Below are 102,985 nucleotides of genomic sequence, written 5' to 3' on the forward strand. Positions count from 1 at the left end.
TCATCGATTGATACGTCGATGCTGCACGCTAAATAGATGCGGGTCAGCTACGTGACATTCGTTTCCGTTTTGTTTTCGTAATCTGATGATTCTTATTTCTGAATACTGTTGGGCACGTTAACCTTTTTGAGGAAAGAACTGCCTTTGTGTTTTAGCTGGCTTTGTGTTCGGGTTGGAATTATTGGAGATATCACTATGAGTAATATAAAAGAGAAACATGTATGTGTCTATCATATGTGTGTGTGTGTTCCATTTACAGTCTCAACTATTTTTTAACAATTGCCTCGAAATGGAAATTAACAAATTTTTAACAGTTCCTAACAGATCCCGCGAAAATAGAGAAGGAGGTTAATCTATTCAGGGTCCAATTGAAGTTTCTAGTTCGAAACCGAAAAGTCTCATCCATCAATTAAGATAATAAAAAGGAAGCTCGTGTCTGAAAGACGCGCTCGTTAATCTCGTGTCTAAACTCATCGCAAGGTTTTATTTTTACGAAGGCCATGAAATATCGCAGGATCATTCAGGTACCAACTGCCTGTCCCTTAACGGAAGCTCTTGTAAAAAATAATTGTCGCTGATCATTCACGATGTCCGTTTCTTTTGCCGGTGTGTCTTGTACGTTAATGCGGTCTATCACTTACCAGGTACGCTGCTGATGAGTTAGGATCCTTGGACGTCAAGGATGGGCAACAATCCTTGACCGTTTCGTCGAAAGAGAAAAATTGGGGTGTGTCGATACACGACGGATGCAGGAAATTTATCTTTGCTAGCTGATATCATTTTTTGTACTTTAATGATTTATGGGATGTTTAAATTTTGTAGGATTTCAGTATTTTTATCTGACACACAGTGAAGTTATAATTCGTGAAGAAGTGTGTTCTCTATTTTCAAATCAAATTAAGTAATTTTGAAATTTTCAAGACATTTTGTACTTCAACTTTCAAATCTTTAAATATATAAAAGTGTCAGTTCTTGAATTCACTTTCTGAACAATTTAATTCCCAAAAATCAACAAGCAGCTAAATCTTTGAATTCTTAAATTTTCCTGATAATGAAGAACCATAAGTAGTAAATGAAATGATGAGGAACCATAAGTGTCCGCACCCTTGATTTTCCATCCCTAATAAATCCCTAAATTTTACTTTTATCGAACATAGAATTTTCCCTCGAACAGAAAGCATACCATGTTGGAGCATCTCGTAGCGTGTACGATTGTACAGAAGGAATTTAGCAAACGTTGGTAACAAGTCGTGGGAGCAGAGTGCTGTTGAAACAGCACCGGCTCGGCGAAGGTTAAATGATGTATAAAGTGCGTTAACCGACACCGCTCACCGTGCAACACACGCATCGCGTTTACGGTATAACGTAGGCGTGGCTGGTTTGATATCAACGATGGCCACCTTTCGACTGTAAATCAATCGATATCGCGCCAGCAGGAGGGGCTTTTCATGGGGTTTGCACGAGCCTGAAATACGGCTCGGGGGTGGAAGCATGCGCCAAATGCTGAATGAGAATCGACCCGCCCCGTACCTTTTATCCGGACAACGATCGCCTCGACCATCTTTCTCTCTCCGGTTTCCCCTCTGCTCTGCTTCTCTGTCGTCGATGTATTTCGATAAACATCTGCCTCGATTGATTTCCTTCCCCCGTGTTAATTAGCACGCGTCTAGTACCGCTTTCACGGCAACGATTGGTCCACCGCGTTAACGTTCGATCACCTTCTCTTCTTTCCACTCTCTTTCTCGCCATTTTATTCTACTTGGGGCACATACTTATACTATTTTCTGGGATGTGAATTTTTTTTGCTCAAATTTCTTTAGGCTGCTAGAAAAGATTTTTGGAAAATGGCAGAATTTAAGAATTTTTAACTTGAGACTCCTAGAGATGTAAAACTTGAAGCTCCTAGAGGTGTAAAACTAGCATCTTCTAAGTTTATGAATTCGACTATAATTTAATAATCTGACAAGCTTGTAATTTCTGTTTACGTATTTAAAAATGAAAAAATTTGAAGTCTTGGAACTAAAAGAGTTGTGTTGAATTAAAAGTGAGCTACCCCATCCCTCACAAATGTGTAAGGACGTAAAAGGCGAAGTCAAGTATGCAGGAAAAAATGGTATCTGCTTTACCCTGCAGTATTGCTAATTACCTGGATTCGGTCGGTACGGCGTAATTATTTAATCGGGCGTTTATCGCGACGACAGTGTCGGTGTCCTTAGGCGCAAGGATCTCCAATAGTGAATAAGGGAAGGATACGAAGATAAAAATAAATAGTGGTTCGTGATAGTGGGAATATTTAATTTCGATTTTTAAATAATTCTTACAATTTACGGAGTGCTCGATATCGAGCCTTCCTTATTAGCATAGGTAAATAAATAACTAAGTTACTTTTAAACAGTCTATCGAGACGACGTTCTCGCTAAAGTTGCGCTTTATTTACACGACGATTTATCTTTATATTCATATATATATACCTATACATAGGTTTCTATTTCTCTTCGTACATGTATAGGTTCTATTGCACATAGCAATTGATATCTTACATTTTTACAATAAATTAACGAAACAGAACTAGCATCTCATTCTTTCTCTCATTCTCTCTCTCACACGTTCTTGGTGAAGTTTCACTCTTTCTTTCTCTCTGTTCTGAATACTGGTTCCTTCAGAGAACGACTGATATTCGATTCTAACGATCGCAAGAAAACTGTACAAATGGCACTGTACAAAACCCATTTCGTCCTGACTCGAATTATCACGCTGTTATCGTGACGCACGATCGAAACGGTTCTTTCCTTCTTTTCCTCGTTTAAATACGAGATTATTCATCGCTAGGAACGCGCGTGCTAACAAACAAGTCTTTCCTCATAAACGACGCCGTGGAATGATAGTTATCGTGTTGCGATCGCCGCGTGCACGATCGCTATCATTCGCGTTTCGCGGCTCCGGTAACTCACGAGCTTTTCCACTTTTAAACAACTCTCTTCCGCCTGCGAATTTCTTCGATCCGGATAGAACGGGGAAGCTCTGTTACGACGTATCGTCGTTGAAAGTCCAATACTTTTACGGATATATATACCAGTCTTTCAATTTTTATTACGCGAGTGACTTCCGACGATTTTCAAATTTTACTACTTTGGAAATCGTTTGAGCAGAAGTGCAAATATCAAGGAACACGTTGACTGCTATTCACCTGTATACATAGTCTATCCATTAATCAAATGTTCGTTGTTAAGTCAGTCAGAAAGTTTGTCTACGTTATCACAAAGTTTGGTTTGCCTTCATTTTTATGGGTATGAAATATTAAATCAGTTATGAGTCAACTTCTTAACACCTGAAATCATACTTCATCATTGTAGTTGTGTACTGTATGTATTTAAATGAATATTTTAATGTTTAGATTCGAGTGGGAAATATAGAAGAATAATTTTATAAGAAAAAGTAAGATCTGGACACGAAGTGTCTCACTAAAAATATTCATTTGTTCAGCAATAAATGTGACTGATTTAAAATGTAATTCTTTTGTAAGAAAAAATAAGGTCTGGACTCAAAGTGTGTCTCACTAAAAATATTCATAACTTCAGCAATCAACATGACTGATTAAAAATATAATTCTTTCATAAGAAACATTAAGACCTGGACTCAAAGTGTGTCTCATCAAAAATATTAATTTTTTCAATAATGAATGTGGTCAATTAAAAATATATTCTTTTGTAAGAAAAAGTAAGGCCAGGACTCAAAGTGTGTCTCACTAAAAATATTAATATTTTCAATAATGAATGTGGTCGATTAAAAATGTATTCTTTTGTAAGAAACAATAAGACCTGGACTCAAAGTGTGTCTCACCAAAAATATTAATATTTTCAATAATGAATGTGGTCGATTAAAAATGTATTTTTTTGTAAGAAACAATAAGACCTGGACTCAAAGTGTGCCTCACTAAAAATATTAATATTTTCAATAATGAATGTGGTCGATTAAAAATGTATTCTTTTGTAAGAAACAATAAGACCTGCACTCAAAGTGTGTCTCATCAAAAATATTAATATTTTCAATAATGAATGTGGTCAATTAAAAATATATTCCTTTGTAAGAAAAAATAAGGTCTGGACTCAAAGTGTGTCTCACTAAAAGTATTCATATCTTCAGCAATCAACATGACTGACTACAAATATAATTCTTTTGTAAGAAAAAGTAAGGCCAGGACTCAAAGTGTGTCTCACTAAAAATATTAATATTTTCAATAATGAATGTGGTCAATTAAAAATGTATTCTTTTGTAAGAAACAATAAGACCTGGACTCAAAGTGTGTCTCATCAAAAATATTAATTTTTTCAATAATGAATGTGGTCAATTAAAAATATATTCCTTTGTAAGAAAAAATAAGGTCTGGACTCAAAGTGTGTTTCACTAAAAATGTTCATTTCTTCAGTAAAGAATGTGACCAACCAAAGACGTATTCTTTCATAAGAAAAAATAAGACCTGGACTAAAAATGTATCTCACCAAAACTCTTCACATCAGCAATCAACGTGACCGACAAAAAATTGTTCCTCTCAAAATGATCTTTCTATAAAAATGTCCCAGTCGAAAAGTTCCTCCCTCTATCCCGAAACCCCCAAAGAAAACGACTTCGTTACTGAATCGAAGGTGATCCCAGCGACTGTCATCATTTCGCTTGAAGTTCGGCCGCCTGTTCCTCTTCCTCCTTCGTCAATGGTACCGTCGAATGATTGTAAAGACCCTGCGCCATCAACTGAAGGGCGAGCGGGTTCTTCTGTCCGCTAGCTTTCTTGATTTTCGCCCTCTTGTTCTGGAACCAGATCTTGATCTGCGCCTCGTTCAGACCTAGATCCCTCGAGAGCTGTTGTCTTCTTCTTTCGGTTAAATATCGATTCTCGGCGAACTCTCGCTTCAACCTTGCTAGTTGTTCGCCGCTGAATGCTGTTCTGGGACGCTTTTCTTCGGGGGTGCCGGTGCTGCCTCGATTGTCGGACCTCTTCACCCTCCTCGTGCGGGGACCTGCAACACGGTGGGATCCTAACATTAGCTGCTATCTGCCAATGTGCTCGTTGAAGCCATTTGAACAGAAATTTAAATATATGAGTCTGTAGATTTGAACCTACCACTCTTGTTAAAATCTATGTCATTTCGTCTCGGTTTCATTTGGTGAGAAAATTAAAATCTTAAATTTGGAAGCTTTCTCAAATTTTCTGATATAACCTGTCATCATAACAGGTGTCTATTCACACAATTATCGTACAATCATACAATTTGCAACTTTGCGTTTAATTATTTGAGCAAAGAATTTCAAAGTCAGCAAACACCTGTAAAGAATTTTATGCCAGACAACAATAAAACGCAGAACGAACTTCCACTTGAGCCGACGTCTAAATTGTCGGTTCCCGAAGAAGATGCATAAAGCAAGGAAGATTAGGCTTACGTAACGGTTCATAATGTTTCGGAAGGCCGCGGGGGAGACATTGATTCAGCAAGTTTACGCGTCAATAAATCTGAGAAATTAACGAACCACCGGCATCGCGTACGCAGTGACAAACTTTACGACAACTTTTATTGTCTGGCCGGTCTTAACTGTCTTTTTTTTTGCTTCTACCGGCCACTCGGTGTAGATACGTTCTACGTTTCTCCATAACAAGGGAGCTGGGAGGAGTTTTCTCGCTTCGAACGAAATAAACGTCTCACCAGGACGAAGGATAGTTCATGGATCCTGCGTTTATCGCCGAGAGCTGATAGGAGTCCTTCAGACACCGATGCGCGGTCTTAGACTTAACCGTAAATCAAACGTCTTATTGTTGACTACTCGAGCTTCGAACGTGGGTGAAACTTGAACGGTAAAGAGATTATTAGCTGATTTTTTAGGAGATCAGAGAATTAACTTCCTGTATTACAAGATTTTGTGTATGGGAGAATGTAATCTTCGAAACATTGTGAAAGAGTTTTAAATAACTTGATAAATAAGGGATTTGGATGAAAATTAAACGTAAATTATTAAATTAAATTAAATTTAGAAGTGTCGTCTTGAATTGTAGAAGCATTTAAGCCTATAAAATCGGTATGTGTGGAATTACTGTATGTTCCGCTGCAGTGTGCATTCGCTACGCTCAAAATTATGCGTGGAATTGCAACTCGAATTGCAGGCGAATTGCAATGAGCTGCAGTTACATTTCAATACGTCGAATTGCAGTCAAATTGCAGTGAGCTGCAGTTACATTTTAATACGTCGAATTGCAACACGAATTGCGAGGTCCAACATGTTGCGTTGCAATGTGGCGAATTGCAACGTATCGCTACATGTTCAATTGCAATGCGAATTGCCGCACGTTGTATTGCGACACGCTAAATTGCAACGCGTCGAATTACAGCGTAGTGAATTGCAGTTGAATTGTTACGCAATGCACATTGAATCTGAACGAGTCGAATTATAAGGTGTTGAGTTGCGGTGCGTTGAATTATAACGCGTTGAATTGCAATGCGTCGAGTAGCGGTGTGTTGACTCACAACGCGTTGAATTGCAAGGAGTTGAAGTGCAGTGCGTCGAATTGCGATGAGTTGAATTATAACGCGTTGAATTGTGGTGCGCCGAATTGCAGTGCGTGGAATGACAACGCGTCGAATTGCAACGAGTTGAAATGCAACGCGTCGAAGTGCAATGAGTCGAATTATGACGCGTCGAATTGCAGTGTGTTGAGTTGCAGTGTGTGGAGCGACAGCGCGTCGAATTGCAAGGAGTTGAACTGCAACGCGTCGAAGTGCAGTGCGTGGAGTAATAACGCGTCGAATTGCAACGAGTTGAACTGCAACGCGTCGAAGTGCAGTGCGTGGAGTAACAACGCGTCGAATTGCAACGAGTTGAAATGCAACGCGTCGAAGTGCAATGAGTCGAATTATAACGCGTCGAATTGCAGTGCGTGGAGTCACAGCGCGTCGAATTGCAACGAGTTGAACTACAACGCGTCGAAGTGCAGTGCGTGGAGTAACAACGCGTCGAATTGCAACGAGTTGAAATGCAACGCGTCGAAGTGCAGTGCGTGGAGTAACAACGCGTCGAATTGCAACGAGTTGAAATGCAACGCGTCGAAGTGCAATGAGTCGAATTGCAGTGCGTTGAGTTGCACTGCTTGGAGTGACAGCGCGCCGAATTGCAATGAGTTGAAATATAATGCGTTGAATTACGGTGCGTCGAATTATAATGCGTAGAGTTTCAGTGCATTGAATTCTAACGCGTCGAATTGCAATGCATTGAACTGCAACGCGTTGCACTACACCGTACTAATTCACTATAAATTGAAAGTGCATCATATTGAATTGTAATGCCCCGAATAGCAAAGCATCAAACTATAACGCGAACTATAACACGATAATTAACACTATCCTAAATTTCACCTCATCGAATTGCATACCGAATCGAATACTAACACATCGACTTACACAAATTACAACATGCGGCATTTCAACTGTAATTGTACCCAGTACCAAATTGAACGACAGACGAAAAAGCATCGAATCAAATCGCATTAAATTGAATCGCGTCCAAATAGTCATTTACGACCGATTCGAATTTCAATGGTTTCGGTCGAAAATGAAACTCGACGATCCCGGATTTTCCCGTGGCGATCTCTCGTGCACGCTAATAATTCACCGGATAAACGCGATGCCGCGAGGGTCGTTCGCAACGCGGATGTAATTGCAAATAAATCAAATCGTAACGATCAACAACGGTGTTATCGGGCACACGGATCTGCCCGGCTGGATATTACGCGAAAACCTCGTGTCCGGCCAGTTAACACCGTCCTTCATCATACGCGGTTAAAACCTTTATTCGCTGACTTAACACTCGCGCCAACTCTGGACGCAAACCTCGCGAAATATGCTTGGTATTAGCCTTGCTTGATGCTCTTGGTGACTGTGCCACGATATACGAGTACTCGCCGAGCGTTTATTCCTTGCTGAGCTCTGAATGCTTGTCAAATAACTTCTTCGGGATTTGGCTGTTTGACAATTTGAGAACACGGGAATTTGGGTGTTTGACAATTTGGGAGGTTGAGGTGGAATTTGGAGAGGCGGTTTGGGACTTGGGTGGTTGATTTGGTGAGAGGAGAATTTGGGGTTTGAGAGTTTAGGGATTTGGGAGTTGGGGAGATGAGAATTGGGAAACTTGAGAAATTGGGGGTTTTGAGAGTTTGGGGGTTTGGGAGGTGGGGAGATGAGAATTGGGAAAATTGAAAAATTGGGGGTTTTGAGAGTTGGGGAGATGAGAATTGGGGGACTTGAGAAATTGGGGATGTGAGAATTTTCTTGTGTGAGAATTGGGAGATTAGAAGTTGGAGGGATGAGAATTAGAAAATTTGGAATTTGGGGGTTTGAGAGTTTAGGGATTTGGGAGTTGAGGAGATGAGAATTGGGAGAATTGAGAAATTGGGGGTTTTGAGAGTCTTGGGATTTGGGAGTTGGGGAGATGAGAATTGGGAAACTTGAGAAATTGGGGATGTGAGAATTTTCTTGTGTGAAAATTGGGAGATTAGAAGTTGAAGGGATGAGAATTAGGAAATTTGGGGGTTTGAGAGTTGGGGAGATGAGAATTGGGAGACTTGAGAAATTGGGGGTTTGGGAAATGGGGAGATGAAAATTGGTGGACTTGAGAAATTGGGGACGTGAGAATTTGGGGATTTGAGAATTCAGGACATTGAGAATTTATTTATATGAGAATTAGGAGATTTGGAAGTAGGGGGATGAGAATTTGGAGACTTGATAATTTGGGCACATCAGAATTTGAGGAACTGCAAATTTACTTCTATGAGAATTAGGAAATTTGGAAGTAGGGGGATGAGAATTTAGAGACTTGATTTGGGGACATGAGAAATTAGGAAATTGAGAATTTACTTGTATAAGAATTAAGATGTTTGGCAGTTGGGATATGAGAATTTGAGGACTTGTGAATTACCTCGCTTGAAAATTTGGAGAAGAATTTAGACACATGAAAATGTAATCACATTCAAACTTGATGATTTGTGAACTTGAGAAAGTAGCAGTTTTAAAACTTGTAAATCTAGGAATTTAATTTTGCTCCTATTGTCCCTCATTGTTCTCAATGTTTGAAGTTCGAAATTAAACAATTTGCAACATATCAACCTTGAAAACATACATTCTCCCTTAAAAAGAATTCCAATATAAAATCCTACAAACATCCTAATTACCCAAATGCTCGAAAAGAAGTAATTAATCTCCATAAAACAGAAAAGTATGTAGACGTAAAGCATCCCGAAGAAAACAACATAGCCCAGTAGTTTCTCGCGTTCAGAAATGAGTGAGGTAACGAACGGCCGGCAGTCTAATTACTTAAGCGAAGTAGTCTCGTTGTCGGTGGCAGGAAAGAGGCATTCAGAAACCCACTTCTCGACCCTTCCAGTTTCTCTCTTGTCGTTCCACGGCTTCCATTTAAGGAGCAACCCCTCTGTACGCGTCTCGAGGGTAAAACCAATAACGCTAAGACGCCCCTTCTCTCTCTCTCGACCAAGTACATCCCCGAAAGTACCAAGCATACCAAGGACTGTTCGGCCACGAACGAACACTAATTTCCTCTCAACCTATCCTTGAGTTAGACGTCAGACACTGGCTGGTTACGTTTGCTCTGTCCTTCATTCCTTGCAACCCTTGATTAATGTTCGCTCTAATGCGATTGTCAGCCTTCGTCACCTTTGCTGTTCACTTCACTGTCACTATGCTGCTTTAAATTATTGCTAATAATATTAGGATTAATAATATTAAGATTGGGATTAATAATATTAGGATTGGGTTTAATAGAATTAATGGACTGTTAAGATTACGTGGTGATGGATTTGGATTTGGATTTTGTGGTCCATTTAGGGTGAAACTTTTGGGAGATAAAATACTTTAGACTTTGATGACTCTATACATATATACTGGAGTAATATTTTATTCTTTAGAAATTTTATTTTGGTATGAGACATTGAAAGTGGAGAATTTTAGGACTTTGTAAAATTTAAGATTTTTGTAGGATCTTCGCTTTTGAGCACTTTGGTGATTTTAAACTTTGTGGTCATGCAATTTTATTACTTTAAGGTTTTACAATTTTTGAATTGGAGTTCTTTGAAATTTAGAAGTTAGGAATTTTGAAATTGTAAAAGTGAGGTTATAAAATTCTTTGAACCTTAAGACTTCGTAACTACATGAAGTACTATAAGACTTCAGAGGGTTTCCGACATTCTGAAAATGTCTTCTGAAATCGTGTGATTTTCAAACATAGAAGAAAACATAGATTTTCAAACATAGAACAAGACATAGATTTTCAAACATAGAAGAAAACATAGATTTTCAAACATAGAACAAGACATAGATTTTCAAACATAGAACAAAACATAGATTTTCAAACATAAAAAAATCAAACATAGGTAAGAAAGAACAACGAGAAAAATGTGAACGATGAAAGGTTGCTCCGTTAAAAATTCAATCGCCAAGTGGCACTCCAACACGGTTTCTTTCACCCTCGCGAAAGAACGTCTGTTCCGGTTTTGCAGAAACACGCTCCGAGCGGTTGCTATTTGTTTCTTGCGGAGAATTTAACAGTTGTAACTCGAGCGACGGAAAAACTCGTCGGATCGAGGACAATCGAACCGCTTCATCATTGTCCTGTCATCCCGGCGATACGCCAGAAAGCATTTTATCCCCGAAGGACGCGTTGTTTCCTACGAACCTACAGCTCTCTCTTCGAGCCTAGCAACAATAGGCTCCTCCTACCGATGTTCTCCTACCGATTCTTTTTTAAACGCGAGCCTAGAATTTGCGCAATGAATCGTAGAAATCGAACGATCGGTGTCTTTCAATTTCTCTGCTTGACTCGCGCGTCACGTTGCTTTTAATTGCGCCGATACCGTTCGCATGCCAGCCAACGACTTCTACTATGCTTAGAAATGGTTACAATCGTTCGATTGCCGAGGAATTCCGGTGAAAAAACGAACTGAGAGTTGCTTGGAACAATTGTACCACGATAAATTTGATGGATGTTGCATAATGTGGGAAATTGTGAAAAATCCTTGGCATTTCCTGCTATTAACGAGTAACTGGGATTTTCTGGGGTTGGGAGGTTGCGTAGTTGACCTCGCGTTATATGGTCACGGTGGATTGATATGCGATTTAATTGATATGTAGAACGTCGACGTGTGGTGTGTATTTCCATTCTTTAAGTTATCGTGTGTTATGTCACATGTGTTCGGAGATTTCTACGCGTTAGAATACCACGCGTTATATCACCTATGTTCCAGATTCCTACGCGAGAGAATTCCACGCGTCAAAATTAATACGCGTCAAAATTACCATGCGTCGAAGTTACAACGCGTCAAAGTTACAACGCGTCAAAATTACCACGCGTTAAGGTTACAACGCGTCAAAATTACCACGCGTCAAAGTTACAACGCGTCAAAATTACCACGCGTCAAAGTTACAATGCGTCAAAATTATCACGCGTCAAAATACCACGTGTTGAAATTAACACGCGTCAAAATTACTACGCGTCAAAGTTACCATGCGTCAAAGTTACCACGCGTCAAAATTACCACGCGTCAAAGTTACCACGCGTCAAAGTTACAACGCATCAAAATTACCACGCGTCAAAGTTACCATGCGTCAAAATTACCACGCGCCAAAATTACCACGCGTTATATCACCTATGCGCCAACTTTCTATGCGATGGAATACTTCGCGTTATATCACCTACGCTCCCTACTTCTACGCGCTGAAATACCACACGTCAAAATTACCACGCGTTATATCGCCTACGCGCCAACTTTCTACGCGCTGAAATACCTCGCGTTATATCACCTACGCTCCCGACTTCTACGCGCTGAAATACCACGTGTCAAAATTACCACGCGTTATATCACCTACGCGCCAACTTTCTACGCGCTGGAATACCTCGCGTTATATCACCTACGCTCCCGACTTCTACGCGCTGAAATACCACGTGTCAAAATTACCACGCGTTATATCACCTACGCGCCAACTTTCTACGCGCTGGAATACCTCGCGTTATATCACCTACGCTCCCGACTTCTACGCGCTGAAATACCACACGTCAAAATTACCACGCGTTATATCGCCTACGCGCCAACTTTCTACGCGCTGAAATACCTCGCGTTATATCACCTACGCTCCCGACTTCTACGCGCTGAAATACCACGTGTCAAAATTACCACGCGTTATATCACCTACGCGCCAACTTTCTACGTGCTGGAATACCTCGCGTTATATCACCTCCATCTTCAAATTTCCACGCATTAAAATTACCAAGCGTTGATATCGCCACGCGTCGCAATTACCACGCGTTAAATCGCCCACGCACTGCAATTACCACGCGTTAAATCGCCTACACGTTAGATCGCCAAGGATTAAAATAACCACTTGTTCAACCGCCCACGTGATGGAATTACCACGCTGTGAAGTTGCAACCCGTTAAATCGCCGACATGTTAGATCGCCTTGCGTGAAAATTACCACGCATTGAAATTGCTACGCGCTAAATCATCCACGCTTCAGATCGCTAGGCATTAGTTTGCTACACGTTAAAATTGCTATACGCTACATTGCCCTCCATTATATCACTATATGTTAATTCATGTTGTATTTTCACGCGTTAATTTGATGTGCGTTGTATTTTCACGCGTTAATTTGGTATTCATTGTATTTTCATTAACTCGATACTTGTATTTCTACGCTTGGATTCTTAAATATCATAGGAATTCTCACATTTCCATTTTCTCGAGGGAAACCGATCGTGTTACATAATTCACGTTTAGCTGCATTTCAAATATTTCTATTAGAATAAATGTTACTCTGTAAATAACGTCCGTTCTATTGCATACATTTCTGTCCTCAAAAGTCCTCTGAAAGAACCAAATACCTTCAATTATCTCAATGTCAACCGTCTGCTTCTGATTTTTCTTTCGAATCTCGAGAAGATATAGATGTACATACACACCGAGTAACGAGTAACTTCCCATTATTATCATAATCCTACCATCATTATCATGTATCGTGACCATAATTTCCCATCATTTTTATCTTACAATTCCCGCAATCTGTCCAGCTGATCACGTCATCACAAGATGACGGCAAGGATCATTGAAAAACTCCATTCTATTTGATTTTCCTTTTTCGTGACATTCGGTTTGCGTGACAGACACAGAAAATTGTCGGACGTGTTTGACAGTTCAGGAGACGTTGGATTGCCAAGGAGAGCATTTTCAATAGATTCTTTGAAGCGAGAATAAGAGGTATGTCGATATCGAGTCATAAATTTCCTGCAAAGCACCTGACACGAACGTTTAGAACTTACTCTCTTAAGATAAGCGTTCGAAATTATCGTATTTATACGGAATCCACTAAACAAACAGTAATTACCGGTGTAATTACCCGTTGAGTGACCGGAACATTATCGGCGAAAGATTAACTCGCACGGAGCGAGTACGATTATTATATACGGAGACTTGACATTATCCGTCATTATAGCATTACTTGACTCATTAAATAATTCTCTTAATAACAGTGATCGCAATTGTCACTTTCTCCTCGAGCCAGCTCGACATTCTCTTATTTGACAACCAATTTCGACGTAGTTCGACCAATTTATAATTTTCCAATTTAAAAAGTTGGATGTAAAATTGCAACTATATGTGTCTTAATTAAAAGAGTGAATCTTAATCGTTAAATGAGTGATTGAGATCATATTGACTTCCTAAATCTAGATCGATGTCACATATATAAATAAACAGATTGATAGACAGATACGTAGATTGATAGATAGATCAATGTCTGAAAGTATAGTTCTGATCTTGCTACTAACTCTAGCAAGAGTTCTATGAAACTCTGACCACCCTCTCAATAAGTGACCACCTCTCTAAACATTCTCGAGTCCCTCCAATTTTTCAATTTCAAACACAGTATCGCAACGTAGCATTCCGTGTACCTTTCCCGACAATTACCAGCGCGCGAACACGGCTTCGCAGCGAGTTACACGATCGATAGTCGCAAGCGATCGACGAAAGATCGACCGGTATCGTGCGAAGTAAGTCGTACGACTATGAATTGCGTCGTGCCGCGTACGTGCAACGATCCGGCCTGTTCTTAAAGCGCCACTAAAGTTGCGCGTCACGTTCCTTTTAATTACGTCTGCCAGCAAACATCGGCGAACGCGAAACGACCAGAGGAGCCGAGAGGGGTGCACCAGCTAAGAATTCATTAAGGATACCGGGGAACAAGCAACTGGAGCTGTCCGAGCGAACTGGGACAGGTGGTGGATCATACTCGAGAGAACCGCGATCTAAAACTCGAGTATTTTTGCTACCGGTCGCAGCTGTTTAAGAGGTTCGCTGTTTGCTCTGTCGGCGGAGCATTAGAAGGCTAATGTTAGAGAGTGGAGATTTTATTCGACATGAAGGCAAATAGCGGCTTTCGAATGGTAGTGGGTTGTTCAGAATTTGTGGCGATTGGATATAGGGGGGATATAGATATGAAGGTGATATAGAGGATGTATAGACACTTCACATATGACGATACCTGTTGTTACATATGGGTGGAGATTCTATAGTAACTCATTGCGTGACATTTCATGTGTGTAACGTATGAGGATTTCATGAGTGGAAAAATAATATATGACACGTACGTCGAAATGTAACGTATGAGGATTTCATGAGTGGAAAAATAACATATAACACGTATGTAGAAATATAACATATGAGGATTTCATGAGTGGAAAAATAACATATGATACGTGTATGGAAATGTAACGTATGAGGATTTCATGAGTGGAAAAATAATATATGACACGTATGTAGAAATGTGACGTATGAGGATTTCATGAGTGGAAAAATAACATATGACACGTATGTAGAAATATAACATATGAGGATTTCATGAGTGGAAAAATAACATATGATACGTGTATGGAAATGTAACGTATGAGGATTTCATGAGTGGAAAAATAATATATGATACGTGTATGGAAATGTAACGTATGAGGATTTCATGAGTGGAAAAATGATATATGACACGTATGTAGAAATATAAAGTATGAGGATTTCATGAGTGGAAAAATAACATATGACACGTATGTGGAAATGTAACGTATGAGGATTTCATGAGTGGAAAAATAACATATGACACGTATGTGGAAATGTAACGTATGAGGATTTCATGAGTGGAAAAATAACATATGACACGTATGTGGAAATGTAACGTATGAGGATTTCATGAGTGGAAAAATAACATATGACACGTGCATGGAAATGTAACATATGAGGATTTTATAAGTGAATGGAAATATAACGTATGAGGATTTGACACGTGTGGAAATGTAACGTATGCATGGTAAGTGGGATGATAATGTTATATGTAACGCGTGGAAATATATGTGACGATAGCTAACACGCAGGTATTTAATGTGCGGAAATTAAACGCATAATATGTGGAAATTAAACATGTGACGATATCTAACGCGTGGAGGTGTAATGCGGAGACATATGATGTTTTATGTGCAGAAATTCCACGCGAAACATAAAGTGTGACAATATCTTATGGCGCGATATGTGTCGCGTGAGAATAGAGCGTATAGTAATATCTGACATGTGGGAATCCAATGCGAGGAATTACTGCGCGTGACGATAGTCGTCGTGGAGATACAGCGCGTGAAGGTATAGCGCATGGCAATATCTAACATGTGAAAATCTAATGCGTGACAATCTAACGTATGTTGATACCTTGCGTAAAAAATGCAACATGTAACGATATCTAACGCGTAGATTCCATGCGTGAAAATACCTAACTCGAAAATATAGCGCGTGACGATATCTATCTTGAGGAATTTTAACGACTGCAAAATTAACAAAGACAATATACGCTACCAAATCAATATCACCACCGATGATCTTAATTGAATAATTAACATAGCTATTCCACGTCTCCAATATATCAAGTAGTACACATAAACCATACGATTGACCTATCAGCAACAAAAGGAAGATATCGATCGTTGCAAAATACGAACTCTCTAACAAAGATCTAGATTCAGAGACTCGTTATGTGTCATGTATTTCAGCGATACTAGAGCGTTCCCTTTCTTTCGATCACCGGATCAAAAGACGCGTTCTCATCGAAGCTACTCGAACGAAGGCAAGAGACATTGGCTCTTCTCGGATGGTTGCGCGATCGTTCGAGTGAAGACTCGATCGACTTGTCGTTTCCGTGAATCCGATCTATCCGGCTAGCTAAAGCTCGTTTTCTCGCTCTTGTGTAAGCGAGTAGAAACGATCCGAGTCGGAGACGACTCTCGAGTCTGGCGGCTGAGTTATGACTACGGCCATTACTCGGGGACAAACGAGGCTAAGCGTGTCGACACGGCCAACCAACCGGCCTTCCCGACTTCTCTTCGCGGTCATTCTCGAGAATCGAGAATTACGAGCGTGACTCCGAGGATCGAGGTATCGCTCGATATCTCGATTGACAGTTTCGAGTCGCGAATCGGTTCTCGTTATCGCCGACAACCATCGTCGGGGTTTCGGAGACGCGCGGATTTTGAATTTTCGCGCGTCACGCTCGCGCATGCGCAGTTTACGTTTTGACTCCTTTGAATATTCTGGCACGATTTGTTAAAAAGAAAGTATCGTCAAGTGAAACTATATATAAAGACTTGATTAGTAGACCTTTTAATGATTTATTACTTGATTTATAATATGAAACATTGTTTATATACAACTCATAGGCATAATATTAAAAAAAAGATAAAATTGCAAAATTAAAGAAATGAGTACCAAAGATTATTTACTATAAGTACAGTCATTTTTATCGAACTAAACTTGAAGCTAATATAATAAATTTACTATTTTACAACACAATTTATTATTAAAAAATCCTGTCTGAATTTTAATGAATAATCCTTAACAACATAATATGAAGACAATAAAATTCTACGTAAAGAGAATTGCAATGGATAATAGCACTAAAAAAATCACGTACACAATTGATCCAAATTATCCGTCGTTCAATCAAGGAGGTAATTAGTCCATCGTAATTATTGCAAATGGTCGAGTTTTGCGCAAGTGTTCGCGGAAACGAACGGGAAACGCAGTCACCTAACGAGTGAAATGTCATTCGAGGAATAAAGACTTCTTCGTTGCCATTCAAGGGTTTCCGTTCTCTTTTTACCGACCGTTCAGAATGTCGTCGGAAAACGTACATAAAAACGCAACTTCGCGGTAAAGGTCACGCTGAAATTTTTGAGAATTCATCATCGAAATTAAGCTTTACTTTGTACAATTTCGAAACCTTCAAATTAGACAAAAATAGTAAATGTTAATATTGCAAACTGTTGTCGAACGCTCTAATTATTGATCACAATATTCTTTATCAAATTGTGGTATAAAAAATCTGTCAATACTGAAACGCCCTGTAGATAAATTAGTTCAGTAAAAATTCTGAAAATGTACCTGCAAACGAGACGAAAAGACACAGAAATTTTCAATGAAACAATAAAGTTAAACACTCTAATAAAGTATGATAATGGCTTCGAAAAAGCTCACGTTCTCCTCAGCCGTTTTCGTCATTAGTGTCGCCCTAGCTCTCGAGCGTAAGGCCTTCTAACTGTCGTGGCTCGTTACTTACTTCGTCCTGAGAACAAAAAAAGAAAAAACACACCGGTTAAAAAAGCATGATCGTTGACAAGCATTTCATTAATAATAATCAATTATCCGTTCTCGCGTGCGACGGAAAAAAAGAACGTTACTCTTATCGCGGCCACCCTATCATCCCCAACGTCAATTAACGCGCAACGACGATTATGATTTACGGTTTCGCTTCGTTCGCCTCCGTTCCAGTTCCCATGGGTTGCGTACCCGCGCAACGGAAACGGAGAAATTTCCATTCGAATTCCGAAACCAAGTACCAACTTGAATCGCAAGTACCAATAATCTTCCAAGGTAGACAAGCTACGTAAATTGTGTTTCGTGCCTGGCAAAAAAGAGGATACCTTGTAGCGAAAACGAGGTATTCCTGGTATGCGAGTACTCCATCGAAATTCCCGAGGAAAAAGGCGTATGGGCTCAACAATCAATGGCGTAACTAGAATTTTTCTTTGGGGAGTTTAACTTTGTTAATTTGGGGAATTTATGATTTTTTTTTAGGGGAGGTGTAGGGGTGGAATTTGGGAATTTGGGAGGTGAGGGGTTTGGGAAGGTGAGGATGGGGTGTGTGAATATTTGGAGGTTTGAGAATGGGGGGTTGAGAATTTGGAGGTTTGAGAATGGGGGGTTGAGAATTTGGGGATTTGAGAATTCTGGGGGTTGAAGGATTTGGAAATTGTAGAATTCAGGATTTGAGGATTTGGGGATTTGAGGAGTTGGGAATTTGAGAATTTGGGGATTTGAGAATTTGGGGATTTGAGAATTTGGGGGTTTGAGGATTTGGGGATTTGAGGAGTTGGGAATTTGAGGAGTTGGGAATTTGAGAAATTGGGGGTTTGAGGATTTGGGGATTTGAGGATTCGGGAATTTGAGAAGCTGGGAATTTGAGAATTTGGGGATTTGAGGAGTTGCGAAATTGAGGAGTTGGGGATTGGAGGAGTTGGGGATTTGAGAAGTTGGGAATTTGAAAATCTGGGGATTTGAGAATTTGGGGATTTGAGAATTTGGGGATTTGAGGATTTGGGAATTTGAAGAGTTGGGAATTTGAGAATTTGGGGGTTTGAGGATTTGGGGATTTGAGGATTCGGGAATTTGAGAAGTTGGGAATTTGAGAATTTGGGGATTTGAGGATTTGGGGATTTGAGGAGTTGGGAATTTGAGGATTTGGGGATTTGAAGAGTTGGGAATTTGAGGAGTTGGGAATTTGAGGAGTTGGAAATTTGAGAATCTGGGGATTTGAGGATTTGGAAATTAGAGAATTTGGGGGTTTGAGGAGTTGGGGATTTGAGAAATTTGGGGTTGAAGAGTTTGGAAATTTAGAATTTTGGGATTTGAGAATTTCGGAATTTAAGAATTCGGAATTTGAGAAGTTAGAAATTTTAAAATTCGGGATTTAAGGATTTCAGGATCTGATAATTCAGAATTAGAGAATTTGGGAACTCGAGAATTTGCTTTAACCCCTTGCCATACAATTTATAGTTGGACCTAAATTCTAAGTTGAAGAGTATTAAAAATTTTAGTAAGATTTATGTTTGTGTCGTGAGTGCGTCACGAGTGCATCATGAGTGCATCGCGAGTGCGTCACGAGTGCGACAGGAGCGCGTCACGAAGTACAACAGGGGGCTATTTTGTATCTATTTTTAATCTAAAAATTCTGAAAGTTTAACAATTTGAAAATCATAATACATCAATCCTACAATATCCATTTATAGATCCAAAAACTCAAATTTGAAAATATCTAAATTTCTCTTAATCATACCACAAATCTCCATATATTTTAGGGGTACCTAATCCCTACGCCAATGACAAGAACAATAACGCACCGAAGCGAATCGAGAGACCGTGGGACGAAGAGAGCACTCGCGCTTTGTTGATCCATTCCATTCGATCTTAAACGTTCTCCCGATTACCAGTGGCCGTTCACATTTTTCCAGGCCACTCGTTAAGGTGTCTCCCGAACCCATGGAATCGTACGAAAAGTAGCCATGGTCTGTAGCCGTAGCCATAACCATAAATAATGACCATTGATTGGTCGCTCGTCGATCGTTACCCGCGAGTACGTGACTGCGTTTACGTTTCCACGGATCGTTAGCTCGTTTCCATTAAGGCGCGGTTTTCCCTGTCTTTCTCGCATGATCTTTCTCTTTCTGTTTATCTTTCTTCTTGTACAGTTTGTTTCATTCGTATCTGTATATCGACAGAGTTGCTAACGATTGCTTTGATGAAATGTGGTTCTTGTTAATGAAACGAGCCTCTTTTTGCATACGACATTATATCTCATAATTGTACGTTGTTGTCTTGTGTATCGTGGTATTAAAGGAATAAGCAAATTGGTAAATTGGAGATTGATTTCTATCTATTAGGCTTAGCTTTTGAAATCCTACTGGGGTTAGGACATTTGTATGTAGATGTATTAATGGGTATGCATTTTAGACTTTAGGAAGCTTATTTTCTTATTAACATACTCTATATTCTTTCAGTTTGTAGAGGGCATTATAAACGAAATGAGTAATTTCACTTAAATCCATTGTTATTAACAGAACCTTATTAACAGAAAGCTATTACCTGAATATTATAGTCATTAAGGGTTGAATAGGCTGTTAAGGTTAATCTAAGGTTCTAAGGTAAGGTTATTTAATTTTATGACAGTTATCCTAATGATGCTAATCCTTCTAATTCTATTAAATTGCTTCTGTCATAAAAATGATCTTACTTGAAAGCTTCAGTGACGTGCTAATAAAAATTATTCACTGTAACATTGAATTTCAATGTTACCATTTTCTGATCACATTCGTCCATTTTGTAACAGAGCAGAAAGCTCAAGCTTCAGGTTCCTATCTGTACCGCTAATGAATAATTATTTCAATAACGATAATATAAACGTTTGAACATTCACTTTGATGTAACGGATCATTGCCGTATTCCGGCAGCTGTGATCATTTCGCACGCGAAGCAATAAAATCCATCCCGAAGCGAGGTCGCAGAACGATCGAGAGGTAGCTTAATTATATAGCCGCAATCGTAGCCTGCCAATTTGGTCGCGAACGATTCGTCGGCGCGGAAATAACGATTCCAATCGTGCAAACGATTTCGCTCTTTAACGTGGGCAGATGTCCGGCGACGTGGCGCGCGTTCGCGAATAATGAGAAATGGAAATTCGCAAATAATATATTGCTCGAAAGGACGATTAATGACTTCATTTCTCGCTCCCTGCACGGAGCCGGTTTGTAGCTCGCTTAGGACAACCCTCTCTTCCTTTATTACTCGCAGCTTCCAGCGTGCGGAGATGCAGTCATGGCGATCGAACGTTTCGACAAATTTTGTACCTTGCCGCTCGAATTTTTCAGATGTGGAAGACGTTCTGTTAAGATTCGAACTGATTTATGCAAAAAAATTCGGGCTGATTTAACTGCATGGTTAATGGACGCTCTTGCAAGATAAGATGAATCATTCACAGGTATGCATCGATGGGTTGGAAGTTTTAGGTTAGTTTGCACTATGACTTGTCGGGTGCGTCAGCACTACAGTACATCAATACATTGTCAACAGACATTGACAGTTCTGTAATATTGGTTTTGTGCTATTAGTCACATGTAATTGATATAGAACTTTATAATGAACGTAGGCTAACTTTGAACTTGCACTATGACTTATCAGGTGCGTCAGCACTACAGTACATCAGTACATTGCCTCTATACATCAATACATTCTCAACAGACATTGACAATTCTGTAATATTGGTTTTGTGTTACTAGTCACATATAATTGATATAGAACTTTATAATGAATGTAGGCTAACTTTGAACTTGCACTATGACTTGTCAGGTGCGTCAGCACTACAGTACATCAGTACATTGCCTCTATACATCAATACATTGTCAACAGACATTGACAATTCTGTAATATTGGTTTTGTGCTACTAGTCACATATAATTGATATAGAACTTTATAATAAATGTAGGCCAACTTTGAACTTGCACCATGATTTGTCAGGTGCGTCAGCCTGACGCACTACCTAATCCCACTATTAAAACAGTCAAAGAAAGTAGAGATATTATGTGAATTTGTTGTCCATCATCCACTATGCAATTAGATCTGAACCCCAAATTGTACCAAATACAATTGATCACAAAGTACTTCATGAGCTGTACTGGTTTCTTACAACCGAAATAGCTTCCCTAAAAATGTAATCGCCCTTTACGTCACGATACCACTTCCATCTGACTTCCTAATGATCTCCCAGTAACAAAGATTCGAAAGTTTCGCTATAATTTGAAAGTGGAAGTTTCGTTATAATAGAGGTCCCGAGTACAGAGGTAAATCAGTATCCTCTAGCGAATCTGAATGGTTGTTTCAACACCGCTCATTACGACGGTGCACACCATGAATCGTTAGGTTAATAAACGAGCGCGAACGATCAGGCTTATCACCGTTTGTCGTCTTTGGAACACGGGTCGCGGTTTGCTGTAGCGTTAAAAATAGATGGTATCATTGGAATTGATTGGGCCCGTGGTCGTGCATTCAGATCGTTGATCTTTCGTCGCCAGCCACGATATTCATCGTTCCCGCGGTGAGATAACAAAGATACGCGATAAACGAGACGACCGGGTATGCACCTATGGCGAAACGTAACTCACCGAGTACCGTACCCGATGTTACATATTGTTTCGATACGGACGCGGCTTGTAACCGCGTCGCGGTCGCGGTTGTTATTAATTATTACATTAAATTGTGCCGGTTATCGGGCAGATCATCGATCGAGGTAGTATCGATCTCGTTCAACCTTATCCGAACGTATGATCTCGGCACTCGAAGATGGTGGATAAAGGAACTCGTGTTCCTAACGCGAGGTCGTCGTTACGTCTTGGGGAACAGGTAAAATATTGCCGTTCGTGCCTCGTTTCTTGTACGGCGATTGCTGAGGCATTTAGGGGCTTAATTTACGAAATTTCAGGATGGGATTTTGGGATTTGAGGAGGTGGGGATTTGGGATTTTGGGATTTGAGGATTTGGGGATTTAGAAATTTTGGAACTTGGGAATTTGGGAGAGTGGGAATTTGGAAGATTGGGAGATTGGGAATTTGGGAGAGTAGGATTTGGGAGAGTGGGAATTTAGGAGAGTGGGATTTGGGAGAATGGGGATTTGGTAGAATGGGAATTTGGGAGAATGGGGATTTGGTAGAATGGGAATTTGGGAGGTTAGGAATTTGGGAGAGTGGGAATTTGGGAGATTGGGAATTTGGGAGGTTAGGAATTTGGGAGAGTGGGAATTTGGGAGGTTAGGAATTTGGGAGAGTGGGATTTGGGAGAATGGGAATTTGGGAGAGTGGGATTTGGGAGAATGGGAATTTGGGAGAGTGGGAATTTGGGAGAGTGGGAATTTGGGAGAGTGGGAATTTGGGAGATTGGGAATTGGGAGGATTGGAAATTTGGGAGAGTGGGGATTTGGGATTTTGGGATTTGAGGAGTTGGGGATTTAGAAATTTTGGAACTTGAGAATTTGAAGATTGGAGGATTTGGGGGTTTGAGAATTTCAGAATTTTGGATTTTGGAATTTGAGGAGTTGGGAATTTGAGGAGTTGGGGATTTGGGAATTCGGATTCTTGAGAATTTAGGGACTTGAGAATTCAGGAATTTAGGAAATTGGAAACTTGAGAATTTAGGAATTTATGGAGGTTGAGGACTTGAGAATTTCAGGGCTTGAGAATCCGGGAATTTAGGGAGTTGGGGGCTTGAGAAATTAGAAATTTGGGATCTTGGGGATGTGAGAATCTGAAAGCTTGAAAAATTAGGGGTTTAACAATGTACGATCTTGAGAATTTGAGGATTTAGGTAGTTGGGGATTTAAGACTTTGGGAATTTGGAGATTTGAGAATTTAGCAACTCCAAGCTTTGTGGGTTTGGAAATTTGGGAATATGAGAATTTCTGAATTTCAGAGTTGTACATTTCTAAACTTGTAATATTGGGGATTTACTTATTTGAAGACCTGACAATTTGTTAACTTACTAAAATAAAAATTTGAGCATCTAAAAGCTAGAACTTATAAAAATCCAACAACCTATTCACTAAAATATAAATATACAAGAATTCATAAATTTGCAAGTTTGCTCAGAACCACAAAAAGTGCACATAACTTATCATGACTCCAAATAACAGTTTCCGACTTGAAGAATGGTTATTGTTTAACACGATCAATCCCATAATCCACGTCCATGAATCACAGGTTTTTCAACAATAACTCATAATGCGTACCCGATGGTTGGTTTATCTATCCAGATATTAATAACCATCATCGATTGCGATTACCGTTCACCATGAACGATGAATAGCTGTCTATTCAATGTCGAACGATAGCTGTTCCCACGACAGCGTAAACGTTTTCAACAATCTCAAACTTTAAGGCCGATATTCACCGATGAAAACATCGATTCAGCGACAAACTGGATTCTGAAAGTTTCGTAATCTCGACACGTGTCTAATGTTCCCAATTAAGAAACACGATTAGATTTTCGAAACGGTTCGAATTGATTGCGATTTGACACGGTCAAGAATACAAAGATAATTTAATTGCATGACGTTAAAAGAGCTGAAAGTGTCTCCAGGTGACAAAAAGTATATTTCTGATGAAAACAATTTTTTATTGTGATGTTGATATATTTGAAAGGTATGTAAAAACTGGCTTTTTATAAAAAATATGAAGAATTGTAATAATAGTTCTGTTCACATTCATTAATGGTCAAAAAACCATTAACAATTGTCATAAATAAACTTCATAACTTCCTTCATAAACAATTATTAATTTTTTTAAAAGAGCCATTTACTTTTTTATCCTAATAATAGTCCCTAATGATAAATTCATTGATATGTTTATTTCAAATAGTTGTCCGCAATAAACCACCATTTCTTATGATAATCACCGCTCACGGAATGGCGCCGTCCGCCATAAATCGAAATAAGAATCAAATTCCGCCGTTCGACGTTAATCGCGTACAAATCAATTAAACCGCCATGCTACTCGTCATTCGTTCGAACGTAACTTCGCATCCGTGACATTTACACGTGTCGTTCGACCATTCAAGTCCGTTTACAATTACAAATTACTAGCTGGTAGGCGTCGCCTCTTCCCTATCTGTGAATCCATGTTTCTTCGCACGTGCTATATCACGCGGAAGAAACTGTAATATCATAATGGTAGCTACTTTTCAACTCGTAGAAATAGAAGTGTAAGACAAGTCGTAACTGCTCCATCAATTGAGACATTCGAGCTGTCTTTGCAATAGTAATATTAGAAAATGACCATCGCGAGGGGACTTCAAAGAATGGTTTGGAACGTCGCCATTTGGACGTCACTTCTGAGGAGATGAATCTGTCGATAATTGGGATATGACTCAATCAATGGGCTTCTAATTTTGGTGGATGGTTTAGGTTTGAATGATATTTTTAATTGTTTTTTAGGTGCAGTAGAATTGTAGATATGTGTGTCGTTGGTTTAGGTACGTGTGTGGATGATACAATGGGGGGAAATTTAATATAGGAAATTATAAGGCAGGACGATATTTGACTGGTGAAGATTCAGAATGTACAGATGGAAGTACAAATGTATGTGTGAAAATTCGACATATGAGAAATACATTGAAATACGTCTGACATGTGGAAATGCAATACATGGAGATATAGCACATGGAAATATCTAACGCAGGGAAATATAGTGCGTGACGATATCTAACGCGTGGGAACACTGAGTGACTATATCTATCATGTGAAGGTTCAGTCATTAGAAATACAACACGTGAGGATATAAACATGTGAAAATATAGAATGTGGTAGTATTTGACGTGTAATAATTTACTGTTTGAGTATACTGCATGTAGCAATATCTGACGCGGGAAATACAACGCGGGGAAATACAGCGCTTGACGATATCTAGCTCATCGAATCCCAAAATTCCAAACCTTAAGGTTCTCAAGGTAAACACCTATGTCTCCATATTCTAGGACCACCAAATCATTAAATTGAAAAATTCCTACATCTCCAAATTTCTAAAATTCCCTAGATATTCCTAAACCCTCATATTCATACATTTCCAAATCCCTAGGTTCTCAAACACCTATACCTCCATATTCCAAGACCTCCAAATCATTAAACTGACAAATTCTTGTATCTCCAAATTTCTGAAATCCCCTAGATATTCCTAAATCCTTATATTCATAGATCTCCAAATCCCTAGGTTCTCAAACACCTATGTCTCCATATTCTAGGACCATCAAATCACTAAATTGAAAAATCCCTACATCTCCAAATTTCTGAAATCCCCTAGATATACCCCAATCCTCATATTCATAGATTTCCAAATCCCTAAGTTCTCAAACACCTATGTCTCCATATTCTAAGACCTCCAAATCACTAAATTGAAAAATTCCTACATCTCCAAATTTCTGAAATCCCCTAGATATACCCCAATCCTCATATTCATAGATCCCCAAATCCCAAGGTCCTCAAATACCTATCTCCACACTACAAGACCGTCGAATCACAAAATACTTAAATTTGAAGACCATCAAATCATAAAATCTCCATATTGCAAAACCTCCTAATCACAAAATCCCTAAATATCCATTAAACCATAACCTACACGTTGAAAGAATTATAAGTTCTTCGGTGAAATGTGAAAATAGAAGAGGAGAAACGTCGATCGAGTATTACTATCACGGTTTTATTTGATTGTAAGTCATTTGTAAGGAGAGAGTAGAAGCATCGTACAGTTCTACTTCAACTGGAGTGCAACCAGTTACCTTTTTCTCGCCCTGTTTCCTGACGACTCTTTTCCCAGCCCTCGTAAGCGGAATCGTTTGAATGGATCTCTTAATAAGCGCAAAAAAGGCAGTGGCGGTCTTTTATGTCAATTTGTTCGTGCGTTTTCTCACTTACCGTAGCAGGACCGTTCGCGGGAACGTTATCGCGGGAAATGGCCGTAAGAACGGCAAATTGTTCCAGCTAGGAAAAACGCTTTTCGCGATACGCCTTTCCAGGTGCCCGTTTTTTCGCTCGTTCGACTCGCGAGAATCGTTTGTTGTTCCAACGAAACTTCTATATTTATCCATCGGTAAAACGAAAGCCTCGTATTTGTTTCCATTCCCGTGTTCACCTCGTCCCCTCTTCGTTTCATTCCAGTTTTCTTTTTGCCGTCGTCCTCGTTCAACTCCTCGGGATTTTCAGTCGCGAATGTACCAACGCAAGCTCGCTCGCTAATTCGTCTCGGTCTCGGCTTCTGTACACAAGCACCAGAAGTGGTTTACTTTGCCACGGGATCGACTTCCTTGCCACACGCTTCGTCTGCTTGATGGAAAGAAGGAAAACGAGGGGTACAAGAGCTGCCAGCGGAAGAGCTGGTGGTATTTTTGAAATTGTCACGCAATCTTCACTCGCTTCGCATTTTGATCGATCTTTTCTTACTTTGCCTAAGTCACATTACTTTTTAGTAACGTCACATTACTTTTAGTAAACACGAAGGAATGTTCAAATTATTAATTTGCAGACTGAAGTATCGAAACGTGTCAAATATATCAAGATTAGACTAATAATCTAAAATAGCAAATTGGGGCGTGCTAGACACGTCTGCATCCACTATGCCGTCTACCGAAAACCACCTATTAATAACCCTCCTTTATAATTAAAATCCATGTATTTAGATTGGCGAACGTCAATCTGTCGAAGATGTCCGATCGATAGATCTAACAGTCTTTTCTATATTTCAGCCTGCAAGTCGTTTTCGTCGAATCTCGCGAATATAACATAAGCGTTTCACTTTCCCTAGTCAGAGGCTTATCTGATTCTGCGTCAGGTCGATACTATGGGAATGCGGTGCAATTAGTATCTCATTAGACAGTGCGACTGTTCTAATTCCTCAGTTTCGCATTAGAAACGTCATTCTGTCTTAGAGTGTAACGTGACATTCCCCTTTTGACTCCCCTCTTTATCGCCCTACCGAATTTCGCAAGTATTCCTCCAGGAACTCCAAATTACTGTTTTGGATGTTATATGAAGGTTCGATTGAACGATTCACTGATGACAGGAAAATTAAAATCTTTGTTGTAGTTGGCTTGGTAGATATTTATAGGTTAGATATCATGCTTTGTATATTCGTGTGGTAGATGTCACATGTTATATTTTCGCGTGGTGGACCTTCATGTGTAATATTTTTACGCGTTAGATATACTTGTTATATTTGCATAAGGTAGATATTGCTACGTTCTGAATTTCCGTTCTGAATATCGCGTTAGATATTGTCACGCGTTATACTTTCACGCGTTAGATATCGTCATGCGTTATACTTCCACGCGTTTGATATCGTCACGCGTTATACTTCCACGCGTTAGATATCGTCATGCGTTGTACATCCACGTATTAGGTATCGTCACGCGTGATACTTCCATGCGTTAGATATCGTCACGCGTTATACTTCCATGCGTTAGATATCGTCACGCGTTAAACTTCCACGCGTTAGATATCGTCACGCGTTACACTTCCACGCGTTAGATATCGTCACGCGTTATACTTCCACGTATTAGGTATCGACACGCATTATATTTTCACGCGTTAGATATCGTTACGCGTTATACTTCCACGCGTTAGATACCGTCACGCGTTATACTTCCACGCGTTAGATACCGTCACGCGTTATACTTCCACGCGTTAGATACCGTCACGCGTTATACTTCCACGCGTTAGATACCGTCACGCGTTATACTTCCACGCGTTAGATGTCGGCAAGCGTTATACTTTCACGCGTTAGATACCGTCACGCGTTGTACTTCCACGCGTTAGATATCGTCAAGCGTTATACTTCCACACGTTAGAAATCGTCACGCGTTATACTTCCACGCGTTAGATGTCGTCACTTCGTTATACTTCCACGCATTAGATATCGTCACGCGTCATATTTTCACGCGTTAGATCTTTATATGTAAAATTTCTACGCATTAAATATCGTTGCTTAGTATATTTGCATGAGGTAGATATTGCTATGTACTGAATTTCCACGCGTTAGAAATCGTCACGCGTTATACTTCCACGCATTAGAAATCGTCACGCGTCATATTTGCACGTGTTAGATCTTTATATGTAAAATTTCTACGCATTAGATATTGTTGCTTAGTATATTTGCATAAGGTAGATATTGCTATGTACTGAATTTCCACGCGTTATATATTCACGTATCAAGTATCGTCACGCGTCGTATTTCCACGTATTAAATTTTCTCGAGGTAAATATCGCTACATGTTATATTTTCACGTGCTACATATTACCACATATTAAATTCCTACATGTTACACATCGTCATACATTACATTTCAATATATTAAATTTCCATGTGTTCAGTATGTGTTATATTTCCTCGTATGAAGTATCACTCACTTTACAGACAGTGCTTAATATATCCATAAAAGACAGTGCTTAATATATCTATCTATAATATGTAGCTAATATCTATTTAACTAGTCCTGAAGAAGTACGCTGAAAATCCTTTATCCACCATAAAAATAGAATCAGCAACCTGAATGAAACTGAATGTTGTAGTCCACATCACGTTGGACAAAAACAAAAGATTTGATCTTGTCTGGAGCAACTGATCGTCACTGTACCGAGTTACAATGTAAAAGAGATTACCTAACGATAATTGCAGTCAACTATTAGCGTCCACTTATTAGCCGGAGATAAAAATGCACGACGGTGTCGACCGCGTGTGTTTGCGTGCGGAGGAAGGAGAGTCGAAACGAGCAGCACAGAGGGCAACGGAGGGAACGAGACGGCGAACAAAGAGGAACAAAGAGGAGAGGAAGAAAGGGTCGACTAAACGACGGGTGCAGGAGAGAAGGAGATAACCGCGGGGTCGGACCGGGTGGTTGAAATTAATGTTGCCCGCTTAATTGGAGCCACCGAGCAGTGTGCGTGTGGTCAAAGTGGTTCTCAACCGTCCTTCTTCCTTCGTGAATAGGAAGTTCGGATTACCGAATCGATTCGAATCGTTCGATCCGATCTGCTGTTTAATGGTCAACTTCAAACGGATATTATGAATGACCGCACGATTACGTTAATAGAGGTTTCGCGCATAGGATGCATGGTTTAAAAGGTTGCAAAAGGAGTTGAATGACTCTCAAGATCGGTGGCAGGTGCACTAGCCGGCTGCATCGAGTAGACCCAACGACGAGTGTATATTTCAAAACACGACACAATAATTCTACAGCCTTTTGCTTCGAGACACGTTTACGAAACGAAACTATTTTAGATACGTTGCCTGACGAATCTTTGCTTCAAAATTTGTTATCGAGACCTGGATATTTCTATATATAATATAATTATGTAATTGTATAATTCTTCCCTTTCTTTGACGTACATGTGTTCGTTGCATACACATGCGTTGACCATATATTATAACTGCACACATACATCAATCATATATTTATTATATCTGTATACATTAAACATATATTCTTGCATTCATACAAATATATTACATATTCATGAGAAATACAAGATCATGTTCATAGACCTGATGCATGGTAAAAGTGAGCTACTTGTTGCATTAAATGTCTGTTAATAAATCTGTCAATTTTTATTAACAAATCTGTACACATACATTAAACATATATTTTTACATTCATACCAGTATATAACATATTCATAAGAAGTCCATGTAAATGTAAAAATGTCAGCTACTCAGTTACATTGGATTTTTCTAAATAATTTTTGAAGTTTCAAATAAAAATGTAGCTGCTTGTGATACACGTGTAGTTGAAAATAACAGAGTAAGAAACAAGTAGAAAGGGTACAGTATCGTGTCGAACGACGAAACCCTCCCTCAACATCCCCTCTCCATCATCTCGCGATCATTGAGGGGGAAGCCCATACTTATTGTTACTTACGGCTTACGGGGTTTTGGCACGCGAGCGAACCTAATGTGTTAATATAACGTATGGGGGGATTGCCAGGCACGTATCCGCGCCTACGTAGCCGGTGTACACGCATCGTGTATTGGTCGCCATAAAATCGACCCACCATTCGGTTCTTACCACCATTCCATGGTCACAACGCCGAAGATCCATTCATGGGGAAGATCCAATTAAGGGAATTCGTTGTTACGAATTTATTAAAATTTTCAATTGTCGTTACAACAATATATAAGTTGTTTCATTTAAGTAATATTCATGTAAATACATTTTTTTAATATTATAAAAATGCAAAGTTCTGATGGTTGATTAATATCTGATCAATAGACTACTGATATCATTGAAAGTTCATATGTAGGTTCTTTTATTGAAGCGTTATTCATGTAAATATTTTTTTTTAATTATAAAAATGCAGGGTTCTGATGTTTAATTAATATCTGATCAGTCGACTATTGACCTTATTAAAAGTTTATATGTAGATTCTTTTATTTAAGCAATATTCATGTAAATATTTTTTTTTAATTATAAAACTGCAAGGTTCTAATGGTTGATTAATATCTGATCAGTCGACTATTGAGATCATTAAAAGTTCATATGTAGGTTCTTTTATTTAAGCGGTATTCATGTAAATTTTTTTTTTAATTATAAAAATGCAAGGTTCGAATGGTTGATTAATATCTGATCAGTCGACTATTGACATCATTAAAAGTTCATATGTAGATTCTTTTATTAAAGCGGTATTCATGTAAATATTTTTTTTTAATTATAAAAATACAAGGTTCGAATGGTTGATTAATATCTGATCAGTCGACTATTGACATCATTAAAAGTTCATATGTAGGTTCTTTTATTTAAGCAATATTCATGTAAATATTTTTTTTTAATTATAAAACTGCAAGGTTCTAATCGTTGATTAATATCTGATTAATTGACAAACTCATATAACTAAAAGTTCCTATAAAACCTAATGTGTGTTGTTAATTAAAAAAGATGTGTACCTAGAGGATACACCTTGCCTATCAAGGAAATCAAAGTGGGAGGTACAATTTAGTCCGAATGATCAGACGGTTGTCCATTTGCGCATTGTGAAGTACAAAATAGAGTAACGTAATTTTAGATCTTACGACAAGTTGTCGAGCAATTTGCGCGAATCGCATTTACACGAAATCACTATCAAGATTGATCTTTCGCACCGTCGCGCAACAGATTAACCCGACGCATCAATCATCATTCCGCGAAATTATTCTCCTGATGCAACGGTTCGTCATTCAAACGAGTGGACAGTTCGGTTTCATGGAATTTTATTCGTTCAGATTCCGAACGCACGTACATATGCAATCGTGTTATTAAACGAGCCTCGAATCAAAGAAGCTTCAGGTTTCAATTAAGGTTGCTGTCCACACATTTGGAATCACCTCGGGCGTTATACCTCATCATCGTTAATGTAAAAATCGCGTTAATGAGACGGATAAACAAATCGTTCTTCGCTAATAAGAAAATTCCATGGCAGCAGGCCTCTTGAATAGATTGAATTCTAATTGCGTGTCTCGTTCGATGTTTGTCTTTCCTCTGTTTTGAACGTGCAACTGTGCGACGTAATCTGATTGCGTTAATGATAATTGATCTATGAATATAATTGTAGGTCTCTGTATTTTCCACTATTTTTCTGTTTCTTGAGTGTCGATTATCGAGGGTATCGAAGCATGCTTAATATGTGCTAAAAAAGTGATATGTCACATATGTTTGGCTGATGTATCTTACACGTGATAATCTGACACGTGATTCCACGCACGGAGCTTTGGCTTTTGGTGATCTAATATGTGGAGATTTAACACGTGGCTATTTGGCACGTGGAGATGCGTCGCGTAGAAATCTAACGCGTCAATATCGAACGTGCCGTAATTTGGTGCACAGAAATGTAACACGTAGGAATGCAACGTGTAGTAATCTAACGCGTCGAATTTTACTTCGTGGTAATCTAACACGTAGAAATCTAATGACTCGAATTCCACCGTGTAGAAGTCCAACGTGTAGTAATCTAACGCGTGGTAATGCAGCGTTCAGTAATCCAACGTGTAGTAATCTAACGTGTGGGACTACAACGCGTAGTAATCTAACGTGTGGGACTACAACGCGTAGTAATCTAACACGTAGAAATCTAATGCGTCGAATTCCACTGTGTAGTAATCTAACGTGTAGTAATCCAGCGTTCAGTAATCCAACGTGTAGTAATCTAACGTGTCGGACTACAACGCGTAGTAATCTAACACGTAGAAATCTCATGCGTCGAATTCCACCGTGTAGAAGTCCAACGTGTAGTAATCTAGCGCGTGGTAATCCAGCGTTCAGTAATCGAACGTGTAGTAATCTAACGTGTCGGACTACAACGCGTAGTAATCTAACACGTAGAAATCTCATGCGTCGAATTCCACCGTGTAGAAGTCCAACGTGTAGTAATCTAGCGCGTGGTAATCCAGCGTTCAGTAATCGAACGTGTAGTAATCTAACGTATGGAACTACAACGCGTAGTAATCCAACGTGTAGTAATGTAACGTGTGGGACTACAACGCGTAGTAATCCAACGTGTAGTAATCTAACGTGTGGGACTACAACGCGTAATAATCCAACGTGTAGTAATCTAACGTGTAGGACTACAACACGTAGTAATCTAACACGTAGAAATCTAATGCGTCGAATTCCACCGTGTAGTAATCTAACGCGTAGTAATCCAGCGTGCAGTAATCAAACGTACACTAATTCAACGCCCAGCTATCTAACTCCAAATGTAAAACGAACCTAATTAATACCTAAATTGTAGCAAATCTCCCGATACCGAAATATGTTAATTACCCCAGTGAGTCCAATTAAATAATTAAGAGGAAGTTCCATCTGCACGTTCCTTTGAAATTCATCGCGTTATTTATGGTTTCTTTGTGCCGTGGCGAACTCGGATTGGTCACGGAGATAAAAAACAAGGGATAAAAGTGTCTCGCGGGCTGCCGTGTGTCGTTGTACGCGTACACGCTTTAAATTCGTCCGCTCTTAAATCCGTCACGAAGCATCACGCTGATCGTCCTATTAATCGTGATCGTCCGTGTCGCGACAACACCAGCCTGTTCTACGTGTACAAAAATCACGGCCACGAATTGGACGATGACACGTGCACTTCTTGCTGCCCGTGGACGGGACCCGTTGAAGTTTCCGGTTGTTACGGAACGGATTCGCGCTGTCCTGCGCGTTTATTTTCGAGCGAGAAGAGAGTCGCGTTAAAAGGAAACCCGATCTCGATGAAAGACTGGATACTGTTAGAACGGTCTTTAAATAAAAGGAAATTGAGTTTGATTGATCGTGCGTGCGTATAATTCTCATTTCAATCGTATCATTTCACCTATATACATGGGGTGTCTCAATTTATTTTCACTGCTATTACAGAAAAATTATATGATGGAATTTTTTATCGTCAGCAAATATATTTGTTCTGAAGTCATACTCCATTTTTTCCTCAGTGTTAATAACAGATAAAAATTTAACATTTACACATTTTTATTTTATTATACAGTACATACGTTTTCTCTATATTTAACACTGACTCTTAGTAAATTATGCTGAGTAAGTTTTGCTACAAAGTAAAAATCAAATTTATTACTCAAAGTACAAAAATGGTACAATTAAGAAAGCTTGCTTACAACAAAGACGAAGAGACCCACCCTCTAATTTACCAGAATAAGTTCAACAATTCGAAGAGCATTTAAATCATTTTCCAATCGATTGTTTAATGACTCCGAAGACAACGCACAGTTTATAGCGGCGCGGTCACGAAGGAAAAGCTGACAGGAAATAATTTAGTAGGCGAAAAACAACAAGCCTCGTGCACGATCGTTCGAGGCTCGTCGAGATTTTAAAGAGTTTGCTGAACAATCGAATAGACTACGAATGGGTGTGTTTGGGTCGCAGACGGGTGGGCCCTGAACGCGGAGGCGGAAGGCAACGTGGGCGTCGCGACGGATGCAAATTACCCGCACCAGATTCCGACGATACATCTTAATTTCGTGGCCTGCCAAAAGCACCGACGGTTCACTTTCGCGGAAGAATTTTGTTTAACGAACCCGATTAGATAACCCGGCGAAACGCGAACCTCCGAGAGCTTGATAATCGCCTACCTGCCAGCCGATTCGACTCGCGATCGACTTTTTATCTACGACGACGATGACTATATTAAGCGGCTCGTTTCTGTATGTTAGTGCGTTTGCAATTATGCATCTTCAAATTTTCTTACTTCACTTGAAAACTGAAAGTTAAATCTCAAATTTTTAAATACCTCACTTTTTAATTTTTAAAAATTCTAATTGCTGAGTAGGTAATTTTTGAATCTCCAAATCTGCAAATAAGCGACTTGACAAATTGACAAATTCTCGTATCTACAAATTCTGAACTCTCAAAATTCTCTGGTCAATAAATGTGCGTTTGAAACATACGTGATTATGCATCTTTAAATTTTCGTACCTTGAAAGTTAATTCTCAAATTTCCAAATACCTAAGTTTCTGAATTTTTAAATTTTGCAATTGTTCAATATTGAATTTTTAAGTTTAAAATTTGCAAGTAGTCAACTTGCTAAATTCACCAGATTCTTAAGTCCTCAGCTTAGGTCTCTCAACTCAATTAAGTCCCTACGTCAAGTCTCCCAACTAAATTTTCAAATTCTCGAGCCTCCAACTCCCTAAATTACCGAATTCTCACATCTCTAAATTCTCAAGAGCCCAAATTCCTAAATCTCCAAATTCTCAAACCCCCAAATTCCCAAATCCCCAAATTCTCAAACCCCCAAATTCTCAAACTCCCAAATTCTCAAACCCCCAAATTCTTAAACTTCCAAATTCTCAACTCCCCAAATTCTCAAATCCCCAAATTCTCAAACCCCCAAATTCTCAAACCATTAAATTCTCAAGCCTCCAACTCCCTAAATTACCGAATTCTCACATCTCTAAATTCTCAAGAGCCCAAATTCCTAAATCTCCAAATTCTCAAACCCCCAAATTTCCAAATCCCCAAATTCTCAAACCCCCAAATTCTCAAACTCCCAAATTCTCAAACCCCCAAATTCTTAAACTTCCAAATTCTCAACTCCCCAAATTCCCAAATACCCAAATTCTCAAATCCCCAAATTCTCAAACCCCCAAATTCTCAAACTCCCAAATTCTCAAGCCTCCAACTCCCTAAATTACCGAATTCTCACATCCCTAAACTCTCAAGACCCCAAATTCCCAAATCTCTAAATTCTCAAACCCCCAAATTCTCAAACCTCCAAATTCTCAACCCTCCAAATTCCCAAATCCCCAAATTTCCAAATTTCCAACAACTCAAATCTCCAAATCACCAAATTAATTCCCAAGTCCCCAAATCCGGAAATTGTGAAGATATAGCGTAGTTTCGCAAAGCAGACAGCTCCCGCGAGCTTCAAACGCGCATCGCCGGCGGTCGCGTGAGAAATGACTTCCTGATAGGTTGAAATTAAGCTATTAATTATCGTCACCAGCCGTGGGCTACTGTCGCGCTTTTCCCTCATGAATCCTAGTCACACGAATTACATACACCATTCAAACGATTCTTCTTTCATTACGTTTCAAACGTCACTTTGCTCGCCCACGTATTCCCGTGTATTTCCAGCGCATTCCGGAAACGCATACCACGCGATCGAAAACTTGCTTTCGTATTGCTATTCGTGGTTGCGGACAAAACTATAACAACTATACTATACTTCATTTGATACCATAAATGATCTGTAAAACAACATTGTCTCTAAAACTGTTTCAAACTTGCCATCTGCCAGAACAATGTATTACAAGAGTATTATCTAAAAGTTAACAATTCTTAAAGTATTACATTCAGAATATTGGTTAATCATTTATATTATCATTTTCAGTAAACTTTATATTGTATAAAGTATTGTATATTGCATAATTGTATAATAATATATAATAATAGCTACACATGTATATTTAGAATAAGTGTTATTTTATAATACCTTCTTATCATCAAGTAATCATAGATTTTAATGTAATAAAATCAAATTGTCAAAAAGTTATAGAGAGTAAAAGTTATCAAGTTATCAAGTGATCAAGTTATCAAAGAGCCTGCCATGTTTTTCCTAAAAATTTAAGCAAAAAGCTTCAAGCAACACGTGTCATCGGCATGTTTCATTTCGTTGTACCCTGACGTTATCCCACGATTCGCGTACACTAAAACCATCTCCAAGAACACAATTTCCTAGAAACTCATCCTCGTACACCCGCACGAGTGGTCCGACTTCTCGGCACCGGGTCCCGGAATCTCCCGAAACCGACCACCAATTACGAAACGTTTTGCCATCGAGTCCGTGGCGGTGAACGCGTACATCTGTAAAGCTTGTCCCTACGCGGTGATCAGCCTCCACAAGAGCGCGTCCTTCCGAGCGAATTCAGGCGAGTTAATTAACCACGTAACGTCGGTGTACTCGTAAACTGGGTCGACGTATGTCCCTGTACCTGCGTCCATTATGCGTCTTTTTTGCTCTACTCACCGGAGATACGTTACACAATATCGAAAGAGAGAGTTACGCGTTCAGGGCTCTGCCAGAACATCGTTGATTATCTTACAGATTACTGGGAGAGTTGTAGGCATGGTGACTCGGGTCAAGGGACCGATTGAAATATTGCATGCAAGGATATTGTATGCAGGAAGTTGATGTGTGGAGATTTGGAGAGTTGGGATATAGACCGCGGGGACTTAACGCGCAGGGAGTTGATGTGTGGAGATTTGGAGCGAGGAGAGACAACGCATGGAAATTTGGCGCGTAGGACATCGACGTGTAGAGATCTAACGCGTAGAAATTTGGCACGTAGGGATTTAATGCGTACGAAATTAACGCGTAGAGATTTGGCGCGTGGAGATCCAACGCGTAGAAATTTGGTGCGTGGAGATGCAACGCGTAGAAATTTGGCGCGTGGAGATCCAACGCGTAGAAATTCGGAGCATAGGGAATAGACGCGTGAAAATTTGGCGCGTAGGAATTCCACGCGTGGGAAATTAACACGTGGGAATTTGGCGCAAAGGAAATTAACGCGTAGAGATTCGGCGCGTGGAGACGCAACGTATAGAAATTCGATGCGTGGAAATCCAACGCGTAGAAATTCGGTGCGTAGTGAATTGACGCGTGGAAATTTGGCGCGTAGGAATTCCACGCGTGGGAATTTGGCGCGAAGGAAATTAACGCGTAGAAATTCGGCGCGTGGAGATGCAACGCGTAGAAATTCGGTGCGTGGAAATCCAACGCGTAGAAATTCGGTGCGTAGGGAATCGACGAGTGGAAATTTGACGCGTAGGGATTCCACGCGTGGGAATTTGGCGCGAAGGAAATTAACGCATAGAGATTCGGTGCGTGGAGATGTAACGCGTAGAAATTCGGTGCGTCGAAATCCAACGCGTAGAAATTCGGTGCGTAGTGAATCGACGCGTGGAAATTTGGCGCGTAGGAATTCCACGCGTGGGAAATTAGCGCGTGGGAATTTGGCGCGAAGGAAATTAACGCGTAGAGATTCGGCGCGTGGAGATGCAACGCGTAGAAATTCGATGCGTGGAAATCCAACGCGTAGAAATTCGGTGTGTAGGGAATCGACGCGTGGAAATTTGGCGCGTAGGAATTCCACGCGTGGGAAATTAACGCGTAGGAGTTCCACGCGTGGGAAATTAACGCGTTGGAGTTTGGCGCGAAGGAAATTAACGCGTAGAGATTTGGCGCGTGGAGATGCAACGCGTAGAAATTCGGTGCGTAGTGAATCGACGCGTGGAAATTTGGCGCGTAGGAATTCCACGCCTGGGAATTTGTCGCGAAGGAAATTAACGCGTAGAGATCTACCGCGCAGGAATTAAGCACGCATGGAATTGGTGCGTAGGGAATTGACGCGTTCTTACGCGCAGGAATCCATCACATATGGAATCGGCGTGCAGGGAGTTGACACATGGAAATGTGCGTAGGGATTTGCCACGTGGAACTCTATCACATAGGAAATTAACGCGCAAAGATTTAACATATAAATGCGTAGCAATCTAACGCAATCTAACACGTGTCACATAGTTAAAGAGCAATTATTAGGCAAATGTCCCCACATCGGTGGTCGGTGCGATTAAGTTTAATTGGCCGTTGGATCGGGCTGAATTAAGATTTATGAAGTAAATTCATTGTTTCGAGTCGCCATGGTGGACCACCAAGACCGCTATCCAACCGAACCGTGGATCCACTATCAAATAATGTCCCCTGCAACGAGGGCCACAACATCTGACAGTCAGGCTACTGTCGGTCCCTCGAATAAAAAGAAAAGCAATAACGGTTGCCTCTATATCATCTTTATTCCTGTTACACGGCACACTTGCATCGGACGAGAGTTTTTTTGCGAGCAAAACCAGAAGAGCCCGGCATCTTCATTTCGTACCGACTTTCCGTGAAAGGGACCTATCCTTTACTTCCCTTCGGCTCGAACAACGAAATATATTGTGATCGTAATGTTCGATGCCTCGCGCGAGAATTAATTGCGATTGGGGTACTCGGTTCGAGGAAGATGAGCATTTACATGCGGAGTCGAGAGATTATTCGCGGTCAGGGGAAATGTATTCCATTTTCGAGTGGATTACGAGCTTGTAAATTCCTGCGAAACTGCCTGTTATGGGATACTATTTTGCTTCGTATTAACTTTTATGAGTCGTTAATTAAAGACAAGAGGGTGAAGACTCTAAAAAGAGTCTTTTGTGAACAATCTCTTAAGGCTGTTAATTAAAACTTAAATCAAGGTTTAAGTTAAATAAAAAAGATTCTCCGAATAATTCTGACGAGTCAAATCTAAATATACAAATCTCAACTAATTTGTCTCGGGGTAAGTTACAAAGGAGTTCACCACTAAAATAAAAGCGTTCCTTCCCCAAATCAAGGAATGCACGGAAATGTTGTACGCTGTCGCGGCGAATTAATTCGAAATTAATAATCCTGACAGTGTTCGCTTAATTGAAGCGCGTTACCGCTCCACGTGGTCCCGCGAAATCGCTTAATTTCGTGGCCCATATGAGGCCACGGTGAATTTAATATACGCGGCTCTTCGCGACGCTCGACGTTCACCGTCGTCGGGCACGTGACGGGGAAAGAGAGGAACGATATGGAGCAGAAAGACAAACGCCACCTTCCAAGATTTATCGTCCACATTTGCAAAATTATTCCCGAGTATTTGCAGTATTTAACCACCGAGTCTGATGACGGAACGGAACACATTGGGTATAATGTTGCAAGGCGTTCTGGGTACTAATTCATTCTGCGTTTCTAAAGGACGTTTCATTTTTCTCTTATGGTCTATTTTAAATCAATATATTAAATTTGAAGATTGAACACGTTTAATTTTATCGTAGCTTTGATTCAATTTATTTGTACTTATGGTAAAATTTTTTTCTATAATGTCACATTTTTATGGACATCATCTTGAAGAAATGTGGAACTAAATTTTTTAAGAACCACTATAAAAGCGTTTGTGTAGTGGTTTATGTAGGATCTTCTCTACAGACGAGATTCATTTTGCGTTGCAGAAAAGGACTTTATTTTTTTATTTCTTCCCTTATCGTCTATTTTAAATCAATATATTAAATTTGAAGATTGTTGAACACATTTAATGTTGTCGTAGCTCTGATTCAATTTATATGCACTTATGGTTGAATTTATCTTTACCATAAAATATTTCGAGGGACATCATCTTGAAGAAATGTGGAACCAATTTTTTTAAGAACCACTATAAAAGTGTTTGTGTGTGAATGTTTGTGCAGGATCTTCTTTAGAGACGATATACTTGGAAGTTCTATGGTTCGTATAGCAAACTGATAAAGATAATTGCAGCGAAGGAGTAGCGGGCGTTACATTGACTTTGCATGCCGGATAACATTATATTGCGTGTCGACGGAAGCGCAGTATGTGCGGCTCGGGTCTCAAATTGGAGCAGCCTCGGTTACGAGCAGAGACACGCATGAACGCACAAACGCACGGCGCCACACGCCGGTTGGTACCACACGCATGCTGTCGCCACGCAAATGCGTTTCCACCGACGATTTGCTTGCAAAAAATTTACCTTGAAGTATCCACAAAATTTCAATTTCATCTCGATCAAAAGCATCCTCCAATTCCTCAGGGTATTAAGAGCACAAAAAGGCAAAAGGGTCCAGACGCAGTGAGTGTAACCGGAGAAGCTCTGATCCGAGTGGTTACACTTTCTACCTCTGATCGAGCCGCGTATAATTCGAGATCGCACGTAGCAACAATATTGAGTGCTCGGTAGCCACAAATTCGAAGTATAATCTTCTTTCGATCGCGGTGCGTCCGGATTAGCCGAGTATTAGGTGACCGGTGAGGAATTCCCGTGGAATTTGGTGGCTGCTGGCCACGGGACGCCTGCAAGAATTTGCTACAGTGAGCGCACTAAAGGGACTTTTATGGCTGCGTCAGGGTGCACCGAATCCATTAAAGATTTCGTCGTTCCTCTCACGTACGTATCTTCCGAGAATCGGCCGCCATCTCGTTTATCGCGCACGATTCGAGGGTCACTCGTTTGCGTTGCAATTACAAAAAAGTCGGCTCGCCGTTTATGCGAAAACACCGGGGAATCTTCGAAATAGCGCGAGACAAATCGACGCCGCGTGGGTGGGTGTGCGTGTTTAGTCTGCTTCGTGGAACACGTTTCTCATCTTACAAACCCGGTGCTCGTCGAGTGCAACGTAAATTCATGGCGACAGTAGCCGCGAACGGTAGCCTTCGCCTCTTAACTCATCGACGAGAACAAACAGAGAGGTGGACGCGGTCGAACGACGCGTCGAAGTTAAGACGTCCTCGGGGTCGTCGTTTGACAGGCCGCTGCGACCTCTGCGAAATAAATTCTTTTCCGCGCGAGACGTCTCCAGGTTTCCGAACAGCTGACCCGGGGTCGTGGCGTGCCTCGTAGATCCAGCGCGTTGGTCCCTTGATACGCAAAGTACCTCGTAAGGCAGGCTGAAACGAGCCAAAAAAGAGCTGTCGTCGAAGGGAAAGAGTCGGTTCACCAGACGAATAACTCTTCGTGGCCTGTTCGAAGTCTTGGAACTGCCTCCTCTCTCTCTTCCACTCTCGCGCGGAGCTTGACTTAAATGTCGGTGAACAACGAAGAGGACCGTGCTCTCGGAGGCCAGCCTCGACCTCTTAATAATATCTTCCACCAGCGGAGGAATGCAATCTCCATAAAACTGCTTCCGCTGCGAGGCTGCGCGCAAAATTTTGAGTTAGGTCCACCTACCTTCGGCCCCTCTATTTATCTTCCTCTTTATCTTTCGGTTTATGGGGCTCACGGCTTTACGCTCGGAAAAATCCGATCTCGGGATATATGATGTAACGCGGGGACAGCGATCTCACGATTTGCGTGTACCCGGTAGCCGACGAAAACCTCTGCGAGTACACGGGTGACCCGTTACGTCGTAACTATAATGAGAGGAACAAGGAAATTTGGACGAGATTGACACGCGATCGGAACACGCGAGTAAAAATCGCCGCGAGTTTCCTCTCGGTTCGATCTCTCGTTGCTCTGTGGGCGTCATGCTAACGAACAAAGCAGCCAAGTACTTTAAGGGCCTGTTCGATCGAGCGACACCAATAAAATGAGCGTCCTTTCAAACGAGCTGCCTTTATACCTCAAGGACCACCATCATCGCTCCAAGTGGATCGTTTTATTTGAGGATCAAGGACGTTCTCGATTTTCGCGGTTTCAACACCTTCGCATCGGCCCGTTCTTTGTTTCTCGAAGGATGGTTAGGGTGGTTTTAACGAACCACGCTGAAATTAACCCTTTTGTTGTGGTCGCCGTATACAGGATGTACCGAGTATTTTCATGGCAATAATCTCGCAAAGAAGTGCCTCGAACAAAGTTTATTCGCCTTCCTGTAAATTGCGATTCCAGAAATTTCAACTAAATCGCTTTCAGGTGAAAAAGTTTAGTAAGTGTATAATTATTGAAAGAATTCAACTATGAATCTAATACCGTCTTTTTGTTATATTGAATATTTTTCCAATAAGTATGTTTATGTATTTATTACGAAGCAACGAGAGAGGAAGGTGAAACGAAGATCCCGTCCAAGAAATTAAATTAACTCTTTCGCAGTGGTCACCATGTACACCGTCAAGCATGTATAATCAGGTAGTTAAGAATTAATAAGCCTGGAACATCCTGAAATGCAATAATTCCCTTGACAAGGATAAAGATAAAGTGGAGGTTTACGATCATCGCAGCGTAAATCATAGCAATCCTCTCGGATCGTGTATGAAATCTAGTTATCGCTAATTCCATGAATCAATTTGAATCTGTTTATCTCGGAGCAATGTTGTATCAGTCACCTTATACGTCTTCTTTATTACTCGGCGTTTCATTATCACTTGGCAGAGATCAGAGCGTTAATTATCCCGGTTCCCATGATTGTCAATAATCATCGTTCTATTAGCGGGATACGTGGCTCCTATCATTATTCCCGGTAACGGGACGCGGCCGAACCGTGCACTTATGCACGCGATAAAACGGTCGATTCATAATAGATCGCATTAATCATCGTCCAAGTTCACCCACCGATGCAACCTTTATGATCTACGAGCTTCGTCGTTTAATTGCACCACGTAGTGTAGACGCATTTTACACGGGGAACGCTTCTTCCCCGAGTTTCTACGCCACCGGCAATTATGTGCATGATCCGCAATAGCATCGTATTAATGCGTTTAACGTATCAATTATCCAAGATTCCGAGGCGGAACCGAAGGAATTCCATCTCGGGCAACCGGATCGCGAGAGGGCGAAACAAAAATCGGCCCGAGTTTATTTCAGCGTACATTAACGGCCCATTAGCGTCTCCTCGTTAAAGGATCGGTCGACGATCCGAGATGAACTGTTTCCTTCGAGATCTCGGAACGATCTCGTTAGAGAAAGGGAGAGAAAGATTCGCATTACCCGGATCGCGGAGATGGCCTGCTAGCATCGATTAAACCGATGCACGCCCATGTTGGTTTTTCGCCGGATGAAGAAGCGAGCCGCTGATGCGCGCGAAATCGCGATTTGCGGCTGAAACCAGCCATTCTCTGAAACGAGGCGACATTATCCACGTCCAGATACCTAGACGTTAACCGCGATACGAAGATGGCCAGGAAGTTTCAGACGCCCTCAAACGAGCCCACGAATCCATCTTTCACCTGGTCAAAGACTCTTGGAAATCGACTGTCTCAGGGTTGTTGAATCCTTGGATGAAGCATATCAAACAACTTGAACAATTCTCTGCTCGTAGCACTTTCAAACTTCTATGTGCAAATTCGTAAAACTTTTATGATAATCGATAACTTTCCTTCAAGGATCTTTGAGTAACTGAAGTGTAACTTGCTGCAGGTCACTTTCTTTGTATGATGTCGGACTTTTATCTAAGTCTAAAAAGCTTTGTTGGTAGCCTATGATTTTTTTGTATGTAGATCTCATAGAGTCTTAAAGTAGAATGCATATTGTTAATTAAAGATGTAAGTTGCTGACATAGTAGGATATTGCTCGTAAAATGGTCGAGTAACGATCGCACAAAACCTGATCAGTAAGAAGCAACGACAGGGACCACAGCGGTCGTGCAAATCACGCTTCCTTCCTCGGCGAGACAGCGAAGACGCGATTTGTCCCTGTCGCGTATCCGGAGGATGCATCAGCGGGGCAAGGTCGTTGCACCGTGGGCCCCGATGCCCGGTCGTTAACTTCCGACGTTCGAAGCCGAAAATCCTCCTATTACGGAATTAGTGAGATGATAGACCCGTGAATAACGGAGGACCGTTCGAGGAACGCGAAGAGATCCAGAGAAGAGGAAAGAGCGGATGATGAGGAATAGCTACGACTTTCGGAGAAAGAAAGAAAAGAAGCGACTGGGGCCGAAAAAAAGAAGAACCAAGGCTGACCCATAAAAACGTCAAACTTCCCCTAACCTAGAGAAACGTCTTCATTACGAGGCACGGCTCCCATCGTGTAGGTCCGTGGGTTATACGAACGATGAATAGCGACTATGTATAGTCGTGAAAAAGGAATAACACGAGCCTCGGACGGACGAACTTGTTCTCCACGAAAGGTTTCTAGTGGGACCTTTAGCATCGAGTGCCCTCCACGATGTTTTCTTCGCTCGGCAAACAGACTGAACGCGGATCGCCTGTTTTCGATTTGCCCGAACGTGTCTATTTCTACCCTGGTAACGAAACTCCTCACTACATTATTGCTGAAACATGCCGGTAGCTGCTCTTTGTCTTTTTATTCGGTGGACATATTGATCGTTGACTGCCGAACTTCGTATTTGGTAAATTGGCAGCAGGGTCAGGAAATGTTTGAATTCTTAAATCAGCTTGATGTCTGATTTCTTAAATTCTTGAATGTACAAATTACTAAGTGTCCACATTTTCAACTTTCTCAAGACCTCCACAAACTTTGATCAACATTTTACCAAATCTCCGAACTCCAAAATTTCCATATTCCACAATTTCTGAGCTAAAGCTTGCAATTTCACAAAGAAAGAAGAAGAAGATCTCGACCTAAAAATTATAACGTAGGAGGTCCTTGAGATAACGCGATAACGCGGCGTGGGTACTCTCGTTCACGCGTGCAGGGAAGAAAAGAATGAAGAAGAAACGCGTTCCTTCGTTCCGTTAATAAAGAAGTCGACGTTTTAATACCGTAGCTCGACAGGGCCTCGGCGAACGCTCTCCGGTTCTCTCGCTTCTGCTGTGCTCGCCGTCTCCCTTGGTCGTGGAGAGTCGGTTTCGAGGCGGCCCGAGAGACCGAGGGAGACGGTTATAATTAAATCGTGCAATCAACTGGCTAATTTGTCCTCAAGCGTATTAATAAAACCCAGCCCAGTTATCTCCGTCGTTCTCCTCCTCCTCGCGTCGCTTCTTTCTTTCCTGCCACGACCTACGCACGCCAAACTATTCTTACCGTTTCGCACTTCGTCTTTCTGACTTCCACTGCTAATTTTTCTTTCCGCGCCGGTTCACGAAGCTATTCTTGGATTTTCCATTAGCGAGGGCTGCGATCTCGTTACCTCTAATTCGTTCGACTTTTCGATAGGTGCAAAACTTCTTGACATCGCTTAAATTTTGTTCGTTCTTTATAATTTTGTGTTCTTCATTTCGAAGTGGTATATAGGAGACGCATGATATATTGCTATTGACCGGACAGTATTTTAGATATTACAGGGAGAAGAAAAATTCTTACACTATAATTTTTGATAACACAGAGCAACTGGTATTAAAGACCTTTCCCTACACGTGTTTGACTTAAGAGTTTGTAATGGATTAAATTAAGTAAGATGGAACGTAGCTATGAGTATTTATAAATTAGAGTAGAATGGAAGTTAATATCAAGAATTGTAAAGGGCCAGCAAATTAGTCAAAGCAGCAGCCGCGGCAACAGCGTGACACTCGGCTGTCGTCTTGCTGGACCGAAACTCGGGGACCGGTTTGGGACCGTTCGCTCAATTGAGCGATACGTCGCCGACCACACGTGCGCCTCCACCTTCGTCTTCGGCAACCCTTCTTCCAGTGCTTCTTTCTCTTCCTGTACGCTCGGTTCGACGAGTACACGGTAGGCGAGTAAGCGTGTCGTACACCGGCGGTAAGTAAAGGGCCGCGTACTACTCTCTTCGGCTTTAACGCACGTTTAACGCTCGCTCGCTCCCGCGCCTGCTCAACTAATACATACTCTGTGCTCCATAGAAATTCATCCTAATCAAAATTAAACTAAAAATCTAATTAACATTTCTTACTTCTACAAATTTCACTTTTGTTATATTTCAAGATATGACACAAAAGTCATTCTTGAAATGTTTTTCATACTCTGTGTTCCATAGAAATTCATCCTGATAGAAATTAAACTAAAAATCTAATTAACATTTCTTACTTCTACAAATTTCACTTTTGTTATATTTCGAGATATGACACAAAAATCATTCTTGAAATCTTTTTCATACTCTGTGCTCCATAGAAATTCATCCTAATCAAAATTAAACTAAAAATCTAATTAACATTTCTTACTTCTACAAATTTCACTTTTGTTATATTTCGAGATATGACACAAAAATCATTCTTGAAATCTTTTTCATACTCTGTGCTCCATAGAAATTCATCCTGATAGAAATTAGACTAAAAATCTAATTAACATTTCTACAAATTTCACTTTCATTATACTTCAAGATATGACACAAAAGTCATTCCTGTTTCTTAACATCCTTTTCAAGATTATTTTCTATACATTTTTTTAGAAGTTGCAAAGTTAACGGAGTAAGATGAATATGTTTTATTCTGTTATTAGAAAATTTTTCCTAGGAAAGTACATCTCTAGCAGTAAACATTATTCACAAGTTTCTGTATACTCTATTTTTGTGTACCAATTTGATGCTACCACGCTATTTTATAGACGGAGCTTCATATTTCATCGGATTAACAGATTACCAGATCGAGGAGAACATATTCACTGGCACGAAACGGGGTCGCAATATCGTTAAAATAAGCATTAGTTAACGATCCTAAACGAACAAGCAGTTTGGTCGTAACAGTGGTACGTTATGTGCAGAACGCGTGCAACAACGCGGCACAAGCTTATTTCGGGTACTTTCTCTAAAACAATGGTGATATGTGCAATGTCGAACCGTAAAAATAGATTCTGTCGATTTTGGAAGTAAATTTCATTCTGGGTCATTGAAGCTCTAGTCAGAAGAGCTTTAGTTATAATTGTAAGTTGATTTAGTTATAATCAACATGAGGATGGATATGTATTACATACATGAGAATATTATAAGGAATTTCATCGAGTATCGTTGGAACAATAATTTAATTAAAACATGAATCAGTGAGAAGAGTAATATAAATGAAAAGTTTGAAAATATTTGAAGGAGTCAATAATCAATGACTGAATCAATAACACAAATGAAGAATTACAAGAAATTCGAAAGAAGCAAATTGTACCTCACAATCCAAAGAAAGTAGTTACCCGACAAAGGTGGACTTGAAGAAGTAATTTGCATAGAAGATAATCGAGGATAAGTTGGATGACCGAGACATATGAATGGAAAATTTGAAGAAGTTCGAAAGACGAATGACGAATAGAGGGAAAAGACGGTAGAAATACAAAGAGCAAGAGAGAAAGGGTATATAGTGCACATAGCAGTGCCCGTAGCATAGGGGAGTGCCTTGGCAAGAGAACGTGGACCACCCACACGGTGCCGCGAGACCACCGTGCTAGCCCACTGGCATACATTAGGCTCCACGGCTCCCCGAAAACTATACCGTGGCCCTTCTCTACCGATCGTTCCTCTGCAGTCCTCCAACGCTGGCCCAGCCGTTAGGTATTTTGATACAGTCGACACCCGTTTAATTAGCATTCGATACGGACGCCGCGAGAGGAACTGCCGGGCACCACGACTATTCTTCTCGTTTTCTTCTTTGTCCTGACACGCTCTGTGCCTGATTTTCGTCTTCCTGCTTGTCCCAACCTCCGCCGACCTCGCTGTGTCAAGTAACGGGTCAAACGCTTCGTTAAACTTTCCGACTCTTTACTTTTTTATGAAACTCGGAAATCTCGGCGTTTAAGTCTAATCTCCCGCGAGGTAACTTTCGAGGTTCACTTTCCATCGTTTTAACATTCCCAGGTATAATCGGATCTAGCTTTTATCTAGCCAGTTCAAAATTTTAAAGCTTCCCGAGAGTTATGGAAATTCTTAACAAGTAGAAAGTAAGGAACGGTCTGACATCATCTAAACATCATGAGACCGTCTCATGAACCGAAACAATCGTAGATCAGGATTACCTAGAATTATGGATGCAGATACGATCGATCGTAAATACAGTCTGTCAAAATATCATTGAAGAAATGAATTACCAGGCAAAGAAAATACGAAGCTCGTTGCTCCGAGTGTTTAGGTGCCGGTACGTGACTCACAATCCCTGATCGTTGCCTCGAATAGATCGGAACAGGCTGGCCCTCGCACGGATACAAACTGACGTCATCCACGTTTGAGGTCAGTAGAACGAGATGAATTGACTCGTCAGCGTCGATGCCACTTTTTTAACTCGCGTCGATGAAATCACGAGGGTGCCGGGATCCTTCTACGCGGTGGGCCGACACTGACGGGACCCGTACGAATCCGACGAGATTATATATTTTTCTTGGATAGACGCTTCGACCTGTTCCTTTTCTCAACAGTTGATCGACGTAGCGAATAAATTTCTATGTTACGTCTTGATTTGCTGCCTGGAGGCTCTTCTATTAAATTGCCCAGCAACTCTCTTAGATACACATTCTTTTTGTATGGAGTTGTCAAACAATTTTGTGGGTTTTATTATTATTTAGCATCTGTTACTGAAATTAGGAAATTTAGAGAGGAAATTTAATAATTTGATAATTTGGAAGGTTGAGTATTTATGGAAGGGAGTTGAAAAATGTATTTAAAGGAAATTTAATAGTGAATCGATGTGTAGAGATCTAACGCGTAGAAATTTGACGCGAAGGGATTTAACGCGTAGGAATTTAACGCGTAGAAATTTGGCGCGTAGGGAATCGATGCGTGGAAATTTGGCGCATCGGAATTCGGCGCGTGGAAATTGGGCGCGTAGGGAATTAACGCGTGGAGATTCGACGCGTCGAATTCCAACGCGTAGAAATTTGACGCGCGGAGTTCCAACGCGTAGAAATTGGACGCGTGGGAATTCAACGCGTGGAAATTTGGCGCGTAGGGATTTAACGCGTAGAGATTTGGCGCGTGGAGATCTAACGCGTGGAAATTTGGCGCATAGGAATTCGGCGCGTAGGAAATTAACGCGTGGGAATTTGGCGCGTAGGGAATTAACGCGTGGAGATTCGACGCGTGGAAATCCAATGCGTAGAAATTTGACGCGTGGAGTTCCAACACGTAGAAATTTGATGCGTAGGGAATCGACGCGTGGAAATTCGGCGCGTGGAGATTCAACGCGTAGAAATTTGACGCGTGGAGTTCCAACGCGTAGAAATTTGGTGCGTAGAGAATCGCCGCGTGGAAATTTGGCGCGTAGGAAATTAACGCATGGGAATTTGGCGCGTAGGGAATTAACGCGTGGAGATTCGACGCGTGGAAATCCAATCCGTAGAAATTTGACGCGTGGAGTTCCAACGCGTAGAAATTTGATGCGTAGGGAATCGACGCGTGGAAATTTGGCGCGTAGGAATTCGGGGCGTAGGAAATTAACGCGTAGGAATTTGGCGCGAAGGAAATTAACGCGCGGAAATTCGGCGCGTGGAGATTCAACGCGTAGAAATTTGACGCGTGGAGTTCCAACGCGTAGAAATTTGGTGCGTAGAGAATCGCCGCGTGGAAATTTGGCGCGTAGGAAATTAACGCATGGGAATTTGGCGCGTAGGGAATTAACGCGCGGAGATTCGACGCGTGGAAATCCAATGCGTAGAAATTTGACGCGTGGAGTTCCAACGCGTAGAAATTTGATGCGTAGGGAATCGACGCGTGGAAATTTGGCGCGTAGGAATTCGGGGCGTAGGAAATTAACGCGTAGGAATTTGGCGCGAAGGAAATTAACGCGCGGAAATTCGGCGCGTGGAGTTCTAACGCGTAGAAATTTGGTGCGTAGAGAATCGCCGCGTGGAAATTTGGCGCGTAGGAAATTAACGCATGGGAATTTGGCGCGTAGGGAATTAACGCGTAGAGATTCAACGCGTGGAGTTCCAACGCGTAGATATTTAGCGCATGGAGTTCCAACGCATAGATAATTCGAAAATTTGAAAGGATGGGTATTTATGAAAGCTTAAAAATTATATTCAAAGATCAAAGTATTTTGATGCAGTCCAATTTGGCAGATAAAGAAGAAGGAACGATATTTCGCAATCACGAGCGGAATTAAGCGTCGTGTTCGACGAGTTGGCGTATTTACACTCGGCCTAATGCGACGCGTACTGGTGCGATCGTTACTCAGGATCCCGAGGGTGGCCCATGCGAGCACCAGGTTTCCGCCTTAATGATGATTAACCTGGCCATCGGTCGCGGTTCACCCTTTCAGCCATTCGCAAGGACACACTAAATCTCGCTAACGTTTCCTACCGCTAATAAATATTTCCAGAAACCTTTTAAGGAGCCCCCTTAATCGGATATATTCGACTCTGCGATCTCCGTGTGCCTCTTGTTTGCGAAATCGACTCGGACAAACAATAATTACGAGCAATAATCGTCCTGCGAGAAGAAACGCGCTACAATTTGTTTCTCGGTAAACGTGATTTTCTTTGCCGATGGCTGCTGAATGGGAGGATTTTTTTCCCCTTATTAACGACTACCTGTATCGCGACTTATAGGAGCAATTTTATAAAGACACAGGTATAATTAAGCAACCGTAATTAAGGAAGCAGGATCGCAAAACCGAACGCAATTGACTTAACGATGTGTGACGTTGTTAGAATTAGAAGTTCAATGAGTTTTTTTTACAGTAATCTTATCAATTTACCTGTGAATTACATTTAATTTTTGTTGTGACATTGTTTGTTGTGATATTAATGTTTCTGATGGTATTTCGGTGATGCGACAATCGATATTGATACGCGGTCGCGATGTTTAATGGAGAAATAAACTGGAAGCTCTTAACAAGTTTTTACCGCATCTTTTTACGGAAAGGATTGATGATTGCTATGGTGGTAACGTGCTACGATTTCAAGGTAAGCGATTAAAATGACCAGCACCTCCATTAAGGATAACAACCGGAAGTCAACTTGCTCCCAACGATACGTACAATCAACCAGAGACTCACATTATGAAAACCTCCCGCTATTTCACCACACAATCGACTACTAATGAAATTATTAACATTCTTAATGGTCACTAATTAAAACACGTATTTCTTTTGCACGTAATATACCTCGCAGAAATTACCGCATGTCGACGAGAAATAGCCTAACATGGCTCTATGCTAACGAGTGGAATATTAAATAGAAATGTCTGACGCGGTAAATGATTTTTCCTCGAAGCGATATCGTTTCACTCCCTATATAGTAATCAACTGTCTGAAAACTCGATCTTGTAACAATGTTGCTGTAATTCCTTGAATATATTACGATCTTGCTACACGAGCTATTAATCTGCGTGTAAAATCTAGAAATATGATACAGTTAGTGAATGCTTGTGTAAAAGGCGATTTTTATTGGTATGTAAACATAATTCTTTGGGGTGCCATACTTATCAGTATACCCTCTGAATTTATTTACTGGTAAAATTAGATTTGTAAGATAATTTGTAAGATGGGTACAATTATGAGAATGTAGATGCTGTTCAGAAAGTGTATTCTCAAGGATGTGTTAGATGGATCAACCACGTATATGGACGTTTGCAAACATCGCATATGTTGAGATTGCCATTGTTTCTGTATATTATAGATTCGTTTAAGACTTATACGATTGTTACTTTATTATAACCAACGCGTAGAAATTTGGCGCGTAAGAAATCGACGCGTGGAAATTTGGCGAATAGGAATTCGGCGCGTCGGAATTTGGCGCGAAGAAAATTAACGCGCAGGGATTTGGCGCGTGGAGATCCAACGCGTAGAAATTTGACGCGTGGAGATCCAACCCGTAGAAATTTGGCGCGTAGGGATTTAACGCGTAGAGATTTGGCGCGTGGAGTTCCAACGCGTAGAAATTTGACGCGTGGAGATCCAACGCGTAGATATTTGGCGCGTGGAGTTCCAACGCGTAGAAATTTAACGCGTGGAATTCCAACGCGTAGAAATTCGGCGCGTGGAGTTCTAACGCGTAGAAATTTAACGCGTGGAGATCCAATGCGTAGAAATTTGGCGCGTGGAGATTTGGCGCGTGGAGATCCAACGCGTAGAAATTTAACGCGTGGAATTCCAACGCGTAGAAATTTGGCGCGTGGAGTTCTAACGCGTAGAAATTTGGCGCGTGGAGATCCAACGCGTAGGAATTTAACGCGTAGAGATTTGACGCGTGGAGATCCAACGCGTAGAGATTTGGCGCGTGGAATTCCAACGCGTAGAAATTTGGCACGTAGAGTTCCAACGCGTAGAAATTTAACGCGTGGAGATCCAATGCGTAGAAATTTGGCGCGTGGAGATCCAACGCGTAGAAATTTGGCACGTAGAGTTCCAACGCGTTGAAATTTAACGCGTGGAGATCCAATGCGTAGAAATTTGGCGCATGGAGATCCAACGCGTAGAAATATAACGCGTAGAGATTTGACGCGTGGAGATCCAACGCGTAGAAATTTGACGTGTGGAGATCCAACGCGTAGAAATTTAACGCATAGAAATTTGGTGCGTAAGGAATCGACGCGTGAAAGAGTATTCTTACCCTAACCTTAAAACAGTCATCCCTAAAGAGCTTAAGTGAATAAAAATCTTATTGCTCATAAATCGAAAACTCCATACATTGAATACAACAAAAGAAGCAAATAAAAATATAGAAAACAGTGTCTTCTCGAATAAAATTTAATAACATCGAAAGAAAAGGTGAAATCGCAGAAGATGAAAGTATGACAAGATATTAAAAAGGGAAAGATCTCTATATGGATTATACAGCAAGGACCAAAAAGAGCCAAATTACAAGATTACGAAGACAAGACGAATGTAAAAGGGAAGAAACGATCCGAACGATTCCCGCTAAATCGATCCGAGTCTTGGTTCTCGGAATTGAATTATATTGTCACTCGGTAGCGCATCGCGATTAACAGTTAGCCGTTTTTCTCGTTCGGTGTGCACGGCATTCCTGAAGAAGCGGTATTGCACTGTCGTCGATCGATACCCGCGAAGCTGAGAGGCTGGCACGTACAGTGCGTTAACAATCGGCCGACTGGAACAGAGTCTCGGACAGAAGAGCGAAAAGCGATTCTTAGGAGACGTAATGGCACCCGTTCCACTCGCGGGGGGGAAAATGGGAACGAGGATGTGTAAAAGGCAATTGCCTCTCTTCGCTTATGGTCCGACATAGCCGGCGACTCGCATAACTTCGCTTGCACGCTCCGATCGTACGCCTTCCACGTTTAATGCGGCCGCGTGTATCGTGCGTGTGCGTCCACCACTTTAGACTCTCTTGTTCACCAAACGACGATTTCACGGGGATAATTATGAAATAAGCTACCTCGAAAGTCTCGAACACTTAATAAACGTCTCGTAAACTCCCGGAAAATTGTATGATCGTTTACCTGTTCGCTAGGGATACTCTTTTGGGGAGAATACGCGGATGACACAAAATTTGTTTCCGATGACAGAGAATTCTGCGATTTGGTGATTTTAGATATTTGAAATCAATCTGCATGTTTATGCAACGTTCTAGTTTTCAGATTTTGGATAATATGATGTTCATTATGACATTCAGACGAGGAACAAATTCATATTTGAGCTAATTGTCTATTTTATGAAAGACTTAATCAAGTATAATACAGAAATTTTTACAATAGCTTTTTCAAACTTCACCATACTTCAGAAATGAGTCCCATATATAATTTCAATAATCCCAAAATATTTCATAGACATCTCTTAGAATATCTGAAACATCTCCCAGCTGTAGTACTTTCTAAATTTTGAATACCTCAACGTCTAAAAACATCCCCTAGATCTAAAGTAAGTTCACATCTAGAACACCCAGACTAAATATCCAATATTCGATTAAAAATTTTCTGCAGGTCCAGAATAGATCCTAGAATAATGTGTTGACTATCTCTTCCACAACGATTCTCTCTATGGGAATGAGATATCGTTTCTCGACTTCCTAGACGGCTCGTTCCAAAAACGAGCATGTCCTACCGGTAGTGGTGAAACGATCGGGAGAAATTCCAGTCGTATCTGGAATCGAAGACTGGAATCATTAACACTTCTAAGCCGATCGGAGCTGAACGAGAGAAAATGGGAGAGACGTGGAAGGAACCGTAAGTAAGTAGGAACGTCGTGCTCGAGGAAGTGTGGGATACCTTTGGTGACAAGAGGTGGGGTACGAAAGGGGAGCAACGAGTTTAATTAAACACACTTAATTAACTCTAATGTATGACAGACCGAGCACGTACAGCCCCGTCCATCTTTCTCCCTCTTTCTCGTGCCTTCTCGTTGCTGCACGTAAGACACGCGTGTCTACAGCTGTACATCGTGTAGAAACGGGCATAAATGGCTCGTGGTACACGTGCCGGGTTCGTGAGAACCGGTCAAATAGGCTTCGATCATCGATAGCCGTTCGATACCGCTTCAATCGCGAGGGAGGAAGATATACCTCTTTAATTTACTTATATAAGTTATATCTTCGTTTGAAAATTCTTTTAGTTCTTACATTTGATTCTTAGATATCTAAATTTGTAAATTGATAAATTTCTAAACTGACAAATTTCTAAATTGATAAATTTCTAAATTGATAAATTTGTAAATTGATAAATTTATAAATAGATAAATTTACTGACAAATTTCTAAACTGACAAATTTGTAAATTGATAAATTTCTAAATTGATAAATTTATAAATAGATAAATTTACTGACAAATTTCTAAACTGACAAATTTGTAAATTGATAAATTTGTAAATTGATAAATTTGTAAATTGATAAATTTGTAAATTGATAAATTTGTAAATTGATAAATTTGTAAATTGATAAATTTGTAAATTGATAAATTTATAAATAGATAAATTTACTGACAAATTTCAAAATTGATAAATTTCTAAATTGAACTCCACATTTCGTTAAACTGCAGCGCCCTCACAAAATGGCGCCCCACCTCATCCTACACCTCAACATAACCCTGCACTAAATTTTGAACACACGTTTGAGTAAAATTGTAGAGCAGAGGTTTGTGAAGGTACGTGTTTCCATATCGTGACATCTTTATCGTTTCTATAATTTAACTTTTCAACAAAGTTGTAACAGAGTTGTAAAAGTTTCATTGTTCGGATATGTGAGCTCTCATATAATAGTAAAGCACGGCACAGTTTCGCGGACTGTAAGGATTGAGCCACGTTGTGTAAATCGGTCATAAATGGGTCTGACCTACAGGTGCTTGATTCATGAGAGCCGGCCATATCGGTAATCATCGATCGATTGGCGTAACTCTCCTCGAGAAGTCTTAGGAATATTATCGAAGTGAAACCGTGTGCTTCAGAACTTTCTCTCGATTATCAAACGAAAAGCCTTGACGCAACGCTTAAAAAGCGTACTTTCCTGTGAGAAACAGGATAAATTGTAACGAACCGATTCTATGCACGTACTTAATCAGAAAATAACATATGTGTATATGGTAAATGGAAAAGCAATTTCTAGTCGGACAAGAAAGTGACACGAGTTGCTATTATTTCCGGTCATCTGCTAAGGACCCTATAAAACAGTGGACATACAGGAACGTGTTTCGGTCCCGTCTTCCTTTTTCATCAAGCCACCGATCACTGAACCATTTGTTTAAGTATAGTAGTTAAACATCTACAGGCTAGCTAATATCGAGAACCACTTAAGGACAATTGCTACCTTGTCGAGAGAGTCGTTTCCTCGAAACAGGTGCTCTGCGTTTTTCTTCAAAACGAGACGTGTATTTCTATCGATTTAAGAGACCACAAAATAAAGACCATTTACAGATATAAAAAATCAATCTTGTTGAATTATTATGGAAGGTATGATTTACCCTCCACGATAATTGGACGTCATTCGAATACATAAATCCATCGAATCGTGCTTTCACGTCGAGTGCAACGGTGCTTCTTCGTGAATCAGGTGCAACCCTGGGAGTGGTCGGAAATTTATGATCGGTAGCCGGAAAGGAATGGAGCTAAGATCGGACTGGTAATTAGGTCAGTGCAATCTAATTTCATGTCATTCGGTGCGTTTCAATTCGACGTGTAATTTCATGTGATTGAATTTGATGCAATTCGATGCGAGTTGGCACGTGGCAATGTGCTGTAATTTGGCGCGGTGCAATGGGTCTCGGTGCAACTTGACGCGGCGCAGTTCTGAGAGATGCAATTTAGCGTTGGAGAACTCGAAGCGATGAAATTTGGAGAGACGAGGTTCGAGGGATTGCAATTCAGAGCGTTGTTTTTCGGTGCATTACAATTCGATGCGTTGCAATTCGGAGCGTTGCAATTCGGTGCGTTGCAATTCCAAGCCTGGTGATTTGAAGCGTTGCAATTCCAAGCGTGGCAATTCGGAGCGTTGCAATTCCAAGCGTGGCAATTCGGAGAGTTGCAATTCCAAGCGTGGCAATTCGAAGCGTCGCAATTCCAAGCGTGGCAACTCGGAGCGTTGCAATTCCAAGCGTGGTAATTCGGAGCGTTGCAATTCCAAGCGTGGCAATTCGGAGCGTTGCAATTCCAAGCGTGGTAATTCGGAGCGTTGCAATTCCAAGCGTGGTAATTCGGAGCGTTGCAATTCCAAGTGTGGTAATTCTGAACGTGGCAATTCCAAGCGTGGCAAATCGGAGCGTTGCAATTCCAAGCGTGGCAATTCGAAGCGTTGCAATCCCAAGCATGGCAATTCGGAGCGTTGTAATTCCAAGCGTGGCAATTCGGAGCGTTGCAATTCCAAGCGTGGTAATTCGGAGCGTTGCAATTCCAAGCGTGGTAATTCGGAGCGTTGCAATTCCAAGCGTGGTAATTCTGAACGTGGCAATTCCAAGCGTGGCAAATCGGAGCGTTGCAATTCCAAGCGTGGCAATTCGGAGCGTTGTAATTCTAAGCGTGGCAATTCGGAGCGTTGCAATTCCAAGCGTGGCAATTCGGAGCGTTGCAATTCCAAGCGTGGTAATTCGGAACGTGGCAATTCCAAGCGTGGCAATTCGGAGCGTTGGAATTCCAAGCGTGGCAATTCGGAGCGTTGCAATTCCAAGCGTGGTAATTCGGAGCTTGGCAATTCAGAGCGTTGTAATTAGGATCCTTGCAATTCGAAGCGTTGTAATTGGGACCGATGCAATTCGGAGCGTGAGAATTCGGCGCACTGCAATTCGGGGCGTTAGAGTTCGAAGGATTGCAATTCGGAACCTTACGATTCAAAACCTTGCAATTCGGAACCTTGCAATTCGGTTAATTAAAATTCGAAGCCTCCCAATTCACCGCATTACAATTCACACACATTGCAGTTTAAAGCCCCGCAATTCACCTCGTTGCAACTTAGCGCGCTGCAATTAAGTGCACCGCAATTCCCAACATCACAATTTGGCCCAATGCGCAGCACTTAGACCCACCGAAATTCGGAGGGTAGCAATTCACCACGCTGCAATCTAACATGTTGCAATTTAGCGGGATGCAATTCGATCAACTTGTCGCGTTGCAATTAAGCTCACAGTTCGATACATAGCAATTTAGGAAGTAGTAATTTAAACTTGTAATTTGACGCTGTTCAACTTATAATTTAATGCAATTACAAGAGTTGTAATTTCGATGAGTTAAAACTAGTAATTAGACATGTAATCAGGTAAGTAGGTAAAAGTAACAGTGTGGTCTTAAAAAGTAAAGAATAAAAAGATCGTCAATTAACGAAAATATCCGTCACGTGTTTTGAACCCCTCGAATTCGATCCGAAAGCTCGTAAATCCACCTTTAGAAATCAGGCTGGCTTACTTCTTCGAACGATAAAAGGAGCGACGGGAGCGTGGAAAAAAGGGTGAAAGAAAGGAAGAAACGGAGCGGAGATTTAAAGGCAAGCAGCGTTTCGAAGGTGCTGCACGACGGAAATAGGTGGCTGAAAATCGAGAATCACGAGACGAGCGCACTTCGAACTCGAAAGAGAGGGCCAAAGAAAGACTCGTCGGTTGAAGGAGGGTAAAAGAAGAGGAGAAGGACGAGTCAAAGAGCGGAAGATTCGAAGGAGGACGGGTCTCGGTGTGGCTCGTCGTAACTCAAGTCTAGTTAAGAGAGCCATAATTCAGGGGATAGCACCAGGTCCTCAAACGGCCCATAAATTATGGGCTTTTAATTTCGCGATATTAACGGGACGATCGGACGAATGGCAAAAGGAGAGCGCGACTCTTTTGCTCTTCGCGTTTTTCCTTCGTACCAGACTTCTGGGACTTCCGACTCTCTTTTGTGAATCTTCTACTACTTCTTCTACTTTTTCGGACGCGAATGGTTCACGCAAAGTTAGCGCTGGAAGTAGATATTAGAGATTAGTTAGGTTAGAGACATAGGACACTTTCAGTGCTGTTATTTGAAGAAACATCTGGACCTAGGATGTGGACTTAGGATTTTCTTTTAATAATCTGCATGACATAACATTCACTTAGGATTTTCTTTTAATATTCTGCATGACATAACATTCACTTAGGATTTTCTTTTAATACTCTGCATGACATATGATTCACTTGTGAGACACATGAGAAAAATTATTTAGTATGTCCATCAATTAACCCTAACTTCATACCAAATATATAACTACATATACACTGGATGCATAAGTGCACAATACTACATACATAGATATACTGTAAAATGTTATAATTTGTACAAGTAGTTTAATAATACTTATTTAAGAGTTTTTCTACACTGTAGCCATTAATGTCATTATGTGGTCATTAAACACTACTTTTGTTTACTTCAAGTGTAAATATTTTTAGCTTGACCTTGAATGACTTTGGACATTAATCATATGTGTAGTACATGTGCGCAGTGAGGTTCATACAATGAACATGACTGTATATGAACATATGGACGACTCTGCATATGTTGCACTTTCAATGTCATTTAAAAATTACTTCCTTGAACAATAATTTTAAATACATGTTAAATTTTACATATTGTGAGCAAGTATTAAACAACCCCTTTTATTAGACATAATATATAAAATTACATCTAAACCATCCTAATAAGTACACGTTCCACTAAAAGTTCATCTAAAAAAATTTGTCGAACATCAATGAGAAAGTGCGTGGAGAAGAAGTACGTCGAAGTGTCGTCAGCGAAACTCGACGTAAATATTCGTCGTCGTGGGAGTTCGTTGTTCGACAACGGCATCGTATCTATGGCCTCTAAACCGGCTTTCAGCGGTGTTTAGAGGCACTCCGAAATTTCCCTCGCCTCGGATCTGTCCGCATGAATAATTAAGAGCTGGGAGGCAGCTTGACACGCACGTTCTTCGGTAACCGTATAAATCCGGTTTGCCGGTTAAAAACCAACAGTCCGCCACGAATGAGAAACGCGTTTGCCGCGGCACGATGACAAAGTATCGCGATCCGCGAAACTCTAGAGTTTCCTGATTTTGATTAACCGTCGGAATCGCCGTTTTAACGAAACTTCGATCACTTTGCGTAATGCTGGGCAATTTATCGTCCGGCTCGAATCAAGTCGTTTCGATCCCCTGGGAGACGCGATAATTAACGCCCCGGACGTAATTCAACTGTATTCCCGGCGAATCGCACAATTTGTTACAAAGTGCCGGTAGGTGCTGGTATTCCTTGGCTTCTTAAGTGTACGCTAAGTTAAACATATGTACATTAACATTCTTGCGGATTTCAATATGCGTTCGTTACAGGGTGACTCATACTAATTGAGTTATTCAAAGCCTCATTTTTACCGATAAATACTTTTGTTATAAAATATTGCTCCACGGTTTCGTGCAAGGATATTTAAAACAGTTGAAAGAAATGCAACATGAATTTCTGATTAAACGCAGCGCTCTATTAATCACTCGAACGATGAACTTCAGCGTTAATCATTAATGGTGCGTGTAACGTGGACATGCAATTAATATATGTAATCTCCTGGTATGATATATTATCAGAAGTCGAAGACATTAAAATTAAGTTTCGTGAGATAGATTTTCAATCAGAAGTAAAATATGCAACGCGTGTTTTCTCTAACGAAGGACAGGTACGAGAATGTTTTTTCAAGACATTTTGTAATTCAGATGGTTTCTCGAGGAATTCCAGTGCTTGAATAAATTTGTCATTTTACCCGCGAGTTACGGTTCCGAAGGAAGGTGTCTATTCCGTCATCGTTCAAACATATCGAGGAATCTTAACGGGGTACTTGCAGCTCAAGGCGAGTCTACTTGACCGCTAGACTCTTTAGATAATCGTCGTTAATCTACCAATATTTATTTTTAGGAAATTGTGAAATACGCTTCTTAAACCGAGTTCATTCTCAAGTGATTTTAATCGAAATTATTGGACATATATTTTATTTAGTTTAATCTGATTAGAGATACACATATGTTTTAGGTTAGGTTTTCATATGTTGTAGCCACATATGTTCATATGTGTTAGGCTAGGTTTTCATATGTTATAGCTACATATGTTCATATGTGTTAGCTTAGGTTTTCATATGTTATAGCCACATATGTTCATATGTGTTAGGCTAGGTTTTCATATGTTATAGCCACATATGTTCATATGTGTTAGGTCAAGTTTTCACATCTTTGCATATGTTATAGTTTGTTTTCATATCTCATAAAATTTTTTAGGATTTATTTACATAAGTGTGTTACATTTGAAACAAGTGAAATTGCACTGAAAAAAGTCCACCTTAAAGATCATCTGAAGAGGTTAAGTTTCTAATTTGAACTTTAAGATAGAACTGATACATGATGATGTCACGATTAAAAGAACATCCATCCTCACATACAATGTATCTGATCTGATTAATGACGACAGTAATTAATAAACGTGATCATCTTAGATGTTAACGCTAATTGACAATATATGATAATTCGAAACGTGTCTTCATGAAACTCCCTATCAGAGAAGAAAAGAATGTAATATAACTCGAGCGATTAACATTAAGCAATTTAAGGGTTTCATATTTTTTCATATTTTCCCATATTATCGGTTTGCCGAATGCGAGGGTCATTAAGTCGAGTAACGTCTCCTCGGGGTAAAATTAAGACCGGTTTTAATTGCCTTCGAGGCGTTTTCGGGCAATCGAACGTTCGTAATGAAGTGTTCGTCGCAGGGTATTCGCGGCCTCTTTGTCGGTAGCCGCTTATCTTGCCGACCGTGAGATAATAAAACCGTTCCCTCGCTACGACAATCATTTAATGGCTCATTATCGTGACGACGTTCTCGCCTCGTCCCCGCCTTTCGAATGTGAGAAAGCCGTTTCGCGAACCCGACTAAATCCACCGGTGTAATTAACTCGAGCACGAGAATTCGTTAAACAGTTGCGCAGAAACCCTCGACAGAGATTGCGTTAACTCGATGCTCTTTGTCGGCGGCATCAACCGTTATCGACTATCCAATGTTGCGAGACAATCATTTCTAACCAATCACCTTTGATGTTGGGACAAATTAAAAACCTAGACAGAATCTAAAATGTCTGACACAATCTAGAAACTCCAGAGAAGTCTAGGATAAACACAGAGTTTAAATAAAGGAGTCTATGAAGCTATAAATAGTAACTTGGCTGTTAATTATTATTTTAGAAAGCTAAAGATGAAATTTGAAAAAAATCCTTCAAATTTTATTCTACAATTATCAACCACATAATCGAAATATGAAGTGAAGAAAAGAAAATTTATAAAAGCATGAACCTGTTAATTCTATGGACCTAACCACATAAGATCATCTACACATATGTTTTACTAAAATAATCAAAATTCGATTTCTTACCGTTTAGTAGTTTTCCTAACTATCCTCCTCTTTTTGCTGGCAGTACATTTTCCATTTACTCACTATCGCACGATTAGTTTCTTGTAGCAATTTCTAGCAGAAGATCGACACGGTTGCGCGCACGATGCTGGCATAATAGAAGGCGAGGCACGACTAACCTGCTCCGTTGTGAAAACTTGTTTCGAATCGCGCGGCGAAAAGATTTGTAAACAGTCCCTCTTCGAACAACGCGAAAAGGTTAGTATTCTTCTACCTAACGTATCGTTATAAATCAAGTCGCTACACGAATTCGATTCCTCAAGTGTTGCGCACTTTTTGACGCTGCATCGCGTGTCGAGATTCTGCAGTCGAAATGACAGCAATTTCTCTCTCTTCTTGTAATTGCTACCGTGTTTTTTTCGAAACGATCATGCAATGAGTGTAATAACTTTATTTAGATCGGGAAAAATTGTGTGAAAGTGGTAAGTAAAATGGCGATGGAGAACGAGATGGGAACTTTTACTCTTATTTATTAGCGTCAATCATATTGTACTATTATCGTGCAATACAGAATATTACTATCGTCTGCTAATCACTACATTATTATTTTGCTCCTCTACTAGTAAAATTACACATCTTGAATTATACAATCAGATCTTAAATTATACAATTCACCGTATGTCACCATATGTGGTCTAACGACCTTCCCCAAATAAAAAGTTCAAAATAAAATAATTAATCGAGATAATAGATTTAGAAGTTCTGTAAGGGCCAAGGTAACATGACTATGCGTCCTGCAGAGATTCGCTCAAGATGTCTGTAGACGTTAGCCCATCAACGACCTCCAGCGTTGAGGGTCAAGGGGTCACTTGTGTAAAACCCGTACGTTACTACCGGCAGGGTACGCGGCTCCTCCAACGTTATAAAGTCGCGTAACACCTGTTAAGTCCGGTACCCCGTGAGACGGCACGAAATTTCCATTCGACCGCTAATGATTTACCGTCTGGTGCTCGGTTTACTTCCAAGAAAGCCGTCGTCGTACTCTGAAAATGACTTTTCACCGTAGAAACCCGTACGCTGTGACGCGAATGAAGTTCGTCACGAGTTTCGTTCAAGTCGTATAGCCTTCCATTCGTTTCGCGTTTATCGACTGTGAATATTCGCTGATTTTACTTCCTTAATTCAATTTTTATTCTTTTCCATTTGTATTAACTTAGTACCTTCTTCTTAATATTTTAGACTTAATAATTTAAACTGCAAAGAAAGACATTTTTCTAAGAATGACATTTTTAGGAGTTCTTCAGATTTTGGTTTTTGGGGATAGTTTCTTGTGTAAAATTTGGGAAATGTCTACAAAAAGAGATCTATAGTAATAGATCTCCCTAATTCCTGAAGTTCTTGTTACAACCCCTATGTTTTTTAATCTTGACAAAAGTCAGATAAAAGTGTTAGAACCTTCAGAAGTTTGATGATGAAAATTGAACTTAATACTTCGTCCTCGAGGAGGTACTTTAAGGTACTTTTGTTACTGGCAAATAATTCTAAAACTCTATGTTGTTAAAGTTTGTTCAGTTTGAAGTTCATCAATTATCAATTGTTACCTATTAAACGTATGTGTATTAAAGAATTGCTATTATTGTATGAACAAGTCAGTTTTGGAGTGAATTCGGTTCCATTGGTAGCGAAATTTCAGTTGGAAAGCGCAGGTTCGAAATTGGTCGGAAGGCCGAAGCCAGACGATGTATCGGTTCATTCATAAGTGGCAGTAGATCGTTTCCGTGCGAGTGTCGGTTGGATCGAGGCTAGGAAGCGCGTGCACGTGAGCGGGCGGGCATGTGTTGCTGGCAGGTGTGTAGGTGTAGGCTGGCCACGCAGACGAAGAGGTGTAGGTGAAGCACACAGGGACCGAGGTGTGTGTATGGTCGGCGTAAGCCGGTCTACTTGGGTGGTCCGTCGAAGAAGGGACCGCACGCAGAGGCCTATCCCCACCAGAAAAACTTCTCTCTCGATATCTCTCTTCCTCTTATTTCCCTCGACGTGTTCCCTCGTTCTCTGTCGTTCTCTCGCGCTCGGCAGCCGTCGCACACCATACAACCGGTCTCGTATATACGTACGCACTGACCATCACCTCTGTGTGGATGGCCGGAATATCTCTCAATCTAGCCGGCTGAATTCCGCCCGGTACTTACCGACGTCGAGGACTACTCTCTAAACACGAGCGGAGTAGCGTTTTAACGTTATTCGTGTCCGCGTTCGAATAAATTTTCGGACGACCCGCTTCGCTGGAGGTCGATCGGTGGCTAACACGCGGTTACATGGCTCGCGAAAATAGTGCGGATACGTTTCTGACTCGATCAGTGTCACACCTGTGCCCGCCATATTGGTCATTGTGTTCAACCCTTAGCTGGACAAGGTTTACTAGTTTATAAGGTTCATTTAGCTGGACTAGGTCACTTAATTACCTTTATAAAGTGGGCATTTTCTTGGACCATTGAACTTGTCAATACTGAACAAATTTTTAACATTATTCTTCTTGTTGATTGACAAAGTGTCATACGTCAATAAAAAATAAATTAAAGTTGTGACATGACTAGCTATAGGCCTTCCTTTCCAACTTTGAGGATGCAGATAATGCAGTGGCTAAAAATACATATTATAACGAATGCCCTGTTAAATCAGTGCCTAATTATACGAATTATTGTGAGGTAATTACAATTTTGTATTCCTGACGTACGATGAGGGACCACCCTCTAAGCCCGCATCGGATATCATCGATCCTTTGGCCCCATTAATCATAGGGTATCGCGTAATTTCTCATGACAGGCTATCGCTTTTTCTCCTTCGCTCCAGTTGTCCTCAGTTTAATTGATTAGAAACGCTTTCGTTTGAAACGCGATCGACGATCGTGTGCAGGTGTTGCGAGGTTTGTTTGCCGGTGATGTAACATCATTAGCTTTAGTGTATTATCCATCATAACTAACGAGACTCGCAAGGTTTCGAAAGGATGCGTATAATTGTCGTCGGTGATGGTAACGTTTGAAGACGTTTATTTCGTTTTAAATTTCCCACCACTTATGAAGGGGTTATCGCACGGGCAGATTTTGTGCATCTTGATTAGACGCAATTAGCTAGGGTTAGGTTAGATCAATGATACGATGGAGTTTAATGAATGAAGTAGGAGGAATTAAAATAAAGTATCAGGCAGAATCAGTATTATAATGTGATCTTAACAAGGTAGCAGAAGGGTTAGACAGAAAGATGGAGCGATCAGATCGTGATTAATTGTATGAACTGTTTCTACTGTGCTGTTTCCACCGTGATGTATCTACTGCGCTATATTTACTGAGTTGTTTCCACTGCGAGTTCTTATGCGGCAGTAAAAACAGACACATGTAATAAGACATATTGCAATTCCAACAACTAACGATTTGAATAATTAATTTTCAAATTTAATTGACTTCGCCCGACACGTTATTACTCTCTATACTATCTACAAATGAATAACTTTACGTTATAAAAATTTTCCCAGTTGATCTCGAATAAAAAAGAGGAATAGCGATAACAAAAGCCATTAATTGCATAAAATAAGCAGCCATCAAAATGTTAAGTGGAAAGGTTACATTGAAAAATGAAACGATCGTATTATGAATAATTACAGCTACATGCCACGTAACATGCCGTATCTACAATGTCAGTCAACGTGTTAAAAAACAAAGGAAATACCTGTATCGTGTAAAGTTGAAAGATTACGAGATTCGAGGCGTGGTTCGCGCAAGATTTCGCAGCTGTTCGCGAGAATTTCGAAGGAACTCACTGATTAAACGCTTCGTCACAGCGTGTGCGCGCGCGAGAGAGTCCGCACACGAAGCTCCCGATGCACCTATATATACTCGCGTGCGTGTGTACACGCCGCTTTATTACGCGGCGCGGAGTCAGGAATGCCAAGCTTCGTCGCGATCTAATGACTCTCGCTATTAGTCAGCCGAGAGTTTGGCGAATCTGCCTAATCGAGTTGACAGTGTACACGTGCGTGAGCGCACCCACGCACACTACTTTTCCTCCTCTCCCTCCACCGATTGATTGACCGATCGCTTGACTTTAAATAGCTCGCGTGTTTCGGCGTAATTAAACGGGACTGTTGTATTGGCTGTCCGGGGGACAATATTATCTACCACTTTGATCTTCGACGGGAAAACTTGGAGATAGACGATCTTAAATTCGGTAGCCATATTGCCTTTTTACAGAAATTGTAGGTTGATGAACTTGTAAGGAAACACTGTTCATGTTCAGTGAATGAGACACTGTTGTAGAAAAAACACAAGAAGTGTACAAAATGGTGGTGATAATGATATATGTACATGTGTGATGTATGTATACATATGTGTAATGAATTATGTACATGTGTGATGTATGTATACATATGTATAATGATGTATGTACATGTGTGATGTATGTATACATATGTGTAATGAATTATGTACATGTGTGATGTATGTAGACATATGTATAATGATGTATGTACATGTGTGATGTATGTATACATATGTGTAATGAATTATATCCATATGTGATGTATGTATACATATGTGTAATGATGTATGTACATGTGTGATGAATGTATACATATGTGTAATGATGTATGTACATGTGTGATGTATGTGTACATATGTGTAATAATCTATGTACATGTGTGATGTATGTATACATATGTGTAATGAATTGTGTACATGTGATGTATGTATACATATGTGTACCGAATTATATACATATGTGATGTGTGTATACATATGTGTACCGAATTATATACGTATGTGATGTATGTATACGTATGTGTACCGAATTATATACATATGTGATGTATGTATACGTATGTGTAATAATGTATGTACATGTATGCTGTATGTATATATGTAATGATATATGTATAAATCGTAACTGAGAGGTACCTCATCAAAATATTAACTGTGCAAACATCCTAAAACAATTAAAAAAGGGTAGCAACATCCCCACACATGCACATATCATCACAATACCAGACCTCAACATCCAAAACAATTATTTCATCAATGTCCTCATATTCTGACTTTCTAACCTCTTCGAGTCCATTCAAATCTTCAAAACATTTAAAAATGTAGTTACGATTAATCAATTTTCGGTGTACGAATATTGTAACGTGTCGAAGATGGCAAAAAACATGTAATTGAAAAATTCCGTAAAATAAGGATCCCCGCGGAGCCAGAGTGCATTTAGCGAAGGAATGAGATGCAGTCGTGCGGCAGGAAGCGTCTAATTGAAATAAAATCAAACGAAGGTTAATTCCAAGGTATATACTTTGAGATTCCTTTTGGGACGTCGTTGAATCCACATTCCTCGTGTCTTAGTCCGGAGCTGATAGAGCGATTTTGTCCGGTGCTCGGTTCAAGTATAGGCTGTCCGTCGAGACTTAACCGAATGAAACCAGTCCACTGGCTGACAGTGCAAACAGACCCACAATTTTCTCAATGACCCTGGTACTTAACCAAAGTAACCGTTGGCAATAAAGGACCGCGAGCTGGCGATTAAGCGAAGTATCACCCCCGGGGGTCTTCTACGTACTTCACCGGCGACTAAAAAACAAGGGTGAGTGCGTGTACGTCGATTCGAGAAAACAGAATCATTGCTCGATAAATTATACGAATTCCCTGTTTTCCATTTACATGGAATTAATATCATTACTGATGACTGTTCTTTTTATTTTTACACGAGGGTTTTTTGTCCATGGTGGAAGTAATACTTTGTTCATTGAATGGTTAGGATTATTTTAGTAAATGAGTGATGTTTATAACGATCTTGGTAAAAGATAAATTAAGTAACCATAAATGTCATGTCATAAAGTATGAATTATATAAGTGTAGATTTATGCAATGAAGCTTATTTAACGATGAAACGAATGATATATGTATTTAAATTATTTGACGAGATTTGATTAAAATTTGTGTTTGAGTATACTCGTGTTTGCGCGTTACTCTTTGAGGCTAAACTGCTAATAACATTTGTATAATTTATAGAATTGTGATCTTCTTTGATACGCAACATTTGCAATAAAAGTCTTCCATACAAATTCCTCGAAAATTTACTTCTAACGAAGGCTCGTTAATTTCCCACGTGAAGCTATCGAAAACACTTTGACCCGACTTTGATCGCGCGCGTAATTTAAACGAACCGGTTCTATCGGAGAAAGAGAAAGCGGCCGTTAAGCGAGGGAAACAATCTCCGTGGAAAAAGGAAAGAATCCCGTGCTCTACGATATCGATAACGTCCGATATCAATTTATGAATGGTACAACCGGTTTATCGGGATCGACTCGCGAAAAAAAGGCGAGATAAATTTTCTACGATCCTCGAGTTTTCCACGGATCCCCGTCTTATTATCGCTACGTTCGGGCTATTAATAAAACCCACATAAATAATACAGATTTATACACAAAATAACTGGTTTAATGTCATTGTATCTTGCATAAATTATTGCTCGGTTGGGAAACAGGTTTCGAGCGTGACGACTTGGTCGTTCGAGATGAAACATCGACGCTGAAGCAAATCGTTTCCTGCTAATATGACAGACGAGTCAATCGCAGCCAATGAGAGCGAAAATACGGCCTAACGCGCGAACACTCCCGAATGGAACGCGCGTGGGTTCGCGCCGAGTGAAAATGCCTGTCTTATCGATACATTTAATACGTTTACACTCGACGACATTCCATCTGCCTTATATTGTAGAAATTTCATTTGCTATTCTGCAAGTTTCATTTGCTATTTGTCTATTCTGATTAAGTAAAAATTTTTGGTACTTTGGGGTGAGAATGGGACAGAGACTGTAGATATAAGGTTGGAATTTTAGGTGCAGTCTTTTTGAGGTTTTCAGAGTTTTATCAAATTATGTTTCTTAATTCTATCTACTAATTTCATAGATTTCCAAATTCTCAAATCCTCAAATTGTTAAATCATCAAGGTTTTAAATCTTGAAACTTTTATATTACCAAACTCTAAAACCTCAAAGTCCTTCAACTTCCAAATCCTCCAAATCTATAATGTTCTCCATGTTCTCCAACCACCACATCCTCAAACTTCAAGATCCTCAAACACTAGAAATCCATAAACCACTCAAGTTCTCAAACTCCCAAAGCCTCCAACACCCAAATCCTCAAACTCTGCAAATTCACAAAATTCTCCAAATCCTTCAACTACCAAATATTCAAACTCCTAAATCCTCAAATTTCAAAATCTTTAAACCATACAAATTCTTAATCACCAAATCCTCAAACCCCTGAATCCTCACACTCTCCATATTCTCCAACCACTAAACTCTCAAACCCCTAAATCCTCAAATCTCAAAATCCTCAAAGCACCCAAATTCTCAATCACCAAATCCTCAAAGCACCCAAATTCTCAATCATTAAATCCTCAAACCCCTAAATCCTCAAACTCTCCAAATTCACAAAATTCTCCAAATTCTCCAACTACTAAACTCTCTAACCACTAAACTCTCAAACCCCTAAATCCTCAAATCTCAAAATACTCAAAGCACCCAAATTCTCAATCACCAAACCCTCAAAGCACCCAAATTCTCAATCACCAAATCCTCAAACTCTCCAAACTCACAAAATTCTCCAAATTCTCCAACCACTAAACTCTCAAACCCCTAAATCCTCAAATCATCAAATCCTCAAAGCACCCAAATTCTCGATCATTAAATCCTCAAACCCCCAAATCCTCAAACCATTCAAATTCTCAATCACCAAATCCTCAAACCCCCAAATCCTCAAACCACCCAAATTCTCAATCACCAAATCCTCAAACCCCTAAATCCTCAAACTCTCCAAATTCACAAAATTCTCCAACCACTAAACTCTCAAACCCCTAAATCCTCAAATCATCAAATCCTCAAACCACCCAAATTCTCAATCACCAAATCCTCAACCCCCCAAATCCTCAAACTCTCCAAATTCACAAAATTCTCCAAATCCTCCAACCCCCAAATTCTCAAACTCTCCGAATCCTCCCAAATCCTCGAACCACCAAATCCTCAAACACTCGAAATCCCCAAACTACCTAAATTCTCAACCACCAAATTGTAAAGCTGCCAACTCGTAGACTATAGAGAACTACCTTTGCATAATCCCGTTTTGAATCGATGTTTCCCCGGTAAGACTCGCTGCGAGATGCCAGTTCGCGTGCACGTGACATTAATCGCGCAATAAACATCGTCCCGAATAAAGGAAACACCAAAAAGGCCGGCTAACATTAGTAATGAAAACATTAGCTTAATTAAACGTGATCACTATTGTTGGCAGTCACGGAAACATGGTTTAGTTACGCTAATCCGTTGATCTCGTTTCTGCGGCTAGTTCCTTTCATTACGCGAGCGGTTTTGATCTTGTCATTGATATACAGGGTGTTCTTTAGTAGATGAGATCTACCCGGTTTAATGTATGAAGTGTTTGCGTACACGAAAGATACGAAAATGACTAGGTAAAAGTTTGTAAACGAATAATAATCTAGCTTTTGAACGATCTGTTAAAATTCATAGGAACAAAGCTACCGGAATTTGTCAAAGCTCTGTTCTTAATTCAATCACGAAAATAGTTGTTCAACGACGTGTTAAATTCGTGACATTGATTACCGACGACTGCCACGGTGTCCAACGAGTCAAAGCACTCGGTGAATATTTGTCAAAGGGAGAATATAAAGTTCCGAGCGAGTGAGTTAGCTCTAGGGTAACAATAAAACGTCGTTCAAGTTTCACAATTAGCGACGTCGGAAGACAGGTGAAACGAGAAGCAACGCCTCTTTGATGTACGCGTGAACCAGGCTTAATGTTTCTCCTCCACGCTCGCAACCATTATCGGTCGATCATCCTGTATACGGTTCTCGGGTCTTCATCGGCAAGAAACGCTCGGCGTATCCACTCGTTTGTATCACTTACACGGGCTGTCGCCTCTTCGAAATAAACTTCAGCCCGCGACAAATTCCCGCTTATGATTTATATACCCTCGAGCATTGTTCATTATGTAGACGGAGGTTCAATTCCTTAACGTTTGTCAGATCCTTGCTCCGTAATAAAGACGGAGCCGCGAGACACTGCTGCAGTTTCTGGGTGTATAATCTTATGTAATTTAACGTTCTTAAACGGCTACCATTTTTACCGATATTTTCTACTTTCCGAACGAGCCGTTTGCGGTCTGACCGTGGCCGGCCGTTTTCACTGACGAGCCGTTTAGAGGAGAAGCTCGTAATCCTCGAGCTCGACGATAAAAAGCTGTCGGTTCCAGGATGACCGGCGATCGTTGCGATAATTGTCCAGAGCCAAAACTGACAAGCGCTTCAACGAAACGTGGTTCTCCTTTCGTCGTTTAAAAAGCATCCGATACCGAAGGTATCCGTTAAGCAGGTTCAAGGAAGTCTCCAATGACAAAGGCCACTTTACGGCCGGGCTCTTTTCCACTCTGTGTAACGTAACGAGTCTTTTCTCTTCGAGTACGCTCTTCGTGTTCCTCTTCGTGGTCGGGGGCTGCTCTCTCTAACGACTGGGTACGAAGATATCGTGCTCGATAATGGTTACTTTGGACCCCGACCTTATATAACCTGTTGTCCCAGCTGAGCCGCCACCACGACGCACGCGTATCCAACCTACAACGGCGCTTTTTATCCCCCACCTCGTGAAACGAGAGACCTATCCCTCTGTCACTCCCGCTTTCGAGCCCCGCACGGCGAAACGGGTTTCCTGTCTACTTCAGGAAAATCCAGAATCGACCAATGATACGATTCTGATACTACAGGTAGCATCTTTGCTGAGAAATTTCGATTCTGAGTTCTTAGAATATTCAAATGTTTACTTCCTTATGTTGCAATCTTTATGAGAGGGCAAGTGGGGAAATATAGAGCGTGGAGGTACAAGGCATGATTGTACGAGAAATATGGTGTGTGGAAATACTCTTGGAAATCGGAATATATTGTGATACGCAGGATGAAAATTGTTGCAATCTTTATAAGAGGGTAAGTGGGGAAATATAGAGCGTGGAAATACAAGGCATGATTGTATGACAAATATGGTGTGTGGAAATACTTTTGGAAATCGGAATGTATTGAGATACGCAGGATGAAAATTGTTGCCATCTTTATAAGAGGGTAAGTGGGGAAATATAGAGCGTGGAAATACAAGGCATGATTGTACGACAAATATGGTGTGTGGAAATACTCTTGGAAATCGGAATGTATTGTGATACGCAGGATGAAAATTGTAATGTGCAAAAATATGTCGTATAGAAATTCATTTCTAACGCGTGGAAACACAGTGCGTGAAAATTCGACGCGTGACAGTATGACTCGTGGAATAACACCGTATAGAAATTGCAAGGCGTAGAAGTATGGTGCGTGGAATTGCGATACGTGGAATTACAGCGCATGGAAATCGCAACGCCTGGAATTTCGATGCGCGGAAGTATGGCGCGTGGAAATACAGCGCATGGAAGTATGGCGCGTGGAACTAAAACACGTGGAATTACAGCGCATAGAAATTACAACGCGTGGAAGTATGACGCGTGGAAGTATGGCGCGAGGAAATATAGTGCGTGGAAATATGGCGTGACGAAGTACAGCGCGTGGAATTGCAACGCGTGGAATTACCACGTGTGGAAGTATGACGCGTAGAAATACAGCGCATGGAAGTATGGCGCGTGGAACTACAACACGTGGAATTACAGCGCATAGAAATCACAACGCGTAGAAGTATGACGCGTGAAAGTATGGCGCGAGGAAATATAGCGCGTAGAAATATGTCGCGAGGAAGTACAGCGCGTGGAATTGCAACGCGTGGAATTATCACGTGTGGAAGTATGACGCGTAGAAATACAGCGCATGGAAGTATGACGCGTAGAACTAGAACACGTGGAATTACAGCGCATAGAAATCACAACGCGTAGAAGTATGACGCGTGGAAGTATGGCGCGAGGAAATATAGCGCGTGGAAATATGGCGCGAGGAAGTGCAGCATGTGGAATTGCAACGCGTGGAATTACCACGTGTGGAAGTATGGCGCGCGGAAATACAGCGCATGGAAGTATGGCGCGTGGAACTAAAACACGTGGAATTACAGCGCATAGAAATTACAACGCGTAGAAGTATGACGCGTGAAAATAAGGCGCGAGGAAATATAGCGCGTGGAAATATGGTGCGAGCGTATATCGAACAAGTCGATATTCAACATAAAACTTAATTTCCCTTTCCACAACGACACCGAAAGTGTTAAAGTCTCGACTCCTATAGAATCACCGATACTCAAAGCAAACTGTCGACACGTCTGATTGTCAGCAAATGCATCAAATTAATTCAGCGAACAATCAGCAGGGCCATAAAAGGAATGACAGAAAAGCAGCTGGAGGAAGAACAAGAAGGAAGAAAGGTAAACGGAGAGGGAACTCGGCTGATCGTGGTCTATGATTATGTTCTTGACTTTCGCGGTCAAGCTGCTTCATCCATGCTTCCACGGTTCCCTCTATGGTGTTCCCTTCGTTCGGCTTCGTGCTGCTATTTATAGAGGCTCATTACTTTATTGCAACCCGACTCTGAATTGCATATTCCACCCACGCGGTAGTCGAACAGTTTTTCGGTGCTCGCAGCTATCCGAACGGATCGCCTCATTTTCTTTTCAAATCCAACGAACGAGATACGCTGTCCATCATCGGACAGACGTAATTAACGAGACTTGTTCTTGGGAACAACTTGGGTCCCGTCTCAATGTAACAGGAGAACGTCCGGATAAAAGTGGACGGCCCGAGAATATTTTGAGAATTTACTCTTTCCAGAAATCGTATATTCGTGAATCAATGAGTCAGGCTTAATACAAAGTTGCAAGGGTATCAGATTTTAGAAGTAGAAAAGATGTTCATATTTAACGAACAAAGAGATTTATCTGATTACAAGATTTATCGGATTATACTTCCACGCGTTGTAATTCCACGCACTGTATTTTCATGCGCTATTTTTCCACGAGTTGCAAGTCCACGTGTTGTAATTCCAGGCGTCTTACTTCCACGCGTCATATTTCCACACGTTGTAGTTCTACGCGTTGCTATTCCACGTGCTGTAATTCCATGCACTGTATTTCCACGCGTGGTACTTCGATGCGTGGTATTTCCACGCGCTGTATTTCCAAGCGTGGTATTTCCACGCATGGTATCTCCACGCGCTATATTTTCACGCGTAGTATTTCCAAGCGTGGTATTTCCACGCGTGGTATTTCGATACGTGGTATTTCCACGCGCTATATTTCCAAGCGTAGTATTTCCAAGCGTGGTATTTCCACGCGCTGTATTTCCAAGCGTGGTATTTCCACGCGCTGAATTTCCAAGCGTGGCATTTCCACGCGTGGTATCTCCACGCGCTATATTTTCACGCGTAGTATTTCCAAGCGTGGTATTTCCATGCCCTGTATTTCCACGCACTGTATTTCCACGCGTGGTATTTCCACGCGCTGTATTTCCACGCGCTGTATTTCCAAGCGTGGTATTTCCACGCGTGGTATTTTCACGCGCTGTATTTCCACGCGTAGTACTGCCACGCGCTATACTTCCACTCATTGTACTTCCACGCATGAGATGATGACGTGTAATATATTCACGCGTTAAATCACTATATGTTGCATTACTACGCACTGAATTCCTACACGTTGTATTTCCACGCGCCATATTTCCACACGTTGTAATTCTACGCGTTGCTATTCCACGTGCTCTAATTCCACGCGTCATAAATCCCTTAGTTCGGGATAAATTACACATTTATCGGATTACAAGTTGTAGGAATGGTCTCTTTCGCGTTAATTTATTTAATCGAGAGACGAACGATCAATCGATGGCCAGATCGATGAATAGCATTCAGGGACGTATTCGGAGAGTTCGAACAGGCCACCCTGCAGCCGACTTTCGCCACACACCTTGCCGGCATCTCGCCGTAGGCAAGAAGGCGGTCGGCGTCTCGGCTCATTAAAGCTAATAATGTGGATTTACTAATCTCTCTACTTCGCCAACCGGATATATACATCCTTACCAACTATCGTTCTCCTCGTCTAAACCCGATAATCCGTACCACTGACCGATGTCGATCATCGCAACTCGCATGAGTCGAGAAATTGATCCTCGGTAGCTGGTACCATTATGCTCCCGGGTAAAAACTCTTCTGTTACGTGAAACTTAATTTATCATTTTTATTTTGCGAATATACGTTTCGTAAATATAGCAATTTTAGATATTTCTTTCCCTAATCACAGGAAACGGTGCTTCATGGAAAATTTAGATTGCGTACTTTATCATACGATTTTAATGCAGGAAGGATTGGATATTTTATCACTTGTCTTTGAACACATGGAAAATTAGATACTCTATCAAATCTGTCTGTACAAACGTAGAAAGTTCAAATTGGATAGTATATCATTGATTTTTGCGAAGGTTTAAAAATACGAACAAACATCATTCGAGTATGGTATCGTGTCGCAAAAACGTGGTACCACATGGGCATGTCCATTCGTTTGGTCAGCCGTTAATCATCGCGAGTTTGTCGTAAAACGTGAGAAAATCGTTGTTCCTGACTCGGGACAAATTAGCTCGGCTTCGCTCCACTTACTCTTGTAGAGAAAAAATGTAATAGACCGGCGCATGAGTGGCGATAATGGTAGGGTTTCGAGTCCGGACATAATTAACTACCTTCAAGCTATATTTAAGAGAGCTGCGAGCAACTGATTATGAATAATGGAATTTCGTTTCCACGTTGGAAAAATTTAATTGGCGGCAGAGTTTGCTTTATTAGGCAATACACGTGATCGTGGATCCTCGAGGTGTCGATGCGAGAAATTATTCTACTCGTTCAATGCCCTATATATCATCTTTTTCACAAAATAAAATTTTTAATTTCGTCTCTTTTTATGGCACTTTGAACTAAGCCCTTCATTTAACAGACAGACTTTATTTTCTTGAAGTTTAATTTAAAATTTAATTTAAGATTTAATTCATAGTCATATAATTTGACAATTTGATAGTTCAATAGTTTACAAGTTGCAAGGGTAAAAGATTAAAAAATGATGAAACTAAAAAAATTACAAGATACAAAAGTTTAAAAAATTAATAGTGGAAGCTAAGAAAACACGAAGCGGCCTATTTGTCTCTAACAGTAGCCTCAATGACACAGCGACGACAAAAACGACACGAATTTACGTTCAAGTGTCAGACAGTTAGCAAATACTCGTAAATTTTGGCCTCTCCGAATAATCACGCGAACGTCTCAGGGTTACGTAAAGACAACCGGATATTTATGCCCGTAAGCAAGTATCACGATAGTAGTATTCCACTGGTTCGTCGAAAGGTCGATCATCGACCTGCACCTTATTCCAGGGCGCCTAACCCGGTTATAGTGCTGATCAATTTTTTATTTGCCTCGACGTTTGTATATTTCGTCACTTCGTATTTAGTGTCCTCAATATCTTCATTTCCATCTACCGCTATATACGTGACTTCTATTTTATGACAATTTAATTTAATTTAATTATTTATGAATTATATTTGTTTTTTTGAAAGAAACTCTATAAGGTAACCTATTTAAATAATTTCTTCAAAAATAATTTTTTAAATTCTTCTCAATAATGTGTAAATAATATAGTGTCTAAAAAGATTTATTATGTCAGCAACATTTTCCAATGCACATCAATAATACACATAAATAATATAATGTCTAAAAAGATGTATTATGTCAGCAACATTTTCAAATGCACCTCAATAATACACCTAAATAATATAATGTCTAAAAAGATGCGTTATTTCAGCAACATTTTCAAATGCACCTCAATAATACACCTAAATAATGCAATGTCTAAAAAGATGGATTATGTCAGCAACATTTTCAAATGCACCTCAATAACACCTAAATAATATAATGTCTAAAAAGATGCGTTATGTCAGCAACATTTTCAAATGCACCTCAATAATACACATAAATAATATAATGTCTAAAAAGATGCGTTATGTCAGCAACATTTTCAAATGCACCTCAATAATACACATAAATAATATAATGTCTAAAAAGATGCGTTATGTCAGCAACATTTTCAGATGCACCTCAATAATACACCTAAATAATATAATGTCTAAAAAGATTTATTATATCAGCAACATTTTCAAATGCACCTCAATAATACACCTAAATAATATAATGTCTAAAAATACTTATTATATCAGCAACATTTTCAAATGCACCTCAATAATATAATGTTTAAAAAGATGTATTATGTCAGCAACATTTTCAGATGCACCTCAATAATACACCTAAATAATATAATGTCTGAAAAGATTTATTATGTCAGCAACATTTTCAAATGCACCTCAATAATAGACCTAAATAATATAATGTCTAAAAAGATGCGTTATGTCAGCAACATTTTCAAATGCACCTCAACAATACCTAAATAATATAATGACTGAAGAGACGTGTTAGATCAGTAACATTATCAAAAACACCTCAATAACACATAAATAATATAATATCTAAAAAGACATGTTTGTAAATGAGGAATGAACAATTGGAGGTAGAATTTTGAACGTGATTTGAAACAACATGTGTCGATAAAATTTCAAGTTCTCTGATCTTGTGACCTGTCAACCGGTAGTCCGGTGGGTTTTTCGAGCGGCTCAGGCTCCCCTTCGATCGTATAAATTCATTAAAACAACCCTTCGTCGGTGTCGCGCTGCACAATGTCAATCGAATTCCAAACATACCCGACCCGAGCGGAGGGTGTAGCCGTTTTTTCTCCCCGCCAGTCGAATCGCTCGGGTTTACATAGGGGTTGCATGCCACCAGCCACGATATTTGCATTCGGCTGTCTCATCTTTCAGTCGTCTTAGCTGTCGTCGACGTGGAAACGCGGGACCAACGATAACTATGCGGATTGTTTTACAATCACGTTGGGTCCACTGAAGTTTGTGAAAAATGATGCTCCTTAAATTGACATGCGACTTTTGTACAATTTACAAGTTCGTCAAATTTCTGTTGCCTCATTCATTGCAATTTTTAATTGATAATCTTTTTAGGACTTTCGAATAAAATTCACGAATTAATTTTGAACAAAAGAAGAGTAACAATTGTCAAATGTAAGCGATAAAATGAAACAATCGTGCCGGTAATTATAGCGTGTCTTAATACACACGGCTGTTTCCACTGTGGCAGTTAACCTTCGTCTATCTGCTTACGGCTACGCGTTTATTTGCAACTTACAACATTTTCAACGAGAAGACACATGTATCGTTAGAACAGCTGTAACACATCAAACACGATGTATTTGCCGATACAATGTAGAAATAAACTGCGATCGACAATATTCATATCGACAGTCAATATTATCCTACGCGAACTTCCTATTAAAAATATCTTTTTCAAAGTATACAAAATAAAATATTCTTTAGACTAATCGTCGGTACTTAAAAAATGATGACTATGATTATGATGAACACTACAGTGCATCCGGAGGAACGGTTCCTTGTAATTACGTAAGAGAATCAATTAAGCACACGAATACCCGAAGAGCTATATTCATCCTACCTAGAGCTATATTCATTTACCGGGGGTTATTAATGAACTCGTCAGATATCCGTTAAACGCTCTCCAACTCTTTCGTCCACTCTCTCTTTCTCGGAGCGATTAGTCGCCCTAAGCACTCGCGAGGGCTAACGGGGACGAATTGGTAATTAATATTTGTACCGAGGGTCCTTTGCGCGAATAAACCGTCGGGGTGGATCCACGGTCCCCTTCCGAGACGTTAATAGGCGTTCTCTAGGGGGCTCTGTTACTCCTTTTGTTTTCCCGTCAAACCCCTCTTTATTGGATTTCGTTTGATCGACGCTTCGGAGCATAAGAATTCCAGGAATCAAGTTTAAAACGTTTTCAACTTTGTAACTGTGAAATCTTAAAAATATTTAAAAGTAAGGTTACTTTGTGATTTACAGCGTGTAGGAATCGTTGCGCGTAGAATTTAACTCTTTGCCTTACAATATTGTCTGCCGCACGTAATTCTTGAAATGCGACGAATCTGGCTCATATTTTCACTACGATTCAATTCCTACCCCTCCACCAAAGATCGCCATATAGAAAATGTCCCTAACATTCCCTAACATTTGAACATTCTTTGTCTGTCTTAACGTTACAACAATAATTCAGTCGCCCTGTCTGACGTACTCGCTGAGACAATCATAAGTTAAGGGGTTAAACGGGTGGAAGTATGGCGCGTGGAAATACAGCGCGTGGAATTACAACATGTGGTATTGCAACGCGTGAAAGTATGATGCGTGAAAATATAGCGCGTGGAAGTATGGCGTGTGGAGTTACAACACGTGGAATTGCAAAGCGTGGAATTACGACGCGTGGAAGTATGGCGCATGGAATTACAGTGCGTGGAATTACAACATGTGGTATTGCAACGCGTGAAATTACAACGTGTGAAAGTGCGACGCGTGGAAATATAGCGCGTGGAAGTATGGCGTGTGGAATTACATCACGTGGAATTGCAAAGCGTGGAATTACGACGCGTGGAAGTATAGCGCATGGAATTACAGCACGTGGAATTACAACATGTGCTATTGCAACGCGTGGAATTACAACGTGTGAAAGTATGACGCGTGGAAATATAGCGCGTGGAAGTATGGCGTGTGGAAATACAGCGCGTGGAATTACAACATGCGGTATTGCAACGCGTGAAATTACAACGTGTAAAAGTATGACGCGTGGAAATATAGCGCGTGGAAGTATGGCGTGTGGAATTACAACACGTGGAATTGCAAAGCGAGGAATTACGACGCGTGGAAGTATGGCGCATGGAATTACAGCGCGTGGAATTACAACATGCGGTATTGCAACGCGTGAAATTACAACGTGTGAAAGTATGACGCGTGGAAATATAGCGCGTGGAAGTATGGCGTGTGGAATTACATCACGTGGAATTGCAAAGCGTGGAATTATGACGCGTGGAAATATGGCGCATGGAAGTATGGCGCATGGAATTACAGCGCATGGAATTACAACATGTGATATTGCAACGCGTGGAATTATAACGTGTAGAAATTATAGAACTTATGTAAAAGTATTAGGATTAATGTAAAAAATAATAAAAATTTATACACTAAAAAAGTAGAAGAAGGTAAGAATTTATATTTCGACATGGACCTTATTTAAACAATCAACACTTGTAGTGTATAATTTTTGAAGAACTAATGACCCTTTGTGGTAAAGGAAATTTCTATACTTAAGTGATCCGTTCGAGTGTTTTATTAACGACGCTAAGCCATGTGATTAAGCGTCATAAAATAAATTACGCGATCGTAGGAAGGATTCCGGCTTGAATCGCGAATAAATTTCGCCCAACGAACGCGAACACGTGTATTATTTTATTATCCCGTCGGAAATGTGACCCACCTTGCCCGACGTAAAAAGACGAGCCATTCGACGCGCTTCTCACGAGGCGTTTAGCAATTTTTCACGAAATTTCTCTTTATCGGTAACTTGTACACCTTAAAAGCTAACGAGCTTCACGCACGTTGATCGGCTCACCGGGACGAACATAATAATTATAATTTGACGATCGTGTAATCCACGATGCGTGGCATCGTACAACAGATAATTCGTATTAGATAATCGCGAAATAATCGTGCATTTACGCGTCCTGTACGTTGGCTCGGTTGGCTCGTTTGGCCGCCGGTGTAATTAACTTTCCACGGTCTCGTGTGGCCGGCGTGATTAATCGAGACGTGTCTATGAATTTATGGATTTCATTTAATATCTCAATGCACGGTAGGCAAAAGACGGTAATTGAAACACGGCTTTGTCGAACCGAGAGAGAAAACTGCAATGACTTCGGACAACGTGATTCTACTTAACCGTTTGATAAAGTAATTAACTTTACGTGGTACCTTTAATCAGATAATAGCTATGTACGTTCTACCGATTAGCCACGCCGAAAGATCATTTTAATACGTTTTATACCGGTACACATTCTATGGCGGTCAAATCAACTAACCTGTAAATTACCAACTCGAACTTTCAATTGAATTATCAAATTTTCAAAATTCTACTTTTGGAAGTTTGTAAATCTTGAAATAGAAATACTTAGTGCACTTGTAGATTAACTACTGAACTTCTAAATACATTCAATGGCGGTCCCCTAACCTCCAAATCGCCAACTCGAACTTTCGACTCGATTATTTTTAAATTATCTTTCTATTCGTCTTTCGACTTTTGGAAATTTGTAACTCTTGAAATAGAAAAATTTAATGCACTTGTAAATTAACTGCTGAACTTCAAAATGCATTCGGCGGTCCCCTAACCTCCAAATCGCCAACTCGAACTTTCGACTCGATTATTTTTAAATTATCTTTCAATTCGTCTTTCAACTGTTGGAAATTTGTAAATCTTAAAATAGAAAAATTTAGTGCACCTGCAGATTCAGAACTTCTAAATTTGAGAACCATCCTCCATTTATAATTTCCCACATTTCGGTGTCCAAAAATCCGGAAATGTTTAATGAAAAAATGTGTAAGTTCGAAGTACCGAAATTAGTACGTTAATTTACGAAAATACGACTGGTAAAAAATTAATTTACACGAGGTGTGCCGTTCTTTTATCCGATTGTCGGTACACACGGGGACAGGTGTACGTTAAACGACCGCATTAAAACGCATCCGTGTGTTGTTTATCGCGATGCACGTTCCCTTGCTTTCTTTTCTTTTTTTTTGCCCTCAGTTCGTGAATTGTCGGTGTACAATAGACAACTCGTTGCACCGGTGAGAACAATGGGGCATACGGTTCGTTCGACAAGAATCCTTCGACTTAATTTGCGCTCTCGTAATGGCAAATATTCGTTCCCGGAACGAATGATGTTGAGAAATTGAACGAGCTTGTAGCCTTTTCCTGACGGGAAGGACAGAAGGGGGTTAAGAAAGAAACGGGAAATTATAAAGTATGTGAACGAGGCAGACCAGGATACGTGTCGAATAGTTTAGCGGTGATCGGCAAAGAAATCGAAGATCTCGCGCTAATCGCATGCTAATTTCAAGCGGATGAGGTCAGCTGCGTTCGTTTTTCGCTGAATTGTAGTGATGTTAAAGCTATGGAGCTCTTAATATTTCTGACACATTCACTATGAATTACCGGTGTAACCTAATTAATAGAAAGGCAGGAGAAAATATTAGTGCTATCAAATCTTATGACTGAAGGATCTCATGACTGCGGATGCTCGAACAGAACGTAATTTGTACAAGATGTAATTTATATTGTTCTTTGTTTACATAATTTGTGTACACATAGGTTTTTGATATCCCAAATGATGACAATGAAATATTTGTAGCTTTAATAATAAAAGACGTTCTACTAACGTTTTACTAGGTACGTGTTAACGCGTCGTCTGTTTGTCTACGCTTTAACCGCGTTCCCTAAGTACTTAATTTTCCCCGTGTAAACGCCTACGATGCACTCTTACGGCGTTACATGAGCAATCATTTGATCCTAATTTTCTGATATGTATACCAGTTCACGCCAAATTAACCGACCGTTAAGGAAGTTCCTTAGCTGGTGTGCGTTATTGCGTTACCACTTGTAATACACGCTAAATAGGCAATAACGTGCGAACTATGCTCCGAGATTGCATATTTTCTATTGCATCCTAGAATACTGCGTCCTTTCAATCTGATCTGCAAGAAAAATTAATACAATTTATCGAACCTAACTTAATTTAACCGCCATTACTCTCGAACCGAACCTAACCTAATTTACCCGCCATTTCCTCTCGAACCTAACCTAACTTAACTTCTATTCGCCAATTGTTCTCGAATAGTAAATTATCGACGGATCACGTAATTCCTAGCAGAAAGATTCACGATTGATTTTGCAAACACAGAAGGATGCGCGTTAAGGTCGATGCATAATGCGCGTGCACGAGATTCGATATTGGCTGGCGTGTTTGCGGTTGCGCGAATCAGCTTGCTTCGTACATATTTCCTTGTAATTTCCACCTGACTACCGGCTAACGATCGCAGCGATCGAATATTTTTGATCGTAGACGTATCGGCTTTTTATCATTCCTTCCGCGAACTCGTTGGACCGGTTGCACCTTTCCTTTCGATTAAAGTGTTCCTTTCGTTTGCCGCGACGTGTATCGTCCATCATTTGGACTAACATTACCTATCGATTCTTGTCTTTTAATTTTCAGTAGATACACTCTCAATTACCTTCGTGCTGGATTAGTTTGATTTTTTGTTTTGAGGTTTAGAAGTGTTGAAGTGTGTTTAGGTATTTGGAGGGTGGATTTGGGAAGATGGGGATGTAGGGATTTGGGAAAGTGTGGATTTGGGGAGATGGGAATTTGGAGAGATGTGGATTTGGAGAGATGGGAGTTTAGGGAGATGTGAATTTGGGAAAGTGTGGATTTGGGAATATGGAGAGTTGACAATTTGGTAATTTGGAGATTTGAGAATTTGGGAGCGTAGAAAGTTCAGAATATGGGAATTGGAAATTTAGGAATTTGGGAAGGTGGGAGTTGGGAAAAATGGGAATTTGGGAATATAGAAACTTGATAATGTGGTAATTCGAAGATTTAAGAATTTGGGAGCGTAGAGATTGCAGAATGTGGGAATTGGAAGTTTAGAGATTTGGAAATTTAGGAATTTGGGAACGTAGCGATTTGGGAAGGTGGAAGTTGGGAACGTAGAGATTTGGGAAAGTGGAAGTTGGGAAAAATGGGAATCTGGGAATATAAAAACTTGACAATGTGGTAATTTGAAGATTTGAGAATTTGGGAGCGTAGAGGTTGCAGAATGTGGGAATTGGAAGTTTAGAGATTTGGAAATTTAGGAATTTGGGAACGTAGGGATTTGGGACGGTGGAAGTTTAGAAAAATGGGAATTTGGGAATATAGAAACTTGATAATTTGATAATTTGGGAGTGTAGAGAACTCAAAGCGTTGGGAATTCGAAGCACCCATAATTTCACAACTACCCCTTCGTGTCAAAAACGACCTCTTCCCACCAGGACAACACTCCTTTAAATTTCGCATTCCATAGAATTTCCGAACCACTCCAAAAGTATCATACTTCAATTCAGTAGCAGATTGAATTTCATGTTTCTCTTTGTTATTACATTTTATTGTCAGAGACGGTCGCGTGCAGCGTACCGTCAGCATCGAGCCCCTGCATCTTCTCCGGTTGCTTTTTCCATATAACAATTTCCGCAATCTCGTTAACAATACGCACGCAACACGTGTACCTGGTTGTAGCCATCACGTAATGAAACTGCAGGACCTTCGGCTATACCTTACATTTTTGATTTTGCTCGTCTACTCCGTGAAAGTCGTCAGACCGGTTGTTCTCTTCCTTCGATAAATATTCTGATCTTCCTCGTAATGGTGTCGTTCGTTATCGATGACTGACTTCTTTATTATATTGTCAATAATAATATAGATGTCCCCAACGAGCTTACAATTAGCGGCTCGCTCGTCGGCAAGAATTAAATCACGGATAAATATCTCTCAAGGTACAATGACACCTAGATATCGACGTTTTCGATGGCGATGAATTATGTAGCATTCATTTTTGAACTTATTCAAAATTAATTTCGAGCAATTGATATTCTTGGAATAATCGTATTATTATAACATGTAAGTATTTCGATCGATATCGTAAGGGTAGGGATCATTTAAAGGTCTCGTTTGGACCGATGGTGACGTTAGAGTAATAGTTAAGACTAGTTAGAGAATAGGTTTGCAGAATAATTATGGGGAGGTTAGTTCTTTAGTATCAAGCTTGAGATGCTAAGTGTAAGAGTTGGGATGTAGACATGTGTGGAGTTAGACATATAAGGACATATGTCTGCAGAGAATATGTGGATCTGAGGGTATAGACATCTGAAAATGAGTGTATAAGGATATTATGATCATTGCGTATAAGGATTGTATGATATAGATATTCAAACATATAGGTACCTTACATATGAGAACATATGTAACATATGTAACATATGTAACATATGTAGAAATGTAACAACTTATTAAGTAGATCATTTCATTCTCATAGTGTCCATAAAACTACAATTCTATAGAATCTGACAACATTCAACCTAAGCAAATGATGAAGTATCACATATGATTAACTAACACATACATGAGATTGAAATGACCTAAGTAATAACAAGATGAATATAGAGATCTATTATACGTATCTTAAACCTAATGTCTTACACCACACTACCAAAACAATATAAAAAAGTTTCCTCAAATGAACACAAAAAGAAAAAGTGTATGTCAGTTCAGAAAAGTGTATAAACGTGTAGAAGAGTGTCCCCTCCGTGGTCAGTGAAACGAATAAATCACAGCACGAGGAAGCGTTTAAGCGACGAATGCGGGCCGGAAGTGGACCTGTCGTCGACGGGAACGACACGATGAACGCCTCTTCTCGTCTGCTTCGAGCGTTTGCTTCGGTGACGGGTGTAGGTGTATTATATGATCCCCGTTGAAAAGAGGGAACAAGGGAGGGCATGGGGAGCTTACAAGCATGTACGTGGGTGGGCCGCCTCGTGTCTCGGATTCTTCTGGCACGAGGGTATTCCCTTAAAGCGGCCGAGACACGTGGCACCGTTCACAGATTCGGTAAATTGTTAACGAGATTTTCTGGCCCCATTTTTGACGTCTGTATTATCGACACGTTCTTATGAATTTCGAGAAATTCATAAATGATGGTGTTCATTTGTAAATTATCACTGAACCAATTTGAACGTGTGATATATGAATCAATTTATTTATGAATTAGAGATCAAGATATTAAAGGAAAAGTGACAGGCGTGTAGATTCATAATTTAGAGAAATGGATTTATAATGCAGTGAGTCAATGATCTAACACACATGGAGTATTAAAACTGATCAGACTTAAAATTGGTAGATAGCGATTATTCTGAACTGTAGACTTGAAGTATCATCTGTCGATAACAAGGACTCTCGTCAGTTTTTGGTATTAGTCCAAAAATGAAGAAAGAATTGAAAAATGATGTTGAGAGCGCGTTTAACGGCCGAAAGCAGGGTTTGGGTGATTCGAGCGACCCTGAAGAGATTGATGTGCCCGGCACCGCTTAATCGTATGCTCGTAAAGACGGATGACGATGAACTTCCTTCCGGGGGCCACCTACGCTACCCCGATTGGTTGACCGGCGTTGAAACGTTATTAACCGTGAAATTTCTCCGTAAATAATTACGTATCGTGTTGGTTTCTGCGAACTCAATCGACCCCATGATGAATGTCGTGCATACGAATCGCGATACCTTACGTGGCTACTTTATCCTTCAAAGTTTTATTGTTCCAAATCGTTTCGTTTACGGATGATCAATCACTCGGTGTGCAAATTCTATCGAAAGTGAAACCGTCGAAGATAAATTGTAGGATAAACGGCGAGGTGAATCGTGAAGGTAGCTAATACCTATGCGAGAAGGTTCGAGTTTCGTGCCGCGAGGAGGCAAAGAAAACCGTGGCGAAAGAAAACGGTGGCTCGTTAAAGGAACTTAATTGATTTAATGGCAGAAAATCGAGCCGGGATAATCGCCGTCCGCCATATTATTTCAACGTGAAGTAATCCCTCCGTGTGTTGTCGCGTCGCGAGCATTCTGATGCTGTTTTCTTCGTGGCTGAGAGCTCGACTTCCTTTCACTAATGGGGTTCCTCCGCTTGCCTTCGCGGGACAAACGATCGGCAACGAATTCAATTTCTAAACGGTCGATCGAACACAGGTGTACCGGGAGGAGGACGTTGTGCCTACAAACTGTCTGTCCGTCATGGTTGATTCTCATTAGCGGCATCGCGAAGTTTATCCCGTCGTTTATTAACTGTGGAAAAGCGCGCGAGTAACAAGACCGCGTGTATGCCTACGCTCGAGCACTCTCGCGCGGCCAATTAATTTAAAAGTTAAATGCTTCGGAACCTGCCGCACGAAACGTGCCGTTATTAATTACGCAATATTACGCTCGCATCTTTCACGCTGTTACGTTCAAATTATCGTCAAAGAGAGCAGAACACTGATTCATCAAAGTCCTCGCGGAACGGCTCCTTAAGGGCGCGTTTCCTCTCGTTTGTCAATTTTATATAAATCGAATTCTTCTTAGATAAATACCTATTTGGAATCCTTGATGTCGTCGATCTAGCCGAGATTAATATAACGAGATTTTAACGACCAGTCTTTCGATGTTATAGCTACGTAACAGATAACTCGATTTAATGAAGTTGGGAGAAGGCCTCGTAAAGGGATTTTTTATCGGACACTGAAAATGTCCTATAGTATGAAAATGTCGTACTTTATAATAATGTACAGTTGATGTATTCACTGCAATAGTTTATGTATGACTACACTGAAAAATTTAGTGCAGTTAGGGGCGAATAGCGTTCGTTACCAACTTTACTGATGCTTTACTGATGCTTCCCTATAGACTCTACAGGGAAGCATAGTGTGAGGTACGAGCTGACAAGCATCAAATTAAATTGCGTGTCCCATAGAATTTAATTAAATATTGTCGAGTTTGTATGGTTTAAATTTTAGTTAAGTCGAATTTGGATCGTGTTGAATTTGGGTCGCGTCAAATTTGGATCGTGTTGAATTTGAGTCGCGTCAAACTTGGATAATGTCGAATCTGATTGACGTTCAATTCTGATCGCGCTAAATTTAGATCAAGTTATATCTAATCGCATCGAATCTCTATCAAAATAATTATCAAGAGTGTCAAACTCTAAAATCCACAACCAAAGTACCCTACTATCTAACCTTGACATCCAGAAAAGAGTGCAATATCCAAAAAGTACAATATCTAGAGAGTACAATATCTGCAGAGTTGAGTGATGAAATTTGAAAGTTACCGCCATTTTGGCAAACCATTCGTGACGCTATAATCCAAGTAGCTAATTACAGTCGACAATAGAGTTGTCCGTGGCGCGGTCATAGAGTCGCAGCTGCTTAATTATTCGCTCGTGTAGACACTTGTCGCGTCATTACGCTTCCGTTCGTCGGCAGTGTAGTTTCTCTGGTTGATAGGTGGTGGACGGTAATCTACAACCGGAACCGCTCGTTTCGATTGTTTCGTGTCTCGTGTCGAATCGTTGGTGTTATCGCGGATTCGATTCTCCACGCTTAACTGTCGAACGAAGGAGAGAAAGAGAGGAGGCTCCGAGGCACGCGTGATGATACGGTAGCGAAACCTCGCGATCAGACAAGAATGATAATTACAGGAGTCGTTAATACGTCGTTAGAAGTGATTTTATTTTAACGACTATACGAGGGAGAAAATGGAGAATCCGAGTTGTCGGAAAGACCATTTCCTTCGTTGTTGAACATCGATAGGAATTTCTGACAGTTGCGGTAATTAGCGTCGTTAACATCCGAGGATGACGCGTGTTGCAACGGAGTCTATTAAAAGTACGGCTTAACGCAATCTTGATAAAGACGTGACAATCGATTTTCCGGAAAACTTATTAACCCTTCGTTGAACATTTTTTGAATGATCTTCAAACTAACATTTATAGATGTAAATTAAAATTTGCTAACTACAGTGGTGCAAGTTTACCAAACTTGAATTGATGAATTACCAAACTTCCAATATTCGATATCTGAAGGATCGAATAAAAATATCATTCTGATAGGTAATTTAAGATCAACGAAAACGAAGTGAAAAGCAATAATAACGTATAATGCTAAAGATAATGAAACAGCAAGATGAAGTTAGTTTTTGCGCCCCCGTTCGAGGGCCGTGATAATAAGCGCAAGGAAAAACAAAATGTCGGACACGAGATGGAAATGATCGAACGAAATCGATCCGCTGGAAATCTGTAATAACGCAATTTTACGATCACGAGCGTTGAAACAAGCCCACCATTAGCCGACCAGTTACTCCTCGAAACGCTGTCTCTCGCTCTCGAATGTGATCGATAAATCTCGCTGGTATTTATCACTGGTAGATTTCTTGTCGCGTGTCAGCCGGGAGGTTTCACCGGGTCTTAACAAATCTGCGTTCGCGAACGTGCCGGCGATACAATGCCGCCATTTGTAGCGCGACGCGGGACGAAAACGATCGTTCCAGGCGATTCTTGGATCTGAAAATACACTTTACGATATCTGGAACGAACGGAAGCCATTCATAGGTTTCTGTAGCCGCCTCTAGGCCACACACCGATCGGACCAGGCGCTATTATACACGGATGGTGCGTGCCTCTAGCTGGGTTTGTTATCGTGTTCAGCCGCGGAGAACGGGAGGCACCTTCGATTTAACCTTAATAAGATCGATGGATCCCACGAGGCTACCCGATATGGTACTCGCTTCTACACTCACGTACATGGGATACTGATTCACAAGCATATTGATTGGCTCTACGTTTTCTGCGTCTACATTTCGTTAGTCACTCTTTATCCTTCTACAAAGATTAGAAAGGATTTATTTAAATATTCAATGACATTTCATGTACTAAAATAACTTTGAAATATTACATGGTAAAATACGATTTATATGTTCAATGATAGAACACCATTTTTATATTAAATGAATTTTTTGAAGTACTCTTGCAATGTATGCTTTGGGTTAAAAGTAGAGGGTTGCCTCACAGAATCACTGAATTCGTTCACTACTTTTATTTGTTTCAAAAGCTAGTTTGATTAGAGCCATTTTAAACAGATAATTTTCTAAGTTAATATGTAGAATCATTGAATTAAATTTTCTGAGTTCAAAGACATGCGAAGATCAACTACAAAGTCTTTGTCCTGACGTCAACTACAACCCTCTCCTATTAAAATCAATACTGTTATTAAGAAAGTTAATGCTCCTCTAATTTCTCTGTCTAAAAATCATTTTTATTATAGTTTGCAGTCAACCAAGTTAATGTTTTGAATCATTGAATCAAAATTTTAATTCAAACTCATGCGAAGTCTTTGTCTAGACGTCAACTACAACCCTCTCCTATTAAAATCAATACTGTTATTAAGAAAATTAATGCATCTCTAATTTCTCTGTCTTAAAAAACATTTTTATTATAGTTTACAGTCAACCAAGTTAATGTCTTGAATCATTGAACCAAAATTTTAATTCAAACTCATGCGAAGTCTTTGTCTAGACGTCAACTACAACCCTCTCCTATTAAAATCAATTCTGTTATTAAGAAAGTTAATGCTCCTCTAATTTCTCTGTCTAAAAAACATTTTTATGTAGCTTGCAGTGAACCAAGTACCAAATAACCTTTCGTCTCCTAACCTAACAATTTCTTAATTCAAATGCCACAAAAATAGTGCACGCTATTAGGGTGTTCACCTATGCCCTACGTCCTAAAATAAACTCGTAGCAAACATTGTAAGATACAGTCATGTTTGATTTAGCGTTTCGGTTGACACTTTTAATAAAAGAGAAGGTTGTCGAAGAAAGGAAACGAGATCACGTTATTATTAGCATCGTGCTCGCGAATAGGATCCATACGGCATTGCATAATTAAAGGAACGATCGAAGCCGCGGGCGATCGCCCGATAAAAAGGCAGCACGAGCTATATGGCGATAAATCAAGCTTTAACGAAATGTTCGCTACGAAATAAAGAGACATTAATTTGCAGGCTTGTTTCTCAGTCGTTGGCTCTCCCCACTAGCTTCTCTTTCCCTTGTTCCGCTGATTGGACAAGACAAGCGTACGCACAACGTGACTGGTCGAGTGTACTTTTAAAATTCATCTTTTAACCCCTTGAGTGGAAACGACGTAGGAATTTTCTGGGTCAAATTTGACGAACTAGGACCATTGTTTCTACGCTTTAATTTGTCGACGCATCTCAACGCTTGTAAATAGTAATTTCAGTTTCAGTTCTTGTTCATTTTCTTTATTTTTTAGGAATCGTAAATTAAATGTGATTGGTTAAATGAATGTGTGTTACCTTTCGCAGTTACATTATTTTTCAATTTTTGAACAAAAATTTTAACCAAACTGTGATTAGTAGCGATAAGATCGTAGAAAATAATATATCGATTTTATCGTCCAACGTAAACGTCACGAAAACGATAAAAAGCTCCCTGAAGAGAATGGACATAATTAGAGTCTAGTCATTAAGGAAATACGCATATAAGTCGACGAAAATTCCTGAGGGATCAATAAACGTAAACGATGAAGCAGAATTAACGACATATTTATTAGTCGTGGAAGTGGTCTCGATCAACAGGTATCATAATTCCTTTCTGTTATCGGAAATATTTGCGTCCAATTAAGATCTTCACGCGTTAAAGTTTCCGTTCTAATCAAAAGCGGCCTCTGGAAGTCCTTTCTCCTCGTTAAGAAATCGTCGAGTCCACGGTTTCTCGCTTGTCGCATTCGCTACTAATATCGGCCATTTATCGCGAGTCACGGTCTGCCATGAACGAATTCGCCGTGTTTTTCTCGCTCGACGAATGCATTTCGAGCAACAGTTTCGTGCTGGCTTTTTTGCTAATGGAAATATCGTCCGTATGCGTTACACATACTCAGCCCAGAAAGCTAATTAACCATAACTTTCCGTAAATGGATGCAACGCGCGATACCCTCGTTTTATTGCCCGCTGCGTTCAAGGTGGTAACGAATATATTCCTACGGGACAAGATCGTTAGCGGGACTTTTAAATCCTTTAGGTGCCGCGTCCAGATACTTGGAAAAATAATTGGGAAAAATCCGCGACTCACTTGATACGCAACCTTGTCGATAAAAATAAACTATTAATGTAGAGCAAAGTTTTTGTTAGATCTGTTTGGACAAAATCAACTTTGCTGTGCTTCAAAGAATTTTTTTATTAGGTCTGTTTGGACAAAATCAATTTTGCTGTGCTTCAAAGAATTATTTTATTAGATCTGTTTGGACAAAATCAACTTTGCTGTGCTTCGAAGAATTTTTTTATTATATCTGTTTGGACAAAATCAACTTTGCTGTGCTTCGAAGAACTTTTTTATTAGATCTGTTTGAACAAAATCAATTTTGCTGCGCTTCAAAGAATTTTTTTATTAGGTCTGTTTGGACAAAATCAACTTTGCTGTGCTTCGAAGAATTATTTTATTATATCTGCTTGGACAAAATCAACTTTGCTGTGCTTCAAAGAATTATTTTATTATATCTGTTTGGACAAAATCAACTTTGCTGTGCTTCGAAGAATTATTTTATTAGGTCTGTTTGGACAAAATCAACTTTGCTGTGCTTCGAAGAATTATTTTATTAGATCTGTTTAGACAAAATCAACTTTGCTGTGCTTCGAAGAATTTTTTTATTATATCTGCTTGGATAAAATCAACTTTGCTGTGCTTCAAAGAATTATTTTATTAGGTTTGTTTGGACAAAATCAACTTTGCTGTGCTTCGAATTGTTGACTCATTGAAGAAGAATTTTCGAGCAAATAGAAACTTTGTATCTTGTAAGGATTACGTAATATTTAATGTAAAATATAAATTCGCTAACGTAACTAAAATAGTTAAGTAAAAAATATACTTCATAGGTTAACAACTGTATTTTTGCAGAGGTTCGAGACATTCGAAGGCAGAAATGCCGTCGCACGCGATCCAACTAGTAAACATTAACGATAATCGGGTCCCCAGCGATCATGCTTCTTCCTAGGCACATGGCCGCGGAACAATTTGTATGACCACGCAAGAGTTGCATAATTCTCGCGGTGGTCACGAGAAACGGCCCTCGTAATTGCGTTCGAAATAAACGGGCCGAAAATTCGCAACCCCCTGTCTGTTTCCTTCGGAAATTAATAACGAATTTATCCCCGTGATCCTCCCATTTCTATCGTGGAGGATTCAACAAAATGTAACAAAGTGCACCTAATAAATTTGCATTAAGTGCACTTAATAAAATGCTAAACTACCTGGGGACATTAATAAATAAATCTTTAATAAAGTATGTAATGTTTTAGTGATCGTAACAACTGAAAGTAGCAATCTTTTAGTGAAAGTAGCTATTGAACTTCGAGGTGAATTTAAGTAAAGTTCAAAACCAGTCTTAATATTTTCACGAAACTCGCAAAGTGTGCGTCTCTCTCCTCTCGTGTGAGTTTTCTTAAAAAATCGCGAAAAATTAGGGAAATGGTGGATCGCAGGTGTTTCCTGTTTTCTCGGAAATTAACGGCTGACAATGATGCCCGCTGGCCGGATATTAGCGCACGCGAGAGCCCCGTAAAAAGAGTACGCGAGCGGGGGTCCGGTCTCGCCCATGCGATATCACGAGCCGCACGACCGGGTGCAATAACAGTGATTAAGCTTTATCGTGGCCGTTTCAACGGACTATTTATCTGTCGACCGCGAAATTACGCGCTGTAAAGACATAATAGGAACGCGATCCAATATTGTCGTCCGGTACTCGCTGGAACCGGACCCCGATCAAAAAACTACCGGTTATTAATCGGGAATTTAGCACTTTTATGTGTTCTAACGCGAGCGTACGACTTCATTTCCTTCGGGGAGCAACAAGACCGCGACGAAATACTTTGAATACGAAGTTGGTCTAACTAACCTAACCGTTCGCAAGAAAAATTCACTAGTATAGAGTTTACATAAACTCTATTTATGTGAACGAAAATTAAATGCCTGGGATTTTATTATTTTTCAGTTAGATTTTATGTAAATTATTACATAATGAAGGAGTGTCCTACTGTCGGACATCGGGTGTTTAGCAGCATTCCTATCAAGCGTAAAATCGATAACCCGGTTCGAAGTTCCTTCCTCGACGTGGCTGATTAAAGATTTATTTTGTGTCCCGGTAACGTCTTATTGGTATTGTTTCCTCGGTTTCGTGCAGACGGACGATCCTTTGAAACGACACAGGAAAACGTGTAATTACTTTACCTCGCCGACCGAGTGCCAGCTTGATGAATGGTAGAAAACGTTCCTTCGTGTTACTCATATCTGATATACGCTCATTGTCAGGAAACAATTGTTAAGCACTCGGAGGAATAAGCTGCACTCTGCCCCATAAATCAACCGCGATACGCAACCAACTATATTTCTCGGCTTTTGTATGCGAACGACAATTTCCTATAGGTCATTCAGTTGTCGTATTCTTATGCAAACCGTCGGTAAATAATCGTACCCTATTAGATCTCGCTTTTCTCTGTTTTCGAGGCTCGTAGCCTTCGCGATTGGTCCTAACCTTCTCGCGTGCAGTTTGAAAAATAATCGCTGAATGCATATACGCGTTAGAAAAAAATGCAGGATAACACGAGCGTTGGCTCTGCGTCGCCTTACAAGCCTATTGTATTTTAATGGTTTCGTGTACCACCGGAAAACCCGTAATGGGAATGCCGCGAATTTCTCACGGGTTCATTTTTCCCGCGTTGACAAGCTTTCGCCTGATCATTGTTAAATTTACATTCGGTGAATCTTCCGGTTTTTGATTTTTGTCAACACGTGTAAAAGTTAAACGGAGAGATAAAGAAACTTGTAATATTTTTTGGATCTTATCGATGACAGAGTAATAAAAATCGAATGTTTCGCATAACTTTTGCATGTAATCACAGCAGCGACATCTTAATCTTCCCGCTCGTACGATTTTTGTGTGTTCTATGAATTATTAATATCTTAATTAAAATCGAAGTCGTGCAGAGTTCTAACGGGTTTTATTCATACCGGGAATATGATCACGAGAATATTTTGAACCGTGGGATAATTAGCGAACCGTTGCTCGTAAAAAACCAAGCATTCGATAATCCGAATAAAATTGTCGGGATCGTGACAGAACAACCGTTTATATAACAACGAGAGGATTTCTTTCCGAGTATACAAATTTATAAGTCCGTTAAACGGTTCTAATAGGCTATTGGACAATCGCCTATTAAACAATCGTGTAAGTTTATATTTCGCGAAAAGTCGATATACTTCGCAAACTTTCATGGGAACATAAATACCAAGCATAGGAACTAAATACCGTTTGATTATATTAACTGACCTTTCACTGCGAACAACAATTATTTCCCATTCGGTGGAAATTTATTTGCGAACTTGCAAACCGATCGATAGCCGATACCTCTTCGATTTACGTTATTTCGCAACGATCGTGGGACCAACTCTCATAAGCGAAAAATTTAAAGCGAGTACTTGTACCGATTGTTTAACCCACTGGTCGTCCGAGTTGTACACGTTAACTGCCACGGTAGAAGCATGCATTGTAAGGCATTTTATGAGCACTTTAAAAACGATTAAACTTTTACTTTGGCGGGATAGAAAGTTGGCGTATTCTTTTCCTTTATTGATTATTAGATTATGAGAAAGAGTCGCTGACCAGCGGTGAACCTACTTGTAATTGTCTATATATAGGACTATAGTAAAGAAATTTTTATGTATTGACCCATCATACATATTCTTAATAGTAGTATCCTAATAATTATTGGTCCTCACACTAGACCCTCCATTTTTCCCAAAATGAATTACAATTCATTGAATTATAATACTAACGCTACAATGCTAAAGTAAATGCTTCAGGTTAAGTACTAAACCCTCATGACAGTGAAAGTGTCAATTCTGAAATTTTTACACGATACCGATTGGTACCCTACGTCTCTATCGACGATCTAACCGAGCCACCGATAGACTTCTAAAACCCAAAAGTCGCTAATAAAAGCACAACTCACCAGAAGAAGGCCGATCCGAGTACCTGGTGCAGTAAACCCAGGCAGGCCAGGGTAACTGCTTTCCAGGATCGGTGACAGGTGGTCCAGACGCGTTGGAGGCAGGGTTCCCGGTCGGCACTGCTCCAGGCGACGCGTTAGTCGTGGAGGTCGTCTCCGAACTGCTCTTCTCCGAAGTTTCGGAAGACGATTCCAGGAAGTCTTTCGTCAGATCGATGGGTCTCGAAGTAACCTTCTTAGGTCTGGACTTCTTCAAGGAAATAGGATCCGTGATCCTTCTGCCGAAGTCTGCCTTCAGAATATTATCTATACTGAATTTCAGACCAGCCTGATGTTGCAGATTATTATTGTTGTTGTTGTGATTATTGTGATGGTTGCTGTTGTTGATGCCATTATTTTGCACCCCGTTGGCGGCTGGCATAGTCCTCCCATTCTCCTCTCTTCCTACTGGAGAAGCAGGGCTACCAGGCTCCCTTTGTAGTATCTTGCTAACGGACAGACGATGCTGGTGCACCGAGTTCGCGGGTATGTGTTGCACCTGGGAGGTCTGATGCAGATGCACGTGACTATTGACGTGGTGCAGATGTTGTCCAGGGTGAGGCATCAACGAGGCGGTTTCCCGAGGATCTCTGCAGGCTGTCGGGTGGAGGACAGGGGTTGTCGCTTGCAGCCCGGTGACCGTCATGGCCGTCGGTGGCGACAGGGACAGTCTGGTCACCAGGGGGACGCTGATCGGGGTCCGGTGCAACCTTTCCACCGTGGGATACACGATTTCATGACCGAGAGCGTGCTGAACTCTCGTCGGGTAGTCAGAGATTTCGGGCTCTCTGGACGAGTATCGGGGTAACAAGTGCTGCGGATGACTGGTCTGGTACCTGGGCACTATGACGTCTTGAATAGCTTCCGGACGACCCGGGGACGAGGCGGTGGCCGAAGAGGAAGCCGGTGACCGGACCGAGGACGCCGTGGGCGACGAGGGTGGTTGACTGTACGCCGGTGGACTCGGCGCTGAGACATGGTTAGCCGCACGCTGATAAAACGCGTCGTTGCAGCTCGTCGAGCTGGAAGGCGATGGCGTCGCCGATATCCTGGTGTTCTCCTCGTCGCGAAAGTCGCAGCGACTGCTCGCCGATTCCTGGTCATACCTGACTGAGCCGCAGCCGCGGATTCCAACGACGCTCGTGGGCGTCGGTTCGCTACCGACGCTCAACACCTCGCTGGTGTCGCTTTCGCAATCGCTGTCGGGCTCGTTGCCGTCGTTTCCTCGTGTCTGCTCCCGTTTCTCCGGGTCCTCGGGCTCTAACCGGGTCGTCAGGTGATTCTGCCTGATCTCGTGGAGATCGGACGAGTCTAAACCGATGGACGACGTCGGTGGAGTGTTTGACATCTTTTTGTCGCTTCTCTGTCTTCTCCTGGCGAAAGTTCACCCGACGACTCTAGCTCGAAGAGGTTAGGCCTCGTTCGACTTTAACCTTGTCATGTTGACGGCTGTGAACTCTCGAGGTTGTCTGCTTGTTCGTGTTTTAATCTACTTGTCGATTCGAGATGCTTGGGGCACCTACCTAACGGATTCCGTCCGTTCGATGTTGCCTGGAGTAACCGTCATCTTCGAGCAGGATACCTGCCCGATCATTAACCGACGTTGAATCGTTCAGATACCTCTGACATCTTAGTTACATAGCTTCGTAAATCAGCTCGCAGCATGCACTTTGACAGAAACTTCGAGACGGTTACACGCGTGTCCGTTATTACTCGTACTCCCTGAGCACTAGGTTCTCCAGTCTCTTTCCGACGGACACTGTTCAGCCCTGCTCATAACGGACTACCACGAACATTCTCTAGCTTCTTTTCCATCTTCCCCGCTGAACAGTCTGTCGAATGAAAATACACTAACGATCGATCCACCCGATCCACCGGTTCATTGCTCCAACGGACAGTCCAACCGATAACGAACCGTGTCCTTCGTACGAAGGATACTTGGTATCACCGATCCGTAGTACCGTCTGGAGATCCTCCGGAGACGTCCATAATCCATCGCACTCTCACTTTGTCGCGTTCCTGTTGCGCTCGACGAGTCCATGCAAACGGGGGAACCAGGGGACAACCGGGTCCACGGTGGTGTCGATATGACAACGGCAACGCGCACGAAACTCGGCCAACGGCCAGGAAACCGAGGCGAAAACCGAGGCCAAGGAATCGGAATGGCGCAGATACCGAAGGGATAGACGAAGACGCGATGTCCCAGACGACGATCGGTGGAACCGTGGAGTCCTGCACGGCGCTGCTAGACGCGGGTTTCAACGGAACCGTTGTGCGACGCTGTGGATCCAGGCCGGGGCTGGTTGTCCAGTTGGTTGCCGCGAAGCGTCTGCGGCGAGGAAGCGGCGGGAGGGTCGACGATGGGCGTTTCTGGGCGTCGATTGTTCGCCCGCTACGCCCCTGAGCTGACCTTTTCAGGGGTGAAGACCCTGTCTAGGGACGAAACTACTCGACATCTGCCGGCTGCTGCCAGAACCAAGGGAACTCGTAACGCCCAACCTTCCACCACTTCGTGGAACGTGAACCGCTGATAGGCAACCCAGAACCTGCTTTTCCCCTCTCGTTCGACGGCTTCTCCTTCCTTCTTCGGCTTCGGATACCTTGTGGAGTTGGTCTCTCTTGGTCGTTCGTCCCCACCGCGGTCGCGACCGCGGAACCTCCAGTCTCTCCGTGTTTATACGCACGCTACCCTCTCTCTTCGGCTCGAACCACCTCCTCTTCGTTCCACCTGGACGAAACGTTCTCCGTTCTACCTCTATCTGCTCGCCGGTGATCCAGTACGCTGCCCCCTCGTACGCTTGTCCTTTTTAGTCGGACGCTGTTCGTCTTCTTCCTGCTCGGTACTCGATTTATCCCCACCAGCCTTTTATCGCGTTGCCTCTCCGGATCGTCTCTGTCCCTCTTACCTGGACGACTCGTTTCCCGTCTCCAGCACGTTCCGCCTGTTCTTTCTGATTCCTCTATCTGCTCTTAGGCGATCCGGCTGTGTTAGCTCCTACCACGTTTAGCTTCTCTTCCACGGAGGTTCCTTCTTCGCTCGTCTATTTTTCTTCGCTCGAAACTCGCCGCTTTCCTCGCGCAGTCTCCCGCGAGGCGAGCGGTTTGTCTTCGCCAATTCGATCGACCCTCTTTCTCCTTCGTTTATTGCCATCGCCGTACTTCGCTTGCTCCCTCTTGCCGACGACCACACGCTCCGAGTTGTTCCTCCCTCGAGCGCTGCGTTCCGTGGCCGCGATCGTTTTGCGGCCAGTGGATAAATCAATTGCGCGAGGCAACGACGCTATGATCGCCGCTATTACGGTAATACGCCGTTGTAACAATACCCATTCGAGACATAGTATACGCTTATCTATTCAATTTCATCGTTCCTGGCGAATTGCCGAGGGGCTACTTTCAATAATTTCGTTCGCGATTCGGTAATCGGAACATTGCGACAATTTTTATCTTCCTTTGCTTCATTTTATACAGTGGAGATGATATTGAATGATCTGCTAACATTTTTATTAGAACATTTTTAATCTTGATTTGGGGTGGCGTGCTGATCAAACCTTTTGAGTAGCACATGTACAGAATGTTTTGGAATAGCGTTATATAAAGGAGAATATTAAGGATCATGCCTTTTATGACGTTCGAAGATAATACAGCGTCTGGCAATACCTCACATATGTACACCGCAAATAGAATTCGTAATTCGAAGATAACCTAACCTAACGATAACGCGTCACACAAAGATCGTATAATCCCCAAATTAGTTGGTGTTCATATTTCGAGGCTAAACGAGTGCGACGAAATTACTAACGGAACTTAATTAAGTGGAAATTAGATGGTGGTAGAAAAATCGGAAAAGAACATGGAAGATGCAGACGTTCTGGCAGAGTTCGCAAGGTAGTTTGGCTCGGAGAATATCGATTCCTTTGCACACCGGTTTTTCTCCCTCGAAAAGCGTGGCGTGCATGCGCGCCGTGAATCACGTATTCATTTTTCGTCGAGTTCGTGAGAGAAGCCTCGGGAGCGCGTCAACGTGCTCTCAGGCGATCGTTAAGGCTCATTATGGGCCGATCTTTCAACGGATAGGACGTGGCCAGAGGAAAAAGAGAGAAAAAAAGAAATGTCAGCTCGTAAATCGTACGTTGGACGAAGTTAAAAGTGCGTCAACATCGATCCGTGACACGTGAACATTAACTTCCTTGTCTCGTTCGCTTCGAGAGATCTTGATCGATAGAGCTTAGATCCTTTTCGTAACTTTCACTCGTTTCGTCTTTTCACCGATCATAACCGTGAAAGACCGATGTTAATTAAATTCGTAATTAGTTGTCTCTTAACGAAGTTGCTATCCACCATTTCTAGTTTAGGAAATTAACAGTTCATTCCCGTTTCTCGGATATCGGTTCAAGCGTTTCATCGCCGGGGCAGAATTTATCGCCGAGTAATTCCGGCTTCGCGACGCGGCTTTTCCACGAGAGAACGCGGAAACCTATGCTAATCCGATCGAATCCTACCGGGATAGTATGTGTCCAGCTCGAAGGCGAACGCAAAAGCTTTTACGGCTTCCTTCGATGGCAATTGTCGTTTATGGGAATTAGAGGGTGGGGACTTCGATAACGCGAAGAGAATCTATTCACTGGAACGATAAATCGGATATATTCATTTTTTTGCTTATTTTACTGAAATGTTGCTGTTCTTGCAATCTCTTGGAACCTGCACTCTTTCGTTATACAAATAGTCATGGACATTTTTCAATGCACTCTAACCAACCTTACTGATGGCTCAGTTAGAAGAAGTTTATCTGTGTTGAACAATAAACATTGACTTATAATTGTTTTATATCAGTGAGTACAATAAAGTGGATTGATTTCATGAGGGACACTCTGTACTTCTTCTAATTATTTTATATCAGTGGTTATAATAAGATGGACTGATTTCATGAGGGACACCTTATGTATATCTTATAATTATTTTATCTCAGAGATTATAATAAAGTGGACTGATTTCATGAGGTACACTCTGTACATCTTATAACTATTTTACATCAATGATTACAATAAAGTGGACTGATTTCATGAGGGACACTCTGTACATCTTCTAATTATTTTGTATCACTGGTTATAATAAAATGGACTGATTTCATGAGGGACACTTTATGTATATATTATAATTATTTTATCTCAGAGATTATAATAAAGTGGACTGATTTCATGAGGGACACTCTGTACATCTTCTAATTATTTTATATCAGTGATTATAACAAAGTAGACTGATTTCATGAGGTTCACTTCATACATCAATTATTACATGCCTGACATAGCAAAATGTACGTGGCAAATCATATGAAACTTCATCGATACAATAATAAAATAAGTATGCTGCCTTAAGAGCTGAAAATAACAAAAAAATTAATTTAAAAATTTCTTCACTTTAAAAAGTCCGTAACGTTACGAAGTGCAATTAGAACACATCTTTTGATCTCCAAAGAATTCTAAGAAGTTGTAAGCGAAGATAAATCAAAATCTTGTAGGTCATTTTGTATAGGAATAAATCTTTCATCGAAATGCTCGTCCCTTCCCTCTGAAGCAGAGATGGCGGGATTAAGAGTCCCGGTTGGTTCCAGGTTGGCGAAACGCGGCCAAGAAGCCCGAACTCGTTACCCGCCAGTCGGCTTCGTAAATTTCGTTAGCGCTACCTCGCATTCTCGCCTTAACGAGCGTCCACATGCTCGTTAGTATCCTCGAAGAGGATGGTTCCGCTTAGCTGAGCCCAACAACTGCGCCTCTCGCGAGCGGCCATTCTCATTCGAATCGATACACTTAATCAATGCCGATTCGGTTGATCTGTGTGAATTTTAATTATAACCCGTGTTTGAACGAGGTACCGTGGAAGAGAACGTGAGCTCGTTTGCAGGATCAAATATTTGCTTTGGCAACTGATTTGTGATAATGATTTTCGGAGCGAAACCGATGGGAGGATTAGTTCGCGATGTAACAGCGGTGTTAATATAGGATGGAGCAGATCTGGAAATTGAAATTTCTGGTGTGTTAAATATTTGGGGAGGGTTAATAGTTAGGTTAGATATTTAGAGATCTAAAACCACGCAATAATAAATAAAATGTTCAAGCTTTCGATACCAAATGAAGACTAGATCCACCCAACTTGGGGAGGGTTACTAGGTTAAATATTTAGAGATCTAAAACCCCGCAATAATAAATAAAAATATTGAAGCTTTCGATACCAAATGAAGACTAGATCCACCCAACTTGGGGAGGGTTACTAGGTTAAATATTTAGAGATCTAAAACCTCGCAATAATAAATAAAAATATTGAAGCTTTCGATACCAAATGAAGACTAGACCTACCCAACTTGGGGAGGGTTATTAGTTAGGTTAAATATTTAGAGATCTAAAACCACGCAATAATAAATAAAAATATTGAAGCTTTCGATACCAAATGAAGACTAGATCCACCCAACTTGGGGAGGGTTATTAGGTTAAATATTTAGAGATCTAAAACCCCGCAATAATAAATAAAATATTGAAGCTTTCGATACCAAATGAAGACTAGACCTACCCAACTTGGGGAGGGTTAATAGTTAGGTTAGATATTTAGAGATCTAAAACCTACAAAACCACGCAATAATAAATAAAAATATTGAAGCTTTCGATACCAAACGAAGACCAGAACAACTTATGAACAATCTACGTTGCAAATAATTATCCGGAGTAATCGAGCTTCTAAAATTTCCCAGGCGCTTCCTAATCGTATTACAAAACGAGTCACAGGATTACGATGCATTATTTCACGAACATCTCTGTACTTGTTCTGAAACGCAGTCGGGTATCGTCGTATATCGAGTATCTGCGCCGGTGTGGCATAGTGTTCGTGCATGCGTGTGCACTTAATAAAGTAGAGGTGTGGAGTTCCGCGATAGCGGCTCGCGGAAGTTATGTCCGACCGGAATCGTTGTTAGGTTTCTGTGCGGCAACGTTTGCTGAATTATCGTTGACTAAAGGCCGCAAATA

General features: G+C 40.7%; 1 protein-coding gene across 2 annotated transcripts; it reads right to left on the reverse strand.

The window, feature by feature from the left end:
• Nucleotides 1-2,274: 2,274 nt before the first annotated feature.
• Nucleotides 2,275-98,791, reverse strand: LOC100875304 (uncharacterized). 2 transcript variants are annotated; one of them, XR_013039285.1, is made up of 3 exons: nucleotides 95,937-98,791; nucleotides 17,599-17,686; nucleotides 4,884-5,015 (listed from the first exon to the last, which is right to left on the reverse strand). XR_013039285.1 is itself a non-coding variant. In XM_076535253.1 (2 exons), the coding sequence occupies exons 1-2, from the start codon at nucleotides 97,318-97,320 to the stop codon at nucleotides 4,663-4,665; spliced, it is 1,737 nt and encodes a 578-aa protein (XP_076391368.1). In that variant the 5' UTR covers nucleotides 97,321-98,785; the 3' UTR covers nucleotides 2,275-4,662. The 2 variants fall into 2 exon arrangements, 1 of the variants encoding a protein (XP_076391368.1); XM_076535253.1 differs by lacking the exon at nucleotides 17,599-17,686 and having other exon boundaries at nucleotides 2,275-5,015; nucleotides 95,937-98,785.
• Nucleotides 98,792-102,985: the final 4,194 nt, after the last annotated feature.

This window comes from Megachile rotundata, chromosome 9 (assembly GCF_050947335.1).
Source record: "Megachile rotundata isolate GNS110a chromosome 9, iyMegRotu1, whole genome shotgun sequence".
Taxonomy (NCBI): domain Eukaryota; kingdom Metazoa; phylum Arthropoda; class Insecta; order Hymenoptera; family Megachilidae; genus Megachile; species Megachile rotundata.

What these genes read in the sequence shown, in the direction of transcription:
- LOC100875304 (XM_076535253.1), bottom strand. Translation starts at nt 97,320, where the DNA reads ATGTCAAACACTCCACCGACGTCGTCCATCGGTTTAGACTCGTCCGAT. An exon ending in CTCGGATCGGCCTTCTTCTG is followed by an intron (nt 5,016 to 95,936) that starts GTGAGTTGTGCT and finishes ACCGTGTTGCAG; the next exon opens with GTCCCCGCACGAGGAGGGTG.